The 144,179-nt window shown below is 40.8% G+C and overlaps 2 protein-coding genes across 6 annotated transcripts in view; one reads left to right on the top strand and one right to left on the bottom strand.

Annotated features, from left to right (window-relative positions):
* Positions 1-4,080, top strand: part of ARL14EP (ARF like GTPase 14 effector protein) — a 9,537-nt gene extending 5,457 nt beyond the window's left edge. For all 5 annotated transcript variants that reach the window (XM_080345604.1, XM_080345605.1, XM_080345607.1 and 2 more), the window contains 2 exons: positions 1,005-1,135; positions 2,586-4,080. In XM_080345604.1, the coding sequence (XP_080201730.1) occupies positions 1,005-1,135; positions 2,586-2,814 (360 nt within the window). In that variant the 3' untranslated portion in view covers positions 2,815-4,080. The remainder of the gene's footprint in view (positions 1-1,004; positions 1,136-2,585) is intronic.
* Positions 4,081-41,345: 37,265 nt separating this feature from the next.
* On the bottom strand, positions 41,346-142,866 carry MPPED2 (metallophosphoesterase domain containing 2; the record flags this gene model as incomplete). Its single annotated transcript, XM_080345965.1, has 6 exons — positions 41,346-41,464; positions 44,668-44,781; positions 47,424-47,539; positions 87,874-88,099; positions 108,566-108,747; positions 142,739-142,866. The coding sequence occupies 6 exons, from the start codon at positions 142,864-142,866 to the stop codon at positions 41,346-41,348; spliced, it is 885 nt and encodes a 294-aa protein (XP_080202091.1).
* Positions 142,867-144,179: the final 1,313 nt, after the last annotated feature.

Genomic DNA, 144,179 nt, shown 5'->3' with positions numbered 1-144,179 from the left:
GATCAGTTTTCCCACCCCCCTTAAGTGCTGCAAGCTATTGGAATTGGGCGTCATACAAGTCCTGCATAAAGAAATTAAGGTTTTTTAATAGAATTATAAAAGTGTGTAGCTTTATAGATGTGTGGGAGTTTAATGTGTTTAAGCCTTTATTTGGAGTACCTTAAAAATCCTCTTCCCTAATATTATGGCCTTTTAAATTCAAATGATTGCATGCATGAGGGTGACTTAAAACTCCTAAGTTTATGTAAATACCAGACTGCTGCTGGTAATTTAAGCTGTTACTCAAGCCTTACATGAAACAAGCTCAGGTGCTTGAAACTGAACACTTCAAAGGTTGCTTCTAAGGATGCCAAGGGAAGCTACTTCTGGTTTAGTCACTTCAGTTAAAAAACCCACTTTTTCTAGCAGTTCATTACCAAGTGAACATGCATTGAGGTGAATTAAATGTACTCTTGTGGTATCTGAGCTGTGAATGCCATGGCATTTATTCAGGACCACTAATGAACTGGTGTGGGAGGATCATGCTTTGAGTGCTGAGTTTGGAATACAGCTTGTATGTTGTTGGATGCATCGTTCAAGATGTGTGCAAGTCATCAGCAGAAGTGCGGGCAGCCAAATCAGCAAGAGCTCACCCATAAATGCCCTGTCGCAAAGCAGAATTGCCTTGGAGGAGCTGTTGTCCTGATCAGTCCAGGGCTGGTGTCCAACTGGACTTTTCAGTTACATGCCAATATGATTAGGAGACTGATACAGGGTGAAATTTGAAAGCATTGATTAAAACTGCTACTATAAAGCTTGTATTGTTGAGTTTTGAGACTAGTAGAGTTCTCTGGTATAGAAGTTCTAAGACTTAAGTTTGTTCTTATGGGAAATCCGATGCTTAGAGTTGAGGTCAACAATCAACAATTTACCTAAGTTATTACAATATCCTGGCTTCACTGGCTATTTTCTTATGAACTTAGGTTTGTATTTGTAATTAAATGAGATTTTCTGTCTTTATTCAGGGGCGTACAGCTAAAGCTTTAAAGTCTCTACAGTTTGCTAATCCAGGACGACAGACTGAATTCACTCCTGAAACCAGTAAAAGAGAGAAGAGAAGGCTGCAAACAAAAAATGCATCATATAATTCAGACAGGTGAGGTCTTTCCTGGGTTTACATTAACTTTCACTTCAAAATAAAATAACCTTCATGGTCAGTGTCTCTGTAACACTATAACATTTTTTAAATGGATGTTTGTGTGTTTATTGATTGCTTTTTTGGTTTTGAGGATGTTAAAGCTCACTGTCATGACTGAGATAAACAAAACAGAGTACAAAGTGTTACCATACAGTCTGTATTTCAGGCAATTAGAATATAAACAAGTGTTTGGTAAGGTGTGACAATACTACACAGATTAAGCTATTAGTTTATGCACAAGCTGGAATTCTGATAATAGGCTAAGTTTGAAAACAGATCAAGTAGACTACACTTAAATGCTGGAGTTGTCATCTTTCAATAAACTCAGTGATTATACTTTGTAAACAAATATGTGCAAGTTAGGACTTCACCTTCCTTTTAAAAAAGGAAGTTGGTGTCCAAGTTAGAGAATACTGGATAACGAATTACAACCTTCTAATGCGACTAGTTTTAAAATCCTACTTTCTACAGAGGAAGGGTATACACAGCTGAATTTTGTATGTCATTTTCCACTAAAAGTTTGGACCAGTTCAGTCTTGTCCTAGTAGGAGGGTGATAGAAGTCCCAGCTTTGACGAGTCATACAGTGTTTGTTAAAATGTGCAAGAAAGATCACATTAATACCTTTCCGCTGCTCCCCATCTAAGTTTAACTTCACAAGACAGAAGCAGACACTAGATGTGCTATTCATAAGCCACACATCCTTTTCCCGTCTATTTGTTTCTTCTGCTCACTTTGGGCACAAGTTACAACCAGAGAAATGTTGATGAGATGTTAGGAAAACTTTTTCTGTGTATATAGTAAACAACAGATCCAAAGTGTTGTGGCATCCCTGACATTAGAGCTTTTCAGAACTCAACTAGATGCAGCCCTGAGCAACCTAATTTGAGTTGACCTAGCCTTGAACAGGAGGGGGTCAAACAAGGTGACTTCCAGGGGTCCCTTCCAAACAGTGTTTCTACACATCAACAGAACCATTACAGAGATGGATAATGATAAAACCATAAAAATATTTTAAAGTTAGCATGTGCACACCTTAATAATGCTACATAAGCTTCTTTGAATTACAGCTACACATTATGAAAGAAAAGTAAATTTAAGGGAGCATTTCCCATAATCTGAAAGGTAATCTGAAGTTCATATCATAAGAATATTTATAAGTGGTTAAATAAGTGTGCTATTGAAGAAATAAAAACTTGACATTTATTTATTTCTAAAGCACTATAGGGGAGATAGAATTAGGACTGAGAAATGTCGTCAAATACAGTAACATATATACATATTTTAAAGGGACACAGTGTTAAAATGGACACCTGAAGAAAGGAAACCTCTGTTCTCAACTGTTAGCAGCTTGGCATCAAAATAGGTGGATTTTTTAACATGGAAATATCTTGATTTTCCTTATACAGGCAACTTATACCAGCCAAGAGTAAAGTCTACGATAGCCAGGGACTCCTGCTTTACAATGGGATGGACCTCTGTGATTGTCTCGATGAAGATTGCCTGGGATGTTTCTACGCTTGCCCCAAATGTGGCTCCAACAAGTGTGGAGCCGAATGTCGCTGTGACCGCAAGTGGCTCTATGAGCAAATTGAGATAGAAGGAGGAGAAATAATTAGAAATAAGCATGTTGGTTAGTGTATATGTGTGTTGTTTATCCTGAGTATATATTTAATGCTTTAGTTAAACACAGCACATTCATCATTTAGTGGTTTAATGAAGACCATTGTAATTTATCATGATCCACATGATTAATGTGCTCACATTCATTTTCAGTATGATTATGGAAATAATCTACTACTATCTTTTCACACTTCCACCTTGTACTCACTCTTTTTAGTCATACAAGTAAGTTCTCCTAGAACAGTCTTTCACTGTATTTAAGATGCTGAATTTTCATGTGACATATCCTGAGCCACTCACCATCGTTCCATATACTGTTTTGTATAGCCTACCATCTCATTTTCCTTCTCTACTTCAGGATCTCATGCTTCGAATCTGCTTTATGTGAAACATCCTTGAAGTTCACAGTAAATTTACATGCAGTATCAATAAAGTTCTCTCTAGTATTAATAGCAAATGCTGTATCTTCTATAGATTATCCCAGATACATCTCATGAATTAAATCCTTTTCACTAAAATGGATTCAGAGGCATTTGGGAGTTCAGATCTCATCCAAGTTACTGGGATTTAAGATCAAATTATCCTTATGAATTCAATTCATTGTTAAAGTGTTCCAAAACTGTCAAGGCATTGAAAAAAAATATGTTGAGCTATTTAATTGTTGATACTGTTTTGTTGGTTTCTGTACAACACAATTTGTTATCAGTTGTTAATTCAAATGGACTAGTACTTCAACAGCCCTCTCCTCTTTTTGAATTTGTGCTTGTTTTTAAGGGAAATGTTCATATGCAACTGAAATGAATTTGAGTATCTGTTTCCAAACTAAGAATATCTAGACAACAATAACAAAGAGAGTTGAATTTGTTTGTTTGATGCAATATCTGTCCTCAGAACATTAAAATTTCACAGCATAACAAGATTTATGGAAAAGAGATTTTATAATGGAAATCTAAGTGACATCCGGTGTTATTCCTTGGTAATTTAGTTGTGTTTTGGGTAAATTTCCTACTTCTGTGATAGACTTGGAAGATCCGCATATTTATTAGGTCAAATTTATTCAAGAAAACTGTTAACTACTGATTTCTGAAGACTTAGTAGTTGTATAATCATACTATTTGTTTAGATTATATTTTAATAAGCTTTAGGAAGGTTGATCACTAAAATCCAAAGTTATGCTTTGAGTTTTACTGACCCCTGCTGGTCCTAATGAAGCAGAAGCATCAGCTTACACTACATTTTTGTTACATCTGCTACAAAAATAAACAGCCTTTCATTTCTTGGTCAGAACATTGTCTGTTCTTCCAATGGATGTCTCCCACGTAGGTCATATGTATCACAAGAACCATCATGTGAGTTTATTTAGGGAGAGCACAACGCTCTTTACATTCTATTCCAGACAGCAGCACCACAGATGAGTAATAGCCCTGGCTTCCCTGACATGCAAGTAGCATTTAGTACATTTTACTTTGTTGACTACAGAGCACACTTATCCTGACACAGCAATTCATCTTGTGTGCTTGATCCATATTTGGAGCGCTTTCATCTCTTAAGCAGCTGTTTGAATTAGATATGAATGGTTTCCTCCATGGGAGAGGGAAAATGCTGGTCCAGTGTTCTAATTTTTACGTATTTATTATTTTTTACATTAGACCAAAAAGTCAGCAGTACCCATTGTTACTAAACTGGACAGGCTTCCAACTGTTTGAGTATAACTTATCATTGAAGTCCACAGTTAGAGTTTGAAGTGAAATGCAGGTCTAGCTGTATTTTAAATTGCCTAGAGCATCCCGTTATTAGAACTGTGTTTCTCCATCTCCATTAAGTCTCTGAAAAGCACATTCAGTCTTCCATTTCACAGGCTCACTAGCAATGAGTACTTTGCCAAATAAATCACTCAAGTTGTTGCCTAACAAAATGCATGGGGCTGGTGTTTGAATAAAAACCTGCGCTAATTACTGGGTACTGTTGATTGCTATAGAAGCTGCAGGAGACTGGGTTTTCTCCCCAGTAAAACAGGACTTTTGGTGTTGGTTGTTCATGTCCTCCTTACATATTTAGAGCATTTCCATTTAGCCCTGTTCCCTGAATGTGCCTAGGTTGTAGTGTGTTGAGTTCAATAATATGTTTTATAATCTTACATGTCCCCTTCATCTATATTTCTGTTAAAAACCATTGTTGAAAGTCAAACTTTATTATCTTGCTAGATTTAAAATGCTTAGAGATATTAATTTCTCCATTTTTTTCCTGTATGTTTTCATAAGCACCAAACTTATCCCGTCAGCAAGCTATTTTATCATCTATAAGTGATTGCATATTGTTCCCAACAGCATATGTAGTTCCCCATCTTTCAGAATTACTCCACAACAGCCCATTAAACAGTACGTACTCTTAATATAGCCAAAGGAAATAACTACTTTCCATAAAGCCCAAAGCTCATAGACCAGGTATAAAAACCACTTTAAACTCTGCATGCATTGAAGAGAAAAGCCAACTGCAGATATAGCCCAGTTAACCACGTTAAGACTTGCCTTTTGATATTAATTGCACAAATTAAAGCCTAAATAAAGTTTATGTTTTCAAAAGACAAATCAATGACAATAAAATAATCCATTCTACCAACAATATATATCACATGGATCAACTGGAGTTTATTGAACAGAAGCTCCAGATTTGTTGTCTGTTGAGTACAGTGTTAAATTCTGGTTTGGTTTCTTTTTCACACAGAGCAAAACTCACACCAAGTTTAGAACATGGTCAAATTCAACATCTTTAAGTCAGTGAGGGTTACCACAGAACTGTGGGGTCGTGTCTGAGACAGGACGTGTCCCTTTTTCCTCCCTTAGTGGAGATGAGTTTAAAACTGGTGAAACATGCCCTGGGATGCTTTCTGTTGAATTATGACTGCAAATAAATATTCAAATAATATCGGTCAAGTAATTAGAGAACGTGTTATATTAACATTTTTGGTAATTATGCTACTAAAAAGCATTTATCTTCGGGAGAAGCATTATAGCCTTATCCTTAGCCATAGCATGAATTAGTTTTCCTTTTAATCAATTAAGTTCGTAACTCTTAGAATCTAACATGAGGAGCCTCTCAACTTTTGGATCTTTTGGCTGATCATTCAAGATACCAGAAAGTGCGGAAAGCAGACAAACCTAAACAAAAAGTATGGCTTTGTAAATCTCGAAGTCAGAATTAAAGTGTCTAAAGGAAAAGCGAAGAGAGGTTTTTTTTAACCTGATTTTAGACCTGGTTTAATGTTCTCTTTAGCCTTTCCATCCAGGTGTTACCCACATTACCCAGAACAGAGCAATAGCCAATGGCACAAGAGCTCACACTGAAATGCTGCAGTGACAGTTGCACAGAGGTCAAGTGTTCAGGTGGTTCTGACACTTGCTTTGTGACAAAAACAGCCGTATCATCTTGCTGGAATCAGTACTCAAGCCTTCAAGTTCTAGTCTCATGAAAAAACATAAACATACAATTTCCAGTTTGAATTATTTTGTTTTCCTCTAAAATTAGAGCCACATTGCCAGTCATATTTGTGTCCTAATAAATGCAAAGATTCAGCATTTTTCGACTAAGCTTTCAGTGGAATGCATATACAGATATGCAGTAGCTTGTCCTTCATGATCCAGATAATTTCCCCCAATAACTCTTCAGCAAACATTCTTGAAGTTTTATTCAACTTTATACTGACTTCCAACCAGTCAATATCATAGCAATGACAACTTTATAAACAGGCTAAACAGTTCTCTCCAACTTTAAGTTATATATGCTTTTAAATCCTACTAGTAGTAGAGGAACTGTTTAGTAAAAGGATTATATTTGTATTTGAAGATCTTTAATTACAAGTTGCATCTAATATTTGCCAATGTGGGAGCCATAACAAGAACTATTCTTATATTATTCACTGCAATTAGATTCCTAATTAAGAATTCTCCTCCAAGCACATATTAAAAGATATTATAGGGATGTGTGAAAAATTGTGATTAAACTTCCCAGATCACCCTTTTGTAGGGGCTTTGTTCGAAACACATTTTCCTCCTCTGAAACTGGGGTTGTACATTTTCATTTACATTCTCATACCCAGCAGAGGGCATCAGTTTACTGCAAACCATGAGCTTCTCCTGCTGCACCTCTTAGAGATGCATCCCCAGCAGAGGGAATTTTATATTGGACAGACTCAGGAATCGAGCCCAAGATGAGAAATCATTACCCGCATCAGTGAGGTTGAAATATAGCAGGCTCAAGTATGAGATTATATCTTAAAAACAAGATAAATTGATTCTCTTTTTGGTCTTTATAAAAGCTTGTCACCCAGCCCCCCCCGCCCCCCCAATACCCTGCTGATTGTTAGTTCTTTAAGTAGAGCTCAACACAATTTTTTTATAGATACATTAGCAACTTACAGACAAAATATTCCAACAATATTTTACTAGAGTAGCTGCAATAGCAACCAGAAGAAGCCTCACAAAAGCTGTGGCAGGCCTGGATGGAGACAGACAAGAGGGGCAGCTGGAGATGGGAAAAGTTTCTCCGGGTCTCCTGCTATTAGTAAGTAGAGATAAAACTGCCCTAATTCTTCTTTTCTTCCCCCAGCTTCATGTGGCAGCCCTTCACACATTCTTATCAGCAAACAGGATCTGTGTAGCAAACTAAATGACATGCCCTTCTAGGCACTAGTTAGCAAAATATTAACATAAGAAACTCAGTTCTCCATCTCACCCACAGGAGACAGAACCTCCTGAGAGTCAACCTTGTGTCCATGCACAGCCCCACACTACAACCAGAAATAAAAGCAATTCTATCAGATCACCTCTGATATTCACCTTGTTATTCTTCCATTTGTTCTTGCATTTTAACTGATAGCTCTACCTACTTTAAATAATTGTTCATTTTAGCTACCAAATCAATGCCACAAAGCAGACAATTTAATTAACATATAGAAAAAAGGAACAAAATAGTCCCAGCAAGCACCAGCTAAGCATCCTAAGTGAGCCACTTGCTAGAATTATCAGAACTTAAAAGCTTCTTAAAGAGAAATCACTGAGATCCTGCTTAATTCACAGTTCATAAGGGCTCATAAGCCATCTAAGAAACTGTAACTGGGGATCAAAGTATGTTCTTCAGAGCCCATCCCAGATAGAGAAGAAGAAAGCATCAAAATCTAATGTATATATAAAGACTGCAGAGCTATTCCACTAATGCAACTGCTTTGCTCAAAAGCAGAAAAATCAGATTTTACTGACTTCCAATAGCAAAACACATTTCCAAAATTCAGTATGTCATGTTCTAGTTCATTCTTCCCAGGAGTACCTGATAATCCAGATGTATTCAGGAGAACAGGTTTCCTCTTCACTTCATTTTTCATCACCAAAACAAGCAAACAAACATAAAACCCACCACCAGCAAACCTCCAAGATGCTCCTTCCTTTCTGTTTTATAACGGGGTAGTGCTCAGGTGATGGCCTTGGCAGTTCCCAATCAAGGGGGCTGCATCCTGCCAGCTGACTTCAATGTTGCTGGAAGCTTTCTTCTGATAACCACCTCTTCTTAGTAGTTATCTTGTTAATTAGAGTGATTATATTGCAGCTTAGCTTTCAGCTTTGTGTTGCTTCTTGGAAGTTTCCACCCACTCTCAAAGAAAGAAGAAAATCAGAGTTATTATTCTGTTAAATATACTTGTGTAGTAAACCTAATGTCCAGCCAGACCCCTTAAATTGTACAAACTCCTCAGATCACTGAGGGAGCCCCAAATCTCAGCTACACTGTTCCAATAAGCCACTTTTTCTATGTATTTCCTTAGCAATAGCAAACTGTTCTGTCCTGGTATTGAGCTTATACGAACTGTCCTGTTGAGTTCAGGGCAATGACTTAGTAAGCAGGCCAAGCAAAGAGATGGGTTCTGCACAAGTGAAACGTGTCATGATAAAATGCTGAAGCTGATAGGATTGTCTGGACAAAGACCCCATTGACTCTCACCTGTTACGCCTGATTTTGCACCGACACAGGAGCAGAGATTGTGCCTGAGATCTTATGAAGCCGCTGGGGAAGGCAGCTCAGAGCAACCATCAGCGTATGCTCGAAATAAAATCACCTTCTGTTGTTGGGATCCCAAAATAAAATATTTGGGTAACCTTTACAGGATTGTCCCCTAACAACCACATCTGGAGAAGCCGAAGTCCTTATGCAATGTTAAGTGCCAAATACCTGGGTCTGAACTCAGATATTTGGGCTTCCCATTTGGGTTCAGGGTCAGGCAGCCTAATGCAGAGGAGAAGAATAGATGACTTTTCAAATGCCTTCTGCTGGATGTGGTCATAATAAACTGGCTGGGTAGAAAGCACAGAGTAATTAACTTACACTAATTAAAGTTGTTTATGTCTCTAGGCAAACCTAGAATTTTATTTTTCTCAAGAGAAGATTTTCCTCCTACTGTGGTGTTTTGGGGTTGTTTTTGCTTTTATCAAAAAAACAGAAAGGCACAATTTATCCAGCCTTGTCTGTGCCAAGTGCCTCTGCTTTACGACTCCCCTGTGTTAATTCCTTGCCTGTGAACTGCTGACTCTTTGAAGTAAAACATTGGGCTAGATCTGGTTGGGAGCAAATGAGAATGCAGGGCCGCTGACAAAGGACATCCATCATAGGAATCACTGCAGAAGATGTCTGCAATTCCTCCTCCTCCAGTGGGAGCGAACTGCAACATCCAGTTCTATACACATGCACCCCATCCCTGCCGGTTCCCCCATCCCAAACTGAGGTAACATGCCGAGCCACAGTTTTCCTCATGTACTGGTTGGGCATATACTGATTTCTTGGTTTTAAGTAATATATTTTCCTCAGAATGACAGAACCTAACCCACTAACTTTGTATCCATAACGTATTTACTTATTTTAGATAATTACATTTTATTTTGGGGCACAGTGAGCCCAGAGGTCTAAGGCTGATTCAGATCCTGAACCCCATCTGGTAGTCTTTACTTCTCCCAAATCTGTGTAAAGCTGTGTGTGTGTACATTAAGTGCTTATAGGACTGTATATGTAGTTGTTACAGCCAAACTAGTTTATCTCTCAGAAATACAAGGTGCAAATGACATGGTGTAAGTTCCCACTAACTGGAGTGGATTTGTTTGAAGAGAAGAGCTGAGAAGAAAGATGCAAAACCACTTTTCCACCTAAGTGGATGGAGGGTATGAGTGAAGGGAACCTGCATTTCATTGATTTCTGTTGGCCTTAACAATTATTCAGTAGTTGACTGGAAGGCTGGAAATTATCCTCCTGCATCTTGTGCTCCAATGCAACCTGGAAGGCCCGTTCATCACCCAGTCATGGCTTGTAGCTGGTTGAGTATTTTGGTACTACCATGTGCAACAGAGCGAGCTCCTGGAGTAATGGAGCGGTAGCTCTTTTCCCCCTTTACATCTCTCCTCTGCCTCTGCTAATTTTGCAATTTGAATTCTTTTTTAAAGTGAGTAGAAAACCCTTGCCTACCATCCAGCACTAGCTGATGATGCTTCTCACATGTCAGAGATTGCTACTGACATTTCCATTTTGCTTTGTTTTTCCCCTTTCTTTGGTAGTATTGTGGAGAACGTTTATATTTGAATAAAGAGCAAATAATGCATGTCGGAGCACACATCAGGGACTGTCAAATTGTTGGGTTTTTTCCAATTACAACTCTATTTCAAATAGAGTGATGCAATTAAAGGATAACTACTAGAAGTGCAAGGCCAAGGTTATGATCAGAAATCATTACCCTTTCACTTCTAGGTCCTGTCTTACTAAATAAAACTTTTCCTGTGGGGCAAATTACTCTGCGTATCTGCAGGTATCCAGAAGAAACCAAATGTCAGGCACTACTAGTAGAGTGGCTCTTTGTGTATAAACTCAATATTATGAAAAGACAAGTATAGGTGTGTTTCTCACTGAGTAATAATGGCATAAATTCACTGCAGGATAGGGTATTAACAATATATTAGCAGTGTTTTACAGGCAGTATCGTAACATGGTTTTATAGTTTGGGATCCATTTTTCAGAGCTGCTTTCACCTCTATGGGGAGAAATACAGCATTGCTGCATCCCGGCTCCTCGGGGTCTGTTTGATGCGAGACTGGCCATAGAAGTCAAGCTGTGCAAACTACGGGGACCTAAAAATGACTTTCTCATGACATGAGCATACATCATTAACTAGCATGAAGCATCAATTAGCACTGCCCTTTGTCAGCCCCTGTGTCACTGCCTTGGGGAACGGGGCTTGTTTCTCTGTTGGGCTCAGAGGAGGCTGAAGGGAAATCTAAAATAACCGCTAAGGGAGGGGTGGTTCTAAAGGTGATGGTGCTTCATACTGTATTCACCTGGAATCATGGACTCACACCCTTTATAAAGCTGAAGCTGGTGGAAAAACCCGCCCTTTTGTAGGAACCTGTCTCCAGGTATAAGGCTTGAGTGTCACAAAGCATTAATAAGGATTTTTCCAATCTATTTTATTTAAGTGCATGAAATAAAACAGCAATCTTTCATTATTAGCTGTTTTATTTGACTGGTAATAGTGCCTAAAAGGGTCCAGGGCTCCACTTTCAACCACTATTTGCTGTGAGAGCACATATTCTAATTTTCTACAAGAGATTCAAGGGGACAGTCACTTGAGTTTTCAACCTGTTTTCTCTGTCTTCAACTTTGTATGGAGGTGGCTGATAGGAGTGCAAAATAAATCTAAAATGTAATGTATAATGTAAAAATGTAAAATAAATGTAAATTGCATAATAGGAGCAAAACGTATTTTGTTAAATGTTTAAAATTAGTGGCAATGCTTGGGTGAAAAACGTGGCGTTTGTAACTGAGCACACCAGCTTTCCTTTGCTGTACCCCACAAACTCACGGGGACTTCTGAGCAACCAGCTCCGAAGCCCTGGGGGCTGCACACCTGGGATTACCTTGGGGTGGTTTTTAATAACCACCAGCCTTTTTCTCACAAAGAATCACTTCAGAGGCTGCATGTTCTCTGGGCAAGAAGAGAGAAACCCAGCAAGGTGGAAGCTGGAACTTCTCAAGTGAAGGAGCAGTTGAAGCGAGGGCTGGCAAAGGGCTGGGGAGGGCACAGCTGTTCATCCCCTTCTGCTCCTCTAGTGAGAAACCAGGTGAAGCTGAACACATGGAGAATTTGTTTCATTATGTCAACATTTAAAACAAGCCTATAATCATAACAATAATAATATTTATCACTATTTACATTTATTAAATGATAAATCAGTTTATTTCTAATGTCAACCGTACTTCCAGGATATTTATTCTGCCTGCATCCCACAGCACCTGAGGCAGACAAAAGGGTCCAACATGTACAAACTCGGTGAATGAGGTAGACTAGCACACCGGGAAACAACAATCTCCATGGAGCAAACGAACAGCGGAAGAGCAGCTGAGTTCAAGTGTTTCCCTCGTTCCCTGGAGATATGTCCTTATCTCGATAACGGGAGGAATAATAAAGAAATAAATAAAATGTCTTATTTAGCCGTGGTGTTGTTGTTGGAGCCCTTTATCTGTAGCGCGGTCAGGAAAAACTTCTGGATTGATCCGGAGTGCACAGGCCTATTTTCTATTAAAGTGTATTAATGCCAGGTTCTGTGCAATTAGTGAAAAGTCAATTCCCATTACTAGTTAACACTATTGAGTATCTGCTTTCCTTAATAAAAAGCTATGTCCAGCGTAAAGGCTATAAATCGATAAGCAGCCGCTTTCTAAATCCATTCTGCCTCCTCCAAAACGGCGGCGGGAGCGCTGCGGTTCCACGGGTGGAACAGATTGAGCAGGGGAGATCCCTGCCCTCCCAGAGCCGCACACCTGCCGCAGACGCTGCCATCGCACGTCCCTGGTTCCCGCTGCCGCTCCGCTTCGGAAAAACGCTTATTTCTAAGGGCTCTACATGCGCAAACTGGTGTTAAAGCCATTACATTCATTTAGCGGCATCAAAGACCCAGTTAGCTGAAATCCTCCGTGGAATGACGTCTTCTCGCACGGTTGAATCGCATCCATGCTTTGTAATCCAGCAGCTGCTGTTAAGTGCCCAGCTGAATGTGGGACAGACCTTGGAGGTATCTAACAGCTCTTGCTGGGGCAGCTGGTGGCCGCTGTGGACAAACCCTATTGATGGGGCAGCCAAGTACAGCTGCAGAATCCCATCTCGCTCTCACAAAGAGCAGCCCTTCACGCTTTAGCAACAGAAGATCCACAGTTTGCATACAGCTGTCACCTGGCGTCGCATCTTTACTTCGTTAATTCCATAAGTGATGATTATTTTTTGGTAGAACTCCATCTCCCACTGCAGGTCTCGCAGTGCTTGTGCTGGGTATGTTTAATGTCACGGTGTCTAACAGAGCAGTCGGCAGGTTCCATATGCAACGTGACCACGTTCCGTGATCGCTGTGGCAGACAGCTGAAAATTATGCTATCATCAAAGAGAGGCAGCAGAGAGAAACCTCTCCTAAGTACGCTTTAGTAACGCTGCCTCCCAGGACAGATTTTCTTTGTCTTTGTATATTTATTTCTATTATTTCTATTCTCATTTGAAGGTAGAGATATCCAGGAGCCAGGCTCATGTCACAGGAACCACGCAGCCCACGGGGCTTGACGAAAAACCTTGCGCTGTTCACACAAGAGGATTGTGTCTCATCAAATTTGGACTCCTGCTTGGATTTGCAGTATGTGGTAAGGACTTGGGGCTGGTGAGATGCTCTCTTTCCAGCTGTAATGGAAATAAATCCTATCACAATACTGTGGATTTCTGAGAATGAGAGGAACACCTGAATGCTTACCTGAAACTCAAACTGGGGGAAGTGGCAAAGGTCTGCCTGGTACCTTTTAAGCTTCTGTGTTCAGGCTTCATGTCTCCTTAACCCCCAATAAACGAGGATAAGATTAGAAATTAACAATAAAAAATAACAAGAAAGGGATGGAAAACCTTGTCCTGGGTGACAAAAATGAAAGCAAAATGTGAAGTGGGAAGGACAGTAAAAGACTTACTGTTCGGCTCCTGATACACCAGGTTGCTTTGGCTTAGTATTGGTCTCCACTTGTGGCCCATGGATCTGCAGAAACCCAAGGACCACTTCTAGGAAGTTAATAAAAATCAGCTCAAAACCAGTTAGTGTCAGTAGCCTTTTATTTGTAATGGGAAGGGGAAGAAATGAGTAGCAGGGATTAAAAATTGCTGAAGGAAAGAAAAGGTATTTTCTTTCTTTACAGAGAAGGAAATCAAGCTGCTTTGCCTGCTTTAATGATCATTTGCTAAACATCTGAGCAGCTGAGTTGTGAGAACGAATGTAGATAAAATTCAGGCTGTTGAAGACCGTTGAAATTTGTTTTATATAGACACATGGACAGTACTTTTTCCCAGAAGTTTTACATTTTTATTTAGCTGAGGAACAAAAATTATGTGATGTAGTTACACGATTGTGACTAACACTTTGTTACTGAGTGGTGAAAGTGGAAGAAAAATGCAAGCTATCTGCTAGGTAAACATCTTCTTTTTAATTGTTGACTGAATTGGAATAACGAATAAATAGGAGGAAATTGCAATCTGCTTGTGGAAGTTCCAGGAAAAAGAAGACAAGAAAGGGAAGAAAGGGAAGAAAGGGAAGAAAGGGAAGGAAGGAAGAAAGGAAAGGAAGGAAGGAAAGGAAGGAAGGAAAGGAAGGAAAGGAAGGAAGGAAGGAAGGAAGGAAGGAAGGAAGGAAGGAAGGAAGGAAGGAAAAAGAAAGGAAGGAAGGAAGGAAGGAAGGAAGGAAGGAAGGAAGGAAGGAAGGAAGGAAAAAGAAAGGAAGGAAGGAAGGAAGGAAGGAAGGAAGGAAGGAAGGGAAAGGAAGGAAAGGAAGGAAAGGAAGGAAAGGAGGAAAGAAGGAAAGAAGGAAAGAAAGAAGGAAGGAAAGAAGGAAAAGAAAGGAAAGAAAAGAAAGGAAAAGAAAAGGAAAAGAAAGGAAAAGAAGAGGAAAAGAAAGGAAAAGAAGAGGAAAAGAAAGGAAAATAAAGGAAAAGAAAGGAAGAAAGAGCTAAGCTCATAAGATAAATTATTAATGTTGGTATATTCGCTTTGCTCCAGTTATTTGTAACACAGGAAATGTGATTTGTGTGTATGTCATTTCAATACTAACTCAGTTGCCAGCTCAAATCTAAAATAATGAGACAGATCCAAGCCTCTCGTTTCCAGAGAGGAATTTTTAACACAAGTGAAATCAATATGGCAAAACATTCTGCCCAAAGAAGGCTAAAAATTGAATTTTAACTGTAATGCCACTCCATTTTCTTCACCCGAGGTGTGACAGATGCCCACACACGCACTCATGGAAGTTGCTCAATAAAAAGATGAAGACGTGCTTTCATCTTCAAGTTCAAATGCTTGCTGTGGTATTATCTGCAGTGAGTTTGATGAGGAGCAACCACAACTGTATAAACAAGAGTGCAAAAGGAATCCCGTACTTAGACACAGCTGCGTACAGCTGACAGCCTGAGCCAGTCTACAGTTAGTAGGTAAGAGTTAAAATTCTTGATGGGACGTTGTAGGGGAAGCCTGTATTTCAGCAGGACTGTTGCACAACCTCTTTTCTTTCCATTTACAGCTCTTCATTTTTATTCAGAAACACAAATTTCCAGTCCATTTTTATACACTGTCTATAAATATCTCCGATTACAACAAGCGCACGAATACAATTCTGTTAAAGAGAATTGTAAATTACAGCTATATTTTTAGATTTGAGCTTTCTGTCCATTTGGTTAAAGTGTTTCCCAGAAACACTGTGATTTTAGCATTTGCAGCTGGTGAGTGTGGAACAACTCTGGACTTTGAGGCTCTCAGTTTGAGTTAATAACCCAGCAAATACACAGACCCACTATCACTTTTCAGGCTTCGCCAATGGGCCTCAGCCCAAGAAGGATCATCTCTGGGGCCAAGAAGGTTGTCTGGAGCTTCACAGACCCATCCAAATCCAGGCAAAGGCAAAGCTGCTTTGCGTGTTGTTGAAGAATCACTGGCCAAGAAAAAGGGACAATTTAGCTCGTTTACCGTCTGTGTTTTAGTATCAGTGTGTGTAAGCAGATGTATGAGCAGTGCCCATGAAAGCGACCACCACAAAAGAGCAGGTGACTCCCCACAACACCTTCGCCCACCTATTTAAGAGTGCTGAGAGCAAGGTCCTTCACCACAACCTCCACCAAAGTCCTATTCACAATACCAGTTGTGCAAGGGATGTGATTGTGACCCCGTGTGCTGACTCTTGGGATGCCACCAAAACACCATCCGAATTCTCTATAATGTTATTGAATGTGTTGAGGCCTCGGTTGGGCTTGAGGTTGTGCTGGTTCCATCATACAACCCGCGTGAAACCCCCAAGGGTCCTGACACCGACATGCAAGCCATTTAAGCCATTTAAGATTCCTAACAATGAGCTGTGAAATGCCAATGCTCTTGAAAAGTCCTAAAGGCCAGAGCAGTAAAGACAGGAAGAAGACACAGATTTTGTTTCAATAACTACATTGTGTTGTGTTTATAATACCATGTAAACTATCATTGAAACTCTTTTGGTATCGAAGGGGAATGGCAGACAGGGGCTCATCTAGCTTTGAAGCTGCTTAAAAGAAGGAAGCATGTGGGAAACTGCAGCGGGTCTGTGGAATCCTTGACAGAAAATATGAGAGTAGAGATCAGCCTTGAGATATTAAGATTTACCCTTGAGAAGGATGGGAGTAAAGGAGTATCCGGAGAGAGGAGAGATGTACCCGTGAGAGAGAAGGGGATAGAAGAATAACATGGATGATAGAAAAATTAACCAATGAGATGTTAGTGCTGTAACTTGTAACCAATAGTGAAAAGACACATGAACTGGTAGAATTGTATAAAAATGCACTTGTAGCAATAAATGGCACCTATTACTTTCATCTTGAAAGAATTTGGTCCATGTCGTTTGTCCGTCTCAACCGCGACAGAAGCAGCTGTCTTACTTTAAAGGAAGGGTAAAACTTCATTTACAAGATGTTCACGGGAAACATGGGAAGATCCCCAAGAGATCAGAGATCATCTCAGGGCTCCCCATGATTTCTGAGACTGCTGCAACTCTCTCTCCCCCATCTTTGCATCTGTATCAGCAGGGGAAGCCTGGACCTGGGAGCATCTTAACCCCCTGAGCTCCCCGTACCCTCATCAAACAACATCTATGTGAACAGGAAGGGTTGTTGTCCTTTCAGCCCTCTGTGCTCAGCTTCTTGAAGGGGAACTTGAGCCTCAGTGAGGTCAAGCTCAGTTATGGCCTTTCCAGAGACCTCTGCAGCACAGCCTTGCTCCAGGTGTGGACGAATATAATGCACAAGGGAGGAAAATTTGGTCATAAGAAAAGTCTGGACCTATCCATATTCACTGCAGATACAACTGGGGCTTTTGATACATAGGAAATAAAAAGCATTGAGTAGAACCATGCACCTTGCTGCAGCTGATTATTTTAGATTTTGAACTGGTGGTCTGCAGCTCTTTCTAGCATCATTTTAACATTAAATGCAAATGAACTGTAGTACTATGTGGTCTCTTTGTAACAAAATCTGCAAAACCACAGTCTGCTGCTTCTGATAGGTAAGGCAGAAAACAGTACAGTCTGCAGAACTGAGGTGTGAAGCTTCCTGCATGAGGTATTCCTACCAGCTGCAATGCAGTTGCTCCTCAACACCAGCCCCATGGCCAGTGGTCAGCATTTGCAGGGCTGAGCCACACAGTATTATCTGTACAATCTCGGGATGACTAATACCAGCATGAGAATGAAATATTACTCATCTGGTCCAAAATCTGCTTTCCCTGGGACATGTATGGCAGAAATTATAGTGGGGGTTGGCTCTTCTTTTTTGGGACTTGTTCGGAGCTTGTGCCAAGTCCCTTGGAAGGATCATCTACAGGCTTCAGTGTGCAAAAACAATAGTGTCAGACAAAACTCAAGACTTATTTTCATACTGCAAAATTATAGTGACTCTGGTGGGGATATATCCAGATAAAAATGCCTCTATATCCAATTCAAAGGGTGCGGGACCAGAGGTGAAATCACTGCAGAGTTTGGTCCAGCATCTTTCTCATTTATAAGACTGGCAGGGATATACAGTTCTAATTTTCTTGGGGCGGATCCGGCTTTCAAACTGAGCTGATGTTGCTGAGTTGCCCTGCGCAGAGGCCAGGAGTATGCTGGTTTCTCAAAGGCTTAGAACTTTCCCCTCTTCTTATTTTCCACTGACAGATTCTGTATTCCCCAGAGGCTCCTTGTTAACAACACAAAAATTAAAAATAAGAAAAGGAGGGGGGGACGGAGAAGAGGGATGGGAATAACAAGACATACCTGCAGCAGTCCTTGCCGTATATATTCCCTCTGTGTCCCACCGACGGTGTCACGCAGAAGGGAAATTGTTCTATCAGTGACTATGTGAGATTCATGACCCCACCACAACCTTGAATTGGCCTTTAGTTGTCGCTGATGGGAACTGAAGAACAGCTCCTGTCGACATGATTGCTGCTCTCCAATGAATCAGAACACGCAGGGCACAGAGCAGCACATTAAACTAGCAACAGAAATATATCACTGTACTTTTATATAGATGTATTGCTTTTGCCCAGGCATATAAATGATTGGGCTATCCACTTATTTTTTTTCCAAGGGCTATAAATTAAAAATAAGCTAAGGGTTTTGAAATTATGTTCTCTCTCTTTTCCCCCCTCCTCTTCACTCTTTTTTTCTTCTTTTTTTTTAAAAAAAAAAGAGAAAAAAAAAGCTGGGGAGCTATTTTAGGTCTACAGTAAAACATTTTAAGGGTAATCTTACCATCCATGTCTACTTGACCATCTTTTCTTTTTTCTAAAAGCAATATACTCCTGCAGTTGTGGCTCAGGTAATTCAGCATTTCAGCGTGATCACATTGTCTGTGTATATCCCTGGGCTTCTTTTGCTGCTAATGAACATTTACAAGGCTGTATTTATTAGTTTAGTAAGATGAGTACCTGTAATGGCAAAACTCATGTATGTCACATGTTGAGTTTTCTTTCCCCTAACAGATATTTCATAAACTAAGATTATTTCAATGTACTTTAACCAAAGGTCACTTTGACTTGAAAGTTAGTTTGATGTACGGCTGCATAATTTAACGCAGTGCCTCAAAAATGGAAATTTTTAACCATTAAACTGCATTTAATTTTCGCAGCTTTCTCTGATCACTGATTGAATCATCTTTTTAAATAATCCATTTAATTCAGAGGTGATATCACCACACCTGAAGAGATCGGAATATGTTTTGTCCATCGTACATCTCCAGCTCTTTGCAAACACTTTATCACTTCCCAGCCTTGCAGCTGGATGCAGAAAGAAGCAGCAAGCTGCTCCGCTTGCATTCTTCCCACATCTTGTTTTCCTGGGATGAAATGCAGGATAAGAACGCATGCAGGAATCAGTTTATTTACGGTATCACAGAGCTCGCTCCGGGGCAGCAGCCCTGCAGCTGAGCTCTGGAATCCCTCGCACACACGAGCAGCCCCCGCTTGTGTAAATGGAACAACTGACTTTCATGAGGCAAATTTTTCCTACAAGAATCTGTGGGACTGAGCCTGCCAGATCGCCTTCTGCTAGTTTTTTCAATGTGTTATAACAAGACCTTTACTTATTTCACTTTACTTTTCTTGGACTGAAGAAGTTTGTCATTAACCATGTGTCCGTGTGTCGGACAAAATTAATTTGCCATCCACCAACATGTGACCAGGGTACAGAAAATAAATAAGCTGGTTACAGCTATTTCCCCTCAACAGAGTCACAAACACTGTAACAGCAGTTCCTATGTACCTTTTCACCAGGCTTTGGATGATTGAATCTTTACCGTATACCACTTACTATCAAAAACCTGGCTGCATTTTTATCTTTTTAAAAGATCAGTAATTTCCAGATCTAATGATAATATGGTCATTTGGCATTTTGAAGCTTTTAGCCAAGCACTATCCAGGATAATAATGCTTCACCGTGTCATGGTCTTGACCATATTTAAAAATTAAGTCCTTTTTGGTCTTCTGAGCAGCAAGAGTAATATCAAGAAACACAGTCTTAAAAGCTTCTTAGCGTGGAGAGGCTTGGAAAGTGCAAAAACCCCTACCCATTTAACTGCCATGGATGTAACGAGACCTCCATCCTCCTGCTCTCTTACAAAATCACAGAATGTCAGGGATTGGAAGGGACCTCAAAAGCTCATCCAGCCCAATCCCCCCATGGAGCAGGAACACCCAGATGAGGTTACACAGGAAGGTGTCCAGGTGGGTTTGAATGTCTCCAGAGTAGGAGACTCCACAACCCCCCTGGGCAGCCTGTTCCAGTGTCTGTCACCCTCACTGAGAAGAAGTTTCTTCTCATATTTAAGTGGAACCTCTTGTGTTCCAGTTTGAACCCATTACCCCTTGTCCTATCACTGGTTGTCACTGAGAAGAGCCTGGCTCCATCCTCATGGTACTCACCCTTTATATAACTGTAAACATTAATGAGGTCACCCCTTAGTCTCCTCTTCTCCAAGCTCAAGAGCCCCAGCTCCCTCAGCCTTACCACCGAGCCACTGTGCTTTAACCCCTTAGGTGTTTAAGTGTCTCCCAATAAACCTTTCTAAATGCTCTTGGCATAGCCAGAGTTTGCTGAAATCTTCACTACCCGGCTCATGCTGGAATCCATCAAGGCCCACAATTAACCCAGGGATTACTGGCTAATGGGTGGAAGGGAACAGCTCTCCTTCCTTGTGTTTTCTCAAGGATGGGAACCAGAGTTGTAAGAGAAAGGACTTCTAGTGACCGTCTACATGGAGACAAATGCTTCACTTGCTTTGAAGGAAAGTTTTGGGCTGGGGACTCAGCTGTCCTTTGCTGGCCAGTTCATGCAGCTCTGGGCAGCTCTCCGTTGAGCTGAGCTCTGCTGAGCTGAGCTCTGTTGAGCATGCTGTCATCCAAAATACAGGACCAGAGAAGTTCTGAGCAGTGCCTGGAGAGGCCTCCTGTCAGGCTTGGACTCTGCTCTCATGGTGCCACCAGCCACACACACCAGTCTCCACATGGATTTAGTCCCCTTCAGAGCTCAGCTGGAAGTCCATCCATGTCTGCATTCCTATGGTAAGGAATGCCGATAACCTGCTCTCCACATTATTATTATTATAAAAGAAATAAAATCATTCTATTCCATGAAAAAAATATACATGCTTTGTGGCTGAAGGACTGTCCCAAAGCACCTGGTTCTCTCCCCGTTACATCTGCAATTTGCCACATGGCCTTTGGAAAGCCAAGTAGCTGTTATTTGTTTGTTGAAATGGGGAATTAGGAAGTTTCAGGCTCTTTGTTTTTCTTCTTTTTTTTTTTCCATTTTACAGAGCTGCTGTAAGTCTTGACCCTCTAATAGCTTCAACATATGCTAATTGTTTACCAATTAACTTTTGAGCATGACTGCTGCTAAATTCTAGACCTACAAATTGCTTTTCCTCGAGAAAGGAATGATCCCTCATTGAACTGGGGACCAGTCAAAGTGTTTCCCTCTGGAGGACAGAGCATGTCGTTTTCTTTGTTAAAATTCTGAGTAATTCTCTAATCTGGTCTTAAAAGGCAAGGGAAAAGCTCTCATGAGCAGCCATGGAAAGGAAAGGAAGTGAGAAGCTATCAGGAATGGTGTCAAAATGGGGCGGCAGTGAGCAGCACAGCTCTCTAGCAAGGTGCTCCGTGCCCAGAGCTATTTACATCCAATTGTAACTCAAATCTTGCCCCTGATCTTGATCTAGGTGAAGTTTAAGTCATCAGCTGTCTCGTAACCGCCAATCCCCAAACTCAGATAAACTTAAAATACTTCCACCCAATAACTGGCGCTTGAAGGACACGTAGAAAGTCATTACTGAAAGGTGCTAACTTTTCTGATAAGAAATTAGTTTTCTGACTCCTCGAATGCTTTGTCAGCTCAGACAGGAGATTGTTTTATAGTGCAGGTCTGGCATGTGGTTTGCTTACTGATGTTATGAATGTCTGTGATTTTATTTAGGGTTTAGGCTGTCACCAGCTGTTGAGATTGTACAAGGGGAAATAAAGAAGTCTTACAATGTCCTCACCTGATCTACTCAACTGTTCCTCAGCAGCTCACGTGAAGGGGAAGGTTGACAAATTTCTGATATCAAACCCAGCTGACAGAACAACACAGGGTAATAGCTGTCCTTGTCAAACGCACCAATTAATTCACCAGCGTGTCAATGTGGGTATAATTGATAGACTCCACAATCTGGCTGAGTAATGAAAGTCGAAAGCATTACTAAGACCATTTCACCTCCAAAGAGATCCTGTAATCTAACCTGAGCTGTCAGTGCTGCAGTGAGGGGCACTGAAACAAAAATAACCCAAACAACCCTTTTCTGCAATAGTAAACAGAGGTTTCAGATGAATCTGCATTTTAAGATAGGAAAGGATGTGAAAAGAGACAATATGAAACAAAGGCATAATATTGTGGAGCGACAGTTTTATCCAAATACTCTTTAAAGTAGAATAGAAAATATAATTAGAGGAATTGTTTCTCTGAAAATCGGCGTGTTCTGGAGGTCTTTCTTTTAATGAATGAGTTGCTTTCAGAAGAAAACGTGGCCGTTTTCTTAAAAGCTGCTGCTGTGGGCAGGCAGTGTCAACTCAGCAGGACCATTATTATAATCCTTTGTCTGATTCAGAAATGTTTCTTAAGAACTTCTAAAACAACATCAAAACAATTGCTTTTGGAGTTCCCTGACTGCCGTGCTAACTCATCCACTTCCACCATAGACTTGGTTTTAATAAATGGTTCGAGGTCTTCTGACTTTAAAGGGTGGTTTTTATGTTAGCCACCCATTTTTATTAAAAACCAACAAACCAACAAAAAAAAAACAGGAAAAAAAGACTTTGCTTTTTATCACCACGGCACAGGAATAAGGTCATGGAACCTACAACCAGACCTACTACAGTAGCATGTTCAAGCCAGAACACCTCTGTTAAATCAGCTCTGCCAGCAGATAAGTACTTGTAGCCATGGACTCAGTGTCATAATAAAATACAGAATAAACTCTTTAGGGGTAAATCTAAAAGCTGTACACACTAGCATAACAGCATGAAACAAAAGGGACTGTCCTTCACCAAAAACCTGAGAGTAGAGCAGGTTCTGGGATTCCAATGCATGCTGTGAGTCTGAAATAAGAGAATGGAGCTTCTGAGAGAATTTAAGATAGCGTTTTATCGGGACGGGCTGTAGTATTGGTTCTTTATGTAGTTCAGGAGACAATTGAAAGATGTTACAACCACAGGCAATGATGAGAAAATCAAGTGAAAAAGGACCGTCGATGCTGGGTGGCTTTGCTTTCCTGCTTCCTAGGATTTATGCACTTATGGATGAATTTAATACTGGGTGATCAAAAGAGTTCAAATAGTGGTTGTATTAATGATTTCAGCATAACCTCTAAATCCCAGGGTGGCAGTAGAAATCTTCAGCTTGGTCTTAATCTTCTGACACTTTTTATTAAGAGCTAAATTAAGTGCTGTTGCCTTATGATAAAGCCGCTTACAGGAGTGTGAACTGTGGTATTGTCACTATAGTGTATCAACACTCTGTGTTCTGATCCCAGTTTCTAGTCAGAACAGCTAGATATTTTCCCAAAAGTGAATTATTGAAGTGAAAATCTCCTGTTTGATATTCTTTTGGCTTTTTTGTTGATATTTGGTTAATTGTCACCCAGTCTTTTTATCCATGGCTCTGAGTTTGCAGAGCAAGGCATATTATTGCCTGCGTTTCTGTATTAACATTGCAAATGTTTCAGAACAGAAGAGCCTGAGCCCTCCCACCCATGCAGATTGTTTGGGCTCCCAGTTGCCACTCTTTTCCCCTTTATTCCCAATAAAAGTTTGGTACCTGTTCAAGATCCCGGCAGGTCTCCCAGCTCACACAAGCATTACGCATCTTGCAACAAAGACCTACTTTATTTTGAAGTTTAAACCACCTATGATCTATGTTTTGTGGCCAAGGAAATATTAATATGCCTCTGAGAAATATGAGAATCATCTCACCATTAGTCTTCTTCTCTTCCTCCCAGCTGTTCCCTAAAGTATATTGATCTTCGATGTGCTTGTTTTCTTGAGCCAATATGAAGATAGCGTGTCCGAATCAGGCATGGAAATAAGTGATATTTGAAGCTGTTCTCAAACCTCAAGACAGTTTATTCTGGCTTTGCTATGTCAATCCCAAAGACGACTCAGTTTCTAAGTTAAGGGTAGTCTTATCTGCTAATTCAGGGTAATGTCATCCCCAAAGACCATAACTGTCAGCTGTAGTCTTCATTTTGGAGATATAAGGTATTATAAGATTGATATTGAGTGCCCTGAATGAAGGACGGGGACTTTGGGGTTGACACACTATTGTCCTCCCCCCATTGCATTACTGGGGGGGCTGTTAAGGCTGCTCCTGTTGCAGAATTGGATGGTAATAGAGAAGCCACATCAAATCGTTTTTGTAGTTCACAGTTTCTTCATCTTCCGTACATTGAGGCCCCAGAAACAGATGCAATATTACAGGTGGGAGTCTAAGAAGTGCCCAGGACAGGGGTCTCATCACTCCAGCTGCTGGCTGTGCACTAACACAGCCCCGATGTTGCTGGTTCATCGCCAGCTCACTGCCCCCATGACCCAGTGCTTTCATTTTAGCGTGGCTGCTCCCCAGCACTGTATCACAGGGTTAGTTCCTCCAAGTGCAGCACTTCACGTTTGTCCTTGCTGAATACTGTAAGGTTCCCGTTCCTCCAGCCCACTTCTGTCCCTCCAAAACACTCCAAGATCTTTGGATCAGAAGTGTAATGTTAACGCTATTTTAGCATTCCCACATGCTGTGAGGAAGGCAGGATGTTATCCTGGTAAGACGCTATTTCTTAAAATGCATCTTGAATATAAGAGGGGGAGAGACAGTGACACACAATATCTATCCTTGACCCTCCACCCCAAAACCCGAGGTTAGTTGAGTCCATTTGTTATAAGATATGCGGCAATAATATCTCAATGTTGTGGCCTTCAGTGAATGCAAGGTTTAAAACTTGAGGGAAAGACATCCATAAATTCTCAGGGTGATGAATGGTTGGCAGTTTCATTTGAGTACTTTCTGCTACAGATGTTTAACATTCTTTTTCCAAGGGCATACGCCAGAGAACAGAACGAGGAGTTATTCTCATCGGAACTCTGGCATCTCCAGCACACAGCAGGCATGGCCATGGGGGGCCAGCAGAGCTGGGGCAGTCGCATGTGCAGCACCCAAGTCATGATGAAGAAGAGCATGAACGCAACCAGGTTACGGTCTTGGCACAGGCCTGAAACAATGCGATGTGCTTTGCTGGGCAAGGTGGAAGATGTGACGTTCCCAGCTGGCAACTGCTGGTAACTTAATGCTCCCAGATGGAGTCTGAGGGTGATACGATATCCCCAGCTGGTAGCCAAGGTCTGCCTCAGCGCGTTCCCATTCACACATGTGGCTTCTCTATACAATGAGAAGGGGTGGGTGAAGTGCAATAAAGCAGCTAGTCTATTAGAAGATAAGCTTTGTGGAGAATAACACAAACATGCAGAATCCCCTTAATCTTAAACTTTATTACCCTAGATAATAGGCTTTGGTAGTGACAACATTCAGTTGAAATGCAGAATTGTCTTGGCTCCTGCGGCACCTGCCGTGTCAGTCAGTCAAGAGCCATTTTGTGCCATGCGAAAGGTGGCTGCTTGGGACGAGCAAGCTAAAGGTTTTTCTCATTCATTTTGAAAAGACAAGGAACGCTGGGCACCATCCCTTCGCAGATTTAAGCGTGCACTCTGAACCTGCTGGAGGGGAAAGGCTGCAGCGATACGAAAGCCTGTTTGCTTTCTTTACCTCCCAGGAGTAGGAAAAAAGCATCTTTGGTCTACTGAAGCCCACTTGAACAAGCAGGCCTTGTTATTCCTGCTCTGAATTAGGCTGAGTTTCCCAAGATCCAACCAGCAATGAGGAAGGGAAATACCGTGAAATCTTTCTGTAGAATCTTTCTCTATATCATTTGCAATATCTCTGAATTTAGTTATTTGAGGCGCAATTCAGAAGAAACTTCTCTCATTGTCTTTTTGGTAGAACACTGGGATGTCTGAAGCACACGTGTGATCCCCACTCCTGTGAATGGGCAGGTACTGAGAGCTTTCAGATGAAAAGGCATTTGACTTTATAAATGGCCTTGGCTTAATTAATTTTTCTGGTTTTTTTTTTTTTTAGTTAATTTTTTCCCACAGTTCTGTGGTCAAAATACGAAGCAAAAAACCCCTCTGCTTACCACAAGCTGTTCTTTTGTTTAGAAATGCTTCAATACAAACTTTGGTTAAAAGAATAACTACAAGGTAACAGAGGGTCATTTTTAATTCATGAGAGATAAAAGCCGTTCTAATGGAAAAATCTGTGCCAATTATTGCAAATCTTTAGTGCCCTCTAATAACAGTCATAACAGGGAATGTTACAGAGGCACACAGCGCAGGATATATATAGGGTAGAGAAAAGGGGCTCGTGGCGAAGGGGTATTTGTACAGGTCCCAGCCATATAGTTAAATATGTCTAAATGTTATGAAAATTAAAGCTCAACCCTAGTGCGTTATATTTCAATTTTAGTTTTGCCTGCAAATCCAGGATATTTCCCTTTTAATGTGTAGTATTTCACTATCTCCTCTGAAGAAAGTGATGAGTAGAGATTAAAAAACATAATAAATAAATGGAACTGGACTTCGGAGCATCACATTGAGCAAGCTTTACCTCCATTGTGTCTCAGCAGATCCGAGACAAACTCCATCTTTCGATGGTTCCACTTCCTTTGGTAGACACGGCCAAGACACCTCGGCTTCCTTTGCGATGCTGTATTGATTTTTTTCAGCCTCTCTTTCCCTAAGGAATTGACTGCACTAGATCAAATTAAGGACAATCTGAGCATTTAATGGGGCGCCTTCAATGCGATGAAGTTTGACTGCTTGAAGTTGAAGTTCATGATAATTATTTATGCCGACAGCGCCCTCATAGGCAGTAAAGACTGACCCTTTCCTGAAGGCCTCAGTCTCTCATCAGGAAATTATTTTGATCCTGCTGCGCTCACCTAGTACACATACTTCTCATTATTAAATATGAGAATCATGATCAGAGAACAAAATGTATTAATTTCCATCAAACCTGGGATCAGAATTCTGATGTTGTTTCTGTTACTCAATAAAACCCTTGTGCCTGGCTAGTATGAGCAGCACCAGAGCCCGCCTGCAGTTTTGAGACCTGCAGCAACACTCGTGACTCCACTGGGTGCAGGATCACCTGTACCTGCTCTTCTGCAGCACCACATACCTCACCAAATCCCTTTGTGATGAAAGTTGTGGCATTTCTACGTTGTCTAAGAGGTTTGTCCTGAGGATCGCCTATAATCACAACTCTTTAAGCTCACAAACAGGTTTATCTGTGAGCAGGCATTTTGCATGAACGACAGAGAAGTTGAAAATAAATCTCTTTTACAACTTCCTGAGCCCTGGTATTAAAAATCCTCCTGGTTGAGTATAATGAAAACAGCCCTCAAATTGTGTGTGTGTATGTATCCCATAAAACCAGCTGCCTTAACACCTGTGGGTGCTTGTCACAGAATCACAGAATCAGCTAGGTTGGAAAAGACCTCAGAGATCATCCAGTCCAACCCTTGGTCCAACTCCAGCCCATTGACTAGATCATGGTACTAAGTGCCATGTCCAGTCTCAGTTTAAAAACCTCCAGGGCCGGTGAGTCCAGCACCTCCCTGGGCAGCCATTCCAATGCCTGACCACTCTCTCTGCACAGAATTTCTTCCTAATCTCCAGCCTAAATCTCCCCTGGCAGAGTTTAAGCCCACGTCCCCTTGTCCTATTGCTGACTGCCTGGGAGAAGAGACCAATCCCCACATGGCTAGAACTGCCCTTCAGGTAGTTATAGAGAGTGATGAGCTCACCCCTAAGCCTCCTCTTCTCCAGACTAAACAAGCCCAGCTCCCTCAGCCTCTCCCCATAGGTCTTTGTGTTCAATGTACAATACTTTGTCAATGTACAAAGCATCAACGTGGTTTCATTTTTGGTGTATATATATACACGCAGACACATAAGAAGGTGAAAAAATACAATGTTGTATGTATACACTCATATAAAAATACATGCATATAAAAAAACACACACAAAAAGCAGCCCTCCACCTGCAGCTGCTATAAATGAAGCAGTTTAGCTCCCCAGCCCTGCGTTCAAATTCACAGCAGCTGATAATCTGCTTTCAAAAAGTGCATTAGTCAAAGAAACCAGTTTGATGATTTTGTTATTGTTTATTTATGTATTTGTTTAATCTTTCCTCTCTCTCTAAAACAACAACTACATAACTACATCCATCCTACTTTTTTTCTAGAGCATAACTGTCAAAATACAATGCATTTTGGGACAGCTCTGGCCCCACATGCATTCTGCTCTTTTATAGCAGGGAGAAAAGCAATGAATGTGGCTTTCACACAAGAAATGTCGTACTAACCTGGGTTGCTGAGTTGTCCTTCCATGGTGGAGAGGATGTCCTGAGTGCTCCGACACAGCTTCATAAAATCCTTGTCTTTCCTTTGAGCAACCAGCCCAGGATCCCTGCAGTTCTCATCACACACCTCCCCAGCACAGGCTCCATTCTCCATGCAAGTTCTTAGTCCTGGGGCTTTCAAATGCAGGAACAGCTGCCTCGCATTACTCTGTAATTCCCACCCAAGGGACTGAGCAGGAAAATTAGTCTCTTAACTTGTCTAAATGCAAAAATGATGTTATTTAAGAAGAGTGTTTGTGTTTCAGCTAGAAAAAGTGAAAAATTGAAATGAAGCTGCAGACTTTCACTGGGACGGCACCCACTGCTTGTTTCATCCATTTTAGAGCTATTTCAAAATAGTGGGGTGCTCTGAAAACTGATGGTGGCTCGTCCAACAGCCCTGGGGGGGCAGACAAAAGGAGGATGGAGCTGCCACCCTGGTACAGGTCAGGGTTTGCACCTGGGGAGGGTCCTGGCTTCTTGGAGCAGGGAACCACGACCAGTTTTTTGGCTTAAATCAATTAAAGAAAAGGGTTCAAACCTGCTTCTTACTAAAAAAGAAGAAAAAAAAGGCAGGGGCGGGAAGGAAGCTGCTCTGTTTCTTTAAGCCACAGAGTCTGTGCAGGCTGCTCTGCCTAAGTTTTAATACTGAACTCCAGGTGACCCTCACAGGCAATAATTGCTTTAGCATAGGCTTGACAACAACAGCAAGAAACTCTCTAAAAATAAGCCCAAGCTTAAAATATATTTCAACCCTGGGGACCCGCTTATGTAAAGAATCCAGTACATGTCCCGTGCTCTCCCTGATTAGCATCACAGTTCTTGGCAGGTCGAAAAATGACAGTTTTCAAGGGATTTCCAATGCCTCCTGCTCCAGTTTGGAGCGTGGCAGGGAGCCAGCCAGGAAAGACAGCGGGTGGCCTTTAAAGGGACCTCACGACGCAGCTCTGGGCCAGCATCCCCACTCATTTACCCCAATATCTACCTTATTTTAAAGTGGGATATATAGTAAACCCAGTCTATTGCAGTGCCTGGGATAAACGTCTTTCCTTGCGTTGTGGCTGTAGCATAGTTCATTTGAAATGGGTACATCATAGCTTGTAATGCAGAGTATTCAAAGGCTGCCCACCAAACACACAATGTGTTGGGAGAATGAAACAACTTTCTGCCCATCAGCAGGGAAAGGGGAAATCTGGGCTGCAAGTGCTGAAGGAATTATTTGTTCTTGAGATGCCCACAGGACATACCCAGAGCGGAGGCACGTCCGCTGTTCCAGAGCACTTATAGAAAATCTCCTGTTACAAGGAACGACCTGGAAATTAGCCCTTATCTGGCAGGTGTTAAGGTAGGACATTTACCTTGCTGCTACACTGAATCTGAGGGGCAGAAATACCAAATGTTCACTAAATTTGATGGAAAGTAACTCTTCTTTCAGCAGGGAAGAAAAAAGAGTCTTGCTTGCTTGCTTTTCCTGGCCCATTTGCTGATGGGGTCACAGGGGACTCCTACTGAAGGTTGAGGACCTGGAGCGAGTGAAGGTAAAAGCTGTCAGCTGTGGGTTGTGGACAACAGCATGAATTCTGATTCAGTGGGTAATGGAGAACAGAACCAAATTATTATTCTCTGGCTCTTTTTAAGGACATTTTTCTCAGTTTGCCAGGCTGACTTCTTGCAGACAGCTGTCTCACAATACAGAATCATAGAATCATTTTGGTTGGAACAGACCCTCAAGATCATCAAGTCCAACCATAACCTAACTCTGGCACTAAACCATGGCCCTAAGAACCTCATTTAAACATCTTTTAAACCCCTCTAGGGATGGTGACTCCACCACTGCCCTGGGCAGCCTGTTCCAGTGCTATCGAACTATTGAAAGCTAGAACATACTTGTCCACCCTGCACACCTCATCGTCATTGAGGATTTAGAGGATGAGAGGTTAAGAAAAGTGTTCCAGGACATTGGAGAAGAGTAATACACAAACATGCACAGAATTGCACATGGCAATGTGTGTTGTATCCTTCTACTCAGTCCTCTATGGTAAACCTATAGAAAATAAAATGTTCCAAGCTTTAAATAGCAGTGGGTTCCAGGATTAGATGTGTGAGGCAAGAGAAGATTCCTTTCCTTTCCTTTCCTTTCCTTTCCTTTCCTTTCCTTTCCTTTCCTTTCCTTTCCTTTCCTTTCCTTTCCTTTCCTTTCCTTTCCTTTCCTTTCCTTTCCTTTCCTTTCCTTTCCTTTCCCTTCCTTTCCCTTCCTTTCCCTTCCTTCCCTTTCCTTCCCTTTCCTTCCCTTTCCTTCCCTTTCCCCTTTCCCTTCCCTTCTCCTTCCCTTTCCCTTCCCTTTTCTTTCTTCCCTTCCTCTTCCTTACTCTCACATAAGGCTTGAGTTAGATCCCAATTGTAAATGGAAATATTCACCTGACAGCAGATATTCAGATATTACAGGCAATCTGAATTCTGGGAAAAATACATACAAAGCAGCCTACATCCTTCTCTCGTTTTCTGATTAAACACACTTTTGCTCTGCCATCACTGATGGGGTCAGTTTGGTCCAGCAACTTTTGATGAGACAACGTGGTGGACTTTTTTCTTTGTTTATTTGGGTTTTTTTAAGTGCCCACATCTTAGAAAAAAATTGCTGTATCAGCTCGCTAAACAACAAAACGCATGAAACTGCTTATTTTAGTCATCAGTTGAACTAGTAGTAATTATGTCTGTAACAGTAAAATGAGGTTTTAATGCTGATTAATAAAACCGCTAAACTGTCAAGACTGCTAGTCACACTTATGGGTCTCTGGAGACTGTCCCCTAAAATAGTTGCCATCGTATGTGTAATATGGCTTTTTTTGTAGGACCAGATGTGAAGCATATGGTGACCTATTACAGTAGGGATGAGCCGTAAGTCCTGGCTGAATTACATTGGACAAACCACCCAAATGGAAAGATAACGTCCAGTGATTATTATAGGATCATAGCAGCTTTCTAGAGTGTAAGGGATTATGAGAAATTGCCTAGCTCAGTTAATCATTCCTGCTTGATGGTGTAATACTGATTTTTTTAATGCTTATTTAGAAGAATACCACACTGCCGTGCCATAGGATTGAAAGGTGACTGTACCACCCAAACCACAAAGAAGCAGGCGGGAAGATAAGAACTAATTAGGTGATGAAACTCACTCTGCTTTTATGCAGAGACACAATCACAGTGTAATCGGGCACATTTTGCTCCCTTATGGCCATTTAGCTGTTGGGGCAGGGTCCTCGCTCGCAGGAAAATGCTCCATTCCTGTGCTGAGCTCTGGAGGGCTGTGGTAAGAGCACAGGAGGAATGAGGGCAAGAGTGCTCTGAATAACCATATTTCCCCACAGCCATTAACTGGATCGTTATCCAATACTGAGCTCAGTCTGGGGGTTGCTGGCAGGTACTTTGCAGAGCAGAAAATAATGGACTGCTCTTCAGTTTTGCTACTGCCACTTCGCATTACTCGTCGGTATGATTCTGTCATTGTACGAACAGTTTAACCTATTTACTCATGTGTAAATGGACAATGGTTGGAGATTAGAGAGGCTTCATTTGCTGTGAAGAGCTACTATCCTGTCTCGAAGGAAAAAGAACCGGTTGACCTAGATGGCATGTCACCTGCTTCTTACCGCGGATGGATCGGGTCATCACTGAACGCTGGCCTGGGCGTACAGCAACAAATACACAACAGCACGGCTACACGCTGAGCTTTAGAGGCTACAAAAGTATAGACAGCCATTTCAGTACATAAGTACATAAATAAATCCATAGGATGATTCATAGGCACGTGTAACATGTTTCACGTTCATTTCTAAAATCAGTGCTGTGATTGCTGGTGGTCAAACTTACTTTGGACAGGATAATCTTGTTCGAATGTATATTTGGAGGAGGGATTAGATTTTGTGTTATCTCCTTCTAAACACATTTCCAGTGTTTTTTTCCATTGTCATATTCTTGGTCTCTACGGTTATTCCATCAGATAGAAGTGCTCTTCTTATAACCCATCAGGTCTTGCTGTTCCGTCAGTGATTTCACAGCACCTGGTCCTTCATCCCTCACCTGCATAAGCAGCATCACCAGCCTCATGAAATCAGATCCACAGAACTTCTGAAACTACTTAACGCAGTTCCTGTGATCATGCAAGGCTGATTTATTGCAGTAAAAGTCATCTTCAAATTGTCTGGCAACAGAAACCGAGGTATTTTCGTTACACCGCCAAGCTTTCTGTGACAAATAATGCTACCACAGCCTAACTGGCATTCATACAAATATTTGGGCCTGTAAACGATACTAATGAAAGCCACAGCTGGGCTTGTCTGCGTTTGGTTACTATGCTCCAGACAGATAATTCGCTCCTTGGAAAAGTCTGTTTTCCTCATACAAAGCAGCCCCTCAAGCGCCACCGTGCCGGGGAAGCACATCCCAAACCGAAGGTAACGAGTGCTGACCCAGAGCAGCTTTCCTCTTGCTCCGTATTGAAACCGGCAAACTCTAAATCATCAGAGCAACCGTGGTGCTCAGCTGCCCCCGCCGTTCGAGTGTGTCCTTGCAGCTGGGAGCTATGTCTATCCAAACACAGCTTAAGGAAGAGATTTACTGCGCAGCATATGGAAGTCCAACAGGCTGGTCTGGAAACAGATTAAACTGGGCTTAAGATTTCAACCAAGTCCTACCCAAGGAGTAGCGCTTTGAGAACTGCTTGGCAAGAAAGGAAACAAACAAATAAACAACAAAACCCAAACAAAAACCAACCAACAACAAAACCCGAACTAAACAAATGAACCAACAAACCAAAAACCAACCAACCAAAAAAAAACCCAAATCAAGCATTCCTCCCTGTCAAAAATCTGTGGTGAGATGGTCTTAAAATCCTTCCTGTCCTGGATACACCCCAGTGTAAGGTTTATCAGAAGAAGAAAGATTTCAGTAAGTAACTAACAAAATAACATTCGTCTAACATTTCCAGTAGTTATAGCCAGTAGTTATAGTATATATACTATATATAGTAGTTATAACACATATAGTTATATATGTGTTTAAGCCTGAAAATACAGTATATCTTTAGAATGCACTTTCTGGTATCCATCGGTTATCATTAGTTCGAATTACAGCTTTAATGTGAATGGTTTTGTTTCTCCGAGTTAAGCCGAGGAAGCTGGCTCATAACTGTGAGATCTTTCCGAATAAAAAGCTGTGGGAAGCAGAGCAGCAGCAAAAGCTGTTGGATCAGTAAATACGGGTTCAATCCCCAGTTTGGCCACAGGTCACTGGTGTGACTTCAGCTGGTTGCCTTGATTTTTGTCGTGTGGCTCCTCCAAAAGTAAGAATAACATAGTTGGCGGCTTTTTGCTTTCCTTGATTCTTGCTTGACTTGGACTTCACTCTTACCATGGACTTGGACTCTCTTACAATGTTGGACACGTCAAGAAGTTCTCAGCTTGGACCGGAGTGCCGCTGTCACGCAAACCAGAGCTGCAGCGTTTCTGAGCTGGTATTTGCATCGCTGATTGTTTGTTGTAGGGCGTTATACCAAGAATGGTGAATTTTACTTGCAGCTACCCACTGTGCTTAAGTCTAATGGGTGACTGTAGTAGCTCCAAAGAAATCTTGGAGCAACAGGTTGAGATTTTTGCATAGGAAATGTCACAAAACTGGTATTTTTTTTACATACTTCTAGACACTATAAGATGAAAGACTTATATGCCACCGAAGTGATGGGGTGCCCTATAGGATTTTTCAAATGTTCCTGGCAACATGAAGATATCTGAAAATCTGGCCTCAGTTTGATAATAGAAACCCAAATCAAAGATAAAAATAAACCACTTGAGTTTCATTTTAAGCTGATAGAGCTATTGAATTTCAAAGTTTTATATCTAGTATAACTGATTATGAATAATAAGCCCTGGTATTTTGTGGTTTTAAGTCTACAGTAAATTCAATAGTACTTTGTACTAGAAGTTGTTCTGTTGATTAGGGGACTTTAATCAATACAATTTAGTTCCTCTTAGGAACTGCCACTCTCCCAGCCTGAGCTGGGCTTTAGCCAGATGCCTTGTAATGTCAATACAATGCTCAAATACGTTGTCTCCAAAATTCTCTAGATACCTCATAACACAAAACCAATAACAATGTGCTGTTACTGACAGAGCTGCAGTCTGTATCCTACAGCAATGTAAAGATTGTGTACCTGCTTCAGACCTTTTAAAGAACCTATGCCAGTGATCATCTTCAGAGAGTTTGAAGTAAGCTAATTCACCAGTTATTTGCCCACTGAAGAAAAAACATAAGATGTACTTTAACACTTTGAGATGACTGATAGAAGTTTTGCTGTGCGTCTAATAGAGATTGCTTGTTCTGTCACCAAGAGCTTGGTTTTACCTTTTTATCCTCCCTCTATTTGAATTTGACTAAAAATGCAGGAATCTGCTTTGATTTTTGTTTTCTGTCTAGCTGGAAGTGTCCCCTATCACAAGCCAGCCTGTGGTCCAGGTTTTTGGGATGATTTTCGTAAGAGCAGCATTGTTCTTGGAGTAACAAAGGAACTGGTTTCTCCATCTATTTGCAAAGAAAAGTGTACAAAATCTAAAACTGTGATTAAAGACCTATAACACTGCTCAGGAGATGTGGATTCAGTTCTTAGAGCTGTGAGATCTGTGTGATCCTGAGCAAGCTGATCACTTTTCAATCTGTTAACCCAAGAGACTCCTTTTCTTCTGCCTTCTCAGCATCCTGCCCCTTCAGACTCAGCCGTACCCAGGAGATCTCTTGTTATGTGCATAATGAGCTCCCAAACCAACCAGATCCACGCTGACTTTGGGCAATACTAGATATATTGACAATTAACAAAAAGTTACACTCTCCCTCCAATTGCAGTGAATCTCTACAGCCACAGAATCACTGAATGTCAGGGATTGGAAAGGACCTCAAAAGCTCATCCAGTCCAATCCCCTGCCGGAGCAGGAACACCCAGATGAGGTTACACAGGAAGGTGTCCAGGTGGGTTTTGAATGTCTCCAGAGAAGGAGACTCCACAACCCCCTGGGCAGCCTGTTCCAGTGTCTGTTACCCTCACTGAGAAGAAGTTTCTTCTCAAATTTAAGTGGAACCTTTTGTGTTCCAGTTTGTACCCATTACCCCTTGTCCTATCATTGGTTGTCACCGAGAAGAGCCTGGCTCCATCCTCCTGACACTCACCTTTTATGTATTTATAAACATTAATGAGGTCACCCCTCAGTCTCCTCTTCTCCAAGCTCAAGAGCCCCAGCTCCCTCAGCCTTTCCTCATAAGGGAGATGCTCCACTCCCTTCATCATCTTTGTTGCCCTAAAATATAAATAAAATAAAACTATTTTGCTGAATTATTCACATGACAGTGAATGTTGAGAATGCTTGTGCACAGTACACAAAAAACCATATTTGTTGTGTTGTTCCTTTTCTAATAGTCAATCACTGAAAGCCCTGGGCAACAGACTGACACGCTTGAGCCACATTAATAGTAACAGTAGTACAAAAATACATTTTAATGGGGTTTGAGGAGGACTTTTAAGTCTTTTGCTTTATAAGTCTATATTTTCAAGTCAACTTTTGAACATTTTGTAGTTTAGAAGTCTGATCTAAACTAGGACTCTTGCGGTCCTTCCTCTTCAGTTCACGAAGATGACAGGTCCTGTTGTACCACTGAACATTCTACCTAGAAAATATTACCCACTGCTTGGGGAAGAAATTAATATACGTCATTCATTCATTTATCCTAAACTGAGACACGTGTTTTTGTCAGCCCCTCTCCCACGAATGTAAACCTTAGGCACAAAATAAGTGACTAAATTCTGTAATGAGAACTGTAGGGAAAAGGCACCTAGAAGAAATGAAGGACTTCTCTTGATTCTATTCTATGACCAACAAAAAGCAAACGAAGCTTGATGAAAGCTTCCTCAGAAAAACCTAGTGGTAAAACAAAGCAAAATGTATCCTCACAGCCACATCTTAATAGAATCATTACAAAACTGGCTGGCTGAAGCCAGAGGTAGAGGTATGGAAAGCAATAACTAGATGGGGAAAAAATACATCAATACAGGTGACTGAAAACTGACTTAGTGCACTAAAACTAAGACTTCTCCTTGCATTTTCTCTTGATTAGGCCAACAGGAACTGAAGTTGAAAATGTTAGAACCCAACTCCAGCCTTCGTTGGTGCTCTTAGGCTGCACTCATTTATTAGAGTCGTTTTCTTCGTCCTTCTGTAGGTCAGTCGGTGCTTTGATGGCCATGACCTTCTGCACAAGTGCACAGGGTGTCCTGCAAGGGCTGACAGTGACACAGCCATCAAGCCTGATCATGACAAGATTTCATCTGAGTAGCAGGTGAATGTAAATTAGACACAATGATGGTGCATAAGACTGGTTACTGCAAAAGAGGACTGACTCTACGAGGAAGTTGGGATCTATGTGTCAAAATAGAGGAATGACACAATACTCTGCTGTGATGCAGGCTTTGTTCCATGCAGTTTTACAATGCATTGCTCTTTCCAGTAAGAAATTATCATGCTGGGCAGGGAACATCAGGGGCCCCGATAGTCTACGACTGTTGGAAATGATAAAGTTAAGGAAAAAAATAAAAGGGGGGGGGGAGGTAAGGTGGGAGATGGGGGTGGTAAAAATTCCAGAAACGTAATTCAATCACGTATGGTCAAAACTAAGGTCTCAAAGCAAACCCTTGGGTCAATTTAACACAAAAGGGAAGGGCTACAGGGTTTGGAAGCCTCCCTGCGACTTAAATTATAGATGGTTTCCAGGAGTTTCCTTAATAAAATTTATCCAGGGAGAAAATATTGGTGTCAGTGAGGGGAAAAAGTCTGATTCACGGAAAATGGAAAAGAGAAAGGCAGCTTCAACCAGGAGTTACTCATCAATCTATTACTTAGACAGAGTCTTGGCAAAACCCATTCTCCTGGTAGAACTTGCCTGCAGTAGACCAGATTGATTTGACAGTCTCTTAGCCTAATAAATGCTTGACCCCAAGGTCTGCTGAATTCACTAAATTCACTATGCAGAGAGAATTGGGAACCAATCGCCTCTGGGGAACACCCTGTTCTGCAGCCCTCCCCTGATAAAGGCCTTGACTGCTTTCAGCCTCCGCAAGATGACGAGATGAAAGCTGCTCTCAGAAGAAGAAAGGTTAATCGACTACGCTGCTGTTAATCAATCACTTGGAAAGATTCAGCACTTAGAATAGGTGGGTGCCTCTTCCTGCCAAGAGGTTCTTGCATGTTAACCAGGGAGCATCTCCTCCAGTTGGAGGGATGAGTAATAGACAGAAACCCCATCCAAAGAGATGCCAGGTGTCTGATCCAAAGCCAGCTGAAGTCAATAGAAAGACTCCCAGTGAGTTCAATGGGCTTGGATCAGACCCCGGAGAAAGACTTATTATCCAAGGTTTATTCTGCATATAGATATTGAGCTACTTTTAGGAGTGAAGGATCCTTGAAAAGCAGCAGATTCATCACACTTTCGCCTCCCTGTGAAATCAAACGTCTTCAAACCAAACTGTGTCCCATTTACCCCGATTGTCAGATATGGCTGACATCCAGCAAGGGAAAAATTACCTGCCTGTGACAGCAAAGGCAGACACGTATACATTTCAAAGTCTCTAAAGACTACACAAAGAAAAAATGCCAAAATGCTTATGTTTTCCTGGGTTTTTCCTAACTGCCGCTAGCTGAAACGATAGCTTTCTCAGAAGAGAAAAAGCTACATCAGTTTCTGAAAGGACGAAGGAAAATTTAGGGAATGGAATTAAAAAGAGGGAATATAATCAAAAAGATGCTGCCACAGAGAAGAATAAGCTCAGTGCTGAACATGAAGGGGCATGGAAGTATGGACGGGGCAGCTGGCAGAGGCAGAGAGAAAAAGCACCCAAGTGAAAATGCATGCTTAGAAAGCGCCCCTGAAGATCACGTATTTCTCTAAATTAACAGCTGTATTCAGCACCAACATCAGCTGGTCCTGAAGCAGTGACCATGCCTGATCCTGGCCTGAATGGAAGCTCAGAGTTCCAGCCTGTTGTTACAAATCCAGGCTCCTATGTCCCAGTGCAGAACCACCCCTGCTGCACCACACAGCCCGAAAGTCACAGGGCAAACAGCTGAAAACAAAAGATACAGACCTTTAGGACATCTACAGCTACACACACCAGCTTATAGTTTGTTGCAGAGCCTGGTACAGATTTTCTTTCTCCAAGGCATCGTTTCTGGTATTGTCTCACTACCAGCCTTACCCAGGGCAGACTCCTGGCTGGACTCAGGCAAATCCTGGGCCAAAGCTGCTGGCTTAAAAGTTTTGGTTTAGGAATAACACATTCTTCACTAGAGGCAGATACCTAAAGTGGAATCAGGTCCTTCAGAAGGCTGGAGAGTGATCCAGACGGAGCGACTCTTCTCTGCTCGCCTGGAAGTTCATGGCACTACAAAGCATCCCAGATGATAGATATTTCCTCCTTATGCAGCGACAACAAGCAACATGTCAGTGAAAGAGGATGATCTAAGTTGCACTATATATACAATTTCCATGTGCTCCAAGAAAACACCATGTAGGGAAGTACAGACATCTCAAACATAGCAAACATCTGTGGTTGCCAAAAACATGTCCCTAATCTTCCCATCACTGCTTGAAAACAACCCCACAAGACAGATCCTGCATCTACATCCAAAAGGACGGACTAATGTTTGGTGACTTTTTTCCCTTTGGCCCAATTGATAAAATAACCAGCACTGCAAGCAAAGCAGGACAGATACCATTAAAGAGTGGAGGTGTCTGTCTGTTCCATAAGGACACCTGACAAGAAATTCCACGTACAACACTGTTCATAGTTACAGAAACTTCTTTCCCAGAAAATAATTTGGTACTCAATTTGGATCTGAAAATGTCAGGTCTTGTTTCACGTTTCTGCAGGTGCGGATTCATGAAAACAATGCCTTATCTTCTCATGCTTGAAACGGGATTTTTTTGCAGCCATAACTTCTATTTTTGAACATATTCTGTCATTATACACTTAACCGTATTGCAGCGATACCAGCAGGTCCTGCTGTGTTTGCCATTCCACCGGCATACACCAAATCACAGCCCCTGCAGTTCTCCCGCCAGGGACGGATCCTGCTGGAGCCACAAAACAGAGAAGAGATCCAAATAAGAAGTGATTTATTTCACCTATGACTATTCATTTCTTAACCCACAGTGGACGAGCAGAAGGCACCTGAATAACGGCACTAATGACTAGTGAGAAGTACAAAGGTTACTGCCTCATCGATTTTTCCTCATGTTGTTGAGAATAGTCCCCTACAAGGCTTAACTGCACAAACTTGGTTGCACTGAATTATAACGTCCAAAGACAAAATCTCTTCTATCTAAAAGGAATGGAAAGACGGATGGCAGAGAAACGGAAGGAGAAGTCTGAGTGCTTTATTGACCCAACTGACATCCTACGAATGGGAAGCGATAAAAATTTATTGAGAAATATAGAAGTTCTTACTTACCCTTCTCACTGCGTCCCAAACGGTTAATGCCACAGAAAAATGCAAAATTCCCTTAAAACGCGTCTTTAAAAATCTTGCAATTTTATTTGCATATAAAGGCCGCTAGATGTATTATCACAATAAATTTAAAGAAACAACTGCTTTTCTAAATTCCATTAATAAGGTAACATAAAACAGAACAAAGCTCAATAGCATTTACAGTGGCAGAACAGAAATAACTATCTGCAACGATATTTTGTGCTAGCGAGATTGCATTTACACACAGTGCAAAATAAGAAAAAGGAAATAAAAAAGACAAGAACATTTAAATATAAAGGACAACTAAGCCTTATTTTAGTTAGGCTTGATTGTATCCATTTGACTCTATACATGCCTGAACTACGACAAAGATTTAACTCGGGCTCTTGAAGGCCTTGAGCACTTGGAAAATGTGTCACATCCTTCATAATTTAGATGTGCTGTACAGCATAGTTTTGCAGATGCTATACTGGCAATATTAAACCCTAGCTTAGTTATAATGCACAAAAAATACATATATATATAAATTCATATTTAAAAGGAGTCCGCATTTACATTTTTTTTTTTACTGCATGAAATACCTGCTTCTTTGCAGCTTTCACCCCCAGTCTTTTAAAGCTAAAATAATTTAAAAACAAACAATAAAAGGTAGATAACACATAGAAGCCGTGGCCATATCAGTCTTTAACGTATAAAGGAGGGAGGGACAAACAACTGAGAAGTCTATTCCCCCCTTGCTGCATTCTACTGTGAATAGAAACAAGCTTCAGCACATGTGCATGTACCAAGAGGTAAATGGACCCCAAAATATTGTTTGTGTGACTAAAAACATTGGATATAAATGGAGATGAAAAGCTACCTTTTAGACTTGGGGAGAAAAAATAAAAGACACTTAAAAAAACCCCGACAATAACATAAGTTGTGCAAATTTGGGTGTTTTTAAATGCTGCCTACTTTTAGCTTATAATATAATATTAAAATAAGGTCTCTCACTTATTAAAAGAAAGCTTGGCTGTCCTTTTGAGAACACTATAACAATTTACAATGGCAAATTTATTGAAAAACGAAATTCATTTTACAATTTCACGATGCTTTATCAATTTCATACGAATGCTGCATTTCCAAAAAGCACAACCTCTAACTTCTCTTCTTGTTTGTTTTGTACCAGTAATTGAAACCAAAACAAACAAAAAACCCCCCAAACCCACCGTAAAACAAAAACTCCGTGGTTCCCCCAAATTCTCCCCAAACCCTACCCCCCCCCAATTGAGAAACAAACATGTAACAGAATGTAAGATTTATAATTAGAAAATGGCAGTTTATAGACCTTCCCCAGTTCCAAATGTGCAGTAGTGCTTCAGGATCCTTGAGGGGTTGGAAGGTCAAATATAATGGGAGGGTTGGTTGGTTGAAAGCTGACTGTACACGTCGAAGCGTTGATGTACGTGGTGTAACCGTCCGTCATGATGCCGTAACCTGCAGGGAGAACGTGTCACACTTACTGTAATGTAAAGAAAACGATCCTGCCCGTGGGCAGCTGCACCGAAAGCTTATTGTGGGATCAACGCTTTGGGAGTAAAATTAAATGAATCCCTTCAAAATGATATGAGCTTTTGAAAGCTGCCACAAAGGCTTGATTGAAAAAATACCATGTAGCGTATCTGAAATAAGAACTCGTGCTTTTGTTTTATGTACAAACTTCTTCCCCCCGGGGAAAATCTTCTGTTGCAATTGGATACAGCAGAAAGCCACAAAACCAAACACGTACTTTTTCTAATTACTTAATTAGTGAGCTGCAATTTACATGCCTGTAAATTCTGTCATAAGAAAAAGACCAGATTTGGCATGAGGAAGAAATTTGTTATGCTGAGGGTGGTGAGACCCGGGCCCAGGTTGGCCAGAGAGGTGGTGGATGCCCCATCCCTGAAGACATCCCAGGCCAGGCTGGATGGGGCTCTGAGCAACCTGAGCTGGTGAAGATGTCCCTGCTCATGGCAGGGGTGGCACTGGGTGAGCTTTGAAGGTCCCTTCAACCCAAACCATTCAATCATTTAGAAGTAACTTTGGTCGCACCTACAAAAACCCCTCTCTGGGCAATGAACCCAGTGAGCTTCACTCATGCTGGCCCTTTTCGTCCAGTTCCTAATCGCTGGGCTGCCAAGCTGGTGTTCACACGGGCTTGCGAAACCTCATTGGCATGTTAAAAATACACACACACACACATTTAATTTATATCTATATATATACATGTGTTATCTACCAGTGAAAATCATGACTGAGGAGAGGAATCTCCTGCTATAAACACAACCAAGCACTGGAGGTCAATGGATGATCCTCGGCTTAACCAGAAAATGGAGGTGAAGGTTAAACACGTGACTGCTTTTCATTACCAAGGGATCTTAATAACTCGTTCCCAAATAAAAAGGCAAGAAACAGTGAATATTAATCACAGGGTTTTCAGCATGCCAAGGACTTGACTCCAACACTACGGCACCAGTTTCAGGACACTGAAGATTGTCCTCTACCTTCTAAACATCTGGCCAGCAACGCAAATGAATAGGACATAACAGAGGGTTGTGCGCTCCAGTGATTTTTGGGCAAGTGGAACAAACTATAGCAACCCATTAATAGAGTCACATCTGAGCCTTCATGCAGCAAACATGATGTGAGAAAAGGGATGACAAAAAAATTACAGAGATACCGAGAAGGCAGAAGTTCTGCTCTTGCAGAAGTTCTCTCAATGATCAGGAGACAGGGGCTCCAGTTCCACCAGTGCAAAAGGTGAGAGAAAGCTTTAGCTTTGCCGTTGTTTTCAGCCGATATCCACAGAATAATAACAAAGCAGCTAGAAAAAAATCTAGGAAGGACTTGGCACCAAATGTATTTAAAAGAAAAAAAATCAGAGTTTCATGGAGGAAGAGAACTTCCCATCGCTAACCCACAGGGGAACGATGTTTTCCTTTTAAACCATTATGATATAGTACAGATCACTGCTGTCTGAAAGCTAAGATAAATACAGCTACCCACGGTGTCTATCAGAAAGAGTAATCACTTCAGAATTGCTGCACTGTCCGCCTGTATTACTTTATTTATTTAGACTGGCAATTTTGATTTAGATCATCTCATGGTGGGAAAAACCTTGTTGGCGGTTGTTCTTGCTTATCAACCAGGGAAAAAAACTGCATCACCAAAATGTGTGTATAGGCGCCGTTTAATGGAATGTGGTGCGTGTTCACCTCAGCTGGAGCTGGATGAGAAATAATTGCGGAGTTGATCATGCTCCTAACACTTGGTTATTTCTTTCTGTACTGAAACCGTTCTCATGTCTCCTGCTTAAGTACTAAACAGAATTTAAACTTTTTTGCTGGCATTCTTGTAAGAATATATTTGAACGTTCACTTTGAATATGTGCAACCACCTTTCCTGTGAGATTTAAATGAGAGGTGCTGCATGTGGTTCCTCAGTGCTTTTCTCATCATAATAATCCTGTATAGTAAAATACCTTCCTCTCCCACTACTTAACACTATTACAACTAAAAGTTTCATCATCCAATGTGCCTACAAATGCTGTAGACTATTTACATGTTTTGCCATATTTGCTTAATATGCAAGGATTAATATTTACACAAAATATCCAGTCTTTTCCTGTGTGCATAAAAAGACTGCTATTCATGCCACTATACTTAAAGTCATGTCAATATTTCCATTATAAACTCTTCATTTACAGGGACCAGGCAAAAACCTCATTGCATGAAGTCACAAGGGCTTCAGAAAAACCAACACCACTAGTTGAGAAAGCTGTCCTTTTATTAGTTTTCTTTTATGAAGTCCTCCAAATCTTTAAGCCTATGGAGAACCTAATTAGAGTCAATGGAGAAACCTCCAGGGGAGACAATATAAAGCATTTAATGTGGAATTTTGAGTTCTAGGGTCACAAAGTCTTACACTCTCTCTCAGGCAGAACTCCCAGTGTTTGTCTCTCAGCCACATGAAAGCTACAAAATTGTATTAAATATTTAAGTATCTCCAAAACGGATTTAATCTCTCTGTCTCTTCTACCGCCACGAACTGAGCTTATTGTTTCCGAAGCTTCACACTCTGCCTGCTCCGGTACTGACAGTGGGGAAATATCTCTTCTAAAAGATGAGACGGCTGGAAGGTTACATACACAGTATGAACTGTATATTACAGGATGCTTTTAGAAATGTATGCAAAATGAGTTCTGGCAGTCTCTCCACCTGATGTCTGACTCAAGATGCCCTCCTTTCTCATTTTATGGGAGGTAAGCTGAGACAGTAAGTTGTCTTCGATTTTTTTCCTTTCTAGCACTTTTCTTGGCTCCTGTGCTTGGAATAATGGGGATGATTTTCATTTTTGGCATGCAAGTGTGGGGAATCTCATCTGTTTCTCTAACCAAGTTTGTCAAAATTTGAATTGCTTTCAAATAACCTGTATAGAACGACCTTTGCACAGTGAAAGATGTAGGTGGATAATGTAGCACATGCTCCTGAAACAGTCTTTTTTAATTCTGGCATAAATTTACAAAGTGCTGTTGTGTGCAATTGCTCCCCTCAAATCTCTACCTACTTTAGTCTGATATCCATCCTTTGCAACACACCATCGAAAGGCGCTTCTCTGAAACGAATCTGAGCTGGAAGAGGGGAGCAGCTGCTCCTTACCTTCATGAATCCCACCAAACACATGGAGTTTGGGCCGTACTCGCCTCTGCACTGTGTTCAACAGTTCCACACAACCCACTCTCTGCAGCTCCTTTGGAACCCAGTCTCGAAAACCTGAAGGCAAAACGCAATCAATAGGGTTAATTTTCGCTATTCAGGTAAGGTTTCACGTAGTCTTTCAGGAAGCCATAAATCACGGAAGGTTTATTACATTATCTCTAGTCGTAACCTCCCCATTAAAGCACACAACGGCTTTTAAGAAATGTTTCACTGTCACTTTGTCTTCCTTAAAATTTCCTTCCTCATCCGCATTAATATTTTTCTGGATGTGATTTGGTTTTTTAAACTATGGGTTTAAACTCATCTTCCACCTTGAAACCCTGGGACATTTATTCCCGGCACTGCTGCCCATTTTTCTTCCCTTTCCCCTTGCCCTTAAAGCAACCAGCTTCCCACAGCCACTCCAGAAACAAAACATCTCAGGAACACCAGCTTATCTATGACTCGATACCTCTGTCAGCCCAAAGATTTAAAATACAGTCTCCCACAAATTGCCACGGTCTGCAAATGTCAGGTTACTTCTGAGTCTCTGGTCACCAACAAGCCATGTAGATAAATAGCTTTCAACAAGCTGGTGCTAATTGACTACGTGGCCATTCAGTCCTCCAGAAAATATGGGAAAATGCACAAAACTTGACATCAGTTATTAGAGGAGTCGGATGCCTGGACTAGCACTGATAAGGATCAGCAGGGCAAGATGAATGAGGAGCGGTAAATGGGAAATCAGGAGCCACATCCAACCGCAGCACCGTTCTACCGACTTTAAAGTAATAACACCCTGTGCCAAGTTTATCCCAGGTGGTAAAAGCATATTGTGATATGAACTTGACCGAATTTTGGAGAGAACAAAAGAGTCCAGTTACGGTTCTACATCCACTAATATTTACCTGATCTTAAAAGCAGTATTTTGTCAATATTACCACGCAGGCTGAGAGCTAGACCTCCTCCTTTTAGGCATAGTAGTATCACCTAATACGTGTCTGCAGTTAAAATACAGCGACAACCTTTTGAAGCTGAACTTCATTATCTCCATCAAAACCAAAATTTAAGTACGTTTATTCAATTAAAGCACTCATTAGTGTCTGCAGCGTCACAGTATTACTATATGAATCCAATTCAGAGCAGATGGATTAGCAGCCCATTTAAAACAGCACCCATGAAACATTATAACCACGCTCGTGGGGTTTTTTGCTTCTTTGGGAAAAAACAAGCAGATTCAAAGAATGCTGTTCAAAGTGCTGTTTTTCAATATCTGGTGCACTTCGCTGTCAGGGGATGGTACAGCTCTGCTTTTTTAACACAGCATGCTGGTCGCTCTAGTAACATTAAAGAGAATCTGCAGATCCTCATATAACATTCTCCAAGTAGTACGAAAAGAGTAACTAGGATATAAAAGGAGTGGTAAGTACATTGCTGGTCAAAAACTTTGTGTACTTCCCCTGCCCCGCTTAGATTGCTGGCTCTTAATTGTGATATGAGACATAAACATGCACGAATTCCTGGCTCCACAGTCACAGAGAAGCTCTATGAGAGCACCGAGCCAGCCCGGCAGCACCTAAATGCTGTGTTATAATGGCAGCTTGCAATTCTGAGACGTTTTTATTGATTTTATATTCACTAGTACCCCAAAAGTCGGTGATTTCATGTGACCACGTGTTGATGCGACCCATTGGATTTCAAGAGCTTACCAAAATCCTGAAAAATCCCAGTCTTCTAACAGTAAAAAGATTGACACTTTCTTATCCCCATAAACCGTATTTATAAAAGGTTGATGCTTAGTTGTTGCAAAACCAACTGAAATATTCAAAATATGGCCCTAGACTGTTTGCCACACTGTGTCTTAGAGAAAAGCAGTAAACAGTATGTGATACTATCTTGTGGGGAACAGGGCAGGGAAAACATAGTAGGAATTTCCAAATGGTTTTAGTGTGGGCTTCAATAACTGTAGATATGCCAAAACTGAGCGCTCCTGCTTCTGCTGAATGGTCCTGGTAGCGTCTTTTTGAGACCATCAGAACTTAGTTTAGAACTTAAAGTTGAGAATTGAAATGGTAGCCAGTGAATTGCTCACATTTACGAAGCAAGCAAAATTTAACTAAATGAAAAACTTCAACTAATTAATGAACAAACAAGTTATGCATTCATATACTTGTGTTCATCTGCCATTAGTTCGAGTAAGGAATAACTAACTGAGAACAATTTTGTCCCTTCACAGATTTGTTACAAGCCAATTAATATCTTTAAAAATACTGTTACATGTGCTGTTTCCAAGAAAATTATCAAGGCGAATATGTGACCGCACACCCCTGAGTGCACACTCTAAAACCTTAAGAAAACATGTCACTGTAGCGGAAAAATGTTTTAAACAGTTTTAGTCAATGTCTGAAAAAATCATATGAGATTGGAAACTGTTTGTCAGATGAATACTGTGCTTAAATAAAATGCAGAACTCTAATGCCTATGGAATGAGATATTTGATCTTCCTTTGCTTGAGCTAAAGAAAAAAAATGTAACTTTTATTTAAAAATATCAGGAAGCTCAACATATCTGATAATCCCAATCATCACTTTACGATTCTTCCATAAGTTTTGAGTTAGGCTGCAATTACAGTATAGCTTATAGCATTATTAATTTTGCTTAGTTTAAAAGTAAAATTCTCATGCAAAAAAATCACACACAGCTTTTGTTCCACTTACCAAGGGGAGGTCCATGTGTCATTAGTATATCAATTCCCTCAGGAATAAGGTTCCACTTGTCTAGCAAAGACTGACCTCTGGGTAGGTTAAAGCCCCATCCATTAAACCACGGTGTCCTTTGGGGGAAAATAAGATTAACTGCATCAGTGTAAAATAAAAATCCCTTCCCTTCTCCAATTTTTCTGAATTAAAATACTTTCCGTGCTTCAGAGATTACTTGCAGACAGCCCTGTTGAAGAGGATGCCTCTAAACCAAACTGGTTTGGATATACGCATATATGTTTGAATTTAGGTTAATAGTCTCTGCTCTTTCAAGAGTATTCGGCCCTGGGGTGTTTATCCAACAGAGAGAAAGGAAAAAGTCTAACACTAAAACTTTTTACCCAAAGTTTGGGGATGTTCAGGCATAAGAATTCCTGCCTCATGTTACCTACCAAAACAAACAAAATTCTCTTAAGTTTTTTGGAGGCAAGAGACAATTTCTGGCAGCACAAGGCAGCTGGTGGGTTACAGTCCAACAGTAAAGCTGTACCATGCTGTGGTTATACACAACACAAACTTGTTCCTTCTTAGCACTTGTAATATCAGAACACTGTTACGTAACTTGGCTTTGAACCCCTGAGCCTCCTAGAGGTCATGATCAAACAATTTTTAATGGCACAATGACTTTTTAAAGAGATCTTACACTTTAAAACTCATTTAGTGTATCTTAAGGAAAACTGAGTTCCTCAGCCTCCTTCACCGTTGCATCTTGTTCTGAGACACCAGTTTATCCACCAACCCAAGCACATGGCGATGAAAAGTGGACCTTCTAGGAGTAGTTTTTCAATGTATAGCATCCAAACTGAATCATTATGATGCAGGTATATTATAATAAACCTTTCCTTAACAGGCAGGTCCACTGCCCAATTGTTCTGAAGAGATAATATAATATTCACACCTTTTACTAACAACTTTTTATACAGCTGTTAGGACTGTACTGATTTTAAGAGTTTTAATCCGTTGTGTGTGTTTCCCAGAGCTCAAGCAACAGATTTAAACTGGGTTGTTCCATTGTCCAGATAGGATAGTCCTGTCCTAGCCCTCATCACTTTGTGCCACCTTCCTGAGAGTTCAAGCTACTCCTGCAGTCTTGTGGTTACTGCAGTTCTGAAGAGAAAAGATTAAAATTGGAGGAAGAAAAAACCAAAAACCACCAACAAACCAACCTTAAGGAAAAGCATGCTTGTTAAAAGAGAGACATTAAGAGCCCGACATCATTTCATTATGCAATCTGCCTCCTGCACCCTCTAAATTATGCATTCTTTTAGCCTGAAATACACATTTAAGTGGAAATGTCCCGCTGAGATTGCATCTCTGAGTTTGATTTTTTGTAATTAAATTATTTTGTTTTCTGTAGATGATACTTTGAAGAGTATATACCCAATTATAAGTATGGTCTGAATTCCTGACCATTGGCAGCATGAGAAAACAGCAGGAGCTGATAATACAAGAGCAGGAAGGTCACTGGTGCTTAGTAACAAATAATAGACATATCCCATGTAGTCCTACTGAGCTAGTACTATACTACACATATACAAGAACTTGTTCAACCGAGCAGACTTGTCAGATGAACGCTAACAAAAGGCAGGAAAATTAAATGTTAGTTAGACGTTTTATGTGAGCTCTGGATTCCTCATGTGTGTAGCAATGAAATTCCACCTCTCACTGCTGGCTTATTCTGCACCCACTGAAACACTTAAAGAAGTTAATACGTGGTAAAGTAAGGTCAGCGTACCTCACAGGTTTGTAGGCAACTGAATTAAAACTGAACCATGTGTCTCAGCTTTAGCTAAATCACATGTGTTTCTGCTTTTCTGTGATTGACCTTTCTGAAACACAGATCTAAATTTCCTTCCCTATAATGTTCCTAAGTTTTAACATATCAAGATAATCGTAACCTTCAGGGCTGCAGTTAAAAGTTAAAATAATGGTTTGGCTCAACATTCGGCTGCTTAAAAAACCAAACACACAGCACATTGGTTGAACTTTTCTCTGTCAATTAATGATTCTTTCCCCACTTGCATTTCTCCTGCAGATAATACTGTAGTTATTACACCATAGTTAAACCTGAAATGTGAAACCACATCTCTGATGTCTCTGGAGCTCTTCAGAGACTACAGCCACAGAAAAACTTGGATTTGTCTGCAGGTTTTTCTATTTTATTTTCTTCTGAAGCACTGGGGGAGGAGGAGAGGAACCTGATCTCCTATATATTCTTCATTCACCAGCCTATGTAATTAGCTGTGACTAACAGGTACCACATGGGAATCCACTTGTAAGAAAACTTTCCAGAAACCTTCTATGTGACGCAGTATGTGCACAGAAAAGACGGTCAAGTACTTCTTTAATACACCAAATATTTTCATACGAAATGAATAAACTGGGGAGAAGAGATGGCGCAACTGTTAGAACACCTGGATTACGGATTTAGGGTGCAGGCATTTAAAACATGAACCTGTTCTACATGTTTAATGAGAGCGCTGCGCCCCAAAAATGCAAACTGAGAGTCATCGGCCCCCTGAGGCAGCTCAGGCCTTGCCTGAACGCCAAGAGGAAAGAGATGTTCAGGACACCACCGAGAAGAGAAAAGCAGCTTTATGGCACAGATTCAGGTTTAGATGAGATCGCAGGGAAGGTCACCCCGTGTTTGCACTGAGCCGCGTTGCAGCGCAGATAAAACGGAGTTGATGTGCTGTGAATCCCATGAGGGGACAGGTGAGGAGCTGCTCACCCCCAGCAAACTTTAGATGTGTGCGGGAGAGACAAAGCCTGGGCAGGCAGCGTGCTGTCACAGGTTATCAGATAGGGATCTTTTACTCCTATTAGTGCCCTTTTTAAGAGTTAAAAAGAGTCGTTCCCAACTTCTAAGTAATTTAGAGGAAAAAAACTGTGCACATAGTTACGTGCCTTCTGCAATACATTCTCGAGCTCGTTACTTACTGGGAGAAACAACCTCATATCTAGGAAGAAACATCCATTATGAATTTGGGCTGTATCCACCTGTGTAAGTTCCAGTCAGGTGCAAATAATTAGTACAGGCTACTTAGTCATCAGTCACCACATTTAAGATCTGACCTAGTTCTCCTTCCTATGAAGTTCTGAGCTTAAGATTTCCATTAACTCCTAAGCACATTAATAGTGTACTTCATTTTTAAGTAGCTGGCAAGAAAATAATGTTGAATAATGCCACATGGGAGGCATGCACATAAAACCCACAGGGATTAGTAATGAGGGATTACAAATGATTTTGTCATTTTACATTTGACGGACCAGAACGCTCCCTTGTACGCAGGTCTCGCTTGCCCGGCGTGTCAGCCCGTGTCCAGGAGAACCTAATTGAGCCTCCGCTCATCAGAACCGCACGTCGCAGCATCCCTCACCTGCCACCAAACCATCACGCTAATTCCTGATCCCCGGCTCTCCTGACAGCAAAGCTAACTTATCATTTAGGGCTGGCAGCTATGCTGGCACCAGATGTGACACAGGGAATATCCTCCGGAAAGGCAGACACCTGGCCCATCGTTACCCCCGTCAGTTCTTCATTTCTCCGCAGGAATCCCCACAGGTCCCCCTCCACCTGGCGTCTTGGAAGTTACATTTTCTGCGACTAAAAGAATGCTTGGGCAGTAGATTGTGTTATTATTTTCACACGCTGTGCTGCGAGAGGCACAGACATCACTTGACATAATACCAAGGAGGAGGGGATCTTGAGCTTCCAACACCGCTCACCTCCCTTTGCAGGGGCATTGGGAGAACCCCCCGACAAGATGCACAAATCCATCTGTGTGCAAAGGCGGAGCTGCCTCTTCAGCACGTGATCCGATCTCTCTTCTCCAAAGCAACTTTGTACGGTTTTACCATTTTACTATTCATTAAAAAAAAAGCGCAGTGACGGAGCATTGTTTTGTGACACAAAACCACAACCGCACCTCAGAAGCAACACGGGCACACGTGGAAACAGGAGACACAAAGTCATGGCCAAGTTCATCCAGGTGATACAGGCATTTAAACTCCTCCTGGAACTTTAACATTTTTTAAGGATGGTATCTCCTACTACTTCGTTCTCTTCTCTGGCTCATGGATTTAATTACCTGATCCTCAGAGTTCAACAATTCAAAAGGAAAATGTACAATGAGACCTTTTAGATTCAGGTTTTTCCTTTACTTTCACCAGTAAATCCATTTATTTCAATCGTTAATTCTAAACAGGATTAGAAAAAATAAATTACCTCACGGGTTTTTAATCTCATGTATTCATTCATTTTTAAGGCTACCAAGTCTTTATGGAAAGCTTCAATTTTATCTTTAATCCAAAGAGTAAAGTGCACAGGAGGCAAAAATCTCTTTCCTTGCACAAGACAACAGCCGAGGGAGTGTCTAAAAGGCATCACAGCAGGGAGCGCTTCTACACAACTAGTAACAATAATGAAATGCTCTTTATTTTTGTCAGCATTCAAACTGAACACACAGAGCTGGTTCACGCAGGAGACAGTTCCATTAACAGAACAAAAACAGTGGGACAGGACACCGATACATCCTCCTCAACTTGTTCAGCTACAGTATGTACCCTCAAAGTACGTACCCTATTACAGCCCCAGACGAAAGCTTCAGCAAAGAACGAACCGCAAAGGGGGGAAAACAAAACAAAACAGCAAAACAATGACCTTTGTGCACAGAAAATCAAGCCTTTCAGTCCTCCTCTCTCTGCCCCGAACAAACGTTTGCTGGGCAGAGCAGCCCATACGTGCCCGTCTCCATTCAGCCCCTGGGCAGAACGTGCCTTGTGGGGACACAAAGACAGTGGGGACACACAGACAGGGATCATGGGGACACAGAGACAGTGGCCATACACAGACAGGGACTGTGGGGACACACAGACAAGGACCGTGGGGATACACAGACCATGAGGATACACAGACAGGGACCATGAGGATACATAGACAGTGGGGATACACAGACAGAGACCATGGAGATACACAGACAGTGAGGATACACAGACAGGGACCACAGGGACACACAGACAGGGACCACGGGGATACACAGACACTGTGGATAAACAGACAGAGACCATGGTGTGAGGCAGAGGAGAGCGTGTGTCATTACAGAAACAAAAGGCTGAGCAGAATAAGCACACAATGTATTAAGGAAGCGCATTTTATAACACAAGAGCTCCTATAAAGACTCTGAAACTTGCTTTCCATGCTACAAAAGCTTTTTTGTTGTTGTTGTTAAGCTCTTTATTATAGTGAATAGTCAAATACTTTTTTCATAATGTCGCAACAACCAGGAAATCTTAAAGGGTAAATAAATAATTTCCTAAATGTGCTCATGAGATGTAATGTTGTGCTATCAGTAAAAGGCACAGTCAGGTGCCTCGAGCTGCATTTCATTCCCACCAGCACTGACCTGCTGTGTCTCAGTGTTCCATTTAGGAAGTGGGTTCAATAATACACAATGTAAAGATGCGCCACGGGGTCTGGTTCCTTGAGATTTTGTTTACCCTGCATCTTTGAAGCCCCAAAGTTCTCACAAAAGTGGGTTACCAGTACTCTGATTGTGTTAGCTGTGTTACTGTATATATCTCCTTATTACTGCCCTGCACAGGACTCAGGAAGTCTGGAAAACATAGTTCTGCTATTTTTACAACATTACAAAAACCTGAAGCCTCAAGAGTGACTGCTACTTTTTCTTTTTTGCAGGTCTTATGTCTCTTTCAACTTACATACTACAACTGCATGCTAAACATTTGCTGGTTGTTTAAATGACAAAATATTTGAGAAACAAACCCCCCATCCCCAGTGTGTTTGGAGGGAAAGAGTCCACAGGGTGCCTTTTCTCCACTAAGCAGCCTTCTTCACGATGGAAAGTGGCATCAACCACCTTGTGACCACCAGCTAGTGTGACCTGGAACAGCCCTTGCACCGAGCTGTGCTCAGTTGCTACCTCAGATGGTCAACAGAGGTTTTAGCTTGGAATGTGCTTGGATCTCTGAGAGTGTAAAAGAAAGAGCTGCTGCCATCCAGCACATTCCATGGATGGAACTGGATTATCACCTGAAATAGGGAAAGATACAGAAGTGCGGCTTTAGCCATCCATACAGCCGGAAAACAGGATATGAAAAGCAATCCCTTATGCATCTTGCAGTTCAACTGAGCTCTGGTCCCCAAATCTAATTAATAGGACCTCTGTGGATACCTTTCAGTGCTTGGTTTCTCTGATGGCCCATACCAACCACTGGCATCTTCTGTCTTGAATGGCTAGTGGTACATTTTGGAGGAGGAATGTAAAACTTCTGCTCAGTTCACATATTTTGAGTTAACAACACCAGAGCACCGCAATTTGTCTTCTGTGGAGAAGACTTTAAAAAAACAAAAAGAAGAAAGAAGGAGGTTGCATAAAGACACATAAAAAAACATGCCAGGGTTTCAGACTCTTGAGGCCGAAGGAGCAGACATGCAGGAGGTTACAATGCCAGCAACGTCCTGGAAGATCACAAAACAGGGAGGACAGCAGGATGCAAAGCACAGGAGCCCCTGAGGACATGGAAAGAATATACAGTGAAGCAGAGGAGGGGACAACACCAGGAAACCAGCACATACTAGAAAGGAGAAGAATGGAGTAGATGAATTTTTAAAGTTTATGACTCAGGCAACCTTTGCTCAAGGAGCTGAATTGCTCATCAAAGAGGAAATTTCCTCCAAATCTTGAGAGGTTTTCCAATCCCCAGCTGTATTGCGATTATTTTATTTAGGGCTTTGCTTAATGAGATCTGGGAGATATTTTAATATCCCAAAAATATGAAAATAATTTAAACTTGACTCAAGGGCTAATTTCATTCTACTTTTAACAAGAACAGAACTACAAAGGCCTAGTAAGAGAAGTATCAGACCTCGTGTCTTTCTGTGCTGTGGATGGGTCAGGATGGCTTGAAGGACAGACTTGGTCTAAGGTACCACCAGCCTCAGCTGGGTCCATACAATATGTACATCACTGTGCATTTCCCCAAATGGTGATGGGAACAGCTCAGGCCAATGAAGTACCACACTGGGCCAATTTCCAGAACTGCTTCTCGTTCTAGAGCGGGCACATTCTCCCCTTCATTCCCACACTGCATCCACTAGTTGTATTACATCTTGAATTAATTTTATACATTGCTCTTTTATCCATGCAGGATATGTGAACTGATAAAGCTTCCAACACATTTAGATGTGGCAGAGGGTTTTACTAGTAGCTCTGTTTCTGCAACAACAACACAAAGTGAAGCAAAAGCAAAAAGGAAGGAAAGACCTCTCATCCAACACACACGTATGTGCGCGTATTTTTGATCCACCAGCATATGCATGTGTTCAACATGTAAAAAAGCAAAATCTATACAAGTGTAACTACAAACAGTATATTTCTGTTGAATATTTTATTTATTTATAGAAGCAGCATTTGGAAAATACTAACTGAAAGACAGCTCCCTTTAAAACAAGCAAGGTACATTTCAATGCATTGTGAAAATAACGTTGCCAGGTGTAAGTTAGCATAACAAATAAAACGTTTGAAAGAAGTTATGCCTGCCTGCCCTACTGGTGAATTTGGTTCTTGCTCCTAAGAAACAGCCTCTAGAAACCGCATGTTTTCAAATGCTACTTAAAACAGAATTCTTTAGCATCACCAGAGAGTTTCTGTAGTTCCTCCAAAAGGCTTTGCTGGCCAGAGAACAACATGATCACTTATTCATTAATAAATGCCAACGCCACAAAATACAGGAATTACAGATACATATTTTTATGTAGCATTTCAGCATCTTTACATAACTCTGGATCTGCAACCTGTACTGCTCTTAATATGTGTAACTTAATGACATCAACATGAAAGGTGATTCTTCTCCCAGAGGATCAGTTTTGGCCACCGAGCCCATGTAGCAGGCCAGGGCTGCCCAGAGGGACCATGGCCCCACCAAATCACCCATCACCAGCCCTTGGACCAGCTCCAGTGCTTGTAGGCCGTCTGCTCCAACCCTGACTAACAACTGAAGGGGAACAGCAGATGGTATCACTACTTGGATAGGCCAGAGCTCAAACCCCAAACACAGATGATGGAGGAAAAAGCAACAGCGGGGCTACCTGAGAGAAATACATTTTTCTCACTCTGTTGTTCTCTGAAAATAACCCCCTGAAAACAACAGACTTCTTCCCACTTGATGGAATGCCGACTAGATGTCACATCTATGTTTTGAGCCACCTTGGGAATGAAACCCAACACCATTTCTTTTAATCACTATGGTTAGTACGCACCTAAAAAGGACTCAAAATTAAGGTGAATTATAAAGTCTCCCAAACAGCAGGTTTACATCAGAGCTAAACTTAGGTCTTGGGTTTGCACTGCTTTAGAGCTTTCCATGTTACACACCTTCATGCTCTAGCACGTAGCACCAAGATGGAAAGATTTTGGTCTCTGTGTCCTTATGTTTGGGATGTCGGGGTTCCCCTTGCTTTTCCCGGTCTAATTTCCAGAGTTAACAAAGCAGTTTGTTGTTTCTCAAAAGTAAAAAACAAGCAAAAAAACCCCCACAAAGTACAAACCTGCCTCACAATCACAGGAACTCAAAGGCTTTTGAAAAAAATCCTTTCCAGTGCAAGTAGTAATTAATTGGCCGCAGAATGATTGAGATAGAGCACTGTTTATAGAGGGACTGCAGAGAACTAGGCTGACTACACCAAGAATAGATGTGCCAAAACAGATGCCTAAGTGACTTGCTTAAAGTGAACGGAGTGGTAGACACAGAATGCTGCCATGATTTTCACTATTAGCCTTTAACAATACGCCAGTTAATTCTATCTACTCCCATGATTTAAAATCAGACACTGAGATTGTTTATTGCCAGGTGGTGCTGTTTATTTATAAATACCACTGCTATTTTAAGTTATGTTTTGCTAAAAACACAGCTTAGCATTCTTCAAGACAAAACTGAAACTTCCCAGAATGCCTGGTAAGAAAACCAAATGAGGTTCACATGTATTTGCCTTCCACGCTCATGGTGTTTAATTGTAGGAACTTGTAACGTAATCTTCTGAAAATTTACAGAAAAGGATGGAAACAGTTAGTTATAATTAGGCCACAGGATGCTCCCAGCGTTTCTTGTTTGTTTGAAGTCTGCGCTACCTTCCGTTACAGCTTATTCTTGGAGCTGCACGTCAGGTCACTTACCCTCGCTGACCAGATGAAAACAGCCAAAGCAATCAAAGAGTTTCCAGAGTCACAATCGATGCTTATTTAGGTATGGTATAAAATATCATGGATGGACTTTAAGCAATAATACTGGTTTACTGTTTAAGTTTTAGGAAATGTCATTTATTTAAAATATATGCAGATTTGGTTCAATTTCTTCATTTAGTTTGGAGAAGAGGAGACTGAGGGGTGACCTTATTAATGTTTATAAATATAGTACCATGAGGATGGAGCCAGGCTCTTCTCGGTGGCAAACAATGATAGGACAAGGGGTAATGGGATCAAGCTGGAACACAAGAGGTTCCACTTAAATTTGAGAAGAAACTTCTTCTCAGTAAGGGTGACAGACACTGAACAGGCTGCCCAGCGGGTTGTGGAGTCTCCTTCTCTGGAGACATTCAAAACCCACCTGGACATGTTCCTGTGCGACCTCACCTGGGCGTTCCTTCTCCAGCAGGGGGATTGGACTGGATGATCTTTTGAGGTCCCTTCCAATCCCAAACATACTGTGATACTGTGATTTATTAGAGACTTTGCTTTGTGCAGAAATCTAACATCTGGCCTACTCAAAATCTCACCTTTACTCAAAACTGTGATCCTACTTTGGGGTCTGCAGGAAGGGAAAGTTATTAACTTCTGTCCAGTCTTCATCCAAAACCACTGCTACTTAATTTGTCAAATTCTGTAATTCTGTCAATGAAGAAACTAAAAAACAAAAGTAATCTGGGAAAAGGGGGGGGATGTTTATGGGTATCAAACGCACATCACACCTTCTCACTCAGCTCAGGCGACCTCAGGAGACTCGTATGCAAACAAAGTTCACACATACAAAAATCCTAGACCTGAGACTACATGCATACAACTTGTGCATGTGTATGTATATATATATATATATATGTCTAAAAATATATTTATCTCCTGTTGCTCTGTCAGGAGTCCAACAAATAACTTGAAGAAGCAGCATGATGCACTCACAAAACCAATGAAAACTCCAACTGCTGTAGCTCTCAAACATGATCCCAGTAATATAAGCTAATATTTTCAGGTTATTACCTGGAGGAGCTGTCTTATGTATGAGCCAATTTAGCAAATCAATTAAAGTAATGCAGTTACTTGATCAACAGATGAGCACAAAGAAAAAAATGACAGAAGAGACTGAGAAGAAAACCCAACAAATGAGGGTCATAAATGAAGTAGAAGCTGCTCAAAAGACTGCAGAGAGCATTTGGCTTCACAGAGGGAAAAGGAGCATTATTTTAATTGAAAAGGATCTGTTTAAGCATGGGTCACTTGCTTTTGTTGGCTTCAAGATCATTAAACAAGGCGCTCAGATTACATGCAGGTCAGTTTACACAACATTTAATTTTAGGCTCATCCACCTTCATATCGTCCCTTCAAAGAGATTTGTGGGAGATGCAGAGTGCCACACACTGAATGAGAGCTAACTTGACTCTTCTGGTGAAAGAAGCTAACATGAAAATTCAGTTAGAAACCAACATATTTTACCTCACTACCAGTGACTCCACTCCATCAACAAAATGCTGTTCATGCTCCTTAAAGTTCTCACCCAGATGGAGAGAGGATTTTGGCCCCCACATCTTTCCAAGGCAACATCCAACACTTAATGGCCCTCAAGGCAGCGTTATATAGAACACAATTAAGCACAAGCAAGCAGCAGCAAAAGAAAAGAGGTAGGGAAGATATTGACCACCGGTCAAAACTCCTGGTTTTACGAAAAGCCTGAGCTGCCTCCTATTTGGGCACCAGCCCCAGGCAGAGGCACCGTCGGGTGGGCAACGTCCTGGCACGACCAGATGCTTCTGGTGCCATAAATGCCGCGCTACGTGTTCACAATTGCGTGTTCACGCCCTGGGATCGTATATACTCGTATTTTTAAAAAACACACTTCCAAAGAAAAGACATGAGCTCACATTCCAAGTTCTCACCTAAAGTAAATTTTTTACTGAGTTACAAGCCTATGAACTGGTGGTTTATAACAGAAAGGCAGACTGACATTTAAATAGAGTGGCACTAGAATAATGGCTTACATTAGTGTTTTATGGGAGGCTGAATAACCACAGAGTTAACACACTGTATTTTCTGGCAATAAAAAAAATGTTGAAAACAAAAGGTCATTTTATTTGATAATGTAAATGAATTAGATTTGTATTGTATGGTCCAAAGAGTAAAGGCAAGATCAATTCTTCGAGAAGAAGTCAATATATCAGAATGGCTAGGATTGGTTTGGTTTTACTTCTTTAACCATGTTGTAAAGCCTGCGGTTCATAACCCACAGCCGTATATTGCTGCACACTGTAGGTTTTAATACAGGCCCCGGACTCCAGCCTGATCTGATAAAAACATGAAACTTGCAGTAGGCCATTATGTGGGCAAACTATTCATTTTATATTCACCTCCTTGTCGTGTCAGTGCAGAGGTCATCTAAAGAGGGGGCCTAATTAATCAAACTGTCAGAGCCAATGAGGAGGAGCATGTTAATAGGACTTTTATTTCACCCAGGAAAGCACTGGTCTGACAGGAACCAGAAAATATGGCCTTGATGTTGCTGTTTATTAGCAATGCTGAGATCAGTGGTAATAGGTGCCAAGCAGCCTATGTTTGATAAAGCGCTGAATGTCAAGAACCTGCACCAACTAGAAATTAGACTGACAAGAGGCAAGAATCTCAGCATATTGATAGGTACTGAGGAGCAGGTATGGCTTAAATGTGAGCACAAAACAGGAGCCTGTACAGCACATACTCTCATTCCTTCAAAACTAAAGCAAAAAAACCCCCACCAAACCCCAAACCACCTCCTCCACCCCCAAATACCAAAACCCACCAGCTATTTTCCTGCACTTAAAGGTGAGGCTTTGAAATATTTAACTTCTATTTGGCATATACAGGCAAAAACAGGTGGCACCAGCAAAAAAAAAAAACCCTCAATTGGGTACAAGAATGCTGAATTTAAAGGATTGCCTTGATGGGATCCCATGGTGGTATAAGGCCAGCGATGTGGCCCTACATCACTGTTATCCTTTCAGAGACCTGGCAGGACTGCAAATGGTCTAAGATCAGTTTAAGAGCTGACTCTAACTGACCTGGATCAACGCGGAGGCCGCACCAGACGCTCAGGTAGCAGTTGGGTCTATGTTAGATCAGGCACTCGACGAGTTAAACCCCAGCCCCACAAAACACAATGATAACGCTAAAATAAACGTGGTGAAGACCTCATTTCTTATGCAAAGTCTTTCCACAAAATTGATGTTCTTAACACGAAGAGCATGCCCATAGTAAAGAGGAAAACAAGCACATCTAAAAGGGAGTGAGTGGGAGAAAGAAGAGAATCTCACAGTTTTTGAAGGGCACTGGACTCATTTTAGCAGCAGCCATGGCATTTGCTGTGTGGGTGATATATGTAAAATTTTAAATTAATTATTTTAGTAATGCACCCCTACGTGATTTCTCAGTCTGCAATGTATTTTATACTTCGGGCCATGGTAGGCTTTATAATTAACTACTTTCTGAAGCCATTTTAATTAATTTTTTTTCCCCCAACACCATTATTTCCAAATGAATAGAGAGCTAACATTAAATAGCCTTCTAAATCGAGAGCTGCAGGAATCCACTCTCGTAGGATAAAGCACTCAGAATCACGTCCCCAGCAATGCCCCTGGAAAGGTTTCAGCAGCAAATGTCGCAGCCAAAGGGAAATGAGCTGCCAAAGGGAGGGGAACCTGCGACACCAATGGGACATGCACATCTCTGGCCAGGTCAAAATCTTTCTTGGTGGAAGAAAAAAGCTGTTGTGTTGATGGCTGCTGCCATGGATGCAAATATCCTCAGCCTGAATTATCTTTTTCTTCTTATTTTTTTACCTTCAGAATCCTCCACTCTGGATCTTCATCTTAAAGCCGGCAAGACCCGCTCCCCAGCCGTCCCTGCTCCTCTGTGCCCCTTTCTGGGGGTACTGGTGAGAACCAGATGGGATCATCGACATCACCCATGTCCAAAAAAACTGTATTTCCAAGTTGTTTGGTTTTACAGGATTCAAATCCTCAAGAGCACAAATAGGGGACTGAGAATGGTAGCGCTGGGATCAGAACTGGTCATTAAGGGCAGGACCTGCTTCTCTGATGGGAGAACTCACTTAAAGCTTTATCGTCAAAACTACAGCTTTACAGATAAAAGTTCACCCCTCCTCTAAAAGAAACATAAGAAGAATAATTAAGAGACTCTTCCCTTCATTATTTTCTGGCTGTTGACAATGTTCTTTCCAATGGCTGAAATTACATTTATTTCCTCCTACAGTTTCATAGTTTCTAATTTAAACATAAGGCATGCCCCCCTATACTTCACAGGAAATATGTCAGATTGAAAAGAAATACAGAAGGCTAAAAGATGGCCCAAACGTCTATCTTTTGGAGCTTTAAATGGCTCTTTCACAGCTACAAGAAAAATAAATGTCGGTGGGTAAAATCTGAATAATGGTTACTCTTTTTCACAATTCTCAGTGGCAGCAGTGTTAAAAAACATGTATTAAAGCAAATCCAGCATATGAAGCAGTACACGAATTTGGAACTATGTTAAGTCAGTATCTTTTTAAAAAGTATTAAAGAAGGTTTTTCTGCCATTGACAATGTATAACTTAGCCATTAATAACGTATTTTATTAGTGTTAGGATTTTACTACCTAGGTTGTACTATTAGTTTATTTGGGGGGGAGGTCTGAATTTTTTATAATGTCACACCTTCATTTGGTATCATTATGCAGCTGGATTATGACCAAGGAACTATTTCTTCCAAGGCTCTGTGGAAGTGTATTCTTTAAATCGCCTGCCTAACTTCATGGAGATAGTGCTCTTATTTTGAAACAAAAGAAAAATCTACATGTTAATCCCAATGACATTGCTATAGGAACCTTATTTACAGTATGGTAAAAAAACCCAGGTCCTTTCTTACAGCCTCATTAAATCTAAGACTCATTTAACTGCCGGGACGTTTTTACAATGGGTTTACTGACACACTATGATAAATGTCCGTATAACATCCTTCGACAATAGCCCCGACTACAGCCACAACCACAATGTGTATAAACACTGCATCAGTTCTAACAATGTGCTGTCCTGAATAGTAGGAAGTGAAGTAACACTAAACACATTTTTACTAACCCCCACATCTCCAAATCTGCATTTTGCTTCAGTTTTTCTCATTGCTTTCTGTTTTGTTTTGGGGAGGCTGCTTTGTTTTGTCTTCACAGCGGGAAAAGAAACATTCCCCTTAAAATGATGAGAATTAAGATGCTAAACTTTTTAAATATTACAGGATAGCTTTGAAATGTTGACCTAGGCAGAAAGGTTTCCTGAAATTTGATTCTTTAGAGATAAAAGGGTTGGCAGCAGGATGAAAGCAGCCCTACCCTTTTTTCTGTGTCAGAGAAATGAATGGAACAGCTTATGAATACATGTAACTCACCCAATTCAGGAGCCGCGCTGGTGCCTATTTGTCCTGAAATATCAGTGTTAGGTTACTGTGCAAAGCAAAATAACTGGTAGCCAGTGTGAACTCGACCCACAAGAACAATGAAGGCCAGAGAAAGGTTTTTATAGACTTACACTTTTCAAACTTCAAGGTAATGTAAGGAATTAAAAGACATTTCTGTGGGAATCACGCTTTCAAAACATCTTTATAAATGTTAAGATATTGTAACTTTTGCAAGAAATGGAGATCAGGAGTATCAGAATTGTACGACAAACTAAAACGGGACAGGCTCAACTGCCCTCCTGTTCACGGCTGGCCTCTGATTTAATTTTACATCAAATGATATCGCAAAGCTGGACATGGTAAACCTACAGTATTTTCACTGGAGACTAGGGTCTGACATTCTGTCTAAATGAAATTTCCCAGTTGTCCCAAACACTTTTTATCTTATTTCCATGCTAGCAGTTTGAAATGTCACTATGTATTGCCACAATGACAGATGAGCAAAGGCACAAGGAAACAACAGAGCTGGTTTCTGCAATGACCCATGCCTGATAAATGTGAGCATTTACTTTTGCCCCCGGCTCCGGGTCCACTCCCAGGTATGAATGGAGACAGGGGTAAGCTCTGCTATGTGACTTCATGCAGGCTGAAATATAGAGCACGAGTTAAGAAAACTTTGTAGTGAAGCATGTATGTGTATATACATACACACATTATTAAAAAACACCACTACGGGCCAAATCTTGCAAGCAGTTTTTACTTTACTAGCAGAGGTTATCTCACTGAGGGTAGTGAGAGACTGACAACAATAAAACCCCTGCAAGCCATGTGGCCATAATACAGAGTTTATGTGGATTAACAGACTGAGGCTTGGATGGTATTGATAAAAAAATCAAGCAAGCATTCTTCAGAAAACTTTTGCTTAAGAGATGATGGCTCCTGCTCACTGGGATTTCAGAATCCTTTCAGTGACAGTGGGGAGAAGACACTGATCATTACTCTTATATCTCTATTCACTGCAATGAATTGTCCTAAGGACAACTTCAAGATCAAGCTCTGACCTTGGGTTTCTCTTTCCTAAATCTCTTTTTCTCGCTATAATGAAATAATAATCATCTGCCTTTAAAAGGCTACTTCTTTATATAGGCTTGCTCCTGTCATACAGCTGGTAACCACTAGTAGAAAAATAGATGGGTTTATACTATCAATTAACACCTAAATATTGCTTACTCTCTTTTATTCAGGCAACTGCTCACTCTGAATAACACTCCTATTTACCTTACCTTGATGAGACATGAAGACTTGCCACTCACTACAATAATGTTCCGAGCAACGCTAAAAAAGAAGCAGCGAGCATTTGTATGCAGCAACCTCCACCTAGAAACACCCAGTGCCCGTATCAGCGTGTGAAATACCGGTCTCATTGAAGTCAATGTTCAAAATTTCACCCATGATTTATTTTCCAATAAGTCATCTCTCGTTGTTCTGCTCTTTGGTATTGCTTTGCTTCTGAGAGCGCAGAAGGCATGGAAAGGTGCATTTCTATTAGTATGATCCACTTCAAAACTTCACATTCTACCCTCGTTATAAGGCCCCGCTGCCATCCGTTCTCAGATACAAGCTGTTATTCAGCCTTCACCTGCCTTTATCCTCAGAGGAAATCATTTTGACTATCACAATACCCTCTCTGTAAAAACAAAAAACACACAGAGGTCATCATCGTCTCTCTTATAAGGATTAGAACTGAACTTCTGAGTAGCAGACGGAGGGTAAAAATAGGGTTCTGCACCCCATTTTGACTAGATTCCCCTGAAGATGTAAGAAACGACTACTTTCTTTAACAGTACATAACTGAGGCCCCAAATGCTCAGAATCTTCCACGACTGAGACGATAAGAGTGAGATATACCATGTTTTGGGGATATACTTTCAGAGCTCAATAGTGGGGATACATCTGAAAGCTCCTTCTTCCAGGGATCCAGGAGATCAGCTGCCCCAGGAGACCCACAAGCCCCAGCCCCTTCCATCACTTACCGTCCCTTTGCTGCTGCGGGGGGAAAGATGGGGATGGGAAGCACAAGACTGAGGGTGGTGACTTCAGTTTATTCAATACTCTACTGGTTAAAAAAGCTCCCCAGAAACCCCTCTTCATCCAGGAGGCATGAATTAAATACTCTTTAAAAAACAAACAAAAAACTAGAGGAATGGGCTCACCATCCCCTGCAGGCAAGGCCAGTAGGTCTATGCATGCATACACATATATGCATAATATATTCCATATATGTATATATATATATATGAACAAGATATGCTATATTACGTGCTACATAATTAATTTTTTTAAAAGTGCATAGAAAATGAGCATTATGTGAAATGTCAGTTTGACATACATGCATATCAAAACATACGAGTCCTTATCAAACTCGGCTCATCAAATGTTACAGCAGTTCAACATCTGTTTGTAAAGACGAATTTTTAAAAGCGAGAGTAGTGTTTAATTTTCTGTTTCAATGACTAATTGCTTTACTGCAACTTGTATCCAGATAGATGAATTAGCAAAGTTTAGAATACAAGCTATTGCCTGCTGTCATCAGGAATGAGTTTTCCACAATGCTTAACATGTTCCAGTGTCTAAATCACTGTCATGATATCCTCACTGAATCAAGTCTATCCCTTCACACAGTGCATCAGGAATAAACATGACCTGTTATTATTAGGTACAGTGAATCCAAGTTTATTAAGACTAGAGGCCTTGTCAGCTAAATTTAGCCATTCAGAAGTCAAATGTTTGGTACAAGCTGGTTTGCTGGGCTCCTTTATGGGCAATAGAGAGAGAAAAGTGCTTGCAGAGGGTAATTCAACTTACACAATTCACAGGCTGATGTTTAAAGCAGCTGAGATGGATTCCAGGGGCTGCTTCTATCCCTCTTAACTAAAAAGGGAGCTGAACTTAGCTTAGCTTGAACTTAGCTTAGCTTGAACTTAGCTTAGCTTGAACTCTCAACTCCTAAATATTATTTAAAAAGCATCTCAAACCTCCAACCCCCCAAAAACAAACACAACCCCCCTACCAAACCAACCCAACAAAAAGCCCAAACCCAACGAACCAAACCCCACCAACCAACAAACCCCACGTTTATTACACCTTAAGGAACATCATGCATTATATAAAATACAGCTTCTGTGAAAAGGTGGTGAGAAAGGTGTTTGTTGACATGAGCATGCATGTGTATATATACAGCATATAAAATCTGACACCTAAAAAAATATATATACCAACTTCTGGCAATATTGAAAACCCTTCAGCATGTTTCTTCTTTGAAAGTGTGCAATGCTTATAAGGAGGCAACTGTGATACTGCTTTTAAGCTATTTTAGTAGAGGCCCTTGACAAGCTTCACATAAAATATTCAGCAATGATGCTTTCAAGTCCACACAATTTAACTTAAAAAGCTCTCCATCTTCAGCCCACACTAGAAAAAGGGTTATTCTAAAGGTGGTGTGCAGATTAGATGCTTTCCCCTTCTCCTTCCCATCTGCCTTTCTAAAGTGTGACAGTATTGGACTGTATCGCAAACACAAATTGAAACCAATTTATTTTTAGAATTAAAATTATTTAGTGAAAGTTTTAATACTTTTAAAGAAATTTGGAAGGATTTCACACACTGTTTCAAATAGTTCTGTTGACATCTCCAACATGTACAGTAAAGCTAAACAGCAGCTGGAATTGTAAGGGTTCCCTATTTTAGTGCTCTAGTATGAAATGATATTGGCCATGCCTTTTATTGGGAAGGCTTTTGTCTTCTGAACTAACTTTTGAAATGAAATCTTGGCTTTATAGAACTGATTTCAGAGAGAGCTGGCTTTCATCCCTAATCTTTTATTTTTAACCGCATAATGAACCAATATCTGCTCAACGTAAGGAAGTCCTTAAAATAATAAAATGAAATAGTGGAAAACATCTACACTGTGGAAAGCACAGCATCCATTTAACTTTTCCAAATATAGCTGCAATGATGGTCTCCTTTGGGCACTTTGTCCTTGACAACAGATCTTCAGGATGAAATAGGCACTACTAACACTTGCAACTTCTACTTGCGTTATGCAAAGATATTTTAGCTCCTGTTGAACTCAAGCTGTAGGAAATGGTGATTCCAAACTGGACTTGATATATTAAATGGTCACTGAGATATTTCCTACAAATATTTTAGATGGCAATTCTATTCTTATTAAAGAGAAAATAACTTAGTTATCGAGGCCTTTTGCTCACACTGTTCATGGAAACACATACACTTTTTAAGCATATTTAAATACATTAAATTATGAAAACCAGTTCACATGGGGTAACTATCAGAGATAATTATTTGATAGTTCATTATGATGACTACAGTATATATAATAAGAGCCACATTTTATAACATGGTACCAAAATCAGACGCTACTTCATAGCCAAGTCAGTCTCCTTTGGCATTAGCACACTGAAAAATCACTGCAACCTGTTAGTCCAGTCTTGTTAAAATCCGGACACACTTCTCTCTGCTATATCAATATTGCACAGCCACCGCAATCCATTCCCTCGTCCAAAGTCACTCAGGTCGGTCTGCTTTCTTACAAGACCTACGTATGCACACAGGTAAACATGACTTGCCATTTTCTTTGTTTTATAATCTACCATTTAACCTTTAAACATATGCTTACTAAAGCATCTACAAGCAAAATGTCTAATTTTAGCTGGAGAATATCATGCACACAATGCAAGGTTTGTACAGTACCTTCTGCTTGACTGCAGAATATATCAAAACACAGCCCCAGTCTCTCTTGGGGGAACAATGTGCTCTGTCTTCTCATCTTAGATTTGACAGTCATTTACAGGGATGGAACTTTATTTCACATTGAAATGAGGAGCCCATTGCTTTAAACTGTACCAAGATTTAATTCCAGATGACTATCAGCAAGACATTTTTCTGTGGAGTTATTGCAAAACACATTTCATTAATGATAATTATACTAAAAGGTTGGAAAAATCCACAAAGGTGTTATCAGAAGAACCAAACCAAACGCTCACTGAAGTCAAAGGAAAGATCACAGAATCATAGAATAGGTTTTGGTTGGAATAGACCCTCAGGATCACCGAGTCCAACCATAACCTGACTCTGGCACTAAACCATGTTCCTAAGAACCTCGTCTAAACACCTTTTAAACCCCTCCAGGGATGGTGACTCCACCACTGCCCTGGGCAGCCTGTTCCAATGCCTGACAACCCTTTCTGGGAAGAATTTTTTCCTAGTATCCAAGATGAAGGGGGCTCTGGATCATTCCTTCCCTACAAAGCACCAACTTTAGAGCTAGCAAAATTTTACACAAAGGATTAGAGACACGTTACTGATTACTTATACAAAATCCCCACTGAACCAAATCTAAAAAAGTAGAGGTAAATGGCGAAAACACAGTGAGGAAGCAGGAAGGGAAGTAAGACCATGTTTCCACAGACACAATTACTGACACGTAGTCACAGGATCCACCCACAGAAAATGAAATTTCTCGCACTGGAATTTAGTGGGGCTCCTCATCGCATATTTGAGAAATCAAGCATAGAAACCACAGCCTGTGAACTTATTTGCTTCAAGTTTTAACAGCAGCTTTTCAACCCTGAAGAGCTGGGAGTGCAGCAGCACCGCAGCACGGGAGGGATTTTCTGTTCGGAGCCTGGGGAGCTTCCTGTGCTGTTGTAAAGAATCACCACGCTAATGACAAAAACGACTTTCTGCGACAGAATATTGAGAACAAGCATCTTCTAGCCCTCTACCAAGCTTGCCCTTGCTTGTCAGCTTTTGCTGGAGTAAAACCAATTCACCAAAAATATGACCATCGGAGCAGGGTGAGAGGGAATAATTAGAATCACAAGGATTGCATGAAAACCATGATAGGAAAGTCACAACCCCCTCCGTGCCCACTATTTATTCCAGCTAGAATAACATCTTTTGCTCGCACCAATATTTACCTTGTTGTCATTTAAAGAGAAAAAAAATGCCAGCCCAACTTTTAAATTAACTTCCATACCATGCCTCCAGATAACAATTAATACTTCTCGAAAGGACAGTAAGAACAGCAATGAAAAAGTTATTCTAAGTGTGCAGGATTTTTTCTTGAACCAAAGCTTGTTCTTCAAACAGTAAGATTTAATTGCTTATGTTGTACAGGCAGCTGTTACGAAATGATTATTTAAGATTTTTAATGCATGGCGTTTCTGTATGGAAGAAGGACAGGTAGGCTGAAAAACATGGGGAACTCCCATTACAGACACAAAAAAGGCAAAGGAGACCTGCGAGAGATCCCTGGGGAAGACTTATCTGCAAGCCCTGAGGGATGGAACCCAGCGCCACCCATCCCAGGAGCTTCTGCAGGCTTGGTGAGGAGCACCAAGGTCAACACATGCATCTCAACATGCGTTCCAGAACGCACCACGCAACAGCACAAGTACAGAAATACTGAAATTCAGCTTAGTACCTGTACAGTTTTATTTTGCAATGAGTGGGATGGATTCTTATTGTTATTTTCACTGTTGGCGATGGAGGAACCCTAACACCTTCACTCTTGCTTGCAAAAGGCATTCAGTCTCCAAAACTATTGATTTCAGCAACTCGTTGCTTTCTTGTGCAATTTATTTTAAATAAGCATTCATGGGAAGGGATATTTTAGAATACACAATTAGGATAATTAACAAATCAAATAAAAACATGGTGGAATGCCATTCCAAAATCTTCAGCACACTGTTAGCATAAACTTCTCATACGGTGTAACTAAAATAAAACTAAGTGTCATAAGCAGCTGCAACCCCTGGCACAATAGGGGGAAATAGTGTGGCTTTTCTGTTCTCTTCAGCAAGTTTATCCCAGACTTGCAGCAGAAATTTCTAAGATTCATCGCTAATGGCTCTGGGAAGACAAACTTATATTTCTGATTTAATTAACATGGATTTTTGTCTGAGGTTTTTACATAATGAATGCTAGTTTATACAGATCACATTATTACTATTTTGGACAGCTAATTGTTTTTAATATTTACCCTCAATCTGTAACTACCCACATGAAGGCTACACTTACAATAATATATTCAAATCATCAATGTTTAATTGCTCCTGAAGTTAAAAGTCAAGCCAATGAACTGGCAGAAGTCACCAAATAAGCTCTGAGAATCAGTTTGCTGAAAGAATTCTGTCTCTTGGAGAAGATATATATATATATATATATATATATAAGCTCATACAAGTAGTCTGTATTAGTGTTTAATTGAAATGAAAAAATAAATAAGACTTGGAATTGGAAAAGCAAAGGTGTCACCTGCAATTTTTGACTAAAAACTAAGTACGAAAGACTAGGTCCATTATCTCTGCAATCTTGAAAGACCAGCTTGACCAGGAACAAAAGCCCAGTTTTAAAACTGAGACAAAGGTAATAGCTGGTCTTACAAGATAAAATTTGCTGTAATGAACTTTTTCTTTGTGTATTTAGAAGTTCTAAGGCAGTTTTATTCTGGTAAAAGAAGAAATTTTAAACCATTCTCTGTGTTCATTCATAAATTAATTGTAATAATATGTATCCAAAGGCAGCTTGAATTACTGACAAATAATAAGGTTTAAAAAGTATAGTTAATTAGTTTGTAACCAGAAAAAAATTAAATGCATACACCAAAAATATAAAATGTAAAATAAAAATGTCATGTTAGTCTGAAGCATAGCATCCAGAGTTAACAGCGCACCCTGAAAAGATATTAAACATTTTCTGTTGTAAATGGGCAACCTGACAAACAGTAACGTTTATTTTCCATCTGCTCCGGAGGTTTTTTGCCATAAAAACCCTGTCTGTCCAATCTTTCCGCAGCTCCTTTTCGGTGCCCCCCCAGCGCTCCGCTCCCTACCGTGTGCCCTCACTCTGCACCTCAACCCTGTTTATCCACCTTATCAGCTCAGGAAGAAATTTCGGCAAAACTCTTCCTCCGGTCACCGATATCTCTGGGAACCGAAGCCATTAAGATATTTCTGACCCCTACTCATGCTATTTTAACTGTCTGTTGTACAGGAAGGAACTGATAAAAATAGGATTACAATGCCCTTACAGATGAACTCGCAGGAGGTTTGATTGTGATTGATGCCTGAATAAATATACAATAACAGACCCTACATTTCAACACTGCTTCTGATAGAAGGTAAGAAGTAGTGTCGGTTTTCACCGCCTGGACTTCAGAACTCTCTTCTCAAATACCCAGCAAGTCCCTTTGATTGAAGATTGGATCTTCTACTTTTAGTCTGGTTTTAAATAAAGACCAGGAGGCGGTTATTAGGAGGTAGAATAGAATATTAGGATTATTTTGCAAGGCACAAAGGTGCATTTCTTCCCACAGGTGCTTATGTGTGGCCCACCCCCAAGTTCAAATGAAGGCCTAAATTCCTTCCAAGTCTAATTACCTTCCCCACAGACACTCAGTGCCAAGGTGGGTCTATTGGAAAAATACGCAACATCCTAAGAGCTCTGTGGAAAATAAATGGGCTGGACTCGGAGTTTGGGATGGGGAGAGGAGGACTGGGATGGCCACGTCTCACACAACTCATGGTGTCATTGGGAAGAAGTTCTCAACATGCATTTGGGTACAGCCTTGGTCTGGGAACAGCTTCTACATTAATGGCGCATTAGCCAGCGCGTTGCTGGGTTCGGATGGCAGCGAGAGCACAGCGCTTCCAGCAAAAAAATTCAGTTTATTATCCTTGACTCCATTGTACTGTGGTACAGACTGAAGCCTGTCTGCATTCTTTTAACCTTTCTTAATAAACTAATTATCAACGAGTGATGCATTTACCATCCCAAACAGAAATTTCAGGAAGTAAACTCAGTGCAGAGTTTTTATTATCCCTCCTCTTTTTGGACACTTCAAGTGTCCTGAAATCACATTATCAGCTCCTACCCCAAGTAACACAGCCCTCTGTTCCACTTCAACAATATCTCAAATACACCCTTTCTTATCCTGCAAAAAATAGACACCTACTTAGCTTTCCAGTGCCATGATCCAGCCAAGTACTTCAGCAAGTACACAAATTTCAGGCAGGCAAAGGGTCCCGCCAGCTCCTTTGAAATCATTCATAGAAGTTCAGTCTGCATCTGCTCAGTACCTTGTGCTGGATCATCCTGCTAAAAATAAATTAGCAGTCATACCTGGCACTTTCACAGCTCTTCACGTGCTGAAACTACTGTCCAAATGGCAAGCAGTGAGGAAAGCATATAAGTACTACAAGCCTCATTTTGTAGATGAAGAAATTAAGGGACAAAACCAAGTCACTTGTTGCTCCTTGTACAGTGTCAGGTCTGGGGTTCCCCTTCCCCGCTCCCCACCAAACCCTCCATCCTCCTGACACCTCCGGGCTCTCTAACTGGAAGCACCACCCCGGCAGCCTGCAAACAAACCTCAAAGATTCAGTTCTACCAATTAGTACAGACTGCAGCAATTAATATAGATAAGAATAGTCATATCATTCAACTGTGATGCACACAAGCACAGTATCATTTGAGAAGCAAAGGACCAGATCTCCTTGATGATACGAGTTGTTCTACTCATGTAGTAACTGTGCTAACTATTAATTTCAAAGCCATTTCTGATATGTATACGTGACCAGCTTTCTCAAACCATGGACACCTTCTAGAGCACTCTCTGTCCTTCACAGCGAGAAGCCACGACCTAACAGTTCAGCTCCTGAAGAAACCAATGCATTTATCGTATTGTCCCTCTTACCCACTTATCCTTCTGAAATATGTATGAATTCAAATTATTTCACAGCAGTCACCTGTGTGAAATTGCCTTTCACATACATGCAAAAGTGCAAATCACGCAGCTTTCTGATGGGAGGGTATAGTAACTTCTTAATGGATTTCTCCCCAAGGGTTCTACACACTTAAAAAAAGAATACACCAGCTAATTAACATTGTTTAAATATATATGCTGGCCAATTTCCATTACCCGCTTTACACAGAAACCACTTTATTTCAAACGGGACATCCTTACGTTTACAGAAGTAGAGACACATGCCAAACCTGTCACTCCCATCTCTCACTATTCATCATTAGCAGAAGCACTAATTGTCTTCTGAAGTCACATTCAACAAGACAGTAAATGCCATTTTAGCATACCTAGCACTGGGTCAAAACTCCATCAAACCCCCAAACTCCAAACCAAAGCACTGCGGCAACAAGATGCAAAACATTCTCCTAGTGTAAACTCAGCTCAAAATCTGGAGCATAAATGCAGGAGCAACCGTGTCCCCCCCAGCACACACTCCGTGTTCTCAGAAACCCAGCGACTCGGAGGAAATCTGTATTAATGGGTAATATAGCAGAGCTCAGACCTGGTATTACTGACTGTGGAACTGACATTACGTTGCATCCCAGCCCTTCCCCAACTTCAGTGGGATTTAAATGCTTGCAGGGTGACACCAAAATCACTGTGTTTGAAGTCATTTAATAAAGCACCTCGCTGCTTAGTGTCACTGAAGCACTTGTCCCTCTTCAGCAGGGGGAAAGCAAGAGATCCCGGTGCAGAGAGGTCGCTCCCCAGCCCACTCCAACCAAAAGGTAACAACGAGTGCTCTGGTTTTATATTACCACAGCTCCGGATTAGCGGAGTCATAAATCAGGGCTGTGACTCATATTTTAATACCTTTTCTTTTCCCAGTTAGGAGGGTTCAGCTGTGATTTGAACAGCATGCCATTCCAACCAAGCTGTGACAAATAAACTCTCCCCACAACTCTTTATAATGTAAAAATCCATTTTTGCACAGAGCTTGTAAAATCAAGCTAAACATACATAAAAGAAACTGAAATTTCCCAAGATTGTTTTTATTCATCTGCTGATGACAGAACTTACTCAAGTTCATACCGATGCACACAATGTAAATGGAAAAAGTCATGAAGCAAAGGATTTTTCTTTCTGCAATTTAAAATACCTTTGAATTTGAATGAAATATAAATTCAGTGGGCTACTAACCAAATTACACAAACCCCAAAGCGGCACAAGAAGAAAGCGCTTAAGCCCATGTGGAAATTAAGCAAACACATAAATCTTACAAATTTCGCAAGGACGAAAGTGTGCACTTAAAATTAAGGCAAGAGTTTGCTGTTGCTTTCGCAAAAAGGTCAATGAAATTTCAAACAGACATATATATGTATGTATAAATCACAAAATAATAAAGCTCTGCTCATGATGATTGGTGACAAACAAGCAATAGACCGTTCAAAGCTTAAAGTGTTAACAGAAGAATTCTATCTGGAGCACTTTTGTTTTTCAAATCAGATGCTGGAGAAGCAATGAGAAACGTGGTGCTGATCTGTACACTGCGAATCAAGGACTGACACTAAGAATTATCTCCTAGTAAGTCTAAATTCAGCACAGAATAAAAATACAGTGTAATTGGGGTGGGGGTGGGTGGAGGAGGTGTAATTGTTATAAGAAAGGAGAATTGTAGCTATTCAGCTGCTGAGATTTAAAAGTGCTTCAAAACCAAAGCTCTATTTCACAATAGTTAATTTCTGTAAATTTATTAAATTCAGTCAAGTCAGTAGATTGAAATAATATGGTAGATTGTATCCTCCCAGACTTTAGCAAAATGTGATACAATCGCTTTTCGAAATCCTGAAATTGCCTTGCCCGTGAGGACTATCACAGGGCTGAGCAGTGGCTAAAGGGCTATAAACAGACAGATTGCAGCAGCACAAGGGAGGTGCTAGTGGGTTGCCACAGGGATTGGTATTAAGATCAGTTTTATTTAACATCTTTATTAATGATCTGGAAGAATGGGCAAACAGTACATTAATTAAATTCACAGATTTCGATATAGTGAGAGGTGTTATAAACATGACAGTGGGGAAAGAAATTATGCAAAAGGAGGTTACAAGAGAGAGGAGAAAACACGTTTCCTTCTGAAGAAAAATGCAGGCTAATACATCTGAGAAGAGTTTAAAAATGTAAATTATCAGGGAGAGGAAGAAACCCAGAAGCCATTAAACTAAAACAAAAGACCTAAGGGCAAATGATCCAATGATGCCTGAGCTTGCAACACGAGCGGGAAAAAGTATAGAGTTATCTGTGCTACACGCATGGAGACATCGCAAGACATCGAAAAGACACCGTGACACACGTCTGGACTCTGCAAAGGCCATGAAACATACAGTCACCATACTACAGGAGTATTGCAACTAACCCAGTATCTCTACTCTTTTATTTTTTAATAGCCAACCAACAACCAACATCTACAAATATAAAAAAAGCTTCACGAGAAATAAGAAAGAGCAAAAGACAAATATCTGGAAGGATTACAAAGACTGACTGTATAAATGTAACTGACACATGGTCTGAAAGGTACAAGAATATAAACATCACTAAAGGTGTAAGAAACCTTTAGGCTCATCAAGTATGGTACAACATGGCTATTTTTTTAAATGAAATGAACATAGCAAGAGTGTAAGCAGAATATTAGTTCCCATTAGTAACACCTATTGCACTGAGGAAAAATCTCAAAAGAAATTAATCAAAAATCCTTTTCTTCATTCATTAAAACTGAGCAAAACATTCAAAAATACAGTGTAGGAGACAAACCTGCAATGGCAGAAGCCTTAATGGGTCTTTTCCATCTTTAACTCCAACGATTCCATAAGAGACAATAAGCAGAGACAACCCTCTGCAAAATCAAATCACTGGGAATCAACCAGAGAATGAAAATTAAATCACAGTAAAGTATTTTCTTCTTTGTGAGCATTAGCATTAATCACATGCAAAAGTAAAATATTAGTTAATTTGATTCTCCGTGCCTTCCAGACTCTGGTTGAAATGAATCAATGCAAGAAGAGTGATTTCCCTGATAACCGGGAAAATGTAAGGAGGGAGGAAAAAGAAGAAAGAAAACCAGTAGAAGTAGATAGTGAAAATTAAATGACCAAAACTGAACTAGAGAAAACCATGTTAGGGGGCATAAGAACAACATATATAAAATTTCACTGTGGTGGCTTTGAAATAGCATTATCCAAAGTCAGCTAATATTGGAAAGAAATTCACCTTGGACATCATAAACTATTACTAATTTAAGTGGATGATTACTACTAGTCTACAAATCTCTGAAAAATGGCTTTACTATAGGGCACCTTCAACAGGCCAGCAGCTGGGCTTGGTCACCCAGAATCCCAGCTCCAACTCTGCCAGCAATACCAAGAGCGGGAGTGATGAATATGCTTGGGAAGCCCACCTGCTCAGTGGCTGTGGAACAGCTCACCTGGGTGCACGTGAGGTGCTCGTGTCAGGATAAGGCACAACATCTGCACCACATCTGCACCACATCAGCTGAGGGACGGGGGTGTCACCTGGGCATTTATCTCTGTGCTTCAGGCTGCAAAAACTGGACAAAGCCCAGCATAATGACACAGTTTGTAGCTGGTGGTGATGCAGCACAAAGCCTTTCAAATTAGAGGTTCAGTGATGCCATGAAGAGGTGAGGGACCAGTAAGTGATGCCATGAAGAGGTGAGGGACCAGTAAGTGATGCAAAGAAGAGGTAAGGGACCAGTAAGTGCTGCCATGAAGAGGTGAGGGACCAGTAAGTGATGCAAAGAAGAGGTAAGGGACCAGTAAGTGCTGCCATGAAGAGGTGAGGGACCAGCTCTCAGCACCAACAGCAAAAATTCAGGGGTGGACTTCACTGGAAGTCAAGAGTGGTCCAGTTTTGCAAAGGCCACTAAATTAAGCTTGTGCATAAGAAAATTGAGGCACATAGAGAAAAAAACAGGCACTGCAGCTGAGACAAACCCTGTGCCTCAGGGCCTGGGTTTTTTGCAGAGAGCAGCCCAAGTTCTTTAATTCAGCGACAGGCTTTATTGAGCTGGCAAAGAAATACGTAATCAACATAACAAAAACTTCTCAAAATAAAAATCAAAGGAATGGTTTAGAAAAAATAACTAGGGGTCTGGTTTCTTTCTTCTGGTACATTTTAAAAATAGATAACTTTCCTCCTACGGGGAGGAAATACTGTATTTAATTAGAAGTATAAATCATTACACTTTTATAGTTAGTAATATCTACTATGGTGAAACTAGATTAGTTACTCATTACATATGCTGTTTATTGTCCAAATTTTAAAATAAGGTTTAATAATGGAAGTGTTATAGAACAGTTCACTTTAGGGTTTTTTTGTTTATATTCCACCAACTCAGATTATTTTTGAGATATATATATACATCAGCAGAAATCTGTCTGGCTTTCTACCTAGTGCAGAAAAACATGCACTATCTCAAATGGCCCTCCAAAAGTCATGGGGATAAATTTACCTTTAAAACTCCATCAGAGATGAAAACGTGGCCCTCTATCTGTGATCAAAGCTTAAATTTCAGTTCTTGCATTTAAAGACGGGGCAGGCTCTTCTGATTCAAAACACACCTAACGAGTGGTTCTGCTGTGACAGGATCCGTCCTGCAGCTGCTCTCTAGCATCACGTAGCCACGAATGTCACTAACTTAAGCAATTTTCTATAGGACTGCAATTATTTTCCTCTTTCTATTTTCCCCATCCTACAGCAACACAATCAAGACATAAACACAAAGGAAGTGTAGCAGACACATCACTGATTTCATTGCCATTTAAGCCAACCCTGGCAGCTCTATACTGCGGACTGATGAGGAAAGCACATTAAGCACTTGCAACAGAACATCCAAGTGGACCTGTTTTGCAGCCTGATTAATAGGAACAACCTCTAAGGACTAATCACAAGTCGAGCCCTGTTTTGTAGATTAATAGAACAAAGGCACAAGAGAATAGGGGAGGTTACAGGACTGGAATATAAATAAGAAAAGGTGTACGCTCTAGGTAGCTCGACTGCTAGTAATTATCAGCTAAAGGCACATCCTTACGGGGAGATCTCGCTGCTCTGTGCTAAAGTGGCTCACTTCCAGATGGACGATCAGCCTCTGCGTCTCTAAATATTTTATCTGTATTTTAACGCCAAAGTTTATGAAACAACAAAATTCTGTGAAACAGAGCATACTTTCCTCTCACACTTTAAGTATGACTTAAATTGCTATTGAGATTAGGTGATGCTCGAATTTACAAGACCTATACTTCTCACTCCACGTAGCTCATGCATGACTTCTAATTGTTGCTGAACATTAGCAAAACTTCAAGGAATGAAAAAGTGTGCGTTATCTCGCATTTAGTTTCAAAGGGATTCATACCTCTGAGGAGAACTATTTCTCTACTTCTGAAAGCATTCAATTTGAGTGGCTATAACAAAACGTAGTGAAGGTAACGGCAACACAAAATGCTGCATCTGTGCCTTCGTCAGTGCCCCGGAGTAGTGTGGGTACCACTGACAGCCAGTGGTACTGAACACAGGGGAACAGCTGCCCAAAATCCTGAATGAAACAAAAAAAGCCCTTCTGACTCCAGGGAGGATGGATTTCATCCTTTGTATTCCAGAATACATCCTTATCTACAGACAATATACTGAATTCTATCAAAGTGATTTATACCTGACGTTGTTCTGTATTTTCTGAGCTTTCCCAAAAGCTCAGTCTCTTCCAGTGCTATACACAGAAGAATACGAGCAATGCTGTTCTTGAACCTTATAAATCTAGTTTATGAAAAAGGATCTTCAGGTTAGGCAACGGAAGACGTTCTTTCTTAAAACGGTATTTTCCAGGTTTCTCAACAACTATAAAATCTGTGTTATATTCACAAACAGAAGAGGGAGACAAACTTGCTAAGAACTGAAAAATCAAATTCAGGTACCCATAACCCCAGAGATTACATTGTGCTGGGGCATCTCATTTTAAAAATGGGAACACATTAGGACTAGAGCTTTCAGCCTAGCACTCAGTTTGCCTTTCCCTTCCATTTTCCTGCGATGCAAGACATGTCCCAAGCAGCCCAGATGGAACACCAAGAGGTGTTAAGGAGAACACCTTTCTTGCACTTCTTTTTATTACATTCCCAGTTTTGGAAACGAGATGCATTAAAATCTGTGCCAGGAAAAGGGAGATGGGAAGGTTCATCCTTCCGCCTTATATAAAGCTTTCTTATATAAAGTTTGAGGTGATACATAATCCATAAGTATATTCGCAGGATACAAACTCATAAAACATACTCAAGAACGCAACACAGTTAGCAGCTGCAAATATCAGCTTTTGTTGGTAAGATACACTGATTCACATAGAGAAATAAAAGGCCTTTCTGAGGAACCAGACCATACAACTTTCTTGTCAGTCCTATCCATCCATGCTGAAGCATCAAAAGGCGAGAGCTCCCCAGAATCAGAACACAGACAAGTTGATGGATCTGCAGACACAATACTCAAATACTCACAACATTACTTGCAAAAGAAATATGATGACAAACGTGTCAGATGATTTCAAATCAACATGAGCTTATTTTCTAGGAAGCCTTATTTCTTTTGCCAAAGTAGCCATAGGCACAGGCATGACATGTCTGTCAGTATGTAATACAAACAGCTAAACACATATACCAAAGGATACCAAGTTGTTTACAGAGAAGGCTTTATACAAAATGCTAAAGAGGAGGAGTACTGAATGGAGTTAATAGGTGGCAATGACTTTTTCCCAGGTACACCATACATGCGGATCATAAACCAAAGTCCTTATTTGTACAAAATTATAGCAACTTATCCCTGTAACTATTTTCATTCCATGCCATCCAGAGGACAGGCAGACAACAAACGCAGGACAAACCTTATTTGGAATATAAGTTTTATATAATGCCACTGACTGTACATTAAAAGAAGACTATGTTCTAGAAAGACTGGTCAAATTATAGGTGTTCATGCACACACAGAGTTGATAAGCAGGTAGAGCTCACCTGTTGGGGCTACATCACATACACTGGGATAACCCAGATCACTCACTGAGGTGGTAGTAGGGAACCACAACTTGTGAGGCCTCTGTACTCACATGTGTGTGCAACACAGCCACAGCTATGAGGGCACGACGATAAGCTGCTTGTAAACCGCTGCTTAAGCCTTCTGTGTGCACGTATACAAAGATCGCTCTCAGACACACTAAAATTTTGATATTTAACTAGTAGAGTCAGAAATGTCAGCAATTCTCATACTTCAGATGCACACAAACCATAATACAGACTAGCACCGAAACATTTCGGAGATGGTTATGAACACCCAGCAGTGTCATTGATTTTCAACTGAATCCATGAGGGTTGACCACATCTCAAATAAGGTGCCAGATCTATTCTACTCAACGGACTCTCAGGAAAATCTGATGAATGCAGCTGTCACTCTTGACCTTTCTGTCTATGCTCAGATTCACGATCAGTGTTCTCTTATTTGAAGTGCTTGTGCAATTTCTGCTTTATTTCATAGTGTCTGTGAATTACTTTAAGCATTTTATACACATGTCATGGTGAAGTTAGCTTTCTGATCAATAAGTATTAGATAAATATAGAATCACAGAACCATCGAGGTTGAAGAAATAGACCCAAATCATCTTGAAGACAGTCATGAGAAAGCTTACCCTTACTGGGAGCTAACAAAATCTAGTCGCCTGCTACTTGACTTACTTCTGTATTAAAACCAAGTACAGTTTTTCAAACGCTATTTCTCTTCCATTTCTATTGCATCTTATCGCCATCACATCTCGTGAGCTTTATCACCAGCTCCACCTGAAGCAATGTAAATTCCTACAATTCTTTTCCTGTTTGTCCTGAGTATATAACTATGAAGCAAACCACCCACAGACTCCACCTATTTCACAATCCTGACAGTGCACGGGACAAGACCTACCTTCTCCCACATCACCCCCCATATCATTCATTTCACAGGTTTTGTAAACACACTTGAAGGTATCCCCATTTTTCCAATTACAGCTTAATTCAGCAAAGCTATTACCATGTATATCGGTATTTAAGCGATAATTATACAATGAATTAAAGCTTATTACTAATCTCACTGTGCCAGTGAAACTACCCATGTCCCAAACTTGGCACATTTAGGCACTTTGTTGAAGTGGGGGTTTTGGTTACATTTTTCCAGTGTGGGCTGACACACTGTGAAGACACTGGCTCACACTGTCTCTTTTCACTCAGGGTCACAACTCCTGACTTAGAAATGATTCATGTATCCAGTGCTTTGAAACTGGTGTTGTCTGGATCGAAATATCCTGCTGGACACATACACACACACACACACATTCATGCACATTGGGCTGGATGGGTCTCACCCTTCCAGTTATATGGCCCTCATGTTTTCATAGAGTCACAGAATGTCAGGGATTGGAAGGGACTTTGAAAGATCATCTAGTGTAATCCCCCTGCCGGAGCAGAAACACCCACATGAGGTTACACAGGAAGGTGTCCAGGTGGGTTTTGAATGTCTCCAGAGTGGGAGACTCCACAACCCCCCTGGGCAGCCTGTTCCAGTGTCTGTCACTCTCACTGAGAAGAAGTTTCTTCTCAAATTTAAGTGGAACCTCTTGTGTTCCAGTTTGAACCCATTACCCCTTGTCCTACCATTGGTTGTCACTGAGAAGAGCCTGGCTCCATCCTCCTGACACTCACCCTTTTATGTATCTGTAAACATTAATGAGGTCACCCCTCAGTCTCCTCTTCTCCAAGCTAAAGAGCCCCAGCTCCCTCAGCCTTTCCTCATAAGGGAGATGCTCCACTCCCTTCATCATCTTTGTTGCCCTGCGCTGGACTCTCTCCAGCAGTTCCTTGTCCTTCTGGAACTGAGGAGCCCAGAACTGGACACAATATTCCGGATTCCACCTACCTCTACAGCAAAGTCTTGATCTCCCACTTAGTTCCTCACTGGAGTCCTTGTTTCTCCAGGTCACCAGCTCCTCCAGACAGCCCTGAACCTGTTCCTGCTGTGTGCTCCAGCAGCCCCTTTGCCTGTCACTCAGAGCATCCAGCTGCTCCCTACTTTGTCCTGCTCTGGGTATATCACACGGGGACAACAAATGAAGAACATAACGAGGCTGGAAGACCATAATCCAACACAAAAATCTGTTCTGATGTCAGTTAAAGCTCAAGCCCCTCTCTTACTTCTCCAGTCTCCTACTGTGAAGGTGGTTGTCCCCGAGTGAAATAATTTTACACTTAACCTTCACAGCACGGTATGTGCAGTTTTGTCTTTGCCTTCTGCACCAGCCCAGCACAAAGAGGTACGGCACACACAGGCAGAAGAAAATGGTAAAGCAGGAGTCCTAGAGTGCAAAAGCTGCATGGAACAATTTACTCAAGCAAGTATCACCCCATAACGCAGTCCAGCCCTCTAAGGAACTGCATATCACTACACGCATTAATTCTTTAATTCCCTCCTCCTTCCCCAGCTCCCACTCTTTAAGGGGGTTCAGGTCTCCTCCCAAGATGAAGTTTGTAGAAGCTGAGTTGAAACTTTCAGGAGTTTCATAGTATCCTAGTTAATCCCTACTCTTCCTAAGTCCTCTCTGGGTGCAAGTGCTTTCAGCCTGCTCAGTGCACACAAACGCCACATTCACCGCTGTGTTATCCCAGTGACCAGCACAAGGAAAGCAAACTTCTTGTTCCTGCACAGCTGGCAAGTGAAAAACCACCAAAACAAAGCCAAACTGCAAACACAAGCACAACTTGTGGGTTTTGCATGCACAATCTGTACATCAAAATGACATTTCAAGCCACAACCAGGACACCACCATAAGGAATTAGCCCCCCAGCAGCACAGCTCATGCTCATTCTGGCTCTTTGCTCTTTTGCACAGCACCTATTGAACTCCAGGAAAATGGGGCAGGAATTAGAGACACAGAGCAGATTCTCACCATCATCTGTTTGGTACGGCTCTGAAGGAATTCAAACACCTGCTTCCACGCTAGGAAAGATTCAAAAGAGTTGGGAGAGCCACCAATTTATGTCTGTTTTAAATGTCTACACTTCCACTCATGGAAAGACACAGATTGCGTGTTATGCTAGTAATGAATACTGTAAAATTCTTATTCCTGCTGAAGTCAAGCCTGAAGAAAAGGTGAGGACTTCATATGATCTGTCCCACCACCAGGATACAAAGCTTTCCAAAGAATTAGCTAGGACAGGTTAGCATCGTGGTATCAAAAATTACTTATGAGATAATATATTCAAAATTACAAACATCCCACTATTTATTAAAAAGAAAAAAAAGGTTAAGTTTTTAAAGTAAACAGGACGATTTTTTTACTTACAAGTGAACCTGATATGGACACAGAAGAAAAATCAGCGACATTCCTAACAAGGCAAAAAATGTAAACAAACGGCGGCAATTCTAGACCGTGGGGAATACATTAGTCGATCCTAAAACGAGAGACTTGAAGGACCGACGCCAAGAAAAATGAAACAGAAGCCTGCACCTCTAAACACAGCCACGCCACCGTGGTGCTGTGTTTGTTTAACATGCAGACACAGGACTCCAGTCTTTGCCAATACTTTCCTCAGCTGCTGACTGCGACTGTATAAATACGGAATTCCTGAAAAACTGGTACAACCAGCAGCCTTGTCCAGTCTCCCCCTGGTTTCCTCACCGCTAAATAGCAATGAAGAACTTTATTGCTGAGTAGTCGCTGTTTCTATTCCTCCCTTTTCCAGGCGCAAGCTAATTGCCAGCTAAGGCTATGAAAATAAAAGAAATGAGATGTATTCCAACCCATCAGTATATCTGAATGCGATCACGTGAGTTGCCAATTGGCTTTCCAGTCCTCACGCTCAATATCTGCTGTTAATTTGCTTGCTATTTCAAGAACTTGAAGACTGTCAGCAAAATCCGTGATGCATTACAAAACTTATAATTGAAAAGCAAAAATAAACCAAACAACTGATGCTCTTCTGACAGGATAAACACAAAGTCTGAAAAGACTGAGCAGGAGAAGGGAGATGTACTAACTCAGAGCTACTTGTATTAAAATACGATTGCAAACGAAAGAAATGAGAATGATAGAAATAAGTTCAAACTTAAGGGAAACCATTTGATGAAGCCCCTGAATTCTCCTCTGGGTTAAAAGAAAAAGAAAATCGTACAAAACATTATTTTTAAAGGAGATGATTGAACCTGTCTATGCTTTCTTAAGGCTGCATTACCTATGCCAATTAAAATTTTGCTTCTGAAAAGGAGTTAAGGCTCTTCCTCTGGAGTTACTAAAAAAAGCCCATGAAAGCCCTGGTGAGCGATAGCGCGACGTCTGTTCCTGACCTCGGGATCACCCTACAGATCAAATTCTTGGACATAGGAAAAACCCACTAGTATTCATTAAAAGCAACTGGGAGGCTGCTTTGTGCTTCTGTTCTTGAGACCTGAACCAGCCACGGCTTGACGAACGTGCAGGATATTGCGGAACAACGCTGCTGTTCCTGACCGAGGGGAAGAGCTTCGTTCAGGATTCACTGGTTTTCATCACAATGATGCAAATCGCACATTTCAGTAATTATTTAAATAATCAATTTTAATCTTTTACGTTTGTGCTTTTCAGTTATTTTCACAAAGTTGATTCCATTAACCATTAAAATGCATTGATTTATATCGAGTTGGCTTTTATATTAAACATTTTCTGCCCTCAAAAAGATTTATCTATAGTTATCTAATCAAATATATATGTTGAAAGTCTTGGGTCTACAGTTTTACTTTTATTCTGCTAGATATGGGTGCAATTTGCCCATATATTTTAATAGCTAAAACTAATGCAAATGGTTGCTTTATTAGACTATTTCATACTTACGGCTTGTGACATTTTTTTGTGGAATTTTTATGGCGAACAGAATTTAAAATCCATAAATAAGCCTATTGCCTCGTTATTCATGAAATTAACTGCCATAAATTTCTATGCACACAAAGTTTATCAGAATACCTTTTCATTTCAACTATTTTTTTATTTCAAACAAACTAAAAGAGCCACCTGTAGAGCTGAACAGCAGAGCAAAATAAAAGAGAGGAAATTCTCCCTGAACAATTGTTTCCATCAAAACGTGGTTTCGACAAATCCTGGTTCTAGTTTACAGCCGTTCGCTGCTGGTTTTAACGTTTTTAAAGCTTCATTAGAAATTGCTAGAATACTTGCAATCAAACCTCCATAACATTATAGTAAATTCAGTCCTTAACATGGATGAACAATTCCAAATACCTCAAAGACCAGAGGTATTTTAAAATAACAACATTCAAACTTAAAGAAAACTTATATATATTCACTGATGTGTATTCAGCACCCAAAGCTGCACTAAAACCAGACTGTCTCTCCCACGCTTTTACAGATACATCAAATATGAGTTGTACTCACATACAATTCACAAAGGGAGTTTTAAGATTTAAAAATTCATATGCCCATTACTGTTTATATATTTTTGTCCTGCTCAATAAGTAGCCTCGGTCTCAAATTTCCAAAGGAGAAAATGTTTCCATTGGAATCTTTAAGAGATTTGACTGCATCAAGTGCAAACTATCAATTATTTTCCCACCAAACAAGCCAGGTTAATGGGCCAAAATAAGACGGACGAGAAAGGAGGGAAATGTTTTTGTGGATTGTTATCTACATGCCAAGCGGAAAACCTTCAGGCATTTTGCTCCTTCAAGGTACATCAAAGCATCTCCTATTTAAGGTGTGAAAATGTCACTTACATTCTCCACCTCTGCAAATGAGCGGAGTGTGATTCACGTCCCACCCTTGCTCTTTTCTCTTCTAGGGGTTGATACTCTGTTTTCAACTCCCCTCCAGCTAATGCCATTTAATACGCTTAGAACCATCAGGCTAAATTCAAATTTTCTGCTCCTTAGAGGCTGTTGATATGCACCACTGCACATTCCAATTGCAAATACACATGAATGCTCCCGTGTATTGTAAGTTATTTTCTACATACAAATTCTACTAAATTGTAAGTTAGGAGGCACTACTTGAATTCTCTCAGGTCTTTAGAAAGCTTTCAGATGTACCATGAGTAATAACATGTAATGAATATGGACTGATATTTCTTTCCTGTAGTTACACTGAGTTGGCAATTTACATTTTCTAAATAGATAGATGACTTATAGCCAGTTTTCCCAGTCTTCTGGCAATTACTTCTTAGAAATCCATGACAGGCTGAAACCCTCCAGAATCACAGCTGTTATTCTTAGTTTGATCCCTCTTTTTAAATTAAAACCAGTAGCTTTATCAGCAAATGAGAATTTTTTTCCCTCTGGAAATACTTACAAAAATGCACATAAATTGAACATGCCAACTTATCTCATTTTAGGGTTGGAGCATCTTCTGGGTTAATGACCAGTGTTCCACTTCTGTGACAGAACTAATTGGGGGAAGGAGCCCATAAATACACACAAACCCCCCACAAATTCTCTTCCTTTGGGGTAATCTGAAGATTTATAGTAGTTGAGCAAGATGTGATTGGAGGGAAAGGAGGAAAAATTTAAGCGCTAACAGGCTTGTCTGATCATTCTGTCTCAGTTTCCAGGCACAGAACAGATTTGGAACAGATTTTTCTTGTATCTGATGTGACTTTACCCTCTTCTCAAAGACCAACTGAAATGCAGGAAACCGGCTGAATTATCACATTTTCCAGAAACTGCCATTATATTTTAAAAAAATAAAAGAGAGAGAGAGAAAGAAACGACGATACCACATCTCTATGTTCCAAACACAAACCAGCTGACCTAAAAAGTTATATTCAAAATGATAGTCCTAAATCGACATCAACGGTTGTTCAAAACATGCTGAAGAGAAATGAAACATCATTCATGAGAGAAGTCTGCACTTGTTTGGAGCTCAATGTGCTTTTCTAGCAGTCTAGCTTTATTTCCCATTGAACCCTAATTGGAAAAATCCAGCTATCAGTGGATTATAGGGAGGAATAATGAAGATTTGTCTTCCATGACTAGGTCAGAATACATATCATACATGTGTTACAGTTAATACAGCTCAGGTCCTTGAGGTGGCATACCTTAATATTTCAGAACAAACATTTTAAACCCACCTGCAAAATGCAGCTGGAGACAAAAGGGTAACAGATTGTCATTATGGATTCAGATAGCAAAAGAGATCACTCTATTTTGCCAGTACATACAAACGTAAATGTAAAGGCATATGACACAATTCTCCATTTCAGAATACCAAGCTCTCTCTTCCCCTTCTCCAGATCTCCCCAATAGCTCCATAGTAGAGTCTGGGTAAACCTGCCCCAAATATATCTGCAAAGATGCCTCCACTTTGCAGTCATTGGACGTCTGCAGAATACAAGCCCTCTGAGTCTGAGACGTACGTATGGAAGAAGCTGAACACAATCTTAGTAGCAAACCTTCCAGCTCACACAGCTGCTCACTTGCAGCAAGTCTCAAATCCACCTTATGCCACCCAGGGCCTCATGTGCCCTGTCTTCTGAGTGTCATATGCTGCTAGTACTAATTAAGAAACCAAACAAAAACCTTTGAAATGTCTTTAAGAGGTGATTCCTAACTGGAATTAAGACTATCTCCCCCAATTAGCTGATACTGCAGGATTTAGAGGTGTTTTGTGTTTTTTGTCTTTGGTTGGTTGGTTTTTTAGGCAAGCGACGTCAGGCTGATTTAAACTACTAGCTAAAGGCTATGACTTAAATTAAAAAAGCCCAGTAGCTTAAGTCAAGAATGTGAGCTGGAACGCAGTTTTCTAAACAGCACTAATGTACACAATCTGACAAATAAAACCACTGTCAGAAGCATCACTTTTTGTGGTGTTGTATTAATCACCAAGGCCTGCAGTTAATAGAGATGAGGAGGAAAATTTCTAATCTCCGTACAGCTTTGCCCCATTCTTTGGTTCAATCCCTGCTACTCCCTCTTCCTCTCCTACTTTCACCTTTAAAGCAAGCTTGACATCAAAAATATGAGCTATTAGCTTATAATAAACCCTTCTTATAGGTATGCATAAATTAGCATCTGAGTACTTCAGCTGACAATTGAGAATGCCAAGTACCGTAATGATTATCACCATCACTGAAGTTCAGGTTTCTGGTAGAGCCTGAAAGGACTGTGGCTGTTGTTAGCATGAGAATTTAAAACAAGTGCTACCCAAGACTCCAGAGGTATCACCCATCACAATTAAACAACATACAGAAAAAACAAGGAAGACTCTCCTCAGTACAAAACTCAACAGTAATTTTTCCTGCTCATACTTGGCACGGGGGGTGGAATGAGATCAAAACTGGCTTGACATTTCATTATTACAACTTTACAAGCTAAATACAATGCCTAGAACTGATCAGAAATAACACTTAAAGCACCTGCTGCCTTGAACCTTGTGCCGTGTGGGTGTTGAATGCTACCATGATAATCTATTAGCACAGCGGACGTAATTACCTAAACAACATACCATATAATGGAGCTTCTTTCCCTAATGCATAGTAAGATGCCACTGCAGCTAACCCATGAGCACAGAGTGGATATTGACTCCTCTATTTTTTTAAGTGCGTTCAGCAGCCAGAACAGAAATTATTACAGTTCTTTTTCTCCTATTTCACACACATGGCCAAATATAACCTATTTATCCACAGAGAAACGTGGCAATTGTTTCAGAGTGGTTTACAGCTTAGTGTGATACTGTTCTGCAGGGCAATGCAACAAAGCAGCTTCATGCATTTGCAACAGCAATGATTCCTGTTGTGGTTCAAGTAATAAATAGCAAAGAAAGTTAAATGGAGACTTACCATGGGGCACCGTATATTCGGAATCCTTTAACTGTTACCTCTGAATCTTGTAAGTAAATACTATTTGTCAGGAGTGACTGAACATTGTCAAAGTCCTCTGGTTTCAATTTGGACACAGAGGGAAAGCGGTAGTAATCTTGTTTGACAAGGTCTGCCATGAATTCCTTATCAAATGTCAGTTCATGATTCCCAGCAATCACTATTTTATATTCATACGGTAGGTTTCCTGAAATAACAAAAAAGAGGACTTAATTAGCACATTTTCCTCCCACACCAGCATTGCCGGCACAATAAGTAGACAGCTAGCAATGACAGAATGAAACACCCGAGATCCGTGAGCAAAAGTTATTAATACTGCTTCTCTTCCATTGAGTGAAACTGTGTTAAAATGTAAAGCAGCGTCACGTGAAGCAATAATAAATAAAAAAATGAAAAGCATTCACTGCAGAGTTAAACAAAACAAGCCGGGAGGCACCAAAGCAGCTCCAAAGGTGGCATAAAACACCACCGCTCCCCCGCTTTCAGCTGACAACACTTTGATTTGGATCAGCAGAAGATGTGACACTGAGTCCTACCAGTTCATTGACAGGACTGGGTCACAGTCAGCAGCCCTGGTCCTAATCCACAGGAGGAACCTGCAGTGAGATACCTCGGGTGTCACACACCCCAGTACACAAGTGTCACGAGGGTACCAGGCCTGGGTACCGAATTAGGCTGCTGGTGCTGTTGGTTATTTTTAAATTATGCCGTTATTTGGATTAATTCGCATTCAAGTGGCATTTATTCCAGATCTAGCCTATTCTCCAAAGCTCCAATTTACTCGCAATGGACTTTCACTTTATCATTATTATTCCGTTTATGGCAGTATCTCATTTCTGTAAGAAGTACACATGTAACAGAAGGCAGGAAAAAGGCAGCGTGGTTAATTCATTTACCGTGAGGGTCAAAGATCATAAGCTGGATCACCCCAATTCAGAGCAACTATTCCCCTTGTTTGGAACAAGATCAGGCCCATGGAGCCAGATTTTTGCAGTTCAGGGACAGATTTTTCAAGCACTTGGTACAAACGAGTGCCAGATCTTCCAAATACACACTAAACACACTGGGTGCTGAGCTCCCTTAGAAAACATGGTCACATACCGTGTTGTCTTCACAGGAGTTAGGTTCTTTTATAAAATCTGGCCCACTGTGACTTGTCAAAAATCACACGTGATTGTGCATCGAAGCTGATTTCTACCATCTTCACCATAAGACTGATTCTCTAGTCTTATACCAAATCATTCACTTTGGTGTTTATTCCTAATAATCACTTAGAAAAGGTTGGTTTTGCTGTGTGGGTGGTTTTGGTTGATTGGTTTTTGTGGTTGTTTTCCCCTGTTCCCCCAGAAAGGCGGCAAAATGTATGTGGAAATCTATAGGTCCATCTTCCACATCCGGTACCCCCATCATCTGTCCCAAGGAACACAGAAACAGATGCTATATGTTTCTTGTGAATACAGTTCCCCTACATAGATGTGGCTTTGCTGATTTAAAACTTGCCTTTCAACTTTCAAAACTGTTTGGGTTTGAGAGTTTGTTTTTTCTTTTTAAAGTTTCAAAGTAAAGCTCTAAGTATTTACAACAAGATTAACTTTTGCCTAAATAAGACTTACAGGGAACCAGTCAAAACCCTCTGCTTTTTAATGTTTACAGCAAGGAAACAGGAATTACACAAGATACATATATCAACATCATCTTTGCAAAATTAGTTAATTCTGGATAGAAAAAACAAAAAGCTATAAATCCCCTGGAAAAAAAAACAAGCAGACATCCCCATAGACACTTCACATCTGAACAAAGTGCAGATCATACATATTCATAACTCTCCACAGTGCTGCATTAGATTAAAAGCTGGGGGAATGCAATAAATGTTTCTCTACAGTTTATGCCTCACTCCTTTCCCCTCCTCCCTCCCCTTCTCCACCTCTGCTACATGCTGCTCTACAATTCATTTTTATTTAAAAACTCAATGTGGCAGGTACCTACAATTCCTGCTCTCTGTGACTCCTGGGCATAAGGTAAAATTGCTATTTTCTCCTCTCTCAGGAAACATAAAAGATAGCACTGGCATGAAATTTGATACACTTGTCATAACTATCAATCCCCCCAAACAAGCTAGATGTGATTAAATTCTCAGAGAAGTAGGATGGAGAAGTTAAATTCAGGTTTCTGCCAAGTTATCAACATTTGCCAGTCTTAGCAGAGAAAACTTCTCATCTTACTGGATAAATGTTCAGGTATTTTTACTTTCTCCCATGTATTTTGATAGATTTGCAAAATCAGTGTCACCCCATACAATGATGTCATCAACGCATTAAGGATGTTCTGCAGCTTTACCCTGTTCCAGCGGAGTCTGGACCAGCCCGTGGCAGACGGCAGGGTTGTGTTTCCACCCCGGGGCAGTCAGTTCCAGGTGTACTGGATGCCAAAGGGACTAAGAAAAGTGGGATTAGTGATATCTATTGTGGTATCTATCTATCTATACCGCTTGGCTGCCTTTGATTCCAGCTGGGATTGCAGTTCTAGCATGTCCGGCATGGCAGCACCTAATGGCAGCATCACTTCATTCAGGCTGGTCTACCCTCAGTCTCCACTTGCCACCAGACTTCCACACCGGCCATACGGAATTGTCGAAGGGTGAGTGACTTTTACTCATCGCTCCTTGGCTCTCCAGTTGAGGAATCAACTTGAAATACTAGAGAGAGTACAGAGGAGGTGACAAAGCTGGTGAGGGGCTGGAGCACAAGTGTGATGAGGAGCGGCTGAGGGAGCTGAGGCTGTTCAGCCTGAAGAACAGGAGGCTGAGGGGAGACCTTATTGGTGTCTACAACTACCTGAAAGGAGGCTGGAGCATGGAGGGTGTTGGTCTCTTCTCCCAGGCAGCAAGTGATAGGAAGAGAAGGCCTCAAGTTGCACCAGGGGAGGTTTAGATCAGATATTAGGAAAAAATTCTTCCCAGAAAGGGTTGTCAGGCATTGGAACAGGCTGCCCAGGGCAGTGGTGGAGTCACCATCCCTGGAGGGGTTTAAAAGGCATTTAGATGAGGTTCTTATGGACATGGGTTAATGCCAGAGTTAGGTTATGGTTGGACTCAATGATCCTGAGGGTCTCTTCCAACCAAAACGATTCTATGAACTTACGGGTGGGAATCAGAAAGTCTTGGTTGGTGCAATGTTGCCTCCGATGCACTGTTGTGTTGTTGCTGGCTGCAAACACATCACTTTAAAGCATCAGCTGAACAACACTTTTAATACACCTATTACACAGGACAAGGGGGGGAAGCTGGGAGAACTGTTGGGCTTTTTTTAACCTATATAAGTAGGTGTTTCAGTGCTTTTTTAAGTTCACCTTAAGTACTTGATCCTGGGAGTCCTTAATCTGTGGAACAACCGTTCCCATTTTAATGGCATGCTTCATACGAGTACAATTTAGTCACACAACTCGAGTTCTGCAGACATGAAAAGGAGCCTGAGACTGGCAATGAATGTTAACTGCTGAGTCCCTATAAAAACAGAAAATCACATTATTTTTTGACTACTGTTACCTATAAAGCTCACAGGGAAGTAGGGGAATAAGAAATAATGTGACACTATCTGTCTATATAGTGGTAGAAACCTGTATTTACAAACAAATGCTATGCAAGTGCTTTTAATGTGAAGCTCTGACTATGCATATGCATGCATTAACTATTCACATACGACTTCCAGGAAATGTGAAGTGTTTTCATGCCCATTTCATAGCCTCATAGACCCTTTGGCCATATGTTAAGAAATGGGCTAAGAAACCTTGAAGTACAAATCATAGCCCCTTCAAAAAGACGGAAATCTGTAGAAGCAAGACGCCTGTGCAAGTGAATCATCTCCAATTTATGGTATATCATATACGCTTCAAACGTGCAAAACTGCTCATGGAGCATTCACCTATAACCAACCACGTACACGTCCAGAGATAAACACTGAAGGAGCACATTTTGTGTAATTCCTGTGGACTTCCAGTCCCCGCAGCAGCACGAGTTGCTGTCAGTTGTCCATTGATGGGCAGCAAGTGAGCAGCACACCCTTGTCCTGGTGAGCAGCTCTGTACCAACACTCCACAGGGTTTCTCCTGGAAAGCCCACCACACCTCAGAGCCATGCTTACTCTCTCTTCCCAGCATTTACGGCACAATCGCAAAACACACAGGCTGCTTTTGGCTTTTTAAAAGAAAGACAGAGTATCTCAAAGGCTCTGATCGTTCCTTCAGCAGCAATAAATGAGTTAGACTGTGTAAGTACAGCTATATAGACTCAAGCTTCAAATAATAAACTGGAGTTCTCTGCAGGTACTGACATCTAAAACTAGGAAGGAAAACCAAACATCTGTTCTAGGATGAGACTCATCAACTGACTGTGAAAAGTATCCTGGCTGTTTTAATCAAACAGCCTTCACATTACATCCTCAATGCAATACCTAAAATTAACGTCAACCAACATACGAGCTGAAAACATAACCCATGAATTTCTATGCATTTTACCTCTCTGTGAATCTACAGAAAAAAAGAATTAAAAACAAAAAAAGTGGACAAATAAAAGACAGAACATGCACAAAACCAGAACATGCTTCTAAACAAGTACAAAGAACTGAAGCACAATATCTCTCAAAATCTTCTTGATGAAACGTATTCCACCAGCTTTTTGAACTATTGTCAGTTCCAAAGCCGCTCGCTTTTTATTTTTTCCCCTCCAAAAGAAAATTTTGTAGGAGGAAAAACAGAAGCAAAACACACATGGGCAACACAGCAAGAGGAGTAGATGAATCAAAGTTTAACTGTTTTGCCTTTATGCAAAGAAAACATGAGACCACAGCACAGGGAGAAGCAAAGGCTGAGACCCTTGAATTCCTGTGATAAATCTAAAGCTTGTACATTAAAGCTCCTCTTTGTTGAAAACGCTGTTAAACACAACACAACAGCAATGTTAGGTAAGTGCAAGCTCTGCCTCTGACCTTTCACTCTGTAACCGTCAGGCTTCATTAATTTTCACAAGGCCTGACAGCTCTAGCGTTAATACTCACACTTGCGGATCGAGCCACACAGCAGGTTCAGACTGCTACCTTCTCCTCTGAAACTCATGCATTACGATTTCTTCCATGCTGGCAATGGAAAACCAAGTCTAAGAAACATTAAACACAAAAAACTACGTTACAATAATGCCAAGGATGAGCCATAAACCCATGAAAGCAAGGAAGCATCGAGGGAATCTCGCCTCGGCGGCTGTCACCCAGCTGTGTGGTGACAAGGTACGGCAGCAGACACGTCCATGCGAGTGACCACAGGTATAGGAGCTACTGAACCTCTGTGGGCACCCAGGAGCGTCTGATCCTGCAGAATCACCAAATATTGCCGCTCATTCTCTCCCTCACAGGTAAATATAGTGAATTTGGCACAAAACTGGGCTGTAACATCGCCAAGCGCAGTATGAACCATGTATAGCAGAACCTAGTTAATTATGGGTCTGAATTAACGATGCTCTGACGCTGGTAACAATTCCTTGCTTTTATGTATTTATGTCTCAACCATAACATTATTCTAATGTAACTGTTTGTGATTAATATCCTTCTCCTCTCTGTCAACAGGAAAATAATGTAGCACAACATGAACGACCATCTTTCGTCTCACTTCGGTGTTCCGTGTCTTCCTCAGCATTATTCTGGCATTACACATGTGGGTTTTGATCTCAAAGGTGGTTTGAGTTTCACTGAGCTACTGTTAACATTTTGTTCTTGAAACATAAAGAGCTTCACTGAAGTTTTGCAAATTAATACATAACATTTATTTGTTTTGAAACAGATAGAATGCGAGGTTTTGTTTAGTCTAACCTCTAATCAAAAAAGCCTCCAGATTTTGCAGCTCACAGCTCTGCCAACTTTAGGTGGAAAAAGTCCCCCGCAAATTGACTTTAAAATGATGAAACGTGAAACAGAAGCAGCACAGTTTTCTCTGCTTATTAGTGGCTGGAAAGGCTTTTTTTCAGGCTTGTAATTACTTAACCTAAAAGACGGAGCTTTCAAGGAAAAAAAAAATCATCTAATTTTAAAAAGCTGTCAGCTATGGTTTCCCTTTAAATTTAGAAAATTCGGAAAACAACACCCTCCCTGCAAATCACAATAGCCTTATTTTTTCCCCCCCCTTCATTTTTCAAAATGTTTCTTGCAGAAATGGTAGCTCCTTCCCCATAGCACAGCAATAGATGAAGGACCGACACAGCTGCACCGGTGCTACGTCCACGCTCTCAAAGAGACTCTTTAAATGAAATAGCACTCACTTGGGAAAACATATCAGGTTTTCAGGCAAGAACACCTTTTGTCTGGCAGAGGTGAAGGATGTTCCTCTATATAGAATTATCCTATATTTACACTTATAATGACATTGGCATCTAGGCTCCCATAGTTTAAGGTCTATTGTGCACGTCTGCTGCAAACACATAGAAATATGCTGTATTTGGAATTTTACGTTTTCTCTTGTGATCAAGATCTTAATGGACCGGGGCTGACAAGTTTTAGATCGATTTCAGCTCGGTGTGGTTTCAAATGACTCGGATCTTGAATTCCGAATACCAGGGCTGAGAATCGGAACATAAACTCTGCCTTCCGAGTGCCAGTGGGGCTAAGTAGAAATGTTCTCCTGGAACTTGATTAAGACTAAATTGAAAAAGAACATTTTTGGTTACTATTACATTAGGCTAAAATATAGAAATGAACCCTAATACTATCTAAATCTAATAAGAAAAAACCATCTCTATTTCAAATTTTTCAAAGCATTCTCTATAAATGCATCACAGATCAATTTACATGGTACTTTCGCCAATAAGCAAAACGAAATCATAGGTTCCAATTGGCTTAACTCATATTGGAAAGTGCGAAAGCAAACGCTAGAAAATGCAATTACTGCAAACAAACTCCATTTTCTCCACTCAGGAGGGAATTTCAGGGAACATTTTATTGCCCTCAAATAATATTTCTAAAGGCATCAATACACAATTCTATTTTCTTTTCGGAGTCCCTCCACTATATAACCTAATCCTCTCTAAAGAAACTCACCAGATTTTGAAATAATATATTGGTTGTTGATATTACCTTGTGCACGCACATACTGTATCAATTTAAACGATTTTTCTCCATGAATCTTAAGAATATAAAAACCAACAGTCACGGTCTGACACAAACAGATCTGGACCTCCTTCCCATAACATACCCTTTGTCTCTGTAATTTACAATTCCAATTAAGTCTTTTTTTCTACAATAAACGAATAAAAGCCATCAAAAAGAAGGTCATCCTGAGAAACAATTACACAGAAAGTAATTAAGCTAATCATAATTATCAGAGACAATGTCTTGGTATTTTCACGTACATATATTTTCACTCCGCAAAAGGCCAGCCAATGCTAAGGACAAGATTTTCCAGACAAAGCAAATTCTTTATTTAAAAGAGAAACAAGTCTGGATATCAATTCTGCACCACTTACTGAGTGAAAACTTACTCAAGAAAATGGGAATTGTGAACCCAGGACCCAGAGATCTAGATTCTGCCCCCAATTTTTCTACCTTATTGCCAGGGACTATCATGTGATAACATCCTTTTCTGTCTGTCCACAGGACTGAAAAACACACCTCTGCCAGGATACTTCCAATATCTACCTACCTTAAGATAAATACATAAATCCACCACGAAACACATTTAACCACCAAAAACATTCTCCTGTTTCCCTCCTCTCTGAACTTGTCCCCATTATTTGTTTTCTCATTTTTAAACGAAAGGCTTTGAGGCTTAGAAATGCAGAAAACAGGAGGCAGGTGCCTCCCTTTACCTCCTAGCCTGGTAAAGCCTCCTCACTATTTCCGAAAAGAAATCCCTCTAAATGCCTCATTTTTATTCTATCCCAGGAAAGTGATCAGAGTGTTTCTTATAAAATGAAAAGTCTTAAGTACATAAACAAGAAGCTTCTGATAACTATTAATTTTCTTCCTATAATACAGTATATTTCACATAACTTCTCAATTTTCATACATGGAACTGAAATCCTTCCTTTCCAAACCATAATTTTTGTGTACATTGTTGGTAAGCTACAAAATATACCGGGGCTCAGACTTAATTGACTACCAGTACTAAGGTAACATGGATAAATTCCTATAATAAGGGAAAAAGTAATAAGTAGGGACAGTAAGAATAATCACAAAGAAAATAAAACTGAAAGGAAAAAGTAGAAATACTTTTTTTTAAATATCCCAAAGATTTTAAAAGCATGGACTGCCATCTAAAAGCAGGACATCAGTTTTTTAGTAACTCTGAGAATGTAACACTCCTCAGTGTGCTAAAGCAATGAGCTGCCTTTGAAATTTTACCTTGTGATCACCTTTCGTGGTTTTACTTTAAGTATAGGAAGCAACGTTGACATTCAAAGGTGTTTTTAAACATACTTTCAGATGCTGATGTTTGTTGGGAATTACTTCTTCCTTTTCAAAGTTGGAAGAAGAGAAATCTAAAACCTGAACTGAACTCCACTTCTAGATGCAGCCTGATATTCATTTGACAGCACTAAGTACTGTATGTCAGAACTACCTTCATGTTCCTGTCCTGAAATTTGTAGAGAGAATAAAAACCAAAGTAAACAGAGAACATAAACAGAAATTACAGTCAGCTAAAAATGCTCAGGCAGGCCTTTCTGAACCTACGGTATTATTTTCTGAATCTCACGTTTAAATTTATTATTCTAAAAAAACCCAAGCATTCCAATATAGTCTTTCAAGATGAACTTGGATACCAGGAATCTCCTGAGCCCTGTACGGAAATTCCCTTTAATAACCCAGCCCATAGAAAGGTTTCTTAGCTACTAAAGGAGACAACCAAATCACTCCGGCTCTATCATGTTATTACAAGGAACTGAATTCCTCTTATGCAGGTTTTTTTTCCTTGTGATTTAGAATTACCTGAGCAGAATGGCACATAGCCTCAGACACCTTGTAAGTCTAAGCATATATAGTAACCCCAAATACAATAAAAACAGCGAGAATGAACTTTAAGCCCGATAAAGGTCTAGAGTAGTAATGATGGAAATTGGTGCCAGTGATTTCTGAGTTCCAAATCTCGCCCCAATACTATTTCTTGCCACCTCCTCTCTTCTGGCTTTGCAGACCCTCAATTACCAAATGATTTATGTTACAGCATCCCAGGACCTCAGGACACACCATTCAGATTAAAGAGTTTTAAAAATCCAGGGCGCTGCTCTTTGAATTTCAGTGGGCAAACCTATGTGCTGAAATACCTCCTAACTGGCCTTCCAGAGCAGGAAGGACAGAACACGCTATATCTTATGTAAACTTCATTCTGCAATACAAAGAGTTTGAGTATTTATGATGGAATTCAGGTGAAACTCATATCTTTCCAATCCTGGTTACTACAAGCACTCTGCTGCCGCCATCTCTGCTCCATAATATGGACAACAGTAAACACCTCACCTACTAAGGTACTGAAATGTTTTTAAATCAAATTAAATGGATATCTGCGATTTATGGTATTTGTATGTGTGCATTTGAATTTACAGTAACATTTTCACAAGGTGCTGCAAAATCTGCATGATGCGGCATCTGCAGTTCCCTTTTGTGTGCAGAAGCACACCGAGGATTCTGGTACATGAATAAATATTTCTCTGTAATTAAACGCAATCATTAACTGTTGGGGCATGAAGCACTTGGAATTTTTCATCGGTGTGCTTTCTGCAGAGTAGGGTCTCTTGATTTACCCATTTTAGCCATCATTTCCTGACTTTAAAAAAAAAAAGGAATGAAAAACCTGCCATAAAAAGGTATAATATGCAGACCTTAAGTTTTGCTGAATAAAGCAACAACTATAGTTAATCAGAGCTAGTCATTAAGACAAGGCACCAAGAGAACAGCTATTTCAGTCACTTACACAAAGGTAACAATTTATTTCTTATTTATACTCCTTTCTGCTAAGGTTTTGCCCTTTCACCCCAAAGGCAAGCACCATTGTTTTTACAGCTGGCTTCACAGAAGCATTTGTTTATGAATGGCTATATTGCTTCCACTATAACCACATGTACATCCTCTCCAGCAACTCACAGAAATGCAGGGACCCATTTTAACGCAGATTTCCAGAGCTGCCAGTCACCAGAGCCATGGATCTTCCTTCCCTCTGTCCCGGGGGACTGGGGACGATGGTGGCACCAGGGCGGCCCCTTGGCCGGGCATCCCCTCAACCATCCAATCCCTCCCTGCTTTCACGCTCCAGCTAATGGCACAGGATTATCATTTACAGCCAGGAGACTGGAAATGGCGAATGGCTTTCCTCACAGCGCTAGTCTGGGAATTATTTCGCATGGGATTTTATGAGGGGATGTTAGTCCGGGACCTTTACTCTCAGAACCATGAGTATGACTCCAGGTAAATTACTTTATTCCCAGCAAGCACCAAAGCGTGCAGCAGGGACAGAGGAAAGCAGAAGGAACAAACATCTTCCCCACAAGGCTCAGGAGAAACCTCCTGCAAAAAAACTGCAGGAAAAAAGGAAACCTCATGGTTGCCTTGCAGCCGTTCCGCTCATCTCTCAGTAGGGAAGGCAAAGCCAAATGCTGCTTAGGGAGTGAGGAGCCTTAAGAGTAATATCTGAGAGAGAGCGGCTCAGTAAGTAAGGAAATGTGGGTAATTTTTTGCCATTTGCAGCTGTTTTAAACTAAAACTCTACGTGTTTCTGTGGCTGGTCACATAAAAAAAAAAAATTAATGGCAATATTCAGGAGAAAAGTAGCTATTGCACTCTGATACCAGCCTGCTCTGTAATACTAAAGATTCTGGTTCGTTAGAAAAGATGTACATAATTCCGAGGTCTTTAAGGTTCACTTATCAACAGTTACAGGAAATTTCAAATACAGAGTGCTCCTGAGCTCTCATTTCTTAATTTTATTAACTTGGGAAGAAACGAAGCTCCGGAAAAAGCAGGTGCATCTCCACTACTTTACATCCCTGTGGTCTCATTTGTCTCCCTCTTCTTTGTGGGCTACATCCCTCCCCTAGTTTGATGTTATTTTGTTCTCTTCTTTGTTGGCTTTGCATCTTTTTTGCCTCGTTCCTTAGATTGCTGTCCCCTGTTGTGCTGCTTAGTTCCTTCTCTACTAAATGTACCATCAATAGCAAGTGAGGGTTTGGTAACCATCACCTCATCACGTCACAGCAGAGGGTCAGGATGAGAAAACAGAGACCAGACCAGCTCAGGGAATCACAGAATCACAGAGTGGTTGGGGTTGGAAGGGACCTCTGGAGATCATCCAGCCCAACCCACCTGCTAAAGCAGGTTCACCAGAGCAGATCACACAGGAACGTGTCCAGGAGGGTTTGAATGTCTCCAGAGAAGGAGACTCCACAGCCTCTCTGGGCAGCCTGTTCCAGGGCTCTGGCACCCTAAAGAGTAAAGAAGTTTCTCCTCATATTCAGATGAAACCTCCTGTGCTTCAGTCTGTGCCTGTTGCCCCTCATTCTATTGTTGGGCACCACTGAAAAGAGTCTGGTCCCATCCTCTTGACATCCACCCTTCAGATATTTATGAACATTGATGAGATCCCCTCTCAACTTCTCCAGGCTGAACAGACCCCGCTCTCTCAGTCTCTCCTCATAAGAAAGCTGCTCTTAGGCCCCAAATCATCTTCACAGTCTGCCGCTGGACTCCCTCCAGAAGTGAGGCACTAAGTGACCTGACCTGAGCCTCCACTCAGAATCCCAGAATGTCAGGGATTGGAAGGGACCTCGAAAGCTCATCCAGTGCAATCCCCCCGCCAGAGCAGGAACACCCAGATGAGGTTACACAGGAAGGTGTCCAGGCGGGTTTGAATGTCTCCAGAGTAGGAGACTCCACAACCCCCTGGGCAGCCTGTTCCAGTGTCTGTCACCCTCACTGAGAAGAAGTTTCTTCTCAAATTTAAGTAGAATCTCTTGCGTTCAAGTTTGAACACATTACCCCTTGTTTTACCATTGGCTGTCACTGAGAAGAGCCTGGCTCCATCCTCCTGACACTCACCCTTTATATATTTGTAAACATTAATAAGGTCACCCCTCAGTCTCCTCCAAACTAAGGAGCCCCAGCTCCCTCAGCCTTTCCTCACATGGGAGATGCTCCACTCCCTTCAGCATCTTTGTTCCCCTGCGCTGGACTCTCTCCAGCAGTTCCCTGTCCTTCTGGAACTTGTCTTGAACACAGGATCTCAAGTCCTCAGAAACTCCGTTCCCAAAGCTGTGGAAGGGCCCCCTTGAACTGTCCCACACGTGAGCCAAACCTTGATAGCGGCCTGGCACCATGGGACCCAGCAACAGAGTGAGTCCTCCCAGCCCTGCACCACGACCACCAAGAGAAGACGCTGCCTGTGGGTCTTGCAACCACGCTATGGAGCAAGCACCGTTATTCACACTGAAAACACAAATTCCTTTAGCTCAGGGAAAAGGCCTTCTCTTCTTTTTTGCCCCACAAGCGATACCAAATTGCCCACGAATATAACACCCATCCTCCGAAATCAATATACTCCCCAAATACAGTCAATAAATTTCAGGTTCCTCTACCAGGCATGGTGGAGGTGGATGGGAGAGGTGGAGTTGCACAAGTATTTCTTTCACAGCCCTTTTGTGCCAAAACTCATCATTCTGATACATAAAACACACACGCTCAAATACTCAGCTTCAGCCCACTGCAGCAAGAGGGTTAATGAACAAGCCATGCAGGCTGGTTATAGCCAGCAAGAAACAACAATCTATTTTTCTTTAACAAAAAATTAAGTCAGTAATTCTCGGAACATTTATTAACCCCCTAGTATAGGCAATTACTGTAAGATAAAGGTCTGTGAGCCTCGCATTAACATAAATTGCTGCATGTTGCTTTTCTACAGCATAGTAACATCCGCAACAGGGTGAATAAATGCTAACGGTTGAGTTTTCAGCTTGATTCAACCCCCTCAGTCTAATGTTTTTAGCAATCTTCACTCTCAGTGGCTGTTTGGACATTAAAAACATTCGTTTTATACAATTAAAAAAAAAAAGGCAGGATGACACTTCACTGAGATACCGTTTTGTAGCTCAGTTTAAGGTAATCTCATACATTTTCTAACACGCAGAATTGAAAAGAGGAAGGGGGTGGGAAGCACAAAACCGAAGATAATTCCTGCTGTCTCTAGGTTCTGTAGTCACATGCAGCATGAAAAAAACAGCAGTGATTAGAAAAAAAAAAGCTTTGTAATAGACAGGACACTGCCAACCAGCTTTAAATTGAATTACACAGCCTGCTAATCTTTACGATGAAATAAAATTTCTTTGAACACTACACATTATACTAAAATCTGCAGCGCTTTCTCCCCCCAGCCCCAGCTCTCTCTGCTCAAAGCAACTCCTTCATCCCGAACCATTGTTCTTTCTAAGCAGGAATGCAATGCTCTAACAGAAAAACAACTTCTATCAATTAGATAGTGTTAATACGGTGTGCATGATGTGAAAACTTAGAAGAAAGGTATTTTTGCACTTTGTATTTTTGATACAATATTCAAATTGTAAGTGGCAAATAAATTGCAGGTACACAACAAATACATATTTTGCTTTCCACTGAAATCATTCTCACATTAGGACAGCCGGCTGTAGCAGCAAAGCTAGAAGAAGAATTCGATGACAACGTCTATAAAACTTCCTATTTGGGTGGCATCACTTGTTTCATGCCTGGTCAATATACCAACCATAAATCTTCGTTCTGTTTTAAAGTGGATTTGCGGGAAAGAGGGAATTGAAAGGAAGAATTATTTTGGTTATTCTATAAATTTGTTTTGGTTATGGGATCATCCCCCCCCCATTTTAAGACAACTGCAGTCCAGGAAAGCAGATCCAAGAAATCACTGAGCAATTATTATGATGGAAAGTCCTGCCCAAGAACTGAGCAATACTTTCCAGTGCTTGCCAGCTCCCCTCTGTCATTGAAAATCACCAAATGAATATGTTGGGTTGAAACAGACGAAAAGCCACTCAATCCAGAACATTATTCTCTTCGAAAGCACATTCCACCTGAGCCAAGTTTTCTAAAGCTGTCAGATAGCACCTTAATGTTTGGTTTGGTCATCACAGGTAGTACACAACCTCTACAGAGAATTTTACAGTGTATCTCTAATAAGTGACTACAGTTTAGGACAAAACCCTCAGTTTCTCTGTATGTCATTATCAGAGAGAAAAGACAGCTTCTTGTGACATTTCTTTATGAAAAGTTGCCAGGAATAACAAGAATAAAACACGAGACAACAGATCAGGTATGAATAAACTTACACTGCTCCTCATGCACAAGTTCCACTTCGGCCAGTGGAAATTTAACACTCATTCTATACTCACAATCTTGACACTCATTTCTATACGATCTTTTCTACTTTACAAGTTAGACATCTATGGTTCTTTTTTCAACAAAGCATCCAATATCTGCCTCAGACCAGAGAAAAAACACAAAGCAGCAGCTATAAAAACCACAGCACAAAAGTAGAACTTTGCACTTTGTTTTCACATTTCACTGTAAATTGCTACACCAGGAAAATATGATTATGCAGCTTACTGCCAAAAATCCACATGGCTCTACCTTCTCATTATTTTGTAAATGCAAAAAAATTGCAACATTCAAATTATTTTTGTATTCCTCTGAGAAGAAAAAAAAATAAAATTAGTATTAATGTAACTAAAAAAGTTGTATGCAAATAAAAGCTGAGCAGCGATGATTAATTTACTCAAGCCATATGGGAATTTAAAACTAAGTACAAATGAAAATCTAATAGCGACATTAAACACAGTTCTAGTTAGAACAAAAGGATATACTCTTAACTAGTGATATTGCAATAAGATCTAAATAAACTTGAAAGAAGTTTATTAAAACTTCATTATCATAAAGATGGAGTGAGATACATATCCCTGGGAACTAAATAAGTAAAAACACCCCACACTAAACCAAAAAAAATTGAAGATGACTCAGATTTCATCATGCTAAATGTGGAGCTTTTTTCAATAAATTGCATCAACATGTTCCGAACTCATAATATTCATTCAGCGTCTATTAGTAACTAGTATTAATAAATAGACACAATAAAGCTGTCTGTGCAAACTTGTCAGTGCACCTGCATGTCTCCATCGCTCTCCAGTTCAGAGCATCTCTGAAGGACGCGGCCAACGTGCTCTGGATGCTGCAGATCACCCCAAACTCCTAAAGGTGTCACAGAGGGACAGCAGGACTCCGACACCACCAGAAGTCACCTCTCTCCACCTCACTCTTAGTGAAAATCACCGTAACCCATTGCAGGGTCTGAAGCCTAAAGCAGCTCCAGACAGAAGCCAGAGCTCTTTTCAAAATTAGACTAATGGGTTTTCCAGGGAGTTGCTTTTTTCTCACCCAGAACAGCTGTGCAAAACTCAGACGTTACAGGATTAGAGCCACCTCAGCATTTTCTTTCACTTGCAATGAATTGTTTTTTTTTTCAAGTGCTAAGAGTTTTGTTCATCAAAATGTTATTTTATGTTTAGTCAATTATTCATTCTGGCTATAGCAAGTAAAGCAATATAGGGTTCAAAATACGCTCCAGATGGTAAAAGCACAAATCAGAACTACATCCATTTATAAAAAAACAGGAAGAGATTTGTTTTTATTACCATAATTTTACTTTAAAATATGCATAAGCTTCCTCCTCGTTCTAAATTAGTTCAGAATACTTTGAGCTAACGTCCCTCTGAATTTGAAGAAATTTAGAGTTTACTGGTTTGTTTTTATTAAAAAACAAAAGTGTCATGTCAGATGCTAAAATATTTCACATCAGAAACATTTTTAAGGAGCCCAAGTCCTCAAGAAATATTTATTTCATCACAATGAAGCTGTTCTCAGTGCACAGTAGCAAAAGGAGCACACTCACATAAAACCCTAAATGAAATATGAAATACACCTGGAAAGGAGCTGAAGCCCAGAGAAAATGAAGGAATAACTGAGCCAGACCAGAGAGACTGAGAAAGGATACAAGAGGAATGCGACCCTGAATTTTTAAACACTGATAAGAGCTTGATTTCGCTATTATACTATTTTGTCACAGCTCATTTTTTTTCCTTCAGACTAAATTATACTATCTTCAAGATCAAACACTATTTTGGCAGGTGACTGGCTTACAGTTTGGGATATAACTGCAAGTTTCTACAATACAAATGCAGAAATCTCAGTGTAGACTGGAACCAAGCATCTGTCCATACCTCCAAGGGCAACCTCACATTTCCAGCGCTCTTCCCATTCCGTTATACATTCCATGTCACAGCCAGAAATTCCAAGCTGAAGCTGCTATTTTCAGTAACTAAACTTTCACACAAAAATGAACTTTAAAAGAACCGACTTTACCACATCCATATATGCAGGGTGTAATGAGAAAACCTTCATGTCAGAACAGTAGAATTGTTCTTTTCACTTTAAGTAACTTGATGGCAAGAAGATATATATATATATATATTACAGGTAAACAAATACTTCTTCCAGTACAAACCCATATGTGTTTGGCCACTAAACCATTCACAAAGTTCAAGTCATTTTCCCATTGAAATGAAAAGAAACATGCATTCAAAATAAAAGCAAGGCATGAAAGAAAAACCATGAAACAGTCAAGTCACTAAATTCCAGAATAACTCAGGAAATACCTGGCCAAATGCTACTCTCAGCTCCACAGACATTAACCAGCAGTAATTTCACCTCCTGGATTTATTTGTATCTATCACTACAGAATTTTGCCTAGCTCACCCAGTAATATGCCTTATATTAGAAATACTACACAGACGAACAAAAAAATTAACACATTGAGAGATAACCACAAGACACAAAAGGCAAAAACTGGCTATTTGACAAAAACTACAAAACCAGATGCAAATTTTTCACACAAGTAAGAATATGCGCAATCAGACCCATACTAATTGAGTATAATAAACACATCGGCACTCATTAAAGATCTATCTGTCCCAATTTATCTTTGCTTTCTCCTCAGCTCTTATGAGTTATTCAATCACTTCCCATCTTGCAGGAAAGGAAATATTGCACTATGAAGACAGACCTATAATTAGATATTGCTGTATTTCATTTCCCATATATGACTGAAGGAGAATGGATGAGAAAAATATGAACAGTGATAATAACAGTATGTTGAAACATTCAGTAGGAAATACATTGGGCTGAAATAACGTCTTAATTCTTCCTCGGCATAAAATGCTGTGTTTACTGCAAGGTCAGTTAAGTTGCTATAAGAGATTTTTAATGAAAACAATTATAAATTTAAAATAACTGTGTTTAAAGCATTTAACAGTCACTAGGGTCAAGTGATTACAGCAGTTACAAGACCCAAGGGACATGTTCACACCAAAACAAAGTGAATAAATTGCCTCAGCCAGTGTATGTAATCACTAAGTGACCACAGAGGTTATTCAATGTATGAGCCCAGAAGACTTTCAGGCAAAACCAATAATGAAAATTTATCAGACAAAGGGAAAAAAACCATAGGAATCAGTAAAAGCTGCAAGAAGGGCTGAGCACCAGGAGGAGCAGGAATGAGGGTGCAGAAAGCACGTTCCGTGATGCGGCTACAGAGACAAGGAGGAAGGATAATTGTTAATGAAATGGATGGACTAAATGCTGAATGTTTTTCTCAGGTGAGGTACCCAAAGAGTTGCAAAGGGATGCGTGATCCATAAAATATGAAATTGTAGGGGGTGACAGAAGTGCTTTCGGTCCTCTGTAACTATAACTCCGGCATATGTAACAAACAGCGAAGGACAAGTGAGGCAGATGTTCAGAATGGTCATTTTTTAACTTTTCCCTTGGCTTTTTACTGCTAAGAAAATTACGGACAGTTATTGTATCTTAGTTATCCCACTATCTAATCGTAGTGAAGACGACACCCTGTTTGGTTTTTTTTTTAACCACAGGGTAGGTAAAATAAGCTGTAGAACAAAACCTGCCTTCATCTTACTTCTCTACCTCAAGGTACAAATGATAGAGGTGCCTTATCTTCATTACTGCTTTCCAGCATGACTGCCGGTGGAGAAAACCATGCACACACAAGATATGAAACCCCTTTCCATAAGGACAGTGTTGTATTAGATGGGAGTTCTCAGTGCACGGCTTTGGAACAAGGTTCCTACCAATTACGATGAAAGAAAGATGCCCCCCACTATAGGGCAGAAGAAAAAGGAATCCTGCTTGATCCTACCTGTCACTGGTACATATTTTTTAAACTATTACAAGCCATCACCTCACAACCTTGAAGGTATTAATCTTCAGAATATACATAGTGAATAGTAAAGCATGATTACTCCCAATTGCAGATATGAGCCCGAAATAAAGTGGCAAGACGGATAACTTCACAGCGTTTTGATTCCAGATGAGGAGAGGACAGCACTACAGCAAGTATTCACCAACACAACAAGATTCCTCTGGAGAATCAATTTGCTACTTCACCTTATGGCAGAAACCTAATAATGGGTATTGTCATATACATGAGAATGCAAATGGTCTCTGTGCATGTGAAAAATAAATAAAATGCAATAACAAAAAGTCATTTTCTTTGTACCTGAAATGTAAAAGCCTGAGGCCAATGCCAGTAGGTCTTCACAGTCAAAGCTTCCAGTTTCAATGACACTGCCAAAGAACACAAAACCTGCTTTCTGAAATAAATACCATACTGACTCCTACAAGAATTATCTATATGCTAAGAAAGCCCCATGGTAAATTATTGAAGCTGGAACAAAACCTGTTCCAAGGGTTATAATTCTTCTGCTGAGAATATTAAACCAAGGATCTATGTGATAAAAGATCATCATGAAACACCTGTTAAATACAAGGAATGGCAAGTGGCTGCCGATACGGTAAGGTTCCTTGTGAAAGGGTGAAAATCCAATAGCAGTTTATTTGCTTTGGCTTTCAGCAGCACAGAGATAGCGTTTTCAAATGCCAAGCACTGGGCATGAGCTCTGGCTGTATCAAAACAATACTTGTGGGATGACCCAAGGTCCAAAGAGGAAATTTGGCAACCAGACCCCACTTTTAGCAGCGTATTCAGGGTAGGCTTTGGATGTTGATGCTCTCCAGAAAGCAGCTCCTTTCCTGGAGCTGCCTGGCACCGCTAAGAACTGGACCTGGTTGAAGAGCAGGACTGAGGTAGGTAGGACCACACCACATGCTCCCAGTGAAGCTGTGCAGCCTCACGCTGCCCTTGTTGATTGCTCCTCCTCCTCCACAACAACAACATCTACAGTTATCACAAAGAACACACAAAAGCTAAGAAAGATGAATCCTACAGTGTCTCTTCCCTCAACCTATCTACATACCCATCTACTTCTCATACCACGTCTTACTTCTCACTCCTGCACCTATATTCCTAGGGAAAGGTTAGTTTTGAGCCCATAAAATCTAGTACAGCTTTCTAGAAGTAAGAACAATCAAATTAAATTACAGTAATATGGCAGTATGCGGAAGCCCAAATCCCACACGTGCAGCAATAAAAAGGAAAAACAATCTTTAGGACAGGGCTATGGAAATCAGAGGGGGTCAGACGGAAGATAAAACAACAGTATGGAGAAAATGCAAAGAAAGGCGAAAAGACACAGAATTTGGAAGTTCTTCTATTTAAAAAATCCTTTTGTAAATTCAAATGTTCTTCACTTATCTCTTGAAGAGTCAGCCAAGGAACTCCAATGGAATCAAACGATGCTGTTAAAGGCATGTAAAGATGTGGCCATCATACAGCAGGCAGGAGAGAGCAGTGCTTGCTTTCAAAGCCTTTTAAATAATACTGTAAATTCATTCTAACATTTCTTCAAGATCACCTGCACGAGTCGCCCTCATCTCTGAACACTTCTAGTGCAAGTGGGGACCTGGCAGTACACAGCCAGCCTACCACTGGCATTTACATCAGGAGCATCCTACACAAGTTCCCCTCCTTCACTTTGGTTTTCTGCTGTTGCAATTTCATTGCCCTCAACTGTAGCAACACGCTATCAAGGCACTGCTATCAAATACAGCAGAATGCAGAAGGTGTTCTACCAAAGAGGCGTTGAGTGCCTGCACTCACAGTTAAACTGCCAGTACTCTAATTCAAATCACGTGAATACCACCCCCAAAAAATTATCCTCTTCCAAACAGTATTGATTTTGCCATCCTGTACTGCAGGAAGAAGGACTTTCGTCGTTTCCAAATATGTTGTAGCTTTCAGCTCTGCTTTCAATTATGGTAAATGCAAAATATTTGAGTGATACTTTTGGCTGTGGACATAAAAGCCCTCAGCACGAACAAACAGGAGACCGTGTGTGTTCATATGAGATGCCACCACCCCCCAGTGCACACAGAAGGCTACACAGTCCATGCTGTGAAATGACAGGGTCTATTCACCCAAGATAACGTGGAAATACAGCAAAGTCTCTACATTTGTCTTAATTAACAGAATCATACTGAGGCTAGAAACAGCACATCACATGAGGACAAGTGAAGCAAGGGTAGGGGGGGATTTTCAAGGGCTCTAATTGAATTAGGAGGCAGTGACTGACACTTGGACAGGAGAGGTTAATTGGGGTCACCAAAACGCAGTAATTCCTTACCTAACCAGTCATTAAACTTCTTAACCTCTGAGGGCAGTCCCAGTTCGGTGAAATCGCCCGTGTGGAGAAGGATGTCCCCATAAGGCATCTGGATGCCATCTGTTCTGGAGTGTGTGTCTGAGACGCAGACAAATCGCGTGTGGCCCGCTGGTTTTGGAGTGTCATATGGGATAGGGTCGACCCTAAAGCAGACACATAAAGATCTCGTAACAGTTACAAGGTTAAAACCCTCACGTCTATTATTTCAGATATCAACACAGATCCATCTCTACGTACGCATGCACGCACACACACATTTGCACACACCATGCTGAAAGAAACGACTCTAATGCAACACTGCCAAAAATCCAGAAGGGACCACAGTGCTTCTTAAATACTTACCTGGTAAGGAAGGAAGAGTAAAAAAAAAAAATACGCAAGATATGGCCAGTTTATTATATCAAAATTAACTTAAACATCAGAAAAAACGGAATTGAGAGACTTTGAATTCAGATGTATTTTTTTCCATCATCTGCTTTTACATGAACAGGTACAAGGGCCATTAATAACAGGTCTGGCAGGTGAGCCAGCAATACGCTCACACTTGAGCTGAGCAGCTTAGCATCTATTTTATTCAAGGGCACAGACACACCTACAGATCCCAGCAGGAATATTTGTTTCCACACAATCAGGTGCATTCAAGAGCACTTTGATGAAGCCTGGAAATTGCAAAACTGAGCCTAGCGACAACTTCTTCCTCTCGTACAAAATCCTGAGCTCATCTTCCCAAAAATCTATCAAGTCAGGAGTTGATGTGGTAGAGCACTAAGCAACTACAGATAAAACATTTTTTTCTATAGCCAATTATGTTAAAAATGTAGTTCAACTGGTTGCTTGCAAGCTACATTTGTTAGTTTGATCGTATCAACTACACACAAAGTTTGGTTTTGAGGTGTTATTTAAGCAGAACAAAGAAAAGAGAAGTGCTTTACGCATATTCAGTGGTTAGAACGTCTAATTTGTCACAGAATAACTTAAAACACAGAAGGCAATCAATTGCCTACTTTGTAACAGGAATTATTTCTCTGCAGAGTTACCATGATTTGATTTGCTCAGCATTTTAATAGCACAGCATCTGGATTAACACCACAGAAAATCCCATCCCAACTCCACAAAGCTTCAGCCCATTCCACTGAGGTGCCACTTTGATCCCAGTTAGATCTTCGCTTCAGCTAGAAAACTTCAGGTGTGTAGGAGTTATGTCAGAATAATGGTCCCCTCACATCTCAAATCATCAGAGCAGTGAAACCAAGCTCTAAGTATTTTAAAGCACCCAAAATTATGCTGTTCTAAGACTTAATGGGAAAAACTTGCACAACAGTAGACATTCACAAATCAGTGCCTGAAAGTAAGAAGAAAATTAAACAGGTTTTATTAGTTTCACCCTCCATACTGAATTAAAAGAAAACCAAGTAACTAGCACAAATCACTATTAACCTGTTTTTCATACATCTCCTTGCAACTATGAGGATTTAGGAGCAGTAATATAAAATAAAGCAAAAATCCTAAGAAAATACACTTTTAAAGTCCTTAATTTACTGAACTGTATTTACTATTATTAGTAAACTAAATTAGTATTTACTATACACTGAACTGTGTATAAACTTCTAACAGTGTCTTAAATCCAGCTGCCTACACAGGTAAGAAAGATGAAAAGCATCCTTCAGAGCGCAATTCAGCTCCCTACACTGGGGAATTGATAGTGGTTCCAGAAATCACACTCTATATGGATATGTACTGGTCTGCAATGGAAATACATCCACATGAACACACTTAGAGCAAGATTTTACTGAGTCTTTTAGATTGGGTAGAATATTTACTAACAGCTAAAGTTTGAGCACAGGGGCAAGGGGGAGGCATATTATTTGTTAGACAACATTTTCCTCGGTACCATAACGAAGTATTTCCAATCAAACTGTATTTACCATAGATGCACCACATCTGTTTGCCATGGTCCACTGAATCAATGTGCAAAATTCAGGCCCTACAAGATGATGTTTACTTCAATATGGTCTTTACTTTAAAACCAGATTTTACTGCAGACTGGACAGCATGGGAATGGACATTTTGGCAGATAACATTTTGGGGTTTGGTATTGCACCTCCTATTCTACCAAAAGCTCCAGGTACTATTAGTTGAGCCATAAAACTGGTTACTACTACCACTGCAAAAACCTGCATGCCAGCAGGATCAATGGATTTTCCTTCTCTGCAAGGGTAAGAAAGTAATAAGGCTATTATTACAGAGGAAAACTCACTTAACCATTCAAATCACACTGGCACAATGGGCAGAACCGTAATGTTAGGCCACAGTGCTTTTGTATTTTGTGTCTTCCTCCCAGTTACAGAAGATAAATTGAAACTTCTTAGGAATATGTCACACAGGAAACGCTGGGGTTTCCAAATTAACATTTCCTCTCTAGACAACACCAAAAATGAACACCAGCTTACACTGGTACCACATCCCTTGTTCACATCGTCTCTGCATGAGCTGTGGCCAGCGCTACCTGCCTCTGGGGAGTCCAATTTTCACACACAGCAGCTACGCTTTGGATATTCTCTGCGGTTTGTCTCCAAACAAACCCTGTTTTGCTTTGGGCAATCCCTATCAAACGTGTGACACCAAAATCTGCTTTAGGATTTTTCTATTCACGCAATAACTTACTTACAGAAAAGTCTATAATAAAAATTCATTAAGTTCCTGACTCTCCTTTCTCCTTTTTACAAACACTATGATGTTGCCAAGTAACCTTTTTCCTACATCTGAGCTTAATTTCTTCACTTATTCAGTAGCGCTCGCCTACTAAGTATTTGAAAGTGAGATACTGAAGGTTATTGTGTTCAGCCCATCAATTTGTCTTACTCAAAATAGGCCTTCGACAGAAACTTAATAAAAGTGCTGTTATCGCCAGTCCTAAAGGCTCAAGTTTTCTTTTCATCCACAGCTACAGTATGGCAAACAGCAATTCAAGCTTTTTCCTTTTCACTACATCACGAGAGGATTGGCCTCTGACCCTGCGAGATCAGCTGCCGCGGGAGGCGAAGCGCGACCCTTTTGCAGGTTTTGGCGAAATTATTCCAACCCTGCCCACCCCCGGTGTCTGCTGAATCAGAGCCCAGACCTAAGAAATTCAATGTATTCTGCACCATGCGCTCCGAACACTTTGACACTCCCCATCAACACCAATATGCTATTCTTGAGCTGGCAGACTCAGATCCACAGATTATTTGATGCATTTGGAAAAGCATACTCATGCAAAGATGCAATAAATGTTATTCCAGAGTAATTTAAACGTTCATACATTAGGATTAATATAGTAATCAGGAAATGGAAAACAATCTAACAAAATAGCCAAGTGTCAAGACAATTTAGTTAATAAATGATTTTGGGCATCTAACTTCCTTTCCAGAGAGCTGTTGGCAGGTACTTATCTCTCCTAAGATATCTTGCACCTTAGAAAACAAGGCAGTGAGGTGTTTTTTCAAAAGTTTATTTAAGATCCAGAATGAAATCCTGTCAGGCAGCTGAGCGATGACCGCTTTCCAACACCACGACAATAATGTAAGATCTGTCACATTTAATGCAGTTATGACAAGGGTTTAGGAATCAGAAGGGACAAAATTATCTCGATACACTTCTATAAGGACCTTGTTTATGAGATTATTACTTGGCTTTACTAAACTGCCCTTACTACCAGTTGTTCTCATTTAGAGTCCCTCAAGTACAAATCTCACATTCACAGTTCCTCACACGTTGCTGCAGCCGAATCAAACAACAACATAAACCAGGCTCTGATTTGCCTTGCTCAGCTCTCGCTAATCAGACCCTGAATTTCATCACGGCTTTATGTTTTAAAAGCTGAGATTAAATAAACAACAATCGGCAATGTGGAAGTTATTGAAGGGATTCTGACAGCGAGGTAGGAGGGCTGAATTCAGCAACCTGCAGAGGAGGAAAATGTGGGGCCTTTCGGGTGCATGGAGGCTTTGATTTTGGATATCACACCATGAACAGACAGCTTAGCTGTGTATTTTGGCCCAAACTTACACTAGTTACTCATAGCGATGTCTTATAAATCAGTAGTGTTCCCAAGTACCTCCGAGACAGAAAGGGCAGTGCAGTCCTCCAAGAGACTCTGCTGCAGGCAGAATTACACCGGGATTTTGTTTTCAAAGAAAATTTAGAAAAGACACAAGTGCCATTTTTCTGAAAGAAAACATGTTTTGATTCCAAAGGATAATTCTGCACGGGTGAGTGCAAATGCTGAAAATTCAGGGCTCTGGTTGGGTCAGCCGGTCCCCAGGAACGCCTGTGCTTCCATAGCTGAACACACAGCCTCTGCACTTCCCTGCTCTCCTGGGTTTTGAGACATGCAGACCCCAAATCCCCCCTTATAGGACAATTCCCAAGAAACCAATTCATCCATGAAGACGGAATAAAAATCTTAAGCATTGAGCCAGGAAGCATTTCCAGTTCCTAAAGTCGAATAAATCACTCGGACCAATGCAGCACCTATGCCTGACAAAACATTTACAGATGCTAAAAATCCCTCCAACCCCCTCCAAACCCTACAGCTCCAACCAGCACAGTTACTACTTACAGTCCACTCCTTTATAAGCTGGTTCTGTTGGCTCTGCTACAGGTGAACTTGAACAGACCCATGGCATATGGGCCCATGTCCTTCCCAGCTTTCTGTCACGTCGTATGCTGTCCTTTCATCTCCTAATAATTTCCCTATTGGGTTCTATCTGTGACTGAATTTGTGGGTTTGCTTTTTATGACATCTAAATTAGCATTCACAACAGACTGACTTAAGCACAGACTTCAAGTCTCTGCACTACATAAAATCTGTATGTGTTGTTGCACTTACTCTACTGTTTTGCAAGTCATTTGGAGACATGCTATCTAGTAACTATTCTAAATTAAAAACATATCTATATTATTAGCTTTTACAAAAACACCTACTCACACTTGAATGACTATGAATAGTCATAGTTGTATTTATTTACAGTCTAGCTTCCTCTTGGAAAATCTTCACTCTTCCTGCTACTCCTTTTTTCAAAATTTGTAAACCAAATACTTTTTCAAAGAGCCAGTTAGCTTGGTGTATTTATTTTAGGATTAATAGACAAACTTTTTCTTCAATAACACTTTTAAAGGCTTATTTCTGAGTGCTGTTAGTTCCCTCTACTCAGCTAAGACAACAAAAGACAATTTTGTTGAAACCAGAAAACAAAAGCAATGTATTTTCTATATTTTCTTTCCCTCTCATAGAATTCGTACCTCTACACATGTTCCCTCAGGCATGGGTAGTTCAAGAGAAGAGAATAATGGGAATTTCTGTGAAAACTCCTTGCTATGGTACTTCAAGTATTTGTTACTATAGCCAAATCTCGCAGCTTTGTTATATTGTGATACTTTTTAATCCACTTAGGGCCAGTCCCAAGTCCAGGAATTGGGTGATCATGTGAGACCTGTGGCTTGATTATTTTTGTCAAAATATATCAATGGGGTGCTCAGTTGAAGATAAACGCATGGAATGCATCTGTATGCCCTGTGGATATTGAAGAAATTGAATGAAAATAAAAGATGTTTAGTTATTCTTATTTAAAAAAAAATAAATCTCAGGAATATTGGGCCAAATTCATAATTTCAGGATCAATGCCACAGACCAGAGGGACTATATCAAAATCAAACTGTGTGTCTGCATTTTGAAACAAAAATTTAACATCTGAATTTAAAATCTTCACCTCATAACGTCAACGTAAGTTCTAAAATGTAGAGTCATTTAGTTTAGTTGAGCAGGCTGATGTGAGACGATACTAAAGACTTCATACACTATCAGAATAAAAATAAAACTCCAGTATCAACTGCAGAGCGAACACAGTGCTCCTGTTCTTCATTAAAACTTACTCTAAATATTTTGAGCTGTCATGTTCTTCCAGAGCTACCAGGGCCCAAGTTTCCATGCCTGTGTTGCTCTGCAGCTGCACCTCCCACAGCGGCTCTGGATGTGGTTCTCCAAATTTGTAAGGCGCCTTAGAAGATCCAGGCACCTTCTTTCTTCCTCTACCAAAGCACTTTTATTTCTCACAGTTATGACTGTGACAGCACCCATCTCCACACTCAACATCTCCCCTTGCCCAGGTGCCCCAGCTGCAGGATGCAGGTGTGGGGACAGCCTTCCCACAGATGCAGCCCAGCTGTGACAGAGCAAGTGTCCTTGTCCACCACAATAAAACACCCCTAAAGGGCCATCATACACCACACCCAACAGCGCACAGTCAAGACCAAGGCTCTTGCATGACAAGAATCCAGGAAAAAAGGCGAATTACACTACGGGAGGCTATAAGACTATTGGGATGGTGACCAAGACCTTGGCTTTTCTCCAAGGACTCGCCAGGTCCCATGTGCTTTGCCCAGCGCTCTCTCCTTCGCCGCAGGCTCAGCCACCCACACTGGGATCAATGTGGCCCCATCATGGACGGCTGTGTCTCCCCAGTGCTCCTACCAGCTGGCTTTGCTCCCTGAGTACAACAGGCCCCGCATCCTCATCTCTAGTAACCTCCCCATGGTTGTCCTTCAACACAGGGTAGATGCTGGTTTCCCAAGCACAGCTGTAGCTCTCAACCCTAAATGTCTCTACATGAGTGCCCAGTGATAGAAACTGATTAAAATTAAAAAGTGTGTGTCAGGAAAGGGTGGAGGAAGTGAAGGAGAATATCACACCCAGCTGCCAATCACCTTTTTCATTTTCTTGTGTGAAATGCTAGTACCTGTGGGTAAAGCTAGACACCAGAGGTTACTATGGCTTTCCTCAGCCAACATGGCAGCAACCAAACTGAGGAAAAAGACAAGGGGGTGGTAGGACTGGAAGAAAAGCCAGCAGAGCAAATCCTCCAGCAACAGCACATCATGGTGGTGGCAATGGCTGCTATGGTCCAACACCTGCCATTGGGGAGGAGAGGAAAACCCAGCCATGACCACAGGGCAATGATGTCCACAGGGCCACCTCGGTACCTCTGACGGCCCTTCCAGGAGCTCCTTTGGCACACCTGCCTCGTATCTGGAATATTCCACATCTGGAATATTGTGTCCAGTTGTGGCCCCTCAGTTCCAGAAGGACAGGGAACTGCTGGAGAGGGTCCAGCACAGGGCAACAAAGATGATGAAGGGAGTGGAGCATCTCCCTTATGAGGAAAGGCTGAGGGAGCTGAGGCTCTTGAGCTTGGAGAAGAGGAGACTGAGGGGTGACCTCATTAATGTTTACAGATATATAAAGGGTGAGTGTCATGAGGATGGAGCCAGGCTCTTCTCAGTGACAACCAGTGATAGGACAAGGGGATAATGGGTTCAAACTGCAACACAAGGGGTTCTACTTAAATTTGAGAAGAAACTTCTTCTCAGTGAGGGTGACAGACACTGGAACAGGCTGCCCAGGGGGGTTGTGGAGTCTCCTATTCTGGAGACATTCAAACCCGCCTGGACACCTTCCTGTGTAACCTCATCTGGGTGTTCCTGCTCCGGCAGGAGGATTGGACTGGATGAGCTTTCGAGGTCCCTTCCAATTCCTGACATTCTGTGATTCTGTATCAGAGACCTCACGGTGGCCCCTCTAGGTGGAACTATTATCACTTCATAACTTGAATTTTAAAATTCCAAACAGAACAGGCCTTTTATAAGTATTTTTGAAGCTGTAGTGACTATTTTGTAAAATGGTTTGGCAAATAGATAACTTCTCTTAGTCATAACTGATCGCCTGATTTTGAAAGGGAAAGTACAAAAACTTGGATGAAGGAGACAGACGGATTATCTGATCATGTTGTACCCTCCAATTAAAGGTAGACTGTCTGCAACTTCTTACAGCATATATTCAGTGCAATGTGTAGAGACCAAGACATCTCCAGCCAGAAAAACATATACACATGCAAAGCTGATTCTGTGATACAACACATGCCGAATGACAAAAAGCCAAATACTCATTTCCTCTCAATAAACACAATGAATGTCAAAATATAGCATTGCTTTAGTTGGCCGCAGCTAGCCATTAATTGTTTAAATCATACATATTAGTGCTTTTGTTAACTTGACTCCATCTTCCAGTATGGTCAAACACCAAGAGCACATCTGGTTTCTTCTCTGACTAGAAGGGATGCAAATCGCTTTCAACACTCCCACTGGTAGATCTTATTTATGCAAGCACACGTATCTATGAACAGACTACCCCAAATTAGCTATAAAGTCACACTTCTTCTGGGATCCTCCATGTACATGTATCACCCATCACAACCTTGGAGGGAGTTCTGGAAACCGCAATACAGAGGTCTGATATTTACTTCAGAAATTGCATTAATTGTGTCTTGGTGCAATATGAAAACAAAAAATCACATTTACAAACCCACAGGAGGATTCAATGCGCCATTCAGCAGCTTACTGCTAACATTTCCAACAATTATAGCTGCAGGGAAATGATGGATCTTTTTATTACAGGTTTTGGAGCTGTTTTACTTCCAGTGAGATTTATGAGATTAAACAGAAAAGACCTACATTATCCACTGTCATCATCTGAGCAAACTTAAGAAAAACCCTCCTTTATCAAGAATTTATAATAATACATCCTCTCAGCCCAATATAAACCTCAACTAATTAAGAGTCTGAACTTTCTTAATCCCAGATTCTGGCCAGTAATAAAACCAGAAGGAGGTAAAATCCACATTTTCGATGGTGTTCTTTGGGGGCAAGTAGTCACTTGGTCTTTTTTTCTGCAGTACCCAACCTCCTTTGATATTAATGGGAATTCAGAAACTGAATTGCTTGGGCACTTTCGAAAACTCCTATTAATTATCCTTTTGGAGATGAAACTTCTTAGTCAATGAAATACCTTCTGAAATTCAGGTGTAAGTGGTTTTTCAAAGGTTAGCGAAGCAAAACAGAACTGAAAACAGTATCGAACACCAGTATCAGCATCACTCTAAGGTCCAGGCACAAGTTTCTGCTTTCAACAAAACAGCAAATCACCGTTTTTTGTGCTGGTATGGTTTCAATTAAAAGTCATTAAGAAGCACTTTTCTCACATTCTTTCCTTGGGGGACTGCTATAAATTTTACTTTCCTTCCATCCCAAAAGAAGTCATTTGCTGAAGAAACTGCACCTACTAGGAAGGTACGTCAACAGGCTCTCCACACCAAAGGCACGTTTGCATTTCCCTACTATAAGCTCTACAAACAACTACTCACTCAATATACTCAAAATATGATCTGGCATCCAAAACCCCAAAGAGAAGAGAATTTAGATCCAACTTTAATACAAGAAAATGAGATTTGAAAAATTCACATGTTTAGATTTCAGCAGGAGTGAGGCTAAATTAATGTGTAGTACCCCTCCAATTATTTCAATTTCACAAGTCAGAAAACAGGGGGGGTACTGATTTCTAGGGTGGAAACCACAGAGAAAGCTTCAGCTCTTGCTTCAATAGTAAAACAGTTTTTCAAATGCTAATGCAAAAAAAATGAACACAAAAACCATAAAACACACCACATCACACAACACTCCCCCCCCAACCACACCAAAAAAACCCAACCAAAAATACACCAAAAAACCCCAAACAAATCAACCACCAACAAACCAAACCAAATAGACGCAGATATCCGGGACAGATTAAATGTAATTATTTTCACTCTAACTTGACACATCAAAAATGGCATCTTTCTCAGAAAACAGGACACTTCTGATCAGAGGGACAGATGTAGCAAACTAATGAGAGGATTTATAATCACAGGGTTCTGTCAAAAAACAATTTTATAATATAATATACTCCACTTCTTATGCACATTTGTGTTAAGAATGAAATTTGGAGTGTCCTAAAATGTACAGAATTCATAAGCATAACTCAGTACTTTTTCTTGGAGGTGATAAATTCAGCAATAAACAACTGGTATGTAATACAGCAACTGGACTTGAAGTCGTACAAAATTTTGAAGACAACTGCTTATCTTGCAGAATTTGCAATGAAATCTAAAATCTATCTTCATGTTTCAGAAACAAACAGTGTTCAACCACCTACAGGATTGAACCTTGAGTGTTTGCTGAGAAACACCTGAGGTTGGTTCTGATTTTTTTTCTTCCCCTCGACATATACTTGGTCCAAAGTATAGTAATTACTTGAAATTTCACTGACTTGCAGCTCAGGAAATAGAAGTGTTGTTCTTTAATCCACAAGTTAACTATACAGTGCAAGTAAGAAACTCTGCACTTTGCCTTCTCAATCATTCTGCTTTCTGACCTGAACGTGTCACACTCTCCAGGGATGAAGGCGATTCAATCTCCATGCAAGCAAAGCGTTAGCCCTCTCCTAACCAGAGTGCTCATCCTATACCTCTGCTGCTCTGCCTTATGGTTTGACTTCCACAGGGGTGATGGAATTGAGTCCCAAAAACCTGTTCAAAGGAAGGACGATTCACGCTGGGCAAACACCACCAGTTCCCGTTCTTAAGTTCCTAAGGGCACCGAGTGCCATCAACACGCCTATGAAATTGTCACTGGTGTTAGAAGACTGGTGAACAAACAGAGCAGAACATAGAACTCAAACAAAAAGAAATTTCCTAGCATCCATGCAGCATCAGATACTGTTTTTAAGGAAGTAAATGGGCAGACATGGTATGTTACCTACAAAGTCCATTTGTGGATTTAAACCAGTACCAAACCCCATCTTTGTTAGGATGTATATTCTCTACTGCATCTAAGCTCTAACAAACTTTTTGAAGATATTAGTAGTAAAATGGTTTCCATCGGAATTTGGACACTTAACACTATTTTCCTACTAAATAAAAATCTTCATAATAGCTATGCTGTCTTAAAAGACAATTTACCACTCAGTCTCATGTATATTAATTATATCAGCCCTTGTCAAAGGCTTCAGCCTTTAGCCCATCTTAAGGGTTAGGAAACTTTCTGCAGGAAGATAATAAAATGTAGAGAGCAATTTAGCTCTCCTTTTAAAGTTAAGTCTTTGTTTTTAACAGAAATAGGCTGAAAGGCAATCTCATCAACGTTCATAAATATCTTGAAGGGTGGGTGTCAAGAGGAGAGACCAGACTCCTTTCAGTGGTGCCCAACGACAGGATATGGGGCAACGGGCACAGACTGAAGCACAGGAGGTTCCATCTGGATATGAGGAGAAACTTCTTTACTCTGAGGGTGCCAGAGCCCTGGAACAGGCTGCCCAGAGAGGCTGTGGAGTCTCCTTCTCTGGAGACATTCAAAACTCATCCAGATGTGATCTGTGTGATCTGCTCTGGTGAACCTGCTTTAGCAGGTGGGTTGGGCTGGATGATCTCCAGAGGTCCCTTCCAACCCCAACCACTCTGTGATTCTGTGAGATTATTAAGTAGCTTCTACCAACACCAAAATACGGGTTCCTACCAACACTCAGGTTACTGAAAAGCTCTGTACATTAAAATGGTTGACTGAAATGACGTAAGCTTTCATGTCACATAGTCACACAGCTGGCCTAATATTCTATACTCTAGTAATGCCATTGCCACAAATTTTGACACCAGTCATCTTAAACTCAACTTGAGTCCTAGATTTAGACTGGTGAGAGATCTGAATCAGTCTCTGGATATATATAAATATATGTATTTGCATATTTTACTTTGAAGTAGGGAAAAAAAATTACCAGAATCAAGTTCAGCTCTTAGATACACTCTCAACCCTTGGCAGGAACTTTGCTGGAGACACAGAAACATTAAAGATGACTCTGGGTATCTACTGGACAAAATGTTGCACTTTAATCTTTCTATCTTTTATCCTTCCAGTGCAATTGTCTTAATTACAGCCAACACTGTCTCCCTGACACACGTCTAACATGAAACCCAGCTGCAGACAGAACTGGATTCAATGGACAACCTGCTGTGATTGCTTGGTGACCGCGTTGGAGTGGGCCATGGAGCGCTGTATCGTACACACTGAAAGCAGGTGCTTTTATTTGTAAAAGATGGTGCCAAATACATTTTCAGCTAAAAAGATTATACCAGATGATAGCCTTCTCCCTCTTTTCTCTCTCTCTCCAGTATTAAACAACTTATGACGAGGAAACCGCAGGTCAAATTGTATACATTCCACAATATTTCAAGATACAAACACTAGTTGGAGGGAGAAAATCTTGGTAGATGAAGCTATAGCAGGGAGGGGAATAAAATCTCACATCTGCACTAGCAGAACACTGGATTAATGTAGCTTCAGCTGGAGACACTCTTTAGAAATGCACAATTCATTCTGACTTGTTTTCTTTCTCCCTTTATTTTCTTCTTCAAGTTTTGCTCATGATTTGGTGCTCCCATACACTTTCGCCTAAGCAATGAGTATTTACATGATAGAGACTGCTGAACTCAGCACCAATGCCCACTTATAGAAAATAAGAATAAAAATCTTACGGATAAAAACCAGCACTGAATACTTTTATTGCACCATCACTATAACTTGTCTATGGCAGTTGACACACATCATATTCAGAAAATATTATGAGAAACACTGCCGCATATACGACCAAGAGGTTTTATCAATAATGTAGTTAATAGGCAGAGGGTTTGTGGGCAACCACAGTGTTATAGGTTATCTAAGAACAGTTTTGGTTTGTTTATACTTCTATCATAAAAATTAATGACTTAAAAGTCCTCAGTGGGAATATCTGGGACATTCATATTTATGAGGATTGTTACTGACTTCTGCAGTTAGCAATTACTCTTACTGTGTTAAACCATTTATTTCCAAATACGTATCCTCAAAAATCAAATAAATCCAAAAATGAATTATAGTCAAGATAGAAATCTACCTCAGGGATACTTTTAGAAAATTCAATTTAAAAATGCATTTACTTTCGCTTCTATGCCAGTAACAAAGGCAGGAGAAAAGAGGGAAGAACAACAGAATCATTTTGATTTCAGTACTATCTACAAGTCAATTCCAAAGCCAAATAAGCTGAAACCCCTCAAGATGCAGTTTCTACACGTGAACAGCCGTAAGGTATCATCACATACGACTCAGAGGCTGTTGCTAATTGTACAAACCTACTTAGTAATCACTTAAACATGCAACAGAACACAAGACCTCGAGAGCTTTGAAAACTAGCTGCTTTCCAAAGCCGTATGTTGCACACCATCAAAATTTGGTTCACGTGGCAGATGTAGAAGGGCACTGCAGAAAGTAATGGTGAAGCCAAGTACCAAAAAGCAAATGTATTATAGCTTTGAAATTTAGAGAAAGAATATCGCCCTGAAAAGCTCCGGGAAGGGGGAAAATAAGCTGCAGCGCATAACATTTTACGATACAAAATGAGATGTGGGCAATGTAATTTCACTTACGTGATTCAGTTACAAGCGATGCAAATGCAATCTCGCTGATTACACTTCAAAATGAAAGACAGAATTTCATTACTTCAACCAATGCATTAGACATGTAAAAATTATGAAACATCTATCTGCAGCAGAACAAATAGAAACCATCATTTCACATTTAGACGGGAATAACCAAGGTGGGTGAAATTCACCCTGTTGTGGTGGGTGCTGGTAAGGCACAAACTGAATAACGCAGTATTTGAAGTCAGCGGTACACAAGGTGTCACGCACAGAGATTAATTCCACAAAACTTGTCATTAATAAGTTAATCATACCGCAGTTTAAATTAAAATTTAAAAAAAACCACACGTAAAACCTAAACAACTAAAACCAAGCAAAACACAAACAACACTTTAAAAAACCCACAACTCCACACCTTTTTTAAATGCAAAATAATATTTTGTATTGCTGCTATTTATCTTCTGTTTTCTTCAAGCCTGAGAATATGAGGAGGTTCCTCTGAAGGAAGCCAGGCTGCGTGAATTAAAAGTACCATAGCTTTTCCTATGACTCCCCCAGGAGTCTGTTTATTAGACACAGTCCTGTTTTCTGATTTAGCTTAAGCACTTTTCCTCGGGATACGAGTCTCCACACCAGGAGGAATTGCAGAGCACCAGCTGCACAACAGCCTTTTCTACAGCAACTAACTGAATCGCTTTCCCTATATGGATACACTTGGTTTTCATCTTCATATTCCTCTTAGTACATAAAAGGAAAAGAAACTTTAAAGCTTTTAATATGTATTCCAATAATAAAAACTTAAGGAAAGCTTCAGCTACTTGAAAATTCACAGTAAAACTGACCAACTGGCAAAACCAAAATATATGGAATATCAGGGTGCACTCATCCTCAGCTATAACTTGGATGGGTTGTGGGATGTTATTTAAACAATCAAAACCATTTTTGCTTTGACTAAGAATATGTGCAAAATCGCACCCACTTACCCATCCACCGTAATTTTTCTCAGCATGCAACTGAAATGCCGGTTCTTTTTCCTATCATTACGGAATATGAAAAGGCACCTTCCATGTACAGAGTACGACAGAATTCCACAACAGCTCGGCAATGCTATGAGGAACCGCAAATTCCTTTATGTCTGGATCCGTTTGTTTTTAGTTTTTTTCTCCATTTCTGCGTTCTGGCATTGCCACTGAAATCTCCAGGATTTCGCATCCAGGAATGTGAACTGAGTGAAACTAGTTGGTTCACCTCAATTCTTTAACAGTGTCCTGGTTTTGTTAAAAAACAAGTTTCTCTTTTAGTGAATTTGCCTGTCAGCTAAAGCTTCATATTCACTGCATTTTCCTGGAGAACCAGACACATGTTTTGGTAAACATAGCAATGGAATGTGAGGTTATTGATAAGCATGAATGGACATCTCGCAAGAGGGGCAACAAGAAACAGGTGATCAAGAAACTGACCGTGTATAATATTCCATTCACGTAAATACTTCATATAAAAGTGGGAGATCATGAGGATCTCGTCCTTTTTTTCCCTTTTTTGCTTAGGGCCGACATTAGGAGAGGACCTTGCTAGTCGTCCCTGCAAACTGAGGCCTAGTGAGAGACTGAATCCAGCTCCGGTTGGCTGCAGAGTCCAGTCCAGGACTTTGGGTGCCGGCTCTGCAGTTGCTGAGACTTTCAAGATTGATTTTGTATTATTTTCTCTATTCTTATTAGTAGCATTAGTAAAACATTTCTAATTTTTCCAGCTCTCTTCTCTCTGTCCTTCTTTCCCTCCCGATCGCCTGGCCTGAGTGGGAAGGGGGAGAGGGAGGGGCAAAAGGGAGAAGTGGGGGGGAGAGGAGGTTAACAATACATCTGCCAGGGTTTTATTGTCACCCCGCAATCTAAAGCCTCGACAAACAGTCATCTACATGAAACAATATTAGCAGTTAAGATTCTCAGCTCTTTGGCTAAAGTGACTAATTTCCTGCAACCTTTCCCCTCCTTCCTCCCTCCAAACTTTTTGGCAATCAAGAACAGGCTTACAGACTGTTTCATAACTAACGCTGCCCTGAAGGGCAAAACTGGCAAGATCCTTCAGTCTGTTCCAGAAATCCCTTCTGCAATTGATTATTCCATCTAGTTCTACTCTGCTGGTTTACTTTGGCCTAGAAAACCTGGAGCTACTTTATCTTCTGCAGACTGGGAAGACTTGAGACTAACTACACCCCTTTAAAGGGCAGAAGTGACTTTTTTATAGAATTAAGGGGCTCTGGTCAATCTGCCTTCTGGGAAATCAACTGCTCTAAACTTGTCCTCAGGAATGGCTTTGTCTGCAGGCGGCTGTAGAAACCAAATGGCAACACACTCAGAGGGTTCCAGCAGCACGTACTTGTGCATAAGAAATCTCTAGAACTTGCTTTTTTTTCCACTGGTATTACCTATAGTAACAAAGATCACATCTATTTCTCTCCTTGTCAAGTAATATGTTAGATTTCTTTAAATAATGATGATCTTTAACTCATGAAGAGAAAATCATGCAGTTCCAAAGAGCTATGCTTACCTCGCCCACACAAATGACATTTTGTCTGAAACGTCACAATCTCCCCAAAGACCATTTCGCACCTTGCTGTTGCTATGATTTGATACCTGCACCCCCTTTAGTGTGTCACCAAGACAGCAGCCCATAAAATGTAGTCGAACAAGCACAGGTGTATATTTTTTTGTAAAACAGCTAATTAAAGCGCCTGACAATCACTTTTCCACGTAGATCAATGACATTCACCATGTCACGATATCCTTCCTTACAAGCTGCTCTCCCTCTGTGCACACACACACACCCCAAATGCGATCCAGTAAGTCGCTCTGCCCTTGACCTTTGCTCAACAACCATGTCCAGAGAATAGTCTGAATTATAGACTTGCCATTGAACTATTTCTCGGTCCGAGGCGACCTGCCAGGTGTTGGTACGGCAGCCCCAGGCCTGGCTGTGCTTGCTGGGGACAAGCCGGCTGTCCGAAGGGAATCTAACCTCCCAGAAATTTAACAAGGTCTCTGACTCGACGGCAAAAATGCAATTCCAGTCCAAGCGTGTTCTACGTGGAGGGACAACTGCGGCACGGTAACAAGGGAATTCAGCCCTGGGACATGAAGTATGGCCTGCCAGCAGTTTAACGAGATGTCAAAGCTGCACCCTGAGGATAATTCAATGCACAGAAGCTTTTCTGTTTTGAACTCAGTGCAGGGAAATGCTGCTGACTGCATAAAGTATACTGTGATTTTCCATACCACTAAGCAAACAGGGGAAACTGTTAAGCATGAAGACCTGTTGTCTCCTGCATTTTCCCTGATGGTTCCCAGCCTGCGAATCTCTCTTTCATGAGTGTCGCACCAAGCTCTGACCCACTGGAGATCACACCTCGTATCAGGAAGACTATGAAGACAATTGCCTTTACCATCCATCCCATTCACAGATCTGGTAAAGGCCACTGTTGTAGGCTAAGAGTGTAAAATACACCAACATAGACTTAGCCCTCCTTAAAAGTCAGACCATAAAATGTGAGCAATGAGCCATTTAACAGGTACTCATCAGGAAAAAGGACTAAAAGGAGAAAAGAGGCCTTCTTCCTCCCCACTAACCCAGAACCTCTACTGGGAGCCTACAAACACTTGGCTGGTCACAGCCACTCCCAACCACTCCTCCTTTCCAGGTGTATTTTCAGTCAAACCCCTTCCCAATCCCATTCACAGCACAACTGCGCTAACAACCATCTTGAGCCAGTAATACAAGTCCAGATGCCTAATTCAGGCATCACAACCTAGAAGGGAATATTCACAGGACAGCCATGCAGACCTAGACCCAGACCTAGACCTAGACCCAGCTGCTGTCCTATGCCCACCTTGCCACTCATTGCAGCGCCGCTGCTGATCTGGACTAGTGCTGCCAGTCGTGCGGCCCCTCCACAGGCAGATTCAGCTCACCAGTGCAAGTGAAAAATGACAAACTCCTTGGTCTAATGAGTTTTCTCTGTTTCCAGACACAGTTTGATCTTGCATCATATGTTTTGACTTCTAGAGGACTGCTTTTGTTAGAGACACTATTAGGCTTGGCTGGGAAACAGACTTCCTAAACATACAAATTAAAAGCAAACAAACAAAACTAATAAAGAAAAATGGAAAAGCAATTAACTTAATATATTAAGATCACAAGAGCCCTGACTGGAGCTTCTTTATTGTGCTAAGGGACTATATTCCACAACCTTCTTCATACCTTTCTTTCCCAGCATCTCAATCCCAAACAGACACGCTTTTTTGTTACTCCATTTTTATATACAAAACTGTAGCCTTCCACGGCCTCACGCCTTCACTTGAACTTTAAGAGCAGCAAGTGACCATGCAGTATATGAAAAACAGAGTTATGCTCTGCTCAGTTTTACAGACTTTGCTTCTCTCTTTTTTTTGTTTTCCTACAACCACTTGGTTTTTTCCTGAGGGACACACGCTGACACGAATGCCACGTTAACTGCCAACTCCACGAGAAGAACATTTCAATCACCCATTACAACTGCGAATCAGACCCCTCAAGCCCAATGGCCAGACGCTGTTCCATGCCCTCCCAGTAACCCTGCAGCACGGCTATCGCTGCCACTTCTTATCGCCATTTCAAACATCCTCCGCTGTGGTCAGACAAAGAGCCAGACCTAAACAATGATGTCAAACGAAGGCTTCCTCCCAACGCAGTCTTGAACTACTAAATGCAACTGATCACTCCTTAGCGAGAAAACAGACCGTGTTGGGGTTTTAAAGGCTTTGAAATCGAAGTCAAAAGAATTTCAAAAGCTTCCAGGGAATGGCAAAGATATTACTGCATGTAAACATTCCCTCTGGGCAACAGGTAAGCACCAACTCTATACGTATGTATATACATACACACAGGTAGAAACAAATATATGCCATGCAGATTTTTTGATTCCTTCATTTTTTAAACACAGTAAAAAAAAATTAAAGGAGGCTTTTTGGCTCATTAGATTTAAAAAGGCAGCTGAAGTGGCTGGGAGTTTTCCAGAGTAAAGAACTTAACATTTTTAAATTTCATTAAAATTCAGACAACTCTGCACCAGAAAGTGATGTCAGTTAGAGAAAATTAGTTTTGCCATGTTTTTATAACAGTAATAGACCTGGTATGTATGAAACAAAACAAAAAAGCCAAACCCAGGAAAGGAGCAAGACTTTATCTTCCATAGTTGTTCTCCATCTGGCTGCATGCTGTCAAAGAGTATAAGCTTTTTTACCAGCATAATCTGTGTCCTCATTAGGTGGATCTGTTAACATGATTAACATTAAAACTACACTAGCAAACTTCACTAAAATAGACTTGGCCTGTGTCCAGCCTAACTGCCCTTTCTTCCAGGGGAGCCACAGGTAGGAGCTCTAAATGAGGATTAAGGGGTTTCAAGGGCAGAACATCTTGTCCAAGGCTCCACGTGGCAAAGAGCATCCTTCATCCATCCCGGCCCATGAGCGCAGATGGAGTGGGACCACACGGGCTGTCTGTGGCTCCCAGGGGCCTCAGGACCAGGTGTCGTGGTTTAACCCGAGCTGGCAATACAACCACAATAGCCACTCGCTCACCCCCTCCCCACCCCTCAAATAGGGGACAGAATCAAAAGGGAAGGGAGACATTTGGACCAGGATAAACACAGTTTAATAAAATAACGGATTACTAATACACTACTAGTAAATATACATATATAAAAAAAAAAATATATATATATATAATATAAATAGACTATGCACAAACTCTGTCCACACTGAGCAGCCAGTCCCAGGAAGCAGCACCTGGTCCTGAACAGCTGATCCCAAAGAGAAAAAAAAGGACTAAAAAAGGCAGAAAGGCCCAGAGGCCTCTGCAAGATGGTAAAAAGCTGAACTAAACATCCCGAACAGAACTCCTCCAACTGCGACAAAAAGAGCGAATAAAGCAAGAAGGGAGAGACTGGAAGATCCTGACTCTCCTTAAATATATGAAGCATGATGCTAATAGGATGGAACATTCTTACTGATCAGTCTGGATGTCAGTCAAGCTCTGGCCCATCCCTGATCCCCTTCCTTGATGCCCCACACCTGTGGGTAGAGCTCAGAATATCCTTGGCTCTCAGACCAAAGCAATTAAAAACATTAACTGTGCTGGGGTGTTTTCTCTTGTTCTCAAACTAAGTCCAAATAATGACCATGATAGCTATGAAAAAGAAAGGTTTCTAACTGCATGAAGAAAATTAACTCATTTTCAGCCAAACCAGCACACCAGGGAAGGTCCAGAGATCAGGACAGTCGGCGGCTCAGCACCCTCCAGGATCTAAAGAATTACTCTGGCCCTGCAGAAAGTCAAACCCCCACTGATGGCCACAGATGCACTCAGGCCCTTTGGGATGTAGAAATTCTCTCAGATTATTCTTGCAGCTTTGAACAACGGTGAGAAATTGTTTAAGTCTTGTTTGTTTGGGTTTAAGTCTTGTTAAGTCCCATGTGGGTTCATTCTACCTTTGCAGTTCACCTGAACACTGAACTTTAAGCCATTCAACACCACGAGACACATAAACCAACAATTTCATATCTGTGTTGTGAAGTACTTCTCCAAACAAACTTCAGAGTCAGCCATACATTAGACACAAGGCCATTACTAATCAGTGCGGGTACACAGCTTGATAACCTCACTTTGCCAACCTCTGCTGCTCCCGGTCCCTCTCGCCGCTGGTTCCCGTCTCCCCAGTTGTGTCAGTACGACTGTCTGCAGGGACAGATGGTCAGAAAGCCTGGAGAACTGAACTGGGCTACAGTTTCTCTTCCTCTCACTCCAAGGGTTTATTCTGAATTCCCAATATGTCACACACACAACACAGATACATGTGGGAGAGCAGAACAGCAGAGCAAAGGAGTGAGGCCTATTCGAACTGGCAGTACACCACCGCTCCACAAAAAAAATAAACCAAAAAAAACCCAGGGCATAAAAGGCCTCATAAAACCACAGCTTCACACACTCATTGTCATGATGAACTTAACAAGCAGTGGCTTAAACGAGTTCTCAAACCACAGTGGATGTTTGAAGGGATGTTAGTTTGAGCAGCTTAAAGCAGCCCCAGGTTGCAGCTCTTTGTGAAACCACAGTGCAAATCAGATTGCTGACCCGTTCCAGAGTTTAACATCACTCCTGAAGGCTGTGGTCAACAATTTGCCCTTTTTACCAATATAGGTCAGTTTTGGAAAATATTCCACAGCATCTTACCCCTTCTGCAAGGATAATGAAGAGACGCTCAAAAATCATGATGCCACTGAAACTTGTGACAAAACTTCCATGCACTTGGCTATTTCAAAACATTTCCCCAGTCACAATTACAAACAGGCCTTACATATATATGTATGTGATGGGGTAAGTAGCTCACAGAAGGCACAAGTTCTACCCTCTTAGCATTTTCATAAACATTTAGGTGAAGTGCAGCAGAGCAGCATCACAGAAAGCTCCTTCAAGATTCACTCCAGGAGGGTCAGAATCAGACACCTTCTTATTAAGTGAAGGGAGCAAAAGAATGAGAAAGCAAGTAAAGCTGTCAATGCAGGGAGCTGTCTATATGCTGTTCCTCTATAAAAACACAAGCACGGTAGAACCTCAGAAGTCCTTTTTGGACCTTGTGTCACTACGAACAGCTAGTAGGAAATTTTAAGTCAAACAGTATATTAACCAAAACACCACCGATAAATAGCAAAGTTGCCAGGTTTTGCATAAAAATGAAACACACTAACATAGCGCAGTTTGTTCATACCACGTGCGGTCTGGAATCATGCATAATGTAACAGTGCAACTGCTAACAGCAGGCTCACAGAAGATAATTTACACTTGTTTTTATGGACTTGGGGAACTGATCTTTGAAGTTGTCCCTAATGAGATTCTGCTTGGCCCTAACAGCATCCTGAGAGAATGTGCTGGTTTTCTCCCTTGCATCCCAGTGCATACTTATAATGCAGAATCCAGACCTATTTAAATTGCACATGTGGGCTGGTGTCCGCCCATGCCATTGCAAAGTCAGCTTCTCACAGTGGAGGAAAAAACCTACTAAAATGTCTCAATTTACCTTCAAGTGGTTTTTTTGTAATTACCCATACCACCTTTACTAATTACCAAAAGATACATGGGTGTTAATGAATAAGGTTTCTCTTTAATTTGTACAGTTGAACTCGTAACTTGATTAAGCTGCCAGGTCACTGGCAGCTGTATTGCACATTGCAGAAGACATGTCCGAGGCTCCTCAGAGGAAAAAGAAGTGTAGCTGTGTAACAGATCAGAAGACTTTATTTCAAAAACACAGGCAGGAGCATCAGTAACACCATCAGAATGTTTTTTTTCCTACGCCCTACATAGTCACTGCTTTAATACCATACCCACTTGTTTTTAAAAGCCGTTTCAGCTATGAGATCCGCAAGAACCACTGAACCAACATCACTGAAATCTCATGTTGCAGCTAATGCAGTCGCCACAACGCCTGCCACAGCTTGGAGAGCCTGTCGTACGACTGCTGCAAATGGACAATGGGTGAAACAGATGACGTCCACAGAGAACAGACCTCAGCTCCATCATGCTCAAAGAACACAGGTGGATCCATCTGTAGCCACACGTACAGTAACACAAGCCTTCCAGAGTACTGGACCAAAAATGACCACAAAAGTTAGATAAACATTTAGAATCATGGAATTATCTTGGTTGGAAGAGACCCTCAAGATCATCAGGTCCAACCATAACCTAACTCTGGCACTAAACCATGTCCCTAAGAACCTCATCTAAACATCTTTTAAACCCCTCTAGGGATGATGACTCCACCACTTCCCTGGGCAGCCTGTTAACCCTTTCTGGGAACAAATACTTCTCCCCATATATAGCAACCTACATAACATGGTTCTTGACTATCACCTGTTTCAAGTCAAAGTATTCAAGTAAACTGGAGCTGATTTTCATTTAGATTAATACACCGATGTGCAAATTACAGCAGTTCAGGAACGTTTTCAAGCGCCATTCAACTGCCTCTCTGCAGGACAACAGCCTTCAGGAGGGTGCGAAAACAACAGCGTTGGGGATGGTAACCCCAGCATCCATATGCTGTAGCTGATATATCATATATACTTAAGTTACACCACTAGTGAGTCAACATTTTAACTTAGCTCTCTGCCTTTTTCTGCTTGGAAAATAGAGATGAAAAAGATCCATAAATTCTTTGAAAATACTTGCCAGCACTGTTCATGCCCTATGAACACACAGTATATTGTTTAAGATTAGATGACTCCGGGCAGATAGCAGGACACCCGATATTTCATTTAGAGCTCATTGTCTAATCTGTCCCTAAATAAACAGAAATTCTACCCCTTGACAGCTGTTTAGTGCCTTAAAAAAGCCACAAAGGACTCCGCTTTAGTTGCTATATAGACGTTAATGCAACAAAGACCACTACGGCAACTGGTGTTCTCTGAAGAAACTCCGGTTTGAATGGTGGCAGAGACTAATCGACCCTCCCGCTTCCATATGAAGTCCCCACAGGTAAGAGACGAGAGTCATTTGTGGGAACTTATGAGGGAAGCTCTGGCAGTAACTACAATAGCTCTGCGTGCACACGTGGAGAAAGAGAATTTGTTCCCAGCGCACTGTCTGACACTGCTCGCAAGCACACTAAGCCCAAAAGAAGAAAAAATTGTAAAGAATAGGGAAAAAAAAGGGAAAAAAAGTGCCTTTTAAGCGCTGGGTTCTGGGCACAGCACTGAAAGGTTCAGATGACCTTGCCTCGGTATGTTAACGTGCAGCCTCTTGGTCAGCATTGCCCGATTCCCTGGTGAACAACTACAAGGCACAAGCCTGCAAGCTCAAAATCTAACCCAGCTTTTGTTAGGGAAATAATAAAACACATATAAACCCGAAAGACAGACTCCGATACTACTGCTGCAGCAATGATGTGCCGTGTATTCCTGCTACGCTGCATGCTAGAGCGAGACTGCCTTTAAACACACATGCAGATGGTAGGATCTTAACAAGTGAAATACAGCTGCAGGTGCAAGGTGTGTTACGAACTATACTTCAGGCCAACACCTTATCTCTGGTTATTTCTGGGCACTTGAGATCATTTATCCCTTTTTCATCTTCCATTTATTCTGTATTAGTCACCTCCAATACATTCCTCTCACATTTATTGGACAAAGTGTCTGGACCCTAAAGAAATTGTATTGCCTCTTTATAACTAGATAGCCGGAAAATTGCCACTTCTTGTATCAAATATTTTATAGGCCCCCATTTAATTTGAACTAACTAATTAAAGAAAAAACATCTACCAACTTCATGACTCTACATGTTTCAGTTTACAACTTCTAACTCTATAGCACTGAATAAAATGATTCATAAAAGGTCTTTCCCATTCTGTAGAATGTAGTTTAAAAACCTTCCCAGAGAAATACTGATTGAAAACAGTGACTCTCGCACATCACAGCATTAAATGATGGAACGAACAGACTATCGATGAAGACAGGAGATCCAAAGTTAATTTTCATCTTAAATTAATATTCCTCTTGACAATCCCGACAGAATGCAAAGACTCTTTTCAGGAAAATATGCTCTGTATTAATAACATCTAAAATGAATGAGCCTGAAAACAAAACAAAAACCCCCAAACACAGACCATTTAAATTCCTTGAAACCAATGCCAGGATTTCCTTTCTCCTCTGGCTCAGAGAACATTAAGGCTCTACTCTACTTACATACATTTAAAAAATGACTTGTTTTCTTGAAGGCATAAAATTTATGGTAATGGACAACTAACAACAAATGATGAAAACTCCAAGAGTTAAAGGTCTTCATTCTGTTGCCAAGATGACGTATCAGGTTCTGAGAGGAACAGTATGTGTGATCCTTCCATTAACACAGCAGCACTCTCAAAGCAGCACATATTACAGTATTAGATCTGTGCAGTCTCATTATACAGTCAATGTTTCTACCAGAAAAATTAAGAATTTTGTGCAAAAAGTTAAAATAACCTCCAAAAGATCTAAGAAGTTGCAGTGACTCATAAGTTCCCTCAGTAGCCCACAGGTAGCGTGCAAAGTGGAAACTTTCAAGGTAGAGTATAATAATGACAGAATAAAACTTGTTCTTCTGATAAACATGCCTTCCTTTCAAAGGGGCAAAGATCGTTGTTTAAAAACAAAAGATGATGGAAAACATCAAACTAACGTCAAAACAAATATAATCAAAATGAAAACAATTTATTTAAAAGTTATTTAAATTATTTATATAAATTTCAAGTAATTAAATTATTACATCCAAGTTCTGTATATATGCGTATATATATTTCAATGTATAATTATGTATTTATATAGTTTTAATATATTTTCTTCTTTCTATCAGCAGGGAAACGTTAATGTCTGGCTGACATGAAAAGTGCAAAATAAATAAGCCACAAAGATGAAATTTCCCTCTTCTTTAATATCTGTTAATTGTCATAATCTTGTACATACATTGTTAACAACCAGAGAAAGGGAGTCCCTGAAAGAATCATAGTTGATAAAACTGAGGAAGCCACTTAATTTGGCATCTCTAAGTGACTGGTCCTGTCCCAGTGGAATCACTAAGAGTGTCACTAATCACTGTGTTTAACAAGTACAGGACAAGGCACCTATTTATTAAATATGCTGAATCACATGAAATTTTAATTCTAAACAATGATTTTTTTCCCCAAAACTACAGTCCCACTGTTAATGGGAAAGAAAACAACCCTTGGGTAATTCTCACTGCTGGCCAAAAGTAACGCGCTTTAAGAAACAAAGAAGCCTAGAGTAATTAAAAAGTAATGACTTTTTTCTTTGTGCTCCCTGTATGAAAGGAGCACGAGGGAAGATACACTGGCCTAGCGCCTTTTCCTTCCCATAAACTGATAAAATAGCTAAACATTTAGGAGTAATGTGCTGACCCTGATGCTCCCAGTCACTACATTCAATTCCTTACACCAGAGAAATTGTAAACGTGGTAAATAGCGAGTTTCCTGGCTCACAAATACATCAGATAAAGTCCCTCTATCACACTCCTTTCTCCTGCCCTCCCCCATTCTCCCTCCATCTGCTGCCCTCCTGGGAAGGGAGCGCTACACTTAATGGCTTTGTGCTTTTAAGTCTAATGTGCTGGACATAAGTTAATGCCCAGTACAGTAAGTGGGGACTCTGCTGCGAGGAAGCCTGCGGTATTGTTTTTTCCTTGTCAACGTCCAGTGGAATCTCAGCATCCCTAAAACCAAGCAGCATGCAGGGAAGAGAGGGTCTGGAAATACAGAATACAACCTGGGACAAAAACAAATCTTGCAAGACACCACACAGCACAACCATTAAAAAAAACATTCTGGTAAAAAGTTGGGATTTTCCTATTTGTCTCTCCCCTCAATCTGATGATTTAAATTTAGACAACACACCCACTATAAAATAGGATGTATAAAAATAGGGGCAAGCGTTTCGCTGTCAGCGGAGCATACACAGGCAAAGTCTTGTTGACAGCATTCTGATCTACAAGACAAGGGAAAAAATAACATGGGCTTGATCCATCGGAGTGATGAAGAGGACGACTGTATTTGGGCATTACATGTTGACTTGATCTCTAACCATCTCCTCTGCTCCCACCCCAAAAGCTCCAGCTGGGAGATGCAACACTGATCCATCAGCACCTTGTTCCAGGCAACCTTCACACAGCAGATCCTGCAGGACACAAACAGCACTGCGAGAAATCTCCAGGTGTATGGAGGTTAAGGTCAAGCTTTATGGTCAACTCTTCATGAGATAAATAAAGTGACTGCAATACCAGGTACCTAAAATTTATTGTTTGGAATCTGGACTTGTCATTTTCTGCTCTAACCACTTGGTGCTGTTACCACTATAAGATTATAATACACTGTCTTCTTGTTTGAAAAAGGCATCAAAATAATAATTCAATGAAGCCTAGTCACATTTACTACAGGATAGAATTGTTTTGATTTCAGCGTTTTAAACACACACGCTTTGGCCACAGCCTCCTCATTTTATAATTAAAATCAATCACACACAATATCACCAAACTCACCCTCTGCAATGTAAGACCTAAAAATTCCAATCTTAATGGCCCACATCAAAAACAAAAGTAAACGGGCAAGACCTGAATTTCCAAATACCAGCAAAGAACAAGCTCTTTATATCCCCTGAAATATCTTCTATGACATATTTGCAAGCACAGTTACCTCCTTCCTCTATTTTTTCCACTTATCTGCATGCAAACATTATAGAAAAAAAAAAAAATCAGAAGGTCAGTATGAGGCCTTGTGCAAGCAGAAACAACCATGATGAAGTCCATGAAACTACAACACATATGCCAAGTATGATTCAAACCACTGGAAACAACAAGACAACGCTTCAAGGACAAAAACTCACAACTTGCTGGAATCCTTCATAAGGACTGGGAAAAATCTGGCATGAACTAAAAGGTGAATGATTTTATCATGCACGACTGAGGAGACTTCCCAAGCCACTGCCTCACTGTATTTCTGTTATACCTAAGCACATTAGTTTTCTCAAGTTATGCCAGGACATTTTAAGAATTGAAAGCCAAAACCTATCAGATGCTCTTCTGGGAAGGAGACATGCTGGATCTCCATTTCTACATTTTTCCATGGATACCTATGCTAGACAACTGACTAGGAAATTAAGCCACCTCTGGTAGCTCAAGAATGGAAATGTAAACTAAATAACTGCAACATTCAGTACAAAATCAATGTCCACCACCAGCACTTCTGAAATAGTTCTACATCAAACGTAAGTAAGCTGCATATAGTAATTTAACATATAACACAGACCCCTAAGACCTGCATTGTTTACAAGGCTTTCCTTTTGCTTACTTGTCCAATAAGATATTCTAACAAAGATTTGTAAATTAAAATGAGAAAATGTGTGGTGGGTAGGTGTAGGACTTTGCTTGGGCTTGGAATAGCCATCCGTCACAAGGAGGAACAGCCTCATTCTGCTACTGGGAGAAAACCACAAGCCAAAAACTCTACGATGACATTCCCAGTGTGGGGCTTGCAAATTTTGTAGAGTTAACTCCACTTTTGGATATCTATGCTCTAGAAGTTGTTCCACAGGATAGATTGCACTCTCACCCTTCAAGCATTACACAAAAGCAAGAATCTGCTGCTTCCACAAGAATGTCTCTACTACTCTGATATCAAAAAAAAGGATAATCTTTCAGTGACAGTACAACATCCTGATTGTAAGGTATATCCACCTTTTATGCCACACTACTGCTGCAGAAAACATTCCTGGTCAGATCCCAACACACACCTCCCAGAAGATACGAACACACCGTATATTGTACATAGACACGAAACCCTAAGCCAAGTGCCCCTCGGGATGACTGACCACTAAAGGAACTACATAGGTAATACTATAACACAGAATCAGATCATGTAATGAAAATTTCCATTTACAGAGCTCAGCTACTGAAACAGGCCTTTACAATTAAAGTCGTCTTTATATGATTAATACAGCATAAAAGAACATTAACATACACACGCGTATAAAACAGCCTGTTTTCTTTCTTTCTCCCTGTCAGGATTTACCACGGGGGCCAGACTGACTCTCCAAGGTGTAGCTTTAACAGCATGATTTCATCCACAAAGAAGGTAAAGAAATGTCCATCTCCTCCTACCCTTGGCCATTGGCTGGTCCATAAGCTCACCCCTGTCACCCACCACTGGTGAGGCTACAAAAAGAGATCACCAAAAGTAGCTCATTGGGGAAAAAAAACACCACTAACTGGACATAAAACTCAGACCACATCAGTGGTATGATCAATACAGCAGCCTCACAGCCTCTGCCAACGCTACCGAGGGGGTGGCAAAGCGTGTGGCAGAGGAATGAGGAGCTGGGGAGCAGCGAGTTCGGTGCTGAAGTCTGTCCACCCAGAACTTCCCCCCTCCCTCCCAGCCCTGCGAATAACCTACAGGCACCGCTTTCCATACAGACAGCCCCTGGTAATCACACGAGGCCGGTAACTCACACTGAGGTTGATTGACAGATTGATTTTGATAGGAACGGAGACTGCTCTGGCAGCCTGTTCCCAACAGCACTGGAGGCAAAGGGGTTTATCACCAATTTAAACCAGACCTGCCTTCCACCTTAGGACAGGGCAATCTGGGTGGGTAGCTAATAGGGTGACCGTGACAAAAAATTATTTTAAGCCTGCCCTACATTTATAATAACAACAATAATATTAGCAGTTTTACAGCACCAGCCTTCCACAGGTATCACTACATATTTTAAAGGTAGGCTGACGTTATTCCTTTTTCCAATGACAAAAAGAGAGGTCAGAACCTTAATAAATTTTCCCAAAGAGTTTAGCATATTATGACTACAGTGCATGCACACAATACAAGGGGCCTAAATTTGAGTTTTAGTTACAAAATTGCAAACCCCAAGCCTTGTATTACCACCGTACTAACACTTCACTTTCACCATACTCCAATCCAGCATCTCAAAAGGCTTTAAATCTAAATGTATCCTTGTGGAAAAGTCTTTATTCTCAATTTTACATGTAAAATTTTAGTTTAGAACTTATGCTTAGATATTTGCAAAATAAGTAACTTTTAACATAAAATCATTAAGATTGGTAGAGCTCTTAACTCACACAGCCACATGCACAGCAGTAAAGGAGTTTTCTTAAGGAAGACTAAAATCAGCACCTTTGCAGCTCAGCTTCCATTGTTCTGTATCAGAAGGACGAGCGAACGCAACCAGTTAATGGCCCCGTGTTGAATTTGGGACAGCTGTAAGGATTCTCACCTCCAGCTGTCTCCTCCGCTCCTTGCTGCTGGAATGCCCAGGATGCTGCAGGGAGAGCTCAGCTGCTCCGGGGCAGCTGCTCTGGAGCTTCAGAAAAACTGGTTAGTTGTCCTTCAGCGCCGGTTTGTGAAGTGCTGTGTTTCCATAGCCACCCGTGTCACCGAGGGACAGGAGACCAAACCTGCACGAGCTCCGTGAGCTGACCCACCGTGAGCCCTGACCCCTGTAAAAGTCCCCATGTCCGAAGGCAGGACTCGAGTTTTAACGACACTTGTTCAATGTACTCATGTTTTCACTACTAGAGCTTAAATGTGACCTGATTGTTTCAAGGAGTGTTGTTTTTTTCAATTCATTTAGAAAATTAAATAAGGAATTTAGGTGCTCATGAGCTATGTAGGCTTTTATAAGTGTTATTAATGGACAGAGCAACAATTTCCACCAAAACTATGGGCGCCTGTCACATCAGTATCAAGTGAAACAACCTGCCCAGCCACACCAGGTACAGCCGACTAGCTTAAGACCTCTCTATTCTCTCAACCAATATTATTACATATACAAGCCCCACCATTCTGTAAACGTCAAATGAGTTCGTACTCTACTAATGCCAACTCCTTTTCCCTCCCCTTAAGTATTTATCACACATCTTCTATGAAACAAAGTTTTTACAAAACAAATGCTTTATTTCCAACTAATCTCAGTGGGATTTCATAAAACCTATTAAATGTAGGATGGTTTCTCCAAGAAAAAAAAAGCAAGATTCTGTTTCTCAAGGTTAGTAGTCTAATAAGATCTCTAGGTTTTAACAATTTAAGGTTTCATCACAGTTTAAAGTTTTTTCTTCTATGATTATACAGCTATATGCTTATATTACTATGATTATATATACACATTTACACATAGCCATACATTTAAATACTTTAGCCAACTACAGATATATAGTTCCACTAATATAAACCACTGTTTATACTCTGTTTTAAAATAAGAATATTCACATGGGGAATTCCTCCAGTACAGGAAAGGCAGTAAAATTATACAGTTACAGATTGTTCAATGTATCTCCAGGTATGCATAAACTCATTTAGAAGACTTTTGCTCTGGCACAGAAACCTGGATCTTTCTTACTCCCCTATTATGGAATTTAAACCATACCAAAGTTTTAATGTGTACTTCAAGTATCCTTAAAAGAAATAAATCCACCAAGTCATTCTGGTGAGACCAGAGGAGAGTTAATGAACTCTAAGAGGCTCAGCCTGTAGCCGCTCAGGATACAGGTAGTTTTACCTCCACAAAACTCCCTCACCAGCTGGGCCTGTCCAAACCGGCATTTTCCACAATAAATACGCAAAGTTTATTTCACTCTCCCCTTTTTTTTAACCCTGTGAAAGTGAATGGCGTGTTGTACCCAAACATAAGTAAATAATGTTCCATTTGGATTTGCCCCATTTTCTTTTCGGTTCCTTTCCATTAGACTGAGGAAAGAGAACGTGTGAGATGGGAAGGCTTCCCAAAACAGAGCCTTAGTAATTCCTGTTAAATTAAAATGGTTTAAAGACCCACTGTAGTAGCTGCTGTAAAGCTGAAGAGTTAAATATATATATATATATATATATAAATATATATAAAAGCCTTATAAAAAAAGGGAGAACACCCTAATCAAATGATTAATTCAATTATCTTCAGCAATTTATACTTTTTTCCTACTGTTTGCTTGCAATAGGAGAAATCTGTTTTACCCTCTCTACTTGGAGGCTGCAGTGTCACAGGATGAAGCCCCTGGAGCCGACAGCTCCTCCTGCCTGTCCCCATCCCATGTCCTGCTGCTGCTGCCATTGCTGTCCTGGGCACCACTGACCACAGCCTCAAACAACAAACACCTCAAGGGTCTAAACAGCCTTACAAGTGTCTTTTTCTCAAAAAAGGCAGGCACATTATAATTGTTATTATTTTGCAGCTGCCCTTTAAAGCAAGGAGCTAAGGTGATGCAGTTAATTAAAACTAAGTGAAAGTAAACATGGCTTAGCACCCAAATACAAACATTTTATAACATCTCCAGAAAATAAGTGAAAGCCATGAGGGGAGCACGGCTCCAAGATGACTCGTTTAACATGATATCCCTCTATCCAGAATAACTGTGCAGTAAAAATTGTCTTTAGAACACCTGTTCAGACATTAATTAGTAGAGAAATAAAACACGAAGACTGGACAAACTGACTCAAAATTCATACTACACCTAAGTAACAGACAAAACTGCTGTCACAGCCAGCCCAAGCAAAGAGAGCTTTAATACAAGGTTATTTACCTGAGAGTACATGTAAATGGATTCACTCAAAAATGCTGGGTAAAAATACATATAAAGACGATGAAACAGAACTGTACCCCTGCTGATTGAACTATACGACGCTGTCACGTGAAAGGCACAAAATTAAAGTGAGTGAAAACGCACAGGACACGTGTCCCACCAAAGGCACCAACATCAGTGGTGCCTTAACCAGGTGTACACTGAGGATGTTCCACTGACTGCCTGTTTACTCTGAGAGTCGAGCCCAAAGGACACTAGAACCAGAAATATCTCAGTACACACCAAGAATGTAGCTCTCATCTTTGCACATGAAAACGCACATCCATAAAGAAAGCACTTTAGAAAAACTTCCTTTAGGAAAGAACATTGTCCTTAAGCTGCACCCAGCCGCTGATTTATGGCATGCAGCAGGACCCTGTAGCAATATATCGCCCTGCTATTCACATACGTGTCATAATGCTCAGTTCCTGTGTTGCTTTACTCATTTTTCATCATCCCACTATTTTTTTAAATACATTTTTCACATGAGAATAAAACCTCCTCAAGCTCCCTTTCAATATAAAAAAAACATGCATTAAGATAGCAAAAAAGAAAAGCAGGCTGCAATATCAAATCAAACGATCCCGGCAGCTGCAGCAACATGGCACTAGCAAAGATACAACAGGGTAAAAAAAGATGACAGTTTCTTTGTTAATACTGCTTTTACCAATTTTCTGCTCAGGTTTCGTGCTTGATGACATCGTCTTTCAGAAATTCCTTCCATTACAAAACACCGGCAAGACAAGTAAGGAGCCCCTCAGAAGCTACTACACGCTCTAGTCTCTCCTGCTCAGAAATAACTCTACGGTGCTTCCCATCACACAAACCCAGAGCCATTGTTCATCTTCAGTTCTCTGCTTTCCTCTATTCACAACTCCAGATACCTGGTAGGATCCTGTCATTTTTTTCCCCAACCGGTTTTCTAAACGCATCATTTGCTATCCAGACCTACACCTAAACTCACCTCCCGCACTGCGACATGGCTTTCTTTGCTTCCATCCTAAATCTGAGACTAAACCCCTTCCATTTTTCCTAAATGTTGTTGATCTCGCCTTCAGTACGCCACACCCTTCCTTAGAACCAAATTAAGAAAGCTGTAGTATTTCCATTAAAAATTCTTTAAAATACTATCCCTATATTGTACTTTATAGTTTCAGTGTTTATTTCAATTCTACGATTTCTCTAAACAATACCTTCTGAGACATCTGCCATGTCAATATCTTTTTAAGAAATACACAAATTATTAGGGATGTAGCTGTATAAAATGTTTACAAAATAAAGCATGAGTAATTTTTACAATGTAGAACGCCACACCTAGATGGTCCTAAAATCAGTCCTCACTGACATCAATGTCAATATAGAAGGATTCTTTAAAACCATTTTCTAAATGTCTTTGTTTGTTCTGAATCAGCCTCTGCATAGAACCTGTGCTAAAAAGTGCAACCTGGAGTGCAAAACATGCAACGGAAATTTGCTGATAAAGGCCTGAAAAGTAACTCAAGAAATGGAAATATTTCTAAGAGAAGAGTTACGTGATCGTTGTAATAACAAATCAAATGTAATTAATGAAAACTTTTTCCACCTTGACAAGTCCCATGCACGACAGACACTCTCCAGCATCCTTCCTAAAGTTGCTTTTAGGAAGATTGTAACCACATGAAATCCTATTAGAAGGCACTGAGTTCCTACATTGTGACTCTTCCGGCAGGCTTCTACATAACAAAAATGCGATGAAGCACCATACAACTTCTCCCCCCTTATTATGCAAAATCCTTATCAAATTCAATAGTGTGGCATCGTTCAAAATCCTGACTAACAATGGCAGGCAGGAGGTCAAGAGATGTCGTCTTTGTTTTAGTCTTTGTTTTAGTTTCACGTGCTTTTTAGTCTAGTAATGTTAAAAGAAAAAAAAAAAAGAACCTTTACAGAAATAAGAGATAAAGATCAAACCTAACTAAACAATGGGAAGGAAGTTCAGAGTTAAAACTGGTACTTAGCTCCTAACACAAACCATTGTGCCTCGGTACTGGGCAGCAGAATGATCCTGCGGGTCACAGGATCCCCAGGAATAACAAGGTGAGGTGAGGAGCCTTCAGCTCCACGCTGCCCAAGCTTTGCTTGGTTTAAGTTCAGCCCAGGGACCTGGTTTTATGGCAGAATTTGTATTACTTGGGAGGAGGTGATGGGCAGCCCCTTTGTGCAGTGGAGTGCAGCGGAGTGCAGCATGCGGCACACACCGGGACAAAGGAGTCAGTGATCAGGGGGCACAATTAGTCCCAATTAGGCCTATTTCGCAGCCGAATATTTAAGGGCTGGGGGAAGGGAGCTTAAATTTTCAAGCAATGGGTCCCTCAAGCGACACAAGTTTCAGAAAATGTACCTATTAGTCATGGCTGGGGCAAGAAGGAGTGACCTCCAGGAGATGATGGAGCAGGGTTTCTCAAACACGTAAGAAACGTGATAACCATTTTGCCTAGTAGAGAATGCGACTAACCAATTTTTCCAGCTTTCAACCCACTCCTTCCACAGCAGTTCTCAGTTCCAGGCAGACACACACAAAGGCAACGCAGGGAATACTCACATGTGCACATGCGGAGGCTGGAACCTGCTCTGATTGATGTTGTAGTGCGTGAACGCCTGCGTGGGGTTGGAGCTGTATTCGTCCACCGTGATGGTAACTTTGCCTTGTGAAGGAATTCCATGAGCCATCCTTCCTCCTTATGGACATGAGCAGCTCACAGCTTCCCAAGGCCAGGAGCGCGGTTGGGCATCGTGTTCCCGGCAGCTCCCGACGCCAAGCAGCTCCTCATCAACTCCACGGGCCTCTGCCAGGACAGAAGGACAGCACACCCGGCTGTGAACTCAAAGCAGATGGAAACGTACACAGACTTATTACTCTATCCTCTCCTCATTTCCATTCAACTATATTTTTCTATATTTTTCGATGAACCCATCACCTAACTCTCCAAGCACTGCTATTCACAATTTTTTTAATTACCTCATCATTTAACACCAACATCAATAAATACATCCAAGGCATGAATGCTTAATGTAAGGCTTTCTCTTTGGGAAAAAAACTGTTGAAAGCTCCGGTTAAATACTCCACATTTACCAGTCTGTATTTCACATAACATCTCGTGCTAATTGCAACCATGAAAATTAAGAAGTGGACCCAGTTTCCTGAAGGATAAATAGCTTTCCACAAATACACACACTTGCCCTCGAGGCCTTGTTTTAGCTTCACAAAGTAAGTTACATCTGAGATACTTAGGAGAAGCTGATGCAAAGTAGGGAAATTTACAATTGCATAGCAAAAGGTATGGCCAAATACCTTTGAACCCAAGTTTTTATCTGTCCAGAGAAAGGCTAGAATAGAATCTAGACAATGCTAACAAAATATCCATGTTATAGTGCACTAGCAATGAAACTGGTTTGGATTCATTACCAGACAGTAATGATTTATCTGACAGGTTCAAGTGCGATTTTACACATAAATATTTCTGCGTAAGATGAAAGAAATACGCTCTTCCCTCTCTACATCCCTATCTTTCACTTCTTTAAAGTGCTCTTAAACATATTTTGCATTAAGACCAGAAGCATTCTAAATGAGCATAACCCCAATAGCCAGAAACTTCCCAAACCTGATCTCTGCTGAGCTCCCTGCACAGAATCTGAGCTTCACTTCCTTCAATCAATACACTGAGGATACTTCAGCTGCCTTCCTTTCACAGGGACTTTGTGAAAATTGATCAGCTGATGCTCCAAGAATACTTTCAAGATGAGCAACTCTCTACAAGCACTATTTATGAGGTAGATCCTCAGCTGGGCACGCCATCCCAGCTGCAAGGACTTACACGAAATCACGACACTTTGCATCAGTTGATCCTCCCCTTTAGCTGTCACACACAATAGTGGATTTGTCATATCTGGTGTGTACTTTACAAAAGTAAATCAGCGCTTACTGGGAAGACAAAGAGATAGGAAAGAGAATGACTTCAGCCCCAAGCATCAAACTAGCAATA

Source organism: Nesoenas mayeri, assembly GCF_963082525.1.
Source record: "Nesoenas mayeri genome assembly, chromosome: 5".
NCBI classification, from domain to species: Eukaryota; Metazoa; Chordata; class Aves; order Columbiformes; family Columbidae; genus Nesoenas; species Nesoenas mayeri.
Note: the sequence above shows the minus strand (reverse complement) of the source record. Positions and strands in the feature narration are given on the sequence as shown.